The sequence below is a fragment of the Ahaetulla prasina genome, chromosome 1 (assembly GCF_028640845.1).
Source record: "Ahaetulla prasina isolate Xishuangbanna chromosome 1, ASM2864084v1, whole genome shotgun sequence".
Taxonomy (NCBI): domain Eukaryota; kingdom Metazoa; phylum Chordata; class Lepidosauria; order Squamata; family Colubridae; genus Ahaetulla; species Ahaetulla prasina.
Window position 1 is genome coordinate 225,933,910 of NC_080539.1, and position 133,257 is coordinate 226,067,166.

Sequence of the window (133,257 nt, forward strand, 5' to 3'; positions counted from 1 at the left end):
ACTTTGATGATTAAGCAGAATAAATTATAGAAAGAATATTATGATGTAACTTTAGAAAGGGAAATTAAAATATAATTACTTGTAATTCCTGTGAAGAATATCAGAAACCACTTCTTAGTATTTTTTTTCTTTCCTTTTTATTTTTCTTATACTTTCTTCTTTTCTTTTTTTGTCTTAGCTTGGATTAGAATAGAATAGAATTTTTTATTGGCCAAGTGTGATTGGCACACAAGGAATTTGTCTTGGTGCATATGCTCTCAGTGTACATAAAAGATCATCAAGAATTCTAAGGTACAATACTTAATGATAATCATAGGGTACAAGTAAGCAATTAGGAACCAATCAATATCAATATTGATATCAATAGGAGATAGGTGATGGGAACAATGAGAAGATTAATAGTAGTGCAGATTTAGTAAATAGTTTGACAATGTTGGGGAATTATTTGTTTAACAGAGTGATGGCGTTCGGGAAGAAACTGTTCTTGTGTCTAGTTGTTCTGATGTACAGTACTCTGTAGCGTCGTTTTGAGGGTAGGAGTTGAAGCAGTTTATGTCCAGGATGTGAGGGGTCTGTAAATATTTTCACAGCCACAAAGATTAGTTTTAATCTTTTTTTAAAAGTTTGAATAAGATTATATGAAAAAGGAGGCATAAAAGGGTTTCCAAATGTTTTACCGGAAAGTAATTTCCTGAAGAAATTGTGGTATTAAATCAAAAGCTACTCATCATGGCAAGCTAAAGACATTGGGGGAAAAAATGTCCTTATATTCAGTACATAATAATTTTAGTGAGCTGAGCATATTTCTCAAATCATTTGACTTCCTCCAAACCATTAGTATAAAGGGCTACTGGATGTCCATCAATCTTTGAGACATTAAAGATTGAAAGATTTGAGACATTAAAGATTAAAGATACAACTGGGTGGGGGAAACCTAAATACAGGGTATTGATCATATTCCAGACACTTTGTAATTTAGCACAGTTTCCTTAATTGACATCAAAAACAGTGTTGCATTGCTCTGGACACAAATTTAGTGGTTTTAATCTTAATGACCAAAATGTTTGTGATTTGATACAATGATAAAAATCAAGACTATTTTGGGATCGTTGTGTAGCAATGTGTGCAGAAGTTGTGGTGTCTCCATCACTGAGTGTTGTTTTTTTTATTCAAAAAGTTTTACAAAAATTTTTTCTACCCCTTTCCCCCCAACCCCCCTCCCTTCACTAATCCCCTCCCCCCTGACTTCCCGGAACAAACACAAGGTATAGTTAAAAATAAAACAAACATATGCTAAGAAAATTTTTCCCCAAAACTATTATACTAATTTTCCCTCTCTAGCTCTGACTTCCTCCTAACATAACCAAAATCCTTCAAAAAAAATTAACAATTAACAGTAATAAGATATGTAAAGCAATAGAACAAATTAATCCTAAAGTATTTAAAACCAGCTAAAGCATAAAAATCCAATCCCATTCAAAGAATATCTCCCTTATAGTTTCTATAACCATATAATTTTCCCTCCAGGTCTTTCTTACATAAGATCTTTCGAGAATATTCTATTTAAAATTCAGTACAACACATTATAAAATTTCAATACAGAAAATTACAATATCTATTCAACTTTAGTCCTTCCTCGTCAAAATCCAGTATAAATCCAAATATCTAGTCTTTTATGATAGATATAAAACATATAATCAATCCATTTCTTCCAGATCTTCCTCACATATTGTCTTTCAGGGACACCAATATTTTTGTCTGTTAATATTTCAAAACAACCTTGTTTCGAGGATAATACTTTTGTCTCTTGCCATTTTTTTTGATGCATTAATCTCTGTCTTTCCTTCATTACTTCTTTTGAAAAGTCAATCACAATATTTCCTAGTAGTTCCTTATGTCCAAGAATCCACAAATTACTGTCATATATTTCATCAGTCCAAAAAGAGAACTCTTGGAAAGCATTAACCCTGTGAGTTTTTTTAGTTCAGGAGACAGTCTCCTGTAGCACAAATTCAGGCATTTCATCCAAACTATTTAAAGAAAACTTCTTTACATCAACTTGTTTATTCACGATCATATCCTCATATTTATCCACTTTTGTTTGTATCTCCTCCATTCCATTTTCCAAGTCCTGATTACACTGGTTAATTTCCTCCAAGCTCTCATCCAAAACGTCCCCATTTTTTATCAATTCGTATTTTTGAATAATTAAATACATTCTTTCTGTGTAATCCTGTATAAAGTCACGAATCCATTCTTCTGAAAGAACCTTCATGGCAAAGTTCTTGCTGAGAATCCCCTTATGAAATACTTAAACAATGTAATATAATCCAACAATCCACAGTCCAACACAATAAGATAAAATCTCCATTCAGTTTCGATTTCACAGCAAGGCTCCTTTCCTTTCCCTTCCCTTTATCGCTCTACTTTCAGTTGCTCTCAAATGCCATTTTAAACAATTAAAGGAAGGGGAAAAAATGTCTCTTTTTAAAGAAGGTGAAAGTCAGAAAATCAAAAATACTTGCAAACCAATAATTGTTCACTCATGCTTCTTCCGTCTGCTTATAGAAATCCACAAAAAGAAATCAATTGTTAGCAGAAGTGGACACCTTCCTCTTTTCCTGCTTTTGCAGAAGCGCACTGAATACTGGAGATTAAAGGAGGATTCAATGGGATTCGACCTTTCGGGACTTTGCATAACAAAAACAAAGCCCCTAGGGGAATCTACCACTCTCCCCCCCTGCTCTTTCTCTCTCTTTCAACCAGAGAGGGAAATTGAAGCCGGGAACAGCTGTTCGTTGCTGTTTTCACCGGCTTTTACCATATCCAGTGCGGAGTGCCATAAATTAGCACCCAGCGAGAAAGGTGGCGCCAAGCGGAAGTCCCATCACTGAGTTTTTTAAATAGAGTTTTGGACAGCCATTTGTCTGAATTGGAATAGGGTCTCCTGCTCAAGCACAGCTCTAGAAGACCTCCAAGATCCCTTCCAATGCTGATATTCTGTATCAAATGTCAAGATCTTATCTGTGAAGTCATAGATTGAATACAGTTGTGGACACTTAGTTGTCCACAAACAGAACAAATACAGAACAAATGGACAGGCATGGAGGACTAAGTAAATCAGAACTATTAGGAAATAGGGCAAGTTTGAGATATTCAATAAGAACACAAAGCAAACTAGGAGTATTATAATAAGCATACAGTGAAATAAAACAGTTTTTGGCAGTTTCTTAATTATTTGAAAACCGAGTTGGCAACAACTGTTCACTGGGATCCTTTCAGACTGATGTTATATAGCTTATTCAACATTGCAAAATAATATAAGTAAAACTATAAAATCAAGCTTCTCTGGGATTCAAGCCTGACATTTACTGATTTGAGTTGAAGATTTAAAAAAAAAGCATGTAATTTAGTCTGTTTGAAGCTATAAAAGATACACTAAATTCAAACAGCATCTCTGAATTTATATGATATGCAGAATTATTGAACAGAATTTATTTACATTTCAAAAACTGTGAAATGTTGAAACTTGGACTCAATGACTTCCGAGTCAAGGTTTAGTCCTGTTAATTCCAAGGAAATGCCCATAGTTTTCTTGGCAACAGTATGGAAATGATTTGTATCAATCCCCACAATGGAAGAATGGATGGAAAAAGTGATGAATTGTGATGAAAGAGAATTACCATTTATCCTGTTTTCACTTAGAAACCACTTCTGGATTTCATGCTCAAAATAGAAAAAAAATAAATTTTGATCTTAGCTCTAATGACTAGATTAACTCTGTTGTTTCTTGTAGAAATGGCTTGTATCTCTCAGAAATGTAAAGCAAAATGTAGAGGCTGTATTTTGTACTTTACTGCATTAAAAAGAGTTTTTATTTCCTTTCACTTTTTACCTTATACTTCTTTCTGCTCTTTCCTCTAAACTTTATTTCCATTTGTATTTTATATTATAATAATCTCTTATAATTTTTTTTAAAAGGAAGTGGTTTGCCACAACTTGGTTTTTCTTTTTTAACCTCCCAAGCCCTGGGATTTCCTGCAAATTTTCCATCTAGTTACTAACCAGATCTGGTTATGCTTCATACTTAAGATGCTGCCACCTGCAGGAAACTTGAATTAGATCGACAAGCAGCTATGCTATCTTAATTTTACCCTGAAGCCCTCCTAACCTTGATTTGGAATATGATTTTATAAAGTGCCCTCTTATACTTTCCTCAGTATGCTGTTTTTTAAAGGCATATTATAAAATTCTTTAGATGAATATAACTTTAAAAGTATATCAGGTGTCTCTATATAACAACTATTTGCAAAACTATTAATCAGATTCAGAACTCCTTGCAAAATGTATATTGACAGGAATAAATGGGCTTATTAAGCACTGTATAAATGACTGATTTTTTATGTCCATGTTCAATGTTCCAAGACATTTACAATCCTGAAAAGGCTTAGTCATCAAGAAAAACTAGGTTCAAATAAGTATACAGAGAAGTTTAAGAAAAAGTTATACTATTCTTAATAATTTTAATAGTAATCACAATAATTAAATTTCAACCTGGTGTTTTTTTTGTGTGTCAATGTGGGAAATAACCTATTTTCATTATATAATAATTGTGTTATATCCTGAAAGCAGCTTTGCTGCAAAAACAGCTTTGAGCTGTTTCCCCTGTGTTATATAGAACAGGGTAGAACCTCAAATAAGTTTTTAAACAATCCTGTAATAAAATGGAAAAGCTTTCCCTAAAAGTTTCAACAACACTGAGAAAAGTGACTTACTACGATCATTTTTCACACATATGACCGTTGCAGCATCCCCGTGGTCAGGCGATCAGAATTCAGCTGCTCAGCAACTGACTCACACTTACGATGGTGGCGGTCATGCCATCCCCTGTGGCAACCTTTTTACAAGCAAAGTCATTGGGGGAAGCCAGGTTCACTTAACAACCCTGTTATTGATCGAGCAATTGTCCCGATTCACTTAACCCATGTGGCAAGGAAAGCCCTCAAATGGGGCAAAACTCACTTCAAAGGTCTCACTGAGCCACATAAACGCGGGGCTCTATTGCGGTCGCAAGCCGAGGACTACCTGCATATTCTTTATGCTTTTTTGTAAAAAAGTTTAAAAAAAACCACCGGCCTCCAGAATAAGAAGTGCGCTCGAGAGAGAGAGAGAAATGGGGGGGGGGGCAGCCGAGGGGTTGACAGGGCGCTGATTTTGGCGCGCTCTTGCCGCCTCGCCTAGAACTGCCCGCCAGAAACGAAACAGTCCTGCGGCCACCGGTGGCCCCTTTGCTCGGGGTGTGTGTATGTGTGTGCAACAACCAACCCTTTCGACCGTTCGCCGTTTCCTTCCAGTTGGCTGGAAAACCGCTCGAGTCAAGGCGCGCCTCCCCGAGCTACCTGGAGCGGCGCTTCCCTCTCTCTGCGCCCGCCTGCCTGCGGGCACACAGACCCTCCAGGCGGCTAATTCTTTTTCACCCGGGCAAGCCTTCCGCAGGGCAAGGGGGTGTGACCGGGCAAGGCGGAGTCGGGGTGGAGGGGGGGGGGTTGAGAAACTTCATGCCCGCCTCTTTCTTCCAGCGGCGCCGAGAGTCGCTGGCGGCAAAGAGCTCCGCGTCGCACGGCTGGAGGGGAGGGCGCGGGGGTGGGGGAGACCAGCCTCCGGGAAGCTCGCCTCTCCGGACGGCCCTGTAAGCCCCACACGCGCGCCCCCACCCCGCCTCCGGCTCGCTCCTTCCCACCTGCCAGAACTTCTCCCATGTGCCGTCATGAGGCGAGCGCTCCGCTCCGGACTGGGCGCTGCTGCGGCGCTTGTCCTGACAGCCTGCGCCTCTCTCTGCACAGGTAAAAGGGAGCGCCAGGAGCCTGCTTGGGCCGGCGGGTCGGAGGTTATGCTTGGCTGTGCTTGCTTCTCCCCCCCGCCACGTCCCTTCCCTTCCCTCCGAGGGCCGAGCGGGTCTTAGGAAAGGCGAACGGGGCAGCGGAGTTTTCCCTCGGATTGCAATAATCTTTGGCCTGATTGAAAAACGTTTGCTTTCCGTCTCAAAGCCTAAAGCTTATCCAAATCGCGTTTGCTGGTCCACTCGGGCCGACAGGTTTCCTGCGCGTTTTCAGCCCCGTTTGCAGAGGTAAACAAAACCACAACGTGGATTCAAAACGGGCTTTCCAAGTTCGAGGGACTCCGTTGCTTTATAAATAACCTGGTAAATTAAGCTTCAAGCAATCATGCCGCAATCCCGCTTTGGGACAGTTAGAGAAATAACAGAGAAGGAAAGTTATAGCGCCTCGTTTTTAAATAATAACAGCAGCAATAATAATAATAATAATAATAATAATAATAATAATAATAATAATAATAATAATAATAATAATAATAATAATATTGCTGTAGGAGAGAACAGAAGAGCCGCGCTCGGTTTAATCCTGGCGAATTTGTTATAATATAATCTCAGTTGGACGGTGTGGCTGCGAGGGCAAAGGACAGCTAAACGCCTACCGTATCTTTAAAGGGCAAGTAGTCCTTTCGTTTCAAAACGCGGCTCCCTTGGCAGAAGGGACATTTATTTACCCGATCCAAGGCTCTTTTTTTGGCTCTCTGACATGATTTGCAGGTATGTGAAACAATACCCGTATATAGAGACGCTGCACCTTCTTAGAGATACGGATCATCTGGTTACCTCCACTATTCCAGGGCTTAATCTTAAATTAAAAACGATGTTTACAATAGGGTACTGGCTGAAATGGCAGCTGTGGGTCCTTTTAATATTATTAAAATTTGGGCAGAGGAGAGAAAATGGGGAGAGATGTTTTATTGGAAAGGGATTGGGATTTATGTAAAGCCACACACGGAGTGGCAGTCCCAAATTCGCTTACCTGTGAGAGCAAACCCTACATAAATCTCTGGACCTGCTTCTGAGCACAAATATGCAAGTGTAAACCCACTTTTCATGTTGGGTTATTTAATCCAAGAGTCCAGTCCTAGAATGTCTACTCAGAAACAAAATGATTTTTGGGAGGACTTCCAAATTGCAACCAATTTGGGGGGGTGGACTTGTTTCTAATCATTCAAAAATTGCCTTGGTTCCAGTTAAATGCCCCTTTCGTCTTGACTTTCTGTTCAGTAAGCTATCTCACTACAATGATTAAAATTCTGATTTCATCATTGTATCCATATTTATTCTCATTAGTCCAGTTTTATTATTGCTTTCAAAATACTTTTGGGTGGGGTGGGAAATTAAAGCCTAACAAAATTGAGACATCCATTTCACTGACAAGAAAAGTTAGTGCTGGGTACCAAGTGAGTTGATAGAGTAAAAAGGTAGCAGTGTTTCCTTTTAGTTAGGGCTTGATTTCAAACACTTTAGAGATGTATCATACGTTTTTGAGATCACCTGGGGCAGTGGGGTGTTACATATCTAGCTTCTGAACAAAGAAACAATGGCATAGTTGGTAGTCATTACTATATGTCTCTATATGTCTCTGTAAGAAAGCAAATGAGCATGTGGTGAGGATGTTGTCAGAAAATGCCTAAGAAGAAGGTTTTTTCCAGCTTGGGAAGAAGAAAATTTGGAATGGAATGATAAGTAGCATGTGTATTGATGTGGGGACATGGAATGTTAACTGTAACGTTGAAATGACCAGCACAGTTTTTGGGTTGTTTTTTTTTAGGATTGGAGGAGATGGTGGTGATTTTGAAACTAAGGTTATGCACTTCATAATGTTCTGGGGAAGAATTCTATAATGTAAAGAGAAGATGCTGGAATAGGTTAAGTTGGGAAAAAAAAGACAGATAACTTGAGTTTGAGATAGACAATCCCTCTGCAAACAATCTGAATCTGAATATGTGTCAGTAGGAATCCTGCATTGGGAACAGCCAACACATTTTCCCCAGAAAAGGCAAATAAGTCTTTAAAAAGTCTGTGATAGGGAAAGAAAGAGTTAAACTTCTGTTCCTCACAGTTCTAGGTTTGCTCAGGTTGTCCCTTGGCTACTATTTACTTAACAAAAAAACAGTTCCTAATTGCTTTGCTGCAATTATAATCACATTTGGCCTTTAAGCTATTTTGCCAACCTAAGCAAATTATTTTGGCCACTATCTCGCATCTTGTTCCGAGGGCTAACTATGCCCGCATTAAATGCTTTTTCTTTACAGATAGATAGCAGAAAGAAAATCCAGTCCTAATTCATGGAATAAACGTATTCAAGTATTATTTTCAGAAAGTCTGCAAGAAGAATGGGTTGGTTGGTGGATGCATCAGCTTCTTTATCTAATGTCATGTTCTTCAGTAGATTATTCCTAGCTTTGGTTTTCATAAAATTTCCCGGTTCTTCTGAACCATTGTAAATTCTGTAGGCCTAGCCATTAATTTTTAATGCGTTTTTGAATTGGATCGGTCCAGTGTGGATGATCTATGTACATAAATTTAAATGACCATATTTAATAATGGTAACGGTGATAGTAACATTAGAAATCAAAGCTGCATATTTTCCCCAAAGTATAATTATAACTAAAAGCTTATGGCAAGGTAACAGATATGTGCTCGAGGAAATGGGTTCCTACAGTCAATACCAGGGGTGTCAAACTCGATTTCATTGAGGGCTACATCAGGGTTGTGTTTTACCTCAAGGGGCTGGGGTGGGTGTGGCCAGGGTAGGTGTGGCCAGCTTGACATCACTCATGTCAGGGGGTGCCAGTGGTGGCCTGAGCATTCTGCCAGTGAAAATGGGCTCCGAGCTCAGTTTTTGGCTGCAATAGCCTCCTGCAGCCCTCTGCAGTGAAAACGGAACTCGGGGGGGGGGGGAAACCCCCCCCCAGCTCCATTTTCACTGCAGAGGGTTGCAGGAGGCTGTCGTGGCCAAAAATGGAGCCTGGGAGGGCTGTGCGTGGCCTCCCAAGCTCCTTTTTTGCTGGCAGAGACACTGCAGACTGGTCCTTCACTGTTTCCAGGGTGGCCCTGTGGGCCAGATCTAAGCAATCCATGGGGTGGATCTGGCCCATGGGCTTTGAGTTTGATGCCCCTGGTCTATGCAAATGACAAGGTAAATATAGTACTGAAATAGTTTTTTAGGATTGGAGGAGATGGTGAATATCTTTGGTCAGATATTATTTATTTATTTATTTATTTATTTATTTATTTATTTATTTATTTATTAATTAAATAAATAAATAAATAAATAAATAAATGGTCAGATATTGTTTGAAAAGAGACAAACAATGTCACAGATTAGAGATTTCTGAAATGTTTGATGTTTTGTACATCCTGAAACCTGATTAACACCATAATGTTTCTGTAATCAAAGTTGTGAATGCATGTCACATATTGTACACAGCGAATGAGTATAAATTCCCGCTAATATTAATGTACACAACATCTACAGTGAGGAATCTGAGACAGACAATTCCTGACTTCTTTGGGAGGAGTATGTTTGCAGATATTTAATTTGATATGTGTTTGGGTGAGGGGTGAAAATCTCAAAATAGACTTAGGTGTATAAAGTCCCTGCCCTGGTAGGAAACTATCCTTTGGGGATATTACTTAGTCTCTGTTCTTAATGTTAAGTTTCTAAAAAAATTTAATGACAGTAATTATATAAAGACCAGAAAACAAACTTGCTTCTAAATGGGTCTGATTCACAAGTCTATATTCCAGAAATATAAGACAGGGATTCAATAATTGGTAACAATTATTGGTAAACATCCTTCTAAATGTTTGTCTATAGGTATTGTGGAACACACAAATCACATTTTTCCCATCTTGTTTTTGTCAGTCTATTATGTTTTTTCTTGTTTTTCATCTTGTTTTTGTCACTCTATTACCCATCTAATATTAACTGTTGCTTGTGGTTGGTATGTCTTCATTGCTGTTGCTCACAGTTGTTGAGATGCTTTAGTATATTTGGTTAAAATATACGGTGGTTCCGTCCCTATACGGTGGTTCCGTCCCAGGCCTGATGGACCCTGAGAGGTTCCTGACGGAGCTTGGGCCATTCCCTGAGGAACTGGCCCACGGCACGACTGAAGAACTGGTCGTGGCCTGGGAACAGGCCGCGGCTGGGGCCTTGGACCGTGTCGTGCCTTTGCGGCCTCTGACCCGGCGTAGATCTCGTCCGGCCCCTTGGTTCTCCGAGGGGCTGAGGGAGATGAAACGCCGGAGAAGACGCCTGGAGAGCACCTGGAGGTCCAGTCGCTCCGAAGCTGATCGGACACTAGTTAGGTCCTATTCTAGGACCTACCTAGTGGCAATGAGGAAGCGGCGTTCTCGCCTCCACCCTCATTGCGTCGGCAGATAACCGCCCGGCCGCCCTGTTTGGTGACCCGCTCTCTCCTACATCAGGAGGTGCGGATGACCCTTTGCAGGGACGAGCCGAGGAGTTTAGTGGTTATCTATCGATAAAATCGCTCAGCTGAGGGACGGTCTGGACCGAATTTGGGATGATCAAGCGAGGGAGAGGAGGCACGTCTTGTTGAGCCCATTTGGGATGAGTTTGACCCTGTGGCTCCGAGGGCGTGGACAGGTTGTTGGGGAGGCTTCACGGCACGACATGTTTACTGGACCCGTGCCCTTCCTGGCTGGTACTGGCCACTCAGGCGGTGACACGAGGCTGGCTCAGAGGATTATCAACGCTTCTTTGTTGGAAGGGGTTTTCCCTGCCGCCTTGAAAGAGGCGGTGGTGAGACCCCTCCTTAAGAAGCCCTCCCTGGACCCAACTATTTTGGGTAATTATCATCCAGTCTCTAACCTTCGCTTTGTTGCGAAGGTTGTAGAGAGTGCTGTGGCGCGACAGCTACCCCAATACCTGGATGAAGATGTCTATCTAGACCCGTTCCAGTCCGGCTTCCGACCGGATACAGCACGGAGACAGCTTTGGTCGCATTGGTGGATGATCTCTGGAGGGCCAGGGACAGGGGTTATTCCTCTGCCCTGGTCCTATTAGACCTCTCAGCGGCGTTCGATACCATCGACCATGGTATCTTGCTGCGCCAGTTGGGGGGATTGGGAGTGGGAGGCACCGTATATCGGTGGTTCTCCTCCTATCTCTCCGACCGACGCAGACGGTGTTGACAGGGGGCAGAGGTCGACCGCGAGGTGCCTCACTTGTGGGGTCCCACAGGGTCGATTCTCGCCCTGCTGTTCAACATCTACATGAAGCCGTTGGGTGAGATCATCAGTGGTTTCGGGTGAGATACCAGCAGTACGCTGATGACACCCAGCTGTACTTTTCCACCCGGGCCACCCCAATGAAGTTGTTGAAGTGCTGTCCCGGTGTTTGGAAGCCGTCACGGGTCTGGATGGGGAGAAACAGGCTCAAGCTTAATCCCTCCAAGATGGAGTGGCTGTGGATGCGGCATCCCGATTCAGTCAGCTGCAGCCGCAGCTGGCTGTCGGAGGCAGTTATTGGCCCCAAAGGATAGGGTGCGCAACTTAGGTGTCCTCCTGGATGATCGGCTGTCGTTTGAAGATCATTTGTGGCCGTCTCCAGGAGGGCCTTCCACCAGGTTCGCCTGGTTGGCAGTTCGCCTTCCTTGATCGGGATGCCTTATGCACAGTCACTCATGCGCTCGTTACCTCTCGCTTGGATTACTGTAATGCTCTCTACATGGGGCTCCCTTGAAGTGCACTCGGAGGCTTCAGTTAGTCAGAATGCAGCTGCGCGGGTGATAGAGGAGCTACGCGTAGCTCCCATGTAACACCGCTCCTGCGCAGACTGCACTGGCTGCCTGTGGCCTTCCGAGTGCACTTTAAGGTGTTGGTTACGACCTTTAAAGCGCTCCATGGCTTAGGACCTGGGTACTTACGGGACCGCCTTCTGTTACCACATGCCTCCCACCGACCCGTACGCTCCCATAGAGAGGGACTTCTCTGGGTGCCGTCCGCCAGACAATGCCGGCTGGCGGCCCCCAGGGCAAGGGCCTTCTCTGTGGGGGCTCCCACACTCTGGAACGAGCTTCCCCCGGGTTTACGTCAAATACCTGACCTTCGGACATTCCGTCGCGAACTGAAGACACATCTCTTTATCCGCGCGGGGCTGGCTTAAATTGGATTTTTAATGTGAAATTTTATGAATTTTAAATGGGGTTTTTAGTTTATGGTAATTTTAATTTCAGGCTAATTTTAAATAAGTTTTTAAATGGTATTTTAACCTGTATATTGTATTGTTGGTTTTATCTTGCCTGTACACTGCCCTGAGTCCTTCGGGAGAAGGGCGGTATAAAAATCAAATAAATAAATTTTCGCGGGGGTTTGTATGTAGGTCTTTGGTTATTCAGATTTTCTCCTGCGTAAAATTGGAAGCGTCTTGGTGACGTTTCGACATATTTTCGAAACTTTGATGTTTCGACGTTTCGAAAGTTTCGACGTTTCGACGAACACAAGAACTCAGTCAAAAAAGAGGAACCAACTTCTTCCCTGGTCCAACACCTTAAAGCCACAGGACACGATATTGACTTTAAAAAGACCAGAACTATCGCCAAAACTGAACACTTTAACAACAGAATAATCAGAGAAGCCATCGAGATAGAAAAACCCCCACACAGCATGAATAAATGAGATGATACCTCCCGCCTACCAGCCATTTGGAAACCCGCCCTTATTGACAAACGAGTCCCTAACACGAGGAATGACACCAGACCCACACTCACGAGGTCTACACAGGATGTCACCACCACACATCCACCCAGAAAGCAGACCCAAACCCACACTGATCATGAAACACGACCAAGGACCAGAAGCCAGACCCCAGCTGCAACATTAGCCATTTCAAACCCCTCCAATCCATACATGCAGCAAACTGACACCCACTATGAAGATGTAGCATGACCATGAACACGAAGCCAAACAACAGCAATGCAGCTCACCAGCTCAAATCCCCCTGCAACTCAGACTAATCTGAGCACAACCAAGCCCCCACCCAAACAGGACACACCCCCATCCAATCAGAGCACAAAAAAACCCCATCCAATCAGAGCACAGCCAAGTTCCCACCCAATCAGTTCAAACCCCCACTAGCAGTTAAAAAGGAAGAAACGGCTGCAATCACACATTGCTCCCAGAAGCACGAAGCTGAAGCCTGAAGATGATGAATGAGACTTCGTCGAAACGTCGCCAAGACACTTCCAATTTTACACGGGAGAAAACCCGAACAACCAAAGACCTATATACAAACACCCGTGAAAACCTCAGAAAACAAATATATATATATATATATATATATGTGTGTGTGTGTGTGTGTGTGTTTTCTGAGGTTTTCGTGGGTGTTTGTATGTAGGTCTTTGGTTATTCGGGTTTTCTCCCGTGTAAAATTGGAAGTGTGCATAAGAGCACCAGCGTGCCTACTGTCCCTGTCCTAATTTTCCTTTTAGTTGTATTCATTTTATGTATTCAGTTCATGCTTATATGATTTAATACGTATTTGACAAAATAAATAAAATAAATAAATAAATAAATACATACATACATACATATGCACACACACACAGAGAAAGAGAACTAAGTCAACTAGATTTTATAACAAATAATCTTTCAACTTCTGATATATTTAATAAATGAACTGCTATATAAAAGTGATGTAATTAATACAACACATGTAGCTGTTTGACTGAATCATACAGAATACAAATAAGAATGTTTTTTAAAAATCTGGAAATTAACCATGTTTATTACCATGAAGCATGCATGGTTAGAAATGTCTTTTGTTAATAAAAAATCAGTTTAAAGGTTAATTAATAGGTGATAAATGTTGGTAATCCAATTTTTAGTACCTTGGTACATAAGAGTATTTCCAGGAACACATCTTTTGGCAATCATCCAAGCATTTACTCTTTAATTTACTCCCTAGAATCTGTTCTTCAACTTTCCTGCTCTTACCATTGCCAAGTCTTGTTGTTATCTTCTTTGTCTGCAAGTTTTTTTTAATGTACTGGCCATATAATACTTTGCCTTGCCATATTTCTTTCCTATTATTTATTTAGTTTTTCTTATAGGTCATCTTGGTCTTTTGGGAATTTCACTAAACCTTCATGATATACTACTTTCAGTACATCCTTTTCATTGTCTTTCAAATATGCTTCCAATGCCCTTTTTTCTATTTAACTGCCTGGTGTGCCTGTAACATCTTATGCCCACTTATGCTTTTTCGTAATAGTGTCTGTCAACATTGCTGGATAGGTGAAGAGCATGATTCCTTGTCATTGTTTTTCTGTTCTTCCTATCCAGAGCTTCTGCTTCAGCCTGAGTCCAGTCCACTATTTCAGCTGTGTATCTAATGACTGGAAATGCCCAGATGTTTATTTATTATTTATTTATTTATTATTTAAATTTGTATACCGCCCTTCTCCCGAAGGACTCAGGGTGGTTCACAGCCAGATAAAATAAACAATAATATTACAATATAAATACTATTAAAATACAATTAAAAAACTTATTCAATTGGCCGAGATTAAAAATTTAGAATAAATGATAAAAACCCATTAAAAAACCCACAAATTTAAAAACTAATCCTAATCCAGTCCTGCGCAGATGAATAAGTGTGTCTTAAGCTCGCGACGAAAGGTTCGGAGGTTATTGCCTTGATGGTATTTCCTCCACTGAGTTTTGGATTTTAAGATTTCTTCACTTTCTTGATGTATTCACCTGTAAGCTTTTTCTTGACTTTAGTGTGCTTGATGTTGTCAGCTTGTTGCTCAGGTATTTGCAATGATTTTCTTCATCCAAATTGTTGGTATTATTTCCATAGAGCACGTAGATTCCTGTAGTTTTCACTGTTTTTCTCTTGTGGAAGGCCAGTTTGGCACATCTGTCCAGTCTAAACTCCATTGCAATATCTTGGGTATATATACAGACAGTATTGAGCAGTGGTTCCATTTTAGCTGGTGTTTTTCCATACAGCTTCAGATTCTCCATGTAAAGGAGGTAGGTAGCCTGACAGATATTTCTGATGTTTGATAGCCATGGCCTGACTTCTTTGGTGTTGTTGACAGAGGAATCAATGCAATGAAAAGCAGTAGTGGTCATAGTAAATGTCTTTGAATGATTCATCTCTTGATATTAATTTCTCACGATTGACCAGCAACTATGTCTTCTATTGTGCCATTAATCTTTGCACAAAGCTTCTGATTCCTGTTATTTCTAAACACTTGATTTTCTAGTCACGTGGCAGCAAGTTGAATGCCTTCTTGTAATGAATTCCAGCTATTTCAGGTTGATCTTTTCTCACAGTTTTCCAAAATCACGTTGTCAATTAGGAGCTGATCTTTTGTTCTTCTGCTGTTTGGGTGGTTTCCTTTTTATTCAGATGGAGAGAGCATGCTTTCAATAGATGCTGTTGGATTACGTCAGCTACAACTTGCCAGTTAACAATTTGAAAGTTGTTGATAAGCAGATAATTGACCTGCAGTTCCTGGCACTGCCCCTTTTGTTGGATCATTCATTATCAAGCAGGTTTTGCCAGATGTTAACCAATCTTCAATTTCACCTCCTTGCAGTATGCTGTGCAATTGCTTGGCAGTGAATGAGTGTAGACCAGTCAGATGTTTCAACCAAAAACCATGAAATTCATCTTCACTTGATACTGACCAATTCTTGATCTTCATTACCCCTTTCTCCACCATTTATTGTTATTACAAGTTCTTTCGTTTCAGCTTCTCCCCCCACCACTCTTTTCTACTTTCTTTATCCAAGGTGCATTCTAGTTGTGGGTTGTGGGTAATTTGGGTTGTGCCATAGCCATGCCCAGAATTGTACTGTTTCTTCTTTGTCAGGTATTAACTAATTCATTGTGCTCTCTCTGTTGATGAATTGGTTGAAATAGTTCTGATTCTACAGAAATGGAGATTCTTTGTGCATTTTGAGCTTTATATCTACTGATTTTCTTGGCTATGGCTGTTATTTGCTGCTTTATTATTTCTAGTTCTTCCTTGTCTCTAGGTAATATTTCATGATCATATATGCTTTTGGCTTCTTGTTCTTCAGCTTTATTTGTTCTAGCTTGTTTGCATCTGATCTTAGCATGTTGATCTTATTTTCCAACCTGGTCTTCCATTTTGGTGGTGCACTGTTTGGCTTTTTGCCCTGTTTGTTGATTTTGCATCAACAAGTTGCGTCAACAAGTTGTGCTGCACATCAGTTGGTTCATTTTCTCCCATTAGCTGGTGCTTACATTTGATATTACAGTACAGTAATCTCTTAATATTTCTTCCAGCTATTTCTTCAGAACAAGCTTCAATTCAGGCAACCTTATTCAGTTGCTTTTCTGCTGTTCTAGATGCCATTCTTTGTTTCAATTCCTTTTGTTTTTTGTTTTTGGGTTATTGTTGTTTGGTTAGAGTGCTTTATTTTTTCTGAGGAGAAGGCAGAGGAGAGGGTGCCTGGTTTAGGAATGAAAACAATGCAACAGTTTATGCTTGGCTTCCTCTACTGCTGCCTCCCCCTGGTTTGCCCCTAAAGTCTGAGCTACTTCTGTTAAGGCTTTAATTTCTTTGCCCTGGTTTCAATTATGTTCTATAATAAAGATGGGCACTTCTGATAATTTATAATATTACATATTCCTAACATTGAATTCAGTCTTTAATCTGAGTTTTATGTTGATCTTTTGTAGCATGATAGGAATATGGGTTGGTAGAAATACTCTACTGGGTGAAACTACAGGCGATCAGCATTTTGGTCTATTTCCATTATGTGACCAGAGGTGAAAGGGGGAAACTCCCAAGTAGGTCATGAGGAACATGGCCACCTCTCTCCCACACTACTGCATAATAAGCCAACAAGCAATTCATATTCTGAACCTCTCATATCATATATGCAAAGCGTTAACCAAATAGAGTAGGGACGTACTGAACTTTTCCATAATTGCCATATAACCTTGTCATATGGCAAAACTGCTGTTTTAATTGCTAAAAGAAAAACACATTTCTAGGGCAAAAGAGCAAACTCATCTTTAGCTACTACCGCATGTTAAAATAAATATCAGTTAGTAACACTTATGTCTTGTTTCACAGTTGGTTTCAGGGAGAATGAAAGTCCATGGTTTCAAAAATCCACCAAGGGGATTATTAAATGTTGTTATGTTTCAAATCAGGGCTTTTGTCTGAGGTTCTGTAACAATTTGTTTCTTTTCTAATAAATATTACTAAGCATTTAATAAAAAGATTCAGGTTCTTAGCCTGTATGAAACTTGGAAACTGCTAGCTGATTGACTTTCGGCCAGTCCTTTGTTTTTAGCCCTAGACTCAGGGGTAGGCTTCAAATATTTTAGCAAGGGGTTCTCTGCCCAGTTGCTGGGTGGGTGTGGCCATGGTAGGCGTGACCTAGTTGGCCTCCTGTACCATGGGGGAGTGTTTTTGCCCTCCCTGGGCTCCGGAGGCTTTCCTCAAGCCTCCGGGAGGGCGAAAACAGCCTCCCCATGCTCTGGAGGCCCTCCCGAACTTCCAGTAGGCCTGTTTCGCACCCTCCCCAAGTCTCCCTGCGTGCCCTGCACTTATCTGCATCCAAAACAGGCTGTGTGGGGACTCCCAGGTGGGGTAGGTGGGGCCAGCCAGGAGTGGGATTTGGGGGTTCTCTGAATTGCATAGAATCTTAGCTAGAGGTTCTCCCAAACCCCTGTGAACCCTTAGCAGCCCACCCCTGCCTAGACTGATTGTTGAAAAATACTTTCTAGTAACCACACTAAGCTAGCATAGTAGATTATAGTCTTAAATTAAGAAAACTTCATCCTTCAGTGGATTGTTTCATGTTGAAATAGATAGATAAACAGATAAATAAATTGATGACAGAAGTATGTAGGATAATTTGAAGGCCCTCTTGGCCTCACTGATAAATTTCTATGCAAAGCATAGTTTTGTAAAGTCCAGCCGGGAAAGAAAATAGAAGGAAAGAGATTCAGAAAAAGACAGACAAAATGGTAGTCCTACCCCCATTCCTCATTGCTCAAATTGACCCACCTATGAGAAATATAGGCTTTAAAATTAAACAAAGCTTAATCATCATTCATCCATTTTTAATCATCACCATTTTTTTACATATTTGAATTTCTGGAAAAGACTCAATTGGGTTGAATTGATTCCTACATGAATATGCCATGCAATTTTCAATCAACATTACCTTAGTCTTCTTTTGGGATGTTTTTTTCAACCAGTCTACAACCTTATGTACACTGAGAGCATATGCACCAAGACAAATTCCTTGTGTGTCCAATCACACTTGGCCAATAAAAAATTCTATTCTATTCTATTCTATTCTATTCTATTCTATTCTATTCTATTCTATTCTATTCTATTCTATTCTATTCTATTCTATTCTATTCTTAGGATTTCCTAGTCATATCCCAAACAAATACCAACCAACTATGACTATTCTTAGCTTTTTGAGATCAGCTAAGGTTGGCTAGGTGCCACTATTTCGTGATTATTTGAATACAAAAAAAGGAAGATACATAAGAAAATAATTTTAACAGTAAGCTGTAGGATTTGTGAGCTTCACAATCTAGCAAAGTGCCACGCTACTTCCAAACCAATTGTAGAAACTATAGAAATTGCTAAACAGGAGTACAATGTGTTCTGTTCAATTTATGATAAACAGCATCAAAATATTTTCAAGGAATATAGGATTTAAAGTAATTTGTGGAATCATATTCTGTAATTTAATTGACCTTTTAGGCATAGCATAGAAATTATGCTGGCATACTGAATCCCAAGGGATATTGAATAGCAAAAGATATGGGAACAAGCATGAGTCACTTCTTCATGGAAAAAGTTAAGTGACTATAAATGTTTTCCAAGCAGTAAAATATACTATAGAAATATTCAGTAAACAAGTACATGCTCATAGTTGAGTTATGTTGAAATGTTGTTTCAAAGTCCATTAAGCTTATCAGCAAGCTTTTTGGGCAAAAACAAAAATATTTTTTTTTTAAAAAAATTAAGATCACTTTTTAGTTTAAGAATTGCTACAAGGCTATCTTTTATGATACATCTATATTCTGTTATGTTTGGAGTGGAACATAGCTCTGCTCATCTGTAAATGCTAGCACAAATTTCATTGCTGAACTGTGGCTTGTTTCAAGAAGCAAGAAATCCTGGCTTCATACATGCTAAAACATATTTGGGAATATCTTCTGCACTTTGCCTTGGTTGTCAAACCAAGCCCCTACTCCTCAGTTTAATATCAAACACAAAACTGGTAACTATGCCTTCATATGACATGTGAACCAGGGCACCAATTCACTCTTGCAGATGAGAAAGGTCCTTGAGGTGACAGATTGTTGCCTTGCTTTCTCTCTTAGCTGCTCCTGCATTGCAGTTCTGTGACCTGGTCAAAGGCAGGGTCAGAGTTTGCGTATTACAATAAACCTATTGGCAGAAGTGATTTCATATAATGCTTTACTATCCCAAACATATAATGGATAACTCATATTCTTTACAACACTTGGCTTAGCACAGTTGGTAAGTCTAGCTTTTTTCAGTGCAAAGTACACATCTATTTCAATATTCTCTAGTCCTACTAAAGTCTTGTGATTTTATTTATATGAAGTAGGGTGACCAAACTGTAGCTTGAGGATCACCAGTGGCTCTTAGACAATTCATGCACATTTTCTGAGCTATGAAGCACCCAAACTGTTTTGCAGTCCTTTCATTCCTGAAAAATGATAACAGATTACAACCTCAGAGGACAATGGGAAAGTGTGTAACAGGCAGGAGAGAAAAGCTGGTTGCTTTGTAGCTATAATCTACTTGAGAAGGAGATAGGAGATGGCTACTGAAGTGTGGGAGGAGGTTTAAATGACATGGAGAGGGAAACAACGCAGCCCCAAAGGAGTAATCACAAGACAGTGGAAGAAGACAAAAAATAAGTTAATGCCTGGAAAAGAGCAATACTCATTTAATGCTGTGTTTTTCAGGGAATCATTGTTTTGTCAGGCTACCAAGAATTAGGCTTTTCCATAACTTGGGGAATTTCTGCATATTAAGAAGAAGAAAGAAGAGGAGGAAGAAGGAGGAGGACTTCACCCCATTTCTAAGAAGTCTGTAAGGGGCGTGCATAAGAGCACAAATGTGCCCACCGTTCCTGTCCTATTGTTTCCTTTAATTATATCCAATTAATATAGTTATTACATACTTATACTTATATAAGACTATACTTATATAAGACTACTTCAGCTTTAATTGCAATAATAAAGAGCAACCAATAGATTTAAATTTAATGTTAACCGCTTTAATTTAGATTGCAGAAAATATGACTTCTGTAACAGAATCATCAGTGCTTGGAACACTTTACCTGACTCTGTGGTCTCTTCCCATAATCCCAAAAGCTTTAACCAAAAACTTTCTACTATTGACCTCACCCCATTCCTAAGAGGACCATAAGGGGCGTGCATAAGAGCACAAACGTGCCTACCATTCCTGTCCTATTGTTTTTTTTCATATATATATTTATATATATATATATATATATATATATATATATATATATATATATATATATATATATATATATATATATATATATATATATATATATATATATATATATATATATATATATATATATATATATATATATATATATATATATATATATATATATGTTTTCTGAGGTTTTCATGGTGTTTGTATGTAGATCTTTGGTTATTCGGGTTTTCTCCCGCGTAAAATTGGAAGTGTCTTGGCGACGTTTCGACGAAGTCTCATTCGTCATCTTCAGGCTTCAGCTTCGTGCTTCTGGGAGCAATGTGTGACTGCAGCTGTTTCTTCCTTTTTAACTGCTAGTGGGTTTTTTTGTTTTTGTTTACATTTATACCCCGCCCTTCTCCGAAGACTCAGGGCGGCTTACAGTGTATAAGGCAATAGTCTCATTCTATTTGTATATTTTTACAAAGTCAACTTATTGCCCCCCCAACAATCTGGGTCCTCATTTTACCTACCTTATAAAGGATGGAAGGCTGAGTCAACCTTGGGCCGGGCTCGAACCTGCAGTAATGGCAGGCTTTGTGTTCTTAATAACAGGCCTTACCAGCCTGAGCTAAACCGGCCCCTTTGAACTGATTGGGTGGGAGCTTGGCTGTGCTCTGATTGGATGGGGTTTTTTTGGTGCTCTGATTGGATGGGGGTGTGTCCTCTTTGGATGGGGGCTTGGTTGTGCTCAGATTAGTCTGAGCTGCAGGGGGATTCGAGCTGGTGAGCTGCACAGCTGTTGTCCGGCTTCGTGTTCGCAGTCGTGCCACATCTTCACAGTGGGTGTCAGTCTGCTGCATGTATGGATTGGAGGGGTTTGAAATGGCCAATGTTGCAGCTGCGGTCTGGCTTCTGGTCCTTAATCGTGCTTCATGATCAGTGTGGGTTTGGGTCTGCTTTCTGGGTGGATGTGTGGTGGTGACATCCTGTGTGGACCTCGTGAGTGTGGGTCTGGTGTCATTCCTCGTGTTAGGGACACGTTTGTCAATAAGGGCAGGTTTCCAAATGGCTGGTAGGCGGGAGGTATCATCTCTTTTGTTCATGCTGTGTGGGCGTTTTTCTATCTCGATGGCTTCTCTGATTATTCTGTTGTTAAAGTGTTCAGTTTTGGCGATAGTTCTGGTCTTTTTAAAGTCAATATCGTGTCCTGTGGCTTTAAGGTGTTGGACCAGGGAAGAAGTTGGTTCCTCTTTTTGACTGAGTTCTTGTGTTCTTCAATCGTGCACTTATTCTTCTGTTGGTTTGTCCAATGTATGTGGTGGGGCAGGCGGTGCATGGGATTTCATATACTCCTTGATTTTCTAACTCAATTTTGTCTTTGGGGTTTCTTAAGATGGTGGATATTTTTTGGTTTGTGCAGAATGTTGTCTTGATGTTGTGTTTGTGGAGGATCTTGCTGATTCTGTCTGTGGTGCCTTTTATATATGGGAGGAGGGCTGTGCCGTTTTCTTGTTCTCTGTCTTGGATTTTAGTGGGGGGTTCTTTTTGGATTAGTTTGGTAATCTTATTTCTCTGGAATCCATTGGATGTTAGTACGTTTGTGAGAGTGTGTAGTTCGGTTTTTAGGTGTTGTTCGTCAGCTAAGCGTTTTGTTCTGGAGATGAGTGTCTTGGCTACGGAGTTGATCTGTGCTGGGTGGTGGTGTGAGAGTGCGTGCAGATAGCGGTTTGTGTGTGTTTTCTTCTGGTAGATGGTGTGTCCTAGGGAGCCATTGGGTTTCCTGTAGACTAAGACATCTAGGAAGGGAAGTTGGTTGTTAACTTCTGTTTCCATGGTGAACTGTATTTTGGGGTGTAGGCTATTGAGGTGTGTGAGGAAGTTGTCAAGTTTTTCTTTCCCGTGTGGCCAGATTATGAAGCCGGACAACAGCTGTGCAGCTCACCAGCTCAAATCCCCCTGCAGCTCAGACTAATCTGAGCACAACCAAGCCCCCACCCAAAGAGGACACACCCCCATCCAATCAGAGCACCAAAAAAACCCCATCCAATCAGAGCACAGCCAAGCTCCCACCCAATCAGTTCAAACCCCCACTAGCAGTTAAAAAGGAAGAAACAGCTGCAGTCACACATTGCTCCCAGAAGCACGAAGCTGAAGCCTGAAGATGACGAATGAGACTTCGTCGAAACGTCGCCAAGACACTTCCAATTTTACGCGGGAGAAAACCCGAATAACCAAAGATCTATATATATATATGCTTATACCTCCTTATATTTCCTCATATATATGTTTATATACTATATAATCTTTTGTGTGATGCTTATATATATTGTTGTGACAAATAAAATATATATATATATATATATATATGCTTATATATTATATAGCTACTTTCATGCTTATGCTTATATATACTGTTGTGACAAAATAAATAAAAATAAATAAATAAATAAATAAATAAATAAATAAATAAAATAAAATAAATAGGAGGAGGAGGAGAAGAAGAAGAAGATGAAAAGAAGAAAGAAGAGTGAGCTCTGGGCTACAAAACAAAAAGTTCAAACATTTGCATCGGATAGTATTGCACTCAGGTATTGAATTAGATATTTCCATCATGTCTGTCTTCTACTACAACTGGAATGAAGATAATAAAAGAAATTTAATCATAAGAAAAACATAAACACTTACGGTATTTCAAGTCAGATAGACCTTGGCTTTGTGGTAACAAATAACTTGCAGGATCTGAATTGTGTTGTGCCCCAAACATCTTCCTCATTAATACTTGGAGCAAAATTATGCCTTCCATGACTACAATCCAAAGATTGTACAGGCAAAAGTTCCATTAGGATGTCTATGAAAGTTATCTCCCAACACATTTTTAAAGTATCAGCAAAGGATATGATATTTGATAGGAATTCTGGAAAGAAGCACTTGGGTCTTGGTGCAATTTGTGGTCAATCTTACTTCTGATAAATGCAATGCCTTCGTGTTCTAAAGCTTTATCTTGCTGTTAAAAAACTATAAGTAACTTTATTTATTAATCATGACTAACAAAAAAAATGTTATTTCTGTAGCACTGCATAAGTAATAGTTTCAGTGAGCTTTTGACACAAGAAATACCTAAACTTCGTGGTATTAAATAACCGGAAAATTATATGCTTTTAGAAAAATGGGTCTGTACTTTAAAAATGGTTTTAAATATAAAGAGCACATACAACAATGGGCAAAATATTGAAAATGACTGAGCTTGAAATAGTTCAGTTAAAAAAGACAGATCAAATAATTTTGTTCTTTTTCCCAAAGCACTTTTGAATCTGTTTGCTGACAAAAAATAACACATTTTCAGCAGGCAGAAGTAGTATCTTCAGATGTGCATATGCAGGTATGATTGTGTTTGGTAAAATTTAACAGATGTATCCTGTATCATAATACAAGTAATACATAATGCAAAATGTAATTCTAGCAATATAGCATTTGGCAGAAAAACCGAGAAATGTTCACACATCACTTCTGTTTCTTTCCTCTTTTTTTTCTTTCTTGTGCTTTTTTCTTCCTTTTCTTTTTTCAATTTTTATTTCTGTATTCATAAAAAAATCTGTATCAGTGCAAATATTAGGAAGTTTCCCAAGACGTATCATTCAATAATGAAGTTTCTGTAAGCTGGTTAACCAGCCACAAATATGGAATTAGATAGTATATAAATCTTCAATGAACAAATAGATAAAACAAATTGGGTGAGTTATTTCTAAGGCTTCAATTTAACATTACTATAGTTTAATGATGCTTGAATTTTACTGGATTTCATAGAAGTACATTATTGGTGCGCTATATTTTGTTAAAGGGAAATCCTCAAAAATATTTCAAAAATGCATGTATCCATGGGCAGGCTGAATGCTACTTTAGCAGCTACATCTCCCCCCGCCCCACTTGCTTGGTGAATTTGTATAGCTCTCCCATCTCAACTTTTTGATTCTAGGTGGCTCACTATATAAAACACATAAAAAACACAGACCATCCTACTTGTGTTACTGTAGAATAAGTGTAGGCACACCAGACCGATCTGTCTGCAATTTATAGACATAGATCATTTTTTCAACAATGATTATTGAGATCAAGATTGGGAAATTACAGTGGGTAAGGGATTAAATGTCTATGGAGATTCTCAATCATCCAGATCATAGTTATCCCAAAGATGCTTTTCAAAGGCAACTGGACTTTCTTGTTTTTTTCCCCCCTTGAAAATGTTATGCTTTGTTTCTCATCCAAGAAGCTTCTTCACAACTAAAGAAACATTTTCAAGGAAAAATCCAAGGAAGTCCAGTTGCTTTTTGAAAAGTACCTTTGGGGTAAGGGATTAAAGTTCTTTTCATTTCCCATGCTAAGTCTATGGATAGGATTTTCAGTGCTGATTTGAATATGTGTATGGAGGCTTATTGCCGTAATTGCCTTATTGGAAGAAATGGCCACCTGGGTTCAATTCCAAGTGGGAAGGAAGACACTGGAAACATGAAGATTGCTTGGAAAGATGGTTTAATGAAAAGTACCACATGGTTTGAGGTCCTGGGCAAAAAGAGCACATGGGTGAGAGAGGGAGAGAGATTTATACCCTCTGTTGGGCTTTGAACTTGCTTCCTGTACCTGTGGCAAGAAATGTATCCTGATTGGTTGTCAGACTTCCATGCTTGTTTGAATCTTGCTGAGTGATATAATATTCTCAGGTGCCATGTGGTGAAATGGGTAGAGGGTTAATCCTATTATGTCCTGAGGGTGAAGGTTTTTTGTGTTGTAGATAAGCTGGCCCAGCCTTTTGTCTTGTAAATAACCAAAGTATCTGCTGGGGGCATGGGGATGGGGCTGAGTTTCTGTCTTAAAATTTCTATTTCTCTTTTAGGGGAAATATTCTGCCTTTTTAATATTTCCTAGAATATTTCATTTTTTTAGGAGGGGGTGGGTGCTAACTTCCTACAGCCTGCTAATTTTTTATAATAATATATAGTTTGGCTTCCATCAGCTCTCTAAAGTACTTTGTATGAGAACAAACCTGAGCATTGGGAGCAGATCTGATGCAAATGGAACTTTCAAACTCTGAGAGCCTAGTGGTTGCTTAATTGTATATTGTCTCTTAAAATCAATCTAGCTTTCTTCATCATCTCCATCTTTTGGTTTAAATCAGGCATGTCCAGTCCGTGGACTGCATGTGTCTTTGGACAGCTAGTACTGTAATGAGGCCTCCCAAGACTGTAAACTTTTAACATTATTATGTGATTTATATATGTTAACTGTACTATATATTTTATGTGAGGCCCAAGACAAATCCCCTCCACTCAATGTGGCCCAGGCAAGCCAAAAGCTTGGATACTCATGGCCTAGATGAAATCTTGCTTTGGATTCATGGCTTAGGACTTAGGATTTTTGATGGTAGGATAAATTGCATCTCCCTCAAAGGCACTGTATAAAAACATGTTATTTAAAATATAGATGGTCCTTGACTTATGAACAATTTCTGTTGTTAAGTGAGACATTTGTTAAGTGAGTTTTGTCCCATTTTATGACCTTTGTTGCCTCGGTTGTTAAGTGAACTGGCTTCCCCATTGACTTTGGTTGTCAGAAGGTTACAAAAGGTGATCACATAACCTTGGGACCCAGCAACAATCATAAATATGAACCAGTTGCCAAGCATCTGAATTTTGATCACATGATCATAGGGATGCTGCAAAGGTCATAAAATGGTGTGAAAACTGATTATAGGTCACTTTTCAGTGCCATTACAACTTTGAATGATTACTAAATGAACTGTTGTAAGTCGAGGACTACCTGTATATTAGATCTGTTTAAAAATCTAAACAATTTTGCCCTGCTCTTCCTTTTTCAGACAAATCTCTCCGAACGCCCTGTAGCCTCAAGTAATGTGGTCTAGGTTGGGAATATTCTGTGTATTGTTTGGCATTGTTGTCTACCAAAGACTTAATTATCATTTCAGGCTTAACATGTGTGTGCCAATTGTGTGAAAAAACAAACTTCACTTGTGAAACGGAGGGAGCATGTTGGACTTCTGTCATGCTAACGAATGGTCGGCAAGAAGTAATAAAGGCATGTGTTTCCCTACCGCAGCTGAAGGCACAGATCTTCTGCCATGGTTCTAAGAACGTAACCAGGACAGAATGCTGCTTCACAGATTTCTGCAACAATGGCACCATTTACCTGCCCACAGGTAAGTCCTTCTTGTTGGTACAAGAAAATCTACAGTGAAGGCAGTCTCGCCACATCTATTTGGACCTAAACCCAAAATAATGCAGTATGATTTATTTCTTTTTTTAAAAAGGTTTTTTATTTTTAAAACAAACAAACATAAAAGCATCTTCCATTCAAATACAATGTGTCGGTGGGTTAGTTACAAATCTTTTGTGCAATTTCAACATATACATATCATTAATTTATCTGATCTTACATTTTGTCATCAAATACATATCCAAATATTTTAATCAATTGATCCTTAGATCTATAATATTTTATTCTTTCATATAATGGAATGTGCAGAAATGAGTAAACTGACATTTATTTATTTTATTTATTTATTTTTCGAATTTTTATACCGCCCTTCTCCGAAGACTCAGGGCGGTGTACAGCACAGATAAAACATGAATACCAAGACACTTAAAATCCAATATTAGTTAAAAATCTAATTCAATATGCTGAGTTTGAGATTAGAGAACAGGAAGATAAGCAATATTATAAGATATGGGATTTATTTTATCAATGGTTAGAAAGGAAAATATGATAAAGAAGATTGGAGTTTCTTACAAGGGAAGAATTACTGAATGATACAAATGATTTAAGATGAAATGGTGTAAAAAAATAAAATATTGATCTACAATAATTTATATCAAATATCAAGTTATTTATTTCTGAATGAAAAGTTGGGCTGCATGTTAAAGCTAAAACAAGTTTTTAGCTTTAGCAATTATATTTTTAAACTACGAGAAATGCTATGCTTTTACAGATATTTCTTAAAAATATTTGAAACAAGTTTCTCATTTTTTGTTTACTCTTGTATAGACATAGCTGGCTTGAGTTTTGAATTGAGATGGCATACCTATAGTACTATAAGTATTGATTTAATACCTATAGTATTAAATCAATCAGTCAATCAATGTGCATAAGTTACACAGATGTAATATTTTATATCCCACTTGTCAAGAAAATCACATAAATCAGTCTTGCAAAATGAACATCATACCATTCCCATTCCCCATGTTTGGTATAAAGGTTTATTATTATACAGGTGTAATAATAAACTTACAACTTTAACTTACAACCATTTGTTTAGTGACTGTTCAAAGTTGCAACAGCACTGAAAAAGTGACTTATAATTTTTCACACTTACGACCATTGCAGAACTCCCGTGGTCAAGTGATCAAAATTTGGATACTTTGCAACCGGCATGTATTTATGTTGGTTGCAGTGTCCCAGGGTCATGTGATCATCTTTTGCAACCTTCTGATAAGCAAAGTCAATGGAGAAGCCAGAAAACGTGTTATTAATTTAATAACTGCAATGATTCATTTAACAAGTATGGCAAGAAAAGTCATAAAATGGGGCAAAATTCACTTAACAATTGTTTTACTTAGCAATGGAAATTTTAGACTCAATTGTGGTTGTAAGTCGAGGACTACTGTAATTTAGTTCACGTCAAGTTTTCATTTAATGAATTTTTGTATAGTTCAAATTCCAGTTCAATGAGAAGATTTAAATAAGAGGAAGACCAGAAGCCTACGACTTGAAAGTGCAATCAAATTTGCAGTCTGCCAGTCATAGTCTGTCCCACTTACTCCTATAAACTTTGTTCTGAGTTTGAGGAGTCAGTTGTAAGACTTGCTTTGATCACATGTGAGCTCAGTATAGACATGGTCTTAAGAGATACCAGGAAACCATAGGCATGTATTCCATCCAATTCCTTGTTTTGAAGTATAAATAGTAAATGCTATGGTCAGTGTGTCAGGTTTCCAAGTAACAGGCCCAATTGAATCAAAACTCTGAGGCCTGGGGTTTCCTCAAAGCGCAAATTTATTAGGCATGTCATATTGACAAAGCTGGTGAAAATCCGACTCTGAAAGACCCAAGATTTTCCCCACCCAAATCAAACCCCCCCAAATTTCCCACCCAGTCCCCACACCTGTTACATGGTTCAATCAAGTCACTGTCCCAACTCCAGTTGGCTTCAATCCACACCTCCCCAGCAGCTGATGGGAACGACCTTGGTTCACAGGAAAAAGAATTTTATTTTGACTACAAGTCCCCAGCTATCTCTATGCCCCCCTCCCTTTCCCACAGCTCCAACCGGCCTCACTGTGGCAGCCCTGAAGATGCTCCAATATGGCTTCAGGGCAGAGGTGGGTTTCAGCAGGTTCTGACCAGTTCTGGAGAACCGATAGCGGAAATTTTGAGTAGTTCAGAAAACCGGTAAATACCACCTCTGAATGGCCCCGCCCCCATCTATTCTCTGCCTTCTGAGTCCCAGCTGATCAGGAGGAAATAGGGATTTTGCAGTAACCTTCCCCTGGAGTGGGGAGGGAATGGAGATTTTACAGTATCCTTCCCCTGCCACACCCACCAAGCAATGCCATGCCCACCAAGCCACAACCACAGAACCGGTAGTAAAAATTTTTGAAACCCACCATTACTTCAGAGCTGATACAGTGTCTGTAGCAATAGCAGTAGCACTTAGACCTACTGCTTCCCAGAACTTTACAGCTTTCTCTAAGCTGTTTACAGAGTCAGCCTATTGCCCCTAACAATCTGGGTTCTCATTTTACCAACCTCGGAAGGATGGAAGGCTAAGTCATCAACCTTGAGCCTGGTGAGATGCAAACTGTCAAATTGTAGGCAACCGACAGGCAGCAGAAGTAGCCTGCCGTACTGCATTCTAACAACTACGCCACCGTGGCTCTTGCTTGTAATTACTTTGATTTCAATTCAGAACAAATGTTTGCCCTCTGAAAAATTATGTAACCAAAATTGTCAATGTGAATTGTTAGAATTGTAAGCCATGTGTTTATATGATGTGAGAACATTTTACTTTTTCATTATCTTTCTCCACATAACTACTATATAGTTATAGTCTTATATCTTAAGGACAAAAATATGTGCACAAGATTCATCTGTGTATTTTTATTTAGGGCTAAATTCTCTTACACTAAGTGGAATTTATTTTAATGAGCATATACATTGGAGTGCAGCCAAAACTTTATCAAACAAGTAAGCACCTACACTGTCCTGTTAGAGGGATTTTTGTTCAAGTTTCCAAAACCTTTGTAAGGGCAGCTTTGAGGCACTATTGTACAATGGGAAGTCTGATAAAACATTTCCTTATCCATTTTGTATTGCTTAAACATCTCCTGAAGTTTTATTTTCATACTGTATTTATTTTGTGGTTAATGTTTAATAATTTTTGACTTCTTGCTTCAGTATTAAATGTTGCTTGACGACAATAGTTTTTAAAATGTTTATTTTGGTAGCTCAAGAATGTATTTCTAAAATTCAGTCTAACATCAGTCTTTTAAACAACGGAATGAAGCATGATGTACAAGCCTATAATAATTAGAGGTTTATTTAGGTTAGAAGCTGTTTCTTAAAGGAAGTTAATGAATTGAATTTTTTTCCTGCTGTACAGCTATTACCTAATTCTGTTTAATCAGGGAACATTAATGTTGTACCACACTTCCATAAATTGCCTAAATATATATGTGACTACCTTCATATTTGCATAGGAAAAATAGGAATATTGAAATAAACATTTCCTGCCAATCTTTATATTTTGCCAGTGAAAAGATGTACACATAACTACTAAGTGAAATTTTTACCTAACTTAAATACTAAAACATTTTTTTCTCCTTGCTTAGTGGCAATTGGGATCAAATCTTGTAAAGGAAGACTCGTTCACCCACCTGGACATTATTTGCTTGACTATTTTATAGTTTTAACGTAGCCTACTGTTTTGAGTCCAAAACTGTAAGCATTATTTTAGGGACATGACAACTATTGGAATTAAATTGAGTTAACCTCCCCAGTTAGTTAACCTTGCATGCTGAACATTGGGTTTCAAAGATGATAAATAGCCTTGACATAGGATAACAAAAATAGTGTAAAAAGAAGATATGTGGTAAATACCATGGCCGGTGACTTTAATTTTGATTCAGAATTAGCGACTGTTCGAAGTTACGACAGACTCCCAAAAAGCTACTTATGGCCCAGTTTCAAAGTTATGACAGCTGCAGTACCCCTGCAATCATTCGCCCATATGCCCAACCACAGGAATGCTGCAGTGCTGACCCACCCTCTCATTCCACACTGCTGGGTTCCTGAAGGCACTCGTCCACCAAAGGGAGATCAGGAGGGATATAGCATGTGCCAATCAGGCAGAGTTTAACAACAGCTGCCTCAGGGAGAGCAGGGAGCGGAGTCATAAAGTAAGGCCATTTTGCTTATTAGCCATGATGACATGCAATCGTAATAAGCAGGCTCCATTACAGTGATAGCTGGAGGACTACCCATATACATTTAAAAGCTTGTATCAGAGAAATGTTTATGTGAAATAATAAAATAAAAATAAAATAATAAAATAATAAAAGGGCTGGGAAGTGGCTCAGGCTGCTAATGCAGCCTGTTATTAACACACAGCTGCCTGCAATTACAATTACTGCAGGCTCGAGTCCCACCAGGCCCAAGGTTGACTCAGCCTTCCATCCTTTATAAGGTAGGTAAAATGAGGACCCAGATTGTTGGGGGGGGGCAATAAGTGGACTTTGTATATAAATATACAAATAGGATGTGACTATTGCCTTACACAATGTAAGCCGCCCTGAGTCTTCGGAGAAGGGCGGGGTATAAATTCAAATAAAAAAAACACCAAACCAAACCAAAACAAAACAGGGCATATCTATGTTTGAAAGAAAGGGTTTATTTTTGGCAATTTACATTAAAAATTACCTAAATTAGAGAAGCTGTATATAGATTTCCCATGTGATATAAAATGTAAAATGGTTATGAAATTTCCTACATTGCTTTTTAAATAAAAATTACCAGATTAGTAGACTTCTCTACTAATAACACACCGACTGAAATGGTACCGATAGTCTCAACTTACGACTGGTCATTTTATGACCATTCAGAGTTATAACGGCTTTTATGGTCTCTAAAACACTTCTGGCTATTGTAAAATGTACACTACCCCCCTGCAGGTCACATGACTGCATTTTGGGTGTTTGGCAGTTGACTCACCTTTGCAACTAGTTGCTCTCATCCCATGTCACATGAACATAATTTGCCATGGATTTTGTTGGTTTCCATGTAATTTAACTTAATGACTGCATGAGTCACTTAACAACTGTGTGATTCACTTAACAGCAGTGATTCGCTTAATGATCACCACAACATATTTAAGTCCCCTTAGCTTTTTCAGATGAGAGAGTGTATATTTTCCCTGTCATTGCCCCTTTGCAATATGTGAACTGTATAATATAACATTAAAACACATTTTTGTTTTACCCCGAATACATCCATTTTCTGAAGAAGACTAAAATTGTTTTTAAAATCCTGCCACGTCTGAACAATAGTAAACCATGACTATCTGCTAATATCTCCATCATTCCATAATAGTATTATAGCATACTGAATGAACTGTTTTGCAGAAGTGGGGGGGATAATGTATAAATGAAACCAGAGACTATCTTTATCTAATGTTAGCTCAAGAATCCCCTTCTGATAAACTTTGGGACATAGGCCATGGCCTTTGTTCAAGCCTTTTGGGGAATAATCTCATGGCAAACACGAGGAAGCAGGGCTGCATGCTTATCATTGGTAGACAGTTTGTATTAAAATTAAATCAGAACAATGATCCATCTTGTCCAATACCCTTTAGCCAGACGAGCAACATCTCCTAACTTATTTTTCAGACTGACTTTCAGAGATCCTAATGTAAGTTGATTGAAACATATTGCTTGCACTCATCGACCAAAGTTCCTAGAAGTAAATACTATAGGGATAAATTAGGGATGGGAGAGTATATTCTTATGAAATTATAATTTGCTGGGAACTTTTTAAATCATCTCTCTCCACCCATAGTCACCTAAATTATGACCCCTACACTGCATATTTTCTTAGTGTCAGCTGAGAGTGTTTTTTAATCACTGTTTGCAAGGTACTAAGGCTTTATTGTCAACAGTGTAAAAAGGGAAGGGAAAATAAAGCCTTTCCTTCACCTTTATTGGCACCCTGGCAAAAATATTTACCATCAAGATTTAATATGTTTTTAAAAGGAAATAAATCTGAAGGTTGTTAGCGAGACTAGTATTATATAAATACTTTCTCACACAGCAATTGGCCAGGTGAATGCCCCAAACTACACTTTAGACCATCAGTTTCTCCAGGGGAGGAAGGATTGTTTTGGTGAGACAATATTTTCTTGAATCTGTTTTCTGCTGCCTTTGTTCCTTGGCTTAAATTATAGTTTGATTAACTTCAAGTTAACATTATTACTGATCTTTGTCCCATAGGTCTTTTCTGATAGCTGCTTTCAATTCAGAGCTAATTATATTTACACACAAGATTTACTGTATAATTTCCTGAATCGTAAAAACAAAAAAATATTTTTGTGGGTTTTTCCCCCCCTGATGTATAGTTGTGATGTAGCTGTCCAACACAAGATAGACCAGGAGTGTCCAAACTTGGTCCCTTTAAGACTTTTGGACTTCAACTCCCAGAGGAACTGGCTGAGGAACTCTGGGAGTTGAAGTCCAAAAGTCTTAAAGGGACCAAGTTTGGACACCCCTGAGATAGACCAAGAATGGCAAACAGCTCCTTATGCTATACCAACCAAAGAAGAACTATTTGTCTTCTCATTATAGAAAAATGTGCATGCACACCTGTGTGTTTTGCTTTGTTTTATGTAACAGGGCAAATAGAAACTGCTCATGTGGGATGCAATAAGTGGAAGTAAGTGGGAATGGAAGCATTCACAACTTCTGGAGGCAAGTTGTTCCACTGATTAATTGTTCTAACTGTCAGGAAATTTTTCCTTAGTTCTAAATTGCTTCTTTCTTGATTAATTTCCACCCATTGCTATTTGTTCTACCCTCAGGTGCTTTGGAGAATAGTTTGACTCCTTCTTCTTTGTGGCAACCCCTGAGATATTGGAACATTGTCATCCCTAATCCTTTTTTTCATAAGACTAGACATATCCAGTTCCAGCAACCGTTCCTTATATGTTTTATCCTCGAGTCCCCTAATCATCTTTGTTGTTTTTCTCTGCACTCTTTCTAGAGTCTCAACATCTTTTTTACATTGTGGCAACCAAAATCAGATGAAATATTCCAAGTGTGGCCTTACCAAGGCATTATAAAATGGTATTAACACTTCATGTGATCCTGATTCTATCCCTCTGTTTATGCAGCCTAGAACTGTGTTGGCTTTTTTGGCAGCTGTAGCACACTGCTGGCTCATATTTAAGTGATAGTCCACTAGGACTCCAAGATCCCTCTCACAGTCACCCTATTGTACCTGTGCATTTTGTTTTTCTTGCCTAAATGTAGAACCTTATTTTTTTTCACCATTGAATTTCATTTTGTTAGATAGCTCCCAATGTTCAAGTCTGTCAAGATCCTCCTGTATCTTAAGCCTATCTTCTGGAATGTTGGCTATTCCTGCTAGCTTGGTGTCGTCTGCAAATTTAATGAGTTCCCCATTTATCCCCTTGTCCAAATCATTGATGAATATGTTGAAGAGTACTGGGCCTAAACAGAGCCCTGAGGTACCCCACTGCATACCCCTTTCCATGTAGATGCAGTTCCATTGAAGACTACACATTGAGTGTGGTTGGTCAGCCAGTTACGAATCCATCTGGTGGTAATGTTGTCTAACCCACATTTTTCTATTTTATCAAGTAGTAGGTTATTGTCTACTTTGTAAATGTCTTACTAAAGTCCAAGAAAATTATATCAAAAGCATTCCTCTGGTCCACTAATTTTGTCACTTTGTCAAAGAATGCAATAAGATTAATCTGGCATGGTCTGTTTTTGACGAACCCATGTTGGCTTTTGGTTATTACTTTGTTTGCTTCTAGGTGTTTGCTGATTTGCTGCTTGATTGTCTTCTCCAGAATCTTCTCTGGTATTGTGATCAGGTGAATTGGTCTATAGCAGGGGTGTCCAAACTTGGTCCCTTTAAGACTTGTGGACTTCAATGCTGGCTGAGGGACTCTGGGAGTTGAAGTCCACAAGTCTTAAAGGGACCAAGTTTGGACACCCCTGGTCTATAGCTTCCTGGATCTATTTTTTTTCCTTTTTTGAAGATGGTAACTATATCAGCACTTTTCCAGTCCTCTGGCAGTTCTCTGGTGCTCCAGGATCATTGAAAATATAGTTCAGTGGTTCTGAGATCTTGTCTGCCAGTTCCTTCAGAACCTTGGGGTGTAATCCATTTGGTCCAGGTGCTCATTTACCATTTTATTCCCTATTTTAACTTGTGTTCCTAATCTGTTTTTATGATGCTGTTTTTGATAGGTTGGACTGTTTTTTCCCTTTGCGTAAAGACAGATGTAAAAAATGAGTTAAGTAGTTCTCCTTTCTCCCTATTGCTTGTCACCTTCTTACCACTTTCTCCCAGCAATAATGGACCAATTGTTTCCTTGACCTTTTTCTTGTTTTTAACATATTGGAAGAAACTGTTTTTGTTATTTTTTACTTTATACATTTTCTCCCGTGTAAAATTGGAAATGTCTTGGCAACGTTTCGACAAAGTCGAAACGTTGAAGTATTCAATATGAGACTTAACCAAAGACCTACATACAAACACCGTGAAAACCTCAGAAAATATATATATATATATATATGTATGTATGTATGTATGTATGTATATATATATATATATATATATATATATGTATATATATATATATATATGTATATATATATATATATATATATATATATATATATAGGTCTTTGGTTGTTCGGGTTTTCTCCCGCGTAAAATTGGAAGTGCCTTGGCGACATTTCGACGAAGTCTCATTCGTCATCTTCAGGCTTCAGCTTCGTCTTCTGGGAGCAATATGTGATCGCAGCTGTTTCTTCCTTTTAACTGCTAGTTAACTCAAATCCCCCTGCAACTCAGACTAACCTGAGCACAACCAAGCCCCCCCCACCCAAACAGAACATACCCCTAGTCAATTAGAGCACAGCCAAACCCACCATCCAATCAGAGCACAGCCAAACCCCCAATCAATCAGAACACACCTCCACCCAATCAGAACACAGCCAAGCTCCCAACCAATGAGTTCAAACCCCCACTAGCAGTTAAAAGGAAGAAACAGGTACGATCACACATTGCTCCTAGAAGCACGAAGCTGTAAACACCAGCCTGAAGATGACGAATGAGACTTCGTCGAAACGTGGCCAAGACACTTCCAATTTTACGTGGGAGAAAACCCGAATAACCAAAGACAGATATACATATATATATATATATATATATATATATATATATATATATATATATATATATATATATATATAATGTTTAATAACCAATCACTATTATTTTACTATTAATTATATAGCTCAGATCATTATTCAAAATCTGACCTATTAGCAGTTTCATTAACACATTGTACTCTTTAACTTGTACAGTTTCTCAGGAGAAAAATGTAAAACTTGTTTAGATGCTAACAGTTGGATATCAAGTAGCTAGTGCGGATTTCTTAAGATGTATGCCAAAGTAAGCCCCATGTTGATCACTGATGTAATTAATACCTTCTTGCTTGACTTGAAGCAGAATGTGGAATTGACTGGAAAAGTGTATGATGTAAAAAAAAATTTTTTTAGCTTGGTGAAGAGATGGATTATCAAAATCTATTATAAAGGCTGCAAAATGAAATAATACTATGGAGCAAGCCAAACAGAACACATAGGCTTACATTGTTGGTTCAGTGTTATAAATCTCAGGTCTGTTTTAACATATGCTTGTTAAAAAAAATTATGTTCTAAGATGTTTTTTTCTGCTGCTAATTAAAATTGGCTTACTGTTGCTGTGCACTGATTTTATTGAGTCTATTTTCAACTGCTTAGTAATGAAATACTTCTCCTGTTGCCTAAAAAAGACTTTCATTAACCAGTCAGGGTCACTATTTAAAGAAGTCTTCTAAAACCATCAAGCTGTTGTCAGATTATGTATTAAAATTACTTGATAAACAGCTTCTGGGTTTGAATCATGAACTAATAGGAAGGATTCAAAAAGGCAAAACTTGATTCCACCACCCCACCTCCCCGGTCTCCAGCAGGGGTTCAGTTTCAGTCAATAAGTGGGAAATTAAGACCTAGATTATATTGTTGTCTTGGTGTGAGCTTGTGCTTTTCTTCTGCTTGAGCCTTTGATGGCCTGTCTCTGGCTGTCATGGTGTAGAGTTAAAAATAGATTTGGCATTTAATGGATAGAATGTACTGTTTTCCAGGAGTTCCTTGTGGTGGTTGTTTTTGTCTCCAGACACAGACATTCATCTCTGATCAAACTCTCAGGAGATTTAAAGACTGAAATCTCAAGCATGCTTTCTTGGAAGTAAGTTCAGTTAAAATTAATGGCTGAAGCAAGCGTGTTGAGTGAGAGGAGAAAAAAAAAAAGCAAAAAGTGAAACATGGAGCAGCCACCAGTCCAACTTGTGAGGATAAAACAGTTTTTCTGCTTGTTATATTAAATTTATCATGGCACTGATGACTGAACTCACTGGTTTGTGTTAAATGAGAAGAATAATCAGAGACATTAATTAAAATAGTGATTACTGACAATTAAAATCATGTTCAAAACGAGCATTTGAAGCTATTTTTTTTATTGAATAACATAGGAAGGATAGTGATGGCTAACCTTTTCCGGGGACTGAGTGCCCAAAGCATGTGTGCGTGGGCCTAAACTCCCAAAATGCAATGCTCATGTGAGCCCCCACATGCACCCCCCGTGCATGCGCAGCAGAGACCTGAAGACCAGCTGGCCGGTGGCAGGCACGCGCACATGCGTCGTGGAGCTCAACTGGGGCCACAGCTCGCGTGCCCACAGAGAGGGCGCTGCATGCGTGCCATAGGTTCGCCATCATGGCATAGGATATTTTTCTTCAAAAAAGGAAAAAAAAAACAGATCCAGGGAACTATAGACCTATCAGCCTGACCTCAATACCGGGGAAGATTCTGGAAAAGATAATCAAGCAACGAATCACCGAACACCTAGAAGCAAACAAAGTAATAACCAAAAGCCAACATGGGTTTGTCAAAAACAGATCATGCCAGACTAATCTTATTGCATTCTTTGACAAATTGACAAAGTTAGTAGACCAGAGAAATGCTGTCGATATAATTTACTTGGACTTCAGTAAAGCATTTGATAAAGTAGACCATAACCTACTACTAGATAAAGTAAAAAAATGTGGGTTAGACAGCACCACCACCAGATGGATTTGTAACTGGCTGACCAACCGCACTCAACGTGTAGTCCTCAATGGAACTACATCCACATGGAGGGAAGTATGCAGTGGAGTACCCCAAGGCTCTTCAACATCTTCATCAATGACTTGGACAAGGGGATAGATGGGGAACTCATCAAATTTGCAGATGACACCAAGCTGGCAGGAATAGCCAACACTCCAGAAGATAAGCTCAAGTTACAGAAGGATCTTGACAGACTTGAACATTGGGCGCTATCTAACAAAATGAAATTCAACAGTGAAAAAAGTAAGGTTCTACATTTAGGCAAAAAACCCAAAATGCACAGGTACCGTATATGTGGTACCTTGCTCAATAGTAGTACCTGTGAGAGGGATCTCGGAGTCCTAGTGGATAACCATTTAGATATGAGCCAGCAGTGTGCAGCAGCTGCTAAAAAAGCCAACACAATTCTGGGCTGCATAAACAGAGGGATAGAATCAAGATTACGTGAAGTATTAATACCACTTTATAATGCCTTGGTAAGGCCACACTTGGAATACTGCATTCAGTTTTGGTCGCTGCGATGTAAAAAAGATGCTGAGACTCTAGAAAGAGTGCAGAGAAGAGCAACAAAGATGATTAGGGGACTGGAGGCTAAAACATATGAAGAACAGTTGCAGGAACTCGGTATATCTAGTTGAATAAAAAGAAGGACTAGGGAAGACATGATAGCAGTGTTCCAATATCTCAGGGGTTGCCACAAAGAAGAGTCGGGCTGTTCTCCAAAGCATCTGAGGGTAGAACAAGAAGCAATGGGTGAAAACTGATCAAGGAAAGAAGCAACTTAGAACTAAGGAGAAATTTCCTGACAGTTAGAACAATTAATAAGTGGAACGACTTGCCTGCAGAAGTTGTGAATGCTCCAACACTGGAAATTTTTGAGAAAATGTTGGATAGCCATCTGACTGAGATGGTGTAGGGTTTCCTGCCTGGGCAGGGGGTTGGACTAGAAGGCCTCCAAGGTCCCTTCACACTCTGTTGTTATATTGTATATTATATTAGCTCTCAATTCAGCAAACAGTGCTTAGTTCTGTACCAACTGAAGTTTCTAGAACAGACACAATTGCAGCCCTACATAGCTAGTCTTTGACTTACAACTATTTGTTCAGTGACTGTTAAGTAACTACAGCAGTGAAAAAGTGAATTGTGACTTATTTTTTTCACACAACCATTGCAGCATCCTTGTGGTCACATGATCAAAAAATCGGCCGCTTGGCAACTGACATGTATTTATGACAGTTGCAGTTTCCTGGGGTCAACTGATGCCCTTTTGTGACTTTCTAACAAGCAAAGTCAATGGGGAAACCAGATTCATTTAACAACTAGGCTACTAACCTAACAACTGCAGTGATTCACTTAACAAGTGTGGCAAACAAGGTCAAAAAATGTTGCAAAACTCATATAACAACTGTCTCACTTATCAACATATAACATATAACTTTTGGGCTCAATTGAGGTGGTAAATTGAGGACTTGTATTACTATGAATGCAATCCAGAGTTAGTTCTCCTTTTTCCAGGAATAGAAATACCTGGATTTAGAGGTGGGCTGCTGCTGCCAGTTTGTACTAGTTTGTAGTTAAGATTCTGTTTGGCAAACCAGAAAATCCCACCACTGGCTGGCCCCACCCCTGTTTGTTTTTCAGCCTGTTTTCCGGGCTGTTTTCCTGGTCGTTTTGAGCCATTTTTTGGGCCAAAAACAGCCTGAAAACGGCCTGGAAAATGGCCCAAAAAAAACAGCCCAAAAAACAGTCTGAAAACAGCCAAAAAACAGGCCGAAAAACTGGTGGGGGCAGGGCCAGCCAGCGGTGGGATTAGCCCCAACCCACTGAATCCTACCTCTGCTTTTGAGGCAAGTGGCCGGGGTCGGGGCTGGGTGTGATGAGTGACATCTACCCATGATGTCACATGACCAATTGGCACGCCTACCCAGCCAGAGAACTGGTTGTTAAATTATTTAAGTCCCATCACTGCCTGGATTATCAGTTGATGCATAAAATATACTCAAGACATTGAAATAGTGAAAAAGAGATTCAGAGCCCGAAGCACTTCAGAACTATGGATCTGTTGGTTCTGGGAGAGTGTGACCTCACTCAGAACAGGAAGTTCTCTTACCACTCTAGAAGGTAGACAGTCCTCAGCAAGCATCTCAGTCTTGCTTGGATGCAGTTTCAACCTATGATTCCAATTTATTACCAACAGCAGGCAGGCATTCAGGAGAGTCACATCATTTCTGCAATGTACCACAGAAATTTTTTTTTGGATTATTATATTGTAGTTCTATAATTATGTGATTTGTGGATTAAGTTCTTGTAAATCAGAATAAGACTATCTTGCTTAGTAACTTGTTCCTACATTTGTCTAGAAACGCTACTATAGATATAAAAATATTCTTTTTGCCTCGTGATTCTCTCGCAAAATTTTGTTAGGTTGCAACCATGTTTAAATTCATAGTTGACAGGTCTTGATATCTTTTGACAAATCTGTTCTTTGTTAATGTGTTTAATTTCCTTTGAAGATAATCCAATGCCCATTACTTTATCTTGTAGCTGCAAAATCTAACAAGTTACACATTATTACATCACCTTTAGCAAAATAAATAAATAAATAATTCACTTTATTGAACTTCAAAGCATTTATAGGGAAAAGGTTTATATAAATTTTCATTTTGTTGAAATGCAGTAAGATAAATGGTTCTTTTAATCATATGTTTGTACTGCGTCCTATAATTCTTCTTTCTGGGAATGACATTGCTATGTACATATTAACTTTGTAACAAGATTTAATATGCTCAAATATTCTTCTGAATTATATTTCTATCACATGGTAATTAACAACAGGACAAAAAAAGAGGATTTTCCATGCCCTAGTTATAACTAAAAACTGGTTCATGAGCATTGGAAATATAAATATATGGTCTCAACTAGGCAGTAGTTTGCAGTGTTGATGGTTTAACAAATTATGAATGAATTATTTATCAACATAGATTAGCTATAGATGATTACAATGAAATATTGTAATCCGTAATCCGTGTAAACCGTGCCCCTCCTGGCTGGTACTGGCCACTCAGGAGGTGACACGAGGCTGGCTCCAGGCTATTATGAGCGCTTCCTTGGTGGAGGGAGTCTTTCCGACCGCCTTGAAAAAGGCGGTGGTGAGACCCCTCCTCAAGAAGCCTTCCCTGGACCCGGCTGTTTTAGGTAATTATCGTCCGGTCTCCAACCTTCCCTTCGTGGCGAAGGTTGTAGAGAGTATGGTGGCATATCAGTTTCCCTTGCACCTGGATGAAACTGTCTATCTAGACCCGTTCCAGTCCGGCTTCCGGCCCGGTTACAGCACTGAGACGGCTTTGGTCGCGTTGGTGGATGATCTCTGGAGGGCCAGGGATAGGGGATGCTCCTCTGCCCTGGTCCTATTAGACCTCTCAGCGGCTTTTGATACCATCGACCATGGTATCCTGCTGCGTCGGTTGGAGGGATTGGGAGTGGGAGGCACCGTTTATCGGTGGTTCTCCTCCTATCTCTCCGATCGGTCGCAGACGGTGTTGACAGGGGGGCAGAGGTCGGCTCCGAGACACCTCACTTGTGGGGTGCCGCAGGGGTCGATCCTCTCGCCCCTTCTGTTCAACATCTATATGAAGCCGCTGGGTGAGATCATCAGTGGCTTCGGTGTGAGGTACCAGCTGTACGCTGATGACACCCAGCTGTACTTTTCCACACCGGGCCACCCCAACGAAGCTATCGAAGTGTTGTCCCGGTGCTTGGAAGCCGTACGGGTCTGGATGGGGAGAAACAGGCTCAGGCTCAATCCCTCCAAGACAGAGTGGCTGTGGATGCCGGCATCTCGGTACAGTCAGCTGAGTCCTCAGCTGACTGTCGGGGGCGAGTCATTGGCCCCGATGGAACGGGTGCGCAACTTGGGCGTCCTCCTGGATGAACGGCTGTCTTTTGAAGATCACTTGACGGCCGTCTCCAGGAGAGCTTTTTACCAGGTTCGCCTGGTGCGCCAGTTGCGCCCCTTTCTAGACCGGGATGCCCTGTGCACGGTCACTCACGCCCTCGTGACGCCTCGCCTGGATTACTGCAATGCTCTACATGGGGCTCCCTTGAAGAGCATCCGGAGGCTTCAGTTAGTCCAGAATGCAGCTGCTGGTGATAGAGGGAGCCCCTCGTGGCTCCCGTGTGACACCTATCCTGCGCAGACTGCACTGGCTGCCTGTGGCCTTCCGGGTGCGCTTCAAGGTTCTGGTGAACACCTTCAAAGCGCCCATGGCATAGGGCCGGGTTACTTACGGGACCGCCTACTGCTACCGGATACCTCTCACCGTCCGTGCGCTCTCACAGAGAGGGACTCTCAGGGTGCCGCCAGCGAAACAGTGTCGCCTGGCGACACCCAGGAAGGGCCTTCTGTGGGGCTCCGCCTCTGGAACGAACTCCCCCCAGGACTTCGTCAACTTCCGGACCTCCGAACCTTCCGTCGCGAGCTTAAAACTTATTTGTTCATCTGCGCAGGACTGGATTAGTTTTTAAAATTCGTGGGTTTTTAAGGGGTTTTAAATGGGTTTTGAATGGGTTTTTAATGGGTTTTATTATTTGCTAAATTTTAATTGCGGCCAATTTGAATAAGTTTTTTAGTGGTATTTTAATAGTATTTATTTTGTAATAGTACTGTCATTTTATCTGGCTGTAAACCGCCCTGAGTCCCTCGGGAGAAGGGCGGTATAAAAATTTAAATAATAAATAAATAAATAAATAAATAAATATGGCTACCTTTTCAAGTATTGCAATACTTATTACATATACATATGCAATATGTATCTGTGAATATATAAGAGAATTACAGAATTGGAAGGGACCTTGGAGATCTTCTAGTCCAAGCCCCTGCTCAAGCAAGAGACCCTATACCATTTCAGACAAATAGTTGTCTAGTCTCTCATAAAAGCCCCGAGTGAGGCAGCAGTATGTTTTCATTTCCTGTTTTTTAGTTTTCTTGTTTTTCATTTATTTATTTTTTTTCCACAGCCACATATTTATTTTTCTTCTCTTTGTTTTTTTGGATTCAATTAATAAAAGCAAAATAAGCAAGCAAACAAAACATTTTGACTCTCAACCCCAGAATGAAGGAAAAAGAAGAGAGTATGGAATAAAAGGAAAATAAGAATTTGTTGTGTGTTTGGATGTAGATGTATCCAGATGTGTATGTATCATAATGTATGCTATATAGGAGAATATGATTATCTTCTTTACATTGGGAGGTTAGTGTATAAATTAAGTAATTATAATAGTGAGTCCATCCACTGAGGTCATGCATGCCCCAGAAGGCTCCAAGGATGAAAAATATTCCCTGGATTAAACTTTTATTTCTGGGATGTTAAGTAATCATTGGCTCGTATAGTTTGCGAGGCATTCTGAAGATCTTATCTTTATTTATGTACTTTCAACATCACATGGATGAAAATTAAATACACATATACTACATTTATATTTACACCAATAGTGAACATCACATCTAATTACTGCTGTATGCTAACGGATATTTTCTGCCTTCTGAATGTTTTATTCATTTAATTTACAGCAGACTGTTATGCATTAACTTCTGCAGTAATGTGTGTTAATGAATTAGTTGCAGTACTTTCCATTATACATGAAAATAATGCCTAACCTTACAATGTACTTGTACTTAATATGGAGTAACTGCCATTCAAATATAGACAGAGGCAAATAATTATCAGCATTTAAATAGAAGCACCTGATAGACTATGCAATACTTTAGACTGATTTCAGGGAAGTGTTTTGGGGAATTCATAGGGACGCAAACACTGTGGTTCTTTTAAGAAGCCTATGTAATTTCTTAGAATGTGTGTGTGTGTGTGTGGGGGGGTAGATGGAGAGGATCAAAGAGCTTTTTGGAATTCAACCAGTTCTGTTAATATCCTAGGGCAAACTTACATAATCTGATCCAACTCCTCTAGAGCAGATGAGCCTAGGCATACATCCTGCAAAATCTCTCTATTAGGGTTTGACCCCTTGATCTAGTATAACATTATGGATAGTATCTTTATTATTGGTGGCCACTCTGACATAACAGTAGTGCCAAAACCTGATCTACTTGACCTGAATCTCCAGGTTAGCCTGATAAGCAGAAGAGCCAAATGTTTAGGGGATACAAAAGGTTGAACCGCTCTGGTTTATGAAACATTTCATTTCAACTGCAAAGCTGGTCTTTCAGGCACAATGTAAGTTGTTTTGGAAATTATGGAAATGTTTAAACTTGAACAGATTTGTAAAGTAAAATAGGGATTTTTTTTGTTTTGTCAGAGTTTTGCACATCCCAACAAAGTTAGGAAATACTCTGACCAAAGGCCAAGTTTTAAATAATCCAGGACGGTACTTTCAGATTAGTTAATTTGGTTTGAAAATTGTGAACAATAATAAAAAGTTAACAACTGAAACTTGTCAACCTTTTATGCAAAGATACAAAATTTTGAAATTGTCAACTGTGCAAATGCATTTCTGACATTTGTATTTATAAAAGATGTTCTCGGTAGATCTAAAGAAAACTATGATAATGCCAAAATGAACACAACTACAGGAAAACCACTATATTATGTAAAACTAAGTACTGTGGTACTTAAGCCCTGTCATCTGATCAAATAATACATGATGCTACATTTGGATCACCTTTCATCATTTGCTGCCCAATGTCTGCCCATAGAGGTTCTGTAAAAAAAAAAAAAGTTTCTCATATAAATATTCCACGTGACCTTCATATTTTAATATATCTCTTAAGTCCATTTTGTAATTATTTGGCATACTAACATTAAGAGAAAATGAACCAATAAGTCTAGTGTAGGTAGAAACAGTGGTCATAAGTGGGGCTCCACAAATTGATGGCATGTCTTCGTCATTCCTGCTTATCTGCGGAGAAGTTCCATATGTGATGCTGAGCTTCTGTAGTTATGTTCTTTCTTTATAAAGTTTCCCTTTTGCAGAAGGCCATGCTCAAGGAGCTGGCAGACAGTGGTGTGTGTTTTGCGTGGACTCACTTCCTCCACAGCCACCATCAACACTTAGGGCCTCCTTTAGTAGAATAATGTGTGAAGAGGCTTAGTATATCAGTAGCAGGTCCACAGTCTTGGTTTTGGTGATAAGCTTATCTGTGATGACATTCCACCCAACACGGGATTTATTTACAGAAGCAGAGAACTTGACTGCACGTGACTAAGTAATTAGTTAAATTTAGGGCAGTGTTATTTTATCATTGTGTATTCTACAGGGTGGCCTATGCCCTCTTGGTCATGTCTGTATTCATTCTTATTTTATTGTAAGACAAGCTTTTCTAATCTTTTCAGGAAAATTACATGTGCTGCTCTGTATTTTATTTCTCATAGGAAATGTTTATTAGGTATGTTTACTAATTTTATCTTCTAAAAAATATTGTGTTCTTCCTCGAATATTCATTATGCAGAAAAATAAAAATGAATATCTTTTATCAATCTGGATATTTGCGAGTTAGATACCGTCGTCCAAATATTTAATCAGTAGCCTGAACCTATTGAACCTTTCTTCCTTGTGAGGCTGATTTTTCACTTAAATTTATATCTACTTCATCCTTTTTCTTTTTTTCTTTTTTTTTTGTGACAGTAACCTATCATCACGTGGTTTCTTGTGCTCTTGAGGGGGTATTGGAGGAGCCATGTTATGGGTCTTCTCTACCCACAGTTGCCCCTTTGAACCTGGAGTTAATTCAGTATATGGAAATAGACTCTACACTTTTGGAATATGTCAGGTTATACCAGCAATCAAGGAAAGAATCCAAGAAGAGGTAGATAACAATAGAACTGTAGAGCTCAAAAAGCCATTTAACCCACAATGTCTAACCCTGTGAAGTACAGAAATCCTAATTAAACAATGAGTTACCAATGGCTGTCCAGCCTTTTCCTGAACATGTCCCACGAAGGGGGGTCCACCTCCTCAGTGGGTAATGGTTGAAGTGTTCTTGTCCTTGATATTTTTCTTGCTCTTGCAGACATGGCTGCATATTATTGTTTTGCAAAAAGTTGAATCCAAGCTTCAAACTCAAATAAATAAAGCTTCATTTATCCATTCCACTCTAGCTAGCACCCTTTCACGTATACTTATTTGGAAGCCAAATATATCTTGTACCTAACACTAGAGGTCTCCTTGGCCAACAGCCTGAGAAACAGCGAATGAATAAAATATTCCATCTCATTTTAGTTTCATTTGCTTTATCTTATAATATTTTTTGTCTGATTTATTTTAAGCTCCATTAAGTGGAGCCAGGACTGGGGTTTTTTACAGCAAAATATAATGTAAATCCTTCCAAAATATGGATTTAAATCTTTTCTAAGAAGGTTAAACATTGCAATTCTGATTTTTTTTCTGTGTGTGTTTTCAAGGTCAAGAACCTTCAAACAAATCAAAGCTAGGACCTGTGGAGCTGACTGTAGTTATAACCATACCGGTGTGTGTGTTGTCTATTGTTTTACTGCTGGCAGCCTACACGTGCCAAGGACACCTCTGCAGACACAGAAAGAAAAGAAGGCCAAATATTGAAGAACCTTTATCTGAGTGTAATCTGGTGAACCCAGGAAAATCTCTCAAAGATCTAATTTTTGACATGACAACATCGGGTTCTGGATCTGGTATGTTTATGTGCCCCAGAGTCAATTTCAGTTTTCTTAGGGGTATAGTCCCCCCACTCTTTAAGGTGGAGGTCCCTGTGATGCATTTGTGCATGAGGACAGTTACTATATAACAGGGGTGTCATACTCAAGGCCTGGGGCCTGGATTTGTCCCATGGGGTGTTTAGATCTGGCCCGCGGGGTTGCCCTGGAAACAGCGAAGGACTGGCCCACAGTACCTCTGTCAGCGAAAACAAAGCTCGGGAGGGCCGTGTGCAGCTCTCCTGAGCTCCATTTTCACTGGCAGAGGATTGTAGGAGGCCATCACAGCTGGAAATGGAGCTTGGGAGTCTGGTTTCACTGGCAGAGCGCTCAGGCCGCCACAGGCGCCCCCGACACGAGTAATGTTAAGTTGACCATGCCTACCCTGGCCATGGCCACTCTGGTCCCCTGAGGTTAAACACAACCCTAATGAAATCGAGTTTGACACACCTGCTTATATTATATACCACCTAGGAGTGGATGCAAACTTGATTCTTTCTGTGTCAGAAAGAAGTACCTCAAGATCACAGACAGGATCAAAGAATTATTGAAATAATCACATTCCACAACATTGTTCCACATACAAGGGAAATAGGGCGAAATAGTTTAGTTTTTAAAATTTACATCACATTTATATAATGATATATAGTATGGGAATCTTTCTTAGAGGAAACATGTATTTCAGTATCCAGTAGATGAAAAATAATTCCATCATGGATTTATATATTCAACTACAAAGGAATTGGAAACAGAACGAATATTACCCACAAACAAAATTAGGTTAGCATTGTTTCTCCCCTTCCCTCAAAATCTACCAGGGGCATTAATTTCTTTTTTCAAAATTTAGGTGATGGCTGAGGGATTCTACTCTAACTTTCTTTAAGAGCCTTACTTTCATAAGAGAAGCTGCTTCTTTTCTCTAATTCTTCCTGGACGGACCCTACAACACTTTTAAATAGAGAGATCCCTCAGTCTTTCATAGTTTGTTTGTTTTTCAAAATTCAATCTCCATCTACTTTTATAGGAAAGGGCAATTTTGAATAAATACTAAAACGGGGTGGGGGGGGCAGGCAATATAAAAAGTACTTCTCTGATGTACTATTATGCATAAGGATTTAAAGATCAAACTCCACACTGAACCTGAAGCGAATAGTTGCTTAGTGCAAAATTATGCCTAAGTTAATTTTTGAGCTCCAGAAAAAACACAGCAAAAGGGTTCTAAAATCATTAGGTTTTCCGTCCCTTCTTACAGACAGTTGTATGTACTTTGCTGTACAATAGCCCAGTCAGTGAGAATGTCCCTAGAGCAGGGGTCTCCAACCTTGGCAACTTTAAGACTTTTAGTCTTCAACTCCCAGAATTCCTCAGCCAGCAAAGCCAAGGTTGCCAAAGTTGGAGACCGGTGCTCTAGAGCACTGATTCCTCATTAAGGGTCTTTACTTTGCCAGAGCTGAGTGGGAGAAGTTTCATTGCACCAGCTGCTATGGTAACTAAGAATAAGCCCTTATTTGTGATGCGTCTTATAAGATGTTGTCAAAGCTGCCCTTTATGAAGAACTATGCTTTTTTTATCTTTCAAAACTGCCTGTAAATGCCAAGTCTCAGAACTGAGGCGGTACGTAAAATCTTACTTTTTTATTAGTGGGAAAACGCTTGTCTTGGGATGAACTTTTGGCCCTACAGAGAGTAAGCGGCACAGATTCTCATGCATATTGCATGACTCTTGCATATGGTCTGGAGCACTTTTGTAGTGAAGCGAATCTCTTGTTGGTTGGATGAGGCACATCTATTTCTCAAGAGGTATATGAAATGCAGTGTATGAGTATCATATAAAATAGGCATGCACAACATAGGGAGTATGGTCTGAAAAGCACCTCTGCTGAAGGGTAGTCTTTAATATGACATAAAGGGCAAATTGTTAAATACATACAGTATTTACTTAAACTGTATCTAGTTGCTATCATTGGATTGAACCTTAGCACCGTTTTTCTTTCAATCTATTCTGCTGTTGTCCTGTCCCTTCGCACAGTTTTAAATTGCATGTGTTCTGTGCATTTGGGAATATAATGTACTTTAAAGTATTCTGACAGCATCTTTTCTCGATGGTGTAAATCTAAATATATGTTAAGCAACAACCTACTTATTATTTATAATTATCTGCCCAGAGTGATAGGAGATGGACAGCATATAAATTTAATTAATGATGATGATGATGTTTGGTCACCTGGTCAGCCTGATATTTAGACTGGATTTGGCATTTTTATTGACCAATTGAGTTTTCCAAAATCATCTTGTCAGTTAGGAACTGATTTTTTTTTTTATTCCTCTGCTGTTCGGGTTCAGTTTCACCTGCTGCTGACCAATTCTTGATCTTCCATACCCTTTCCTCCACTATGAGTGCTGTATTACAAGATTTTTTGTTTCAGCTTCTTTTTCCCCTTATCTACTTCCTTTATCCAAGCTGCATTCTTGATATATTTCTTTGGGTTGTCCCATAGCTGCACCCAGAACTTCACTGTTTTTCTTGGTCAGATGTTGGCTGCTTCCTTGCACTCTTCCATTGAAGGATTTGTAAAACGTGTTTCTGATTTGGCTGAAATTGGAGAGCCTGCCTGTAGTGCAATTCCAGCTTCAAATCCACTGAGCTACTTGGATATGGTTGTTATTTGCTACTTTTATTACTTCCAGTGCTTCTTTGATCTTCCTTATTTCTAAGTTAATATTTCTTGATCAGGTATTTTTTTGGTCTTCTTGTTCTTTTATTTGTTCTGGCTTTCTTGCGTCTAATTTTAGCATGCTAATCTTATTTTTCTAACCTGATCTCCCATTTTGGTGGTGCACTGACTTTTTTTCCTTGTTTTCTGATTTTGCTTCCAAGATCTTCAGTTGTGACTGCAGCTATGCTGTACATCAGTTTTGTTTCTTTTAGTGAGCTGGTGTTTATATTTGAGATTACAGCATTGGTATGTTTTAACACTTGTGCTAACTGTTTCTTTGGAACAAATTTCAACGCAGGCAACCTTATTCTTTTTGTGTATGTGTGTGTGTTTGTGCTGTTCTAGATACTCAGCTATTTTTTTTAGTTTCAGCTATTTTTGCTTTTTGTTAGAGGGCTTTGTTCTTTCTGAGGAAAGGCAGAGAAAAGGATGTCTGGTTTGGGAATGAAAACTATTCAACAGCCTATGCTGGCTTCCTCTACTGTCATCCCTCTTTCTCCAGCAGAGTTACTTTGATTTTTTTCCCCCCTGGGTAGACTTTTGCAGTTCTTCCAGTTCTGCTTCTGTGAATATTTTCTTTTGTATTATAATTGACACTGATCTGTTAGCTTCTGTTCAGTTAGGTCTGAGTCTGGATGTTTTACTTTCCAAAACTGGTGCATTCTTTGTGATACCCTCTTCTCGTTGGATTTCATTTGTAGTAACAGGCCAAATTTATTTGTTTTCAATCTTCACACATTATTATTGCGGAACAATAGAAACTTCCGTGGTAAAATTTCTGACAGTGCCCCAATTTCTGTCTGTCCTATCATCCTGCCTGTCTGTCCTATTATCTGTCACAGAGGTCCCCAACCCCCATCCGTGGCCTGTTAGGAACTGGGCCTCACAAGTGAGCAAAGCGTCAGCTGTGCATGCACGGGATCTAGACAGCATGCTAAACAACACCTCCTGGTCCATGGAAAACATTTTTTTTCACGCAACCAGTCCCTAGTGCCCAAAAGTGCCTGTCTTTCCTATCATCTATCATCTAGCAAAGCCACTAGTTGGATTAGCAATTTTAGCTGCCTTCTGAATATTCTGCATATATCTGTAGAAAGAAGAGAAAATTTGCCAGGGGGAAATCATTTTTGACATTCCAAGTAACATCTGACTATGAGCCAAGTGTGGAATGGGTTCTTCATTATCAATCTACAATAATGGACATTTCCACAGTGCTTCCAGACATGTTTTGGCTTCAAAAGTCAGACTCATGATGACAATTCCTGGATGTTTCGTGCCAGTAACTTTTGTTCTGAAATAAGTATAGATTTAGATGGAGCTCTTGCTTAAAACTGTGCTTTATGTGAATTGACGTCAGTGACTGAACTCCCATTTCTTCTAAGCGGAATCATCTAAGCGCTGCCTTGAAAAAGAGCTACTTTATTGAAGAGAGCTTAATGAGGGTTGTGCCACTCTTAGTTGATATCTTAGTTGGTATCATTAGGCAGCACCTGGAATATGCTTCAGACAGTCACTGGCTATAATACCTTTGAAGTGATGGCATCACTCTTGACCCCTAAGAGTCTATTTTGATCACTGCGACAAATGGCCAGAGTTGGATAAGATACTTCTCATGCTATCCCTGTATCTAAATCTCATTTGGTCTATTGTTAGTCGAACAAACATTTATATTACCTGTCTGTCTGTCTGTCTGTCTGTCTGTCTGCCTCTGCCATGTTTCCATTTCTGAAAGATGCAGTTTAGGTAAAAAATAAGACCTTCCTATGTTCATGTATCTGTTAGTATGCACCGATAGCTGGGCTAAATGCTCTGGATAGCAAGATGGGTGGCATATAAATTTAATAAATAAATAAACCTATACTCTGCATCTAAGGTAAAGTAATAAGCATTTTACTTTTTCAGTGAAATGCTTTGTCACCTAATTACTCTGCATATGCCTCTACTCCCCAGTATGTTTCTATCCCACATAGAAAACAAAGGTTTAAAAAGCCATCTCCTGATTCCATTTTTCAGTCTGATGAGCAGTTTATTTATCCCTGTGCTGGCTGTAGTTGCTGAGCATTGTAACTCAGCAACAACTACAAGATCACAGATTTCCACTGCTGCTATAGAAGGCCAAAATAGATTTGTTGCTGGGTGAGACACAACAGCAGCCGACTATGTCATTATTAGGTATGAAATGAAAAAAAGAGTTTGGAAAATATTTAATGTGGGTTACCCTTCATGAATGTAGAGAAGTCCTATTTAGAAATTGAGATTTATTTATGTTGCAATGATGGTGAGTTCATATAATGGCATGATTATAATGTATGAAAAAGCACCCCTCCTTTGACTGTAAATTATGGGTACATAATTGCCCCTTGAATTGTCCATGCTGAAAAAGCCTCCTGCTTTTGAGTTTGTTCAAGGGCATGTGATAGAAAAACACTCAGTCTTTGTCGCTGATTTGAATGAGATGAGATTGTGTTAGCATATTATTAACCCTTTTGAAGAAGAATGGCAGTTTAAAATTTTTTTTTAAAAAAAATAAAAACTGTAATTGTATATTTTTCTCACTAGGTTTACCTCTCCTTGTCCAAAGGACAATTGCAAGGACTATTGTTCTTCAAGAAATTGTTGGAAAAGGTCGATTTGGCGAAGTCTGGCGTGGAAAATGGTGCGGAGAGGATGTTGCTGTGAAGATCTTTTCCTCAAGAGATGAAAGGTCTTGGTTTCGTGAAGCAGAAATCTACCAGACAATCATGCTGAGACATGAAAATGTCTTGGGTTTTATTGCTGCTGATAACAAGGGTATCGTAGTTCCAAACAATTTTGCAATGTTTGTCTTGCGTTGGATTAGACCAGTGGAATTCTTTTTTCTATTCTTTTAAAAAAAAAAGGTTTGTGGAAAGAGGGGAAAAAAACGGAGGCTTCTTACATCTGTTTTGAAAAGTTTAGCTCAGCGATGGCAAACTTTGGAGAATTTTCCTCTGTTGTCTCTGAAAACTGTGAAAACATTCCCATTCTTGTGCAATTTTTTTTAGAGGCTGCACAAGAGCACACACCCCAGCCTTCTGCAAATCACACAAGAACAGGGCTTGCTATTGGGAATAGTTGTTGTTGGGTGTTGGTGAACACTGGCGTGTCACCCAAAGTGCTGGGGCATGTCACCTTTAATATGTGGGCCTTAGGTTCACCATCACTGGCTTAGTTCATCATACTTTGGATCTGGAAAATAGAGGAAAGATATATTCTGTAATTGTGCTGTGAGTAAGCACTAGTCCTATATCCATTCCGCATAGACAACAAAGATGATCAGTGGCTTTTGGAAGCACATGCACACATATATGAAATATATACAGTATATACTGTGTGTATATATGTGTGTATATGATGGTTGTGTGTGTTTGATGTAAATATTACAGCCTCTAAGTATCCTATTCCTTTTCATTCCCTTAGATTTCTAAGGAGTTGATGAAACAGGTAGGACAACCTCTGAAACAGATCAAACAAAAATTAAGGCCTGTTTGAAGTTTAACTCACAACAGTGGAGACAACAAATAATTGCTCTAATGCTGGTGTGTCCACATAGAGGTGGTCACTGCTTTTTTCTCCCATGCTGTGAGACATTTCCTTTGTCAAGATGACAGAGAAGGAGTTAGAACAGTCAGTGGCTAGCTAGGAGCACTTTGAATACATCTTTACAGATAAAATCATTTATCTAAAATCATTATCGTGACCTGGGCTTTAGTGTTGGGGAAGGCCACAAGAATGATGTTTAATTGGTCCTCTTACTTTGAATTCTTCTAGCTTGCAGATATTAAAGGATAAGGATGGCATAAAATTAAGTACTTCCCTGGTAGCAGGATGGGTTTCACTCTGCCTAAAAGAGGAAACATTGGCTTCTGTTGAAGAAGCTCCCTCCCTCTCTCTCTGGGCAGTTATAACAAATCACAAACATTCTATTTCTAGAAAGCAAACTAAGAAGGCATGGTACTTATGACCTGGACCTATTTCAATTGCATTTCTGGCAGTTGATGAATGGCATACTAGAAACTGGCTGCAAGGAGTGGGTAGGTAGTACACAGCCTTCCTAGTTCTCCTGTGTGCCTCAGTGATATTTTTTCTGAATTCTTTGCCAAGGTTGGACCTTAGGGGGCACTGTTTCACAATAGTTGTAGCCCTTCTGTCAGGTTTTGTCCAAAACTTGGTGCTTGGAAACTACTATTTGACGTCTAGGCCATTGATCTGCAATATCTACCACTTTTTTATTTTGATCTATGTGCTGTTCAATTTTCCTAATGAAATTGATGGGGGAAATCATTCTGAGTTTTAGAGTAGGTCGTCATTATTAAGCTGAGGATACCAATCCTGATCATGCAGCTTCAGGGAAGCTGCTAGAAATCTTTGAATGTTGTATAAACTCGGTGATAGATTGAAACGAGGCGGGAGGGAGCTGAAATTAAATTTAGGCAAGACAAAGATGCAATTATAAAGCTGAATCCCAGGTTTGAGACCGTTTTGTACAGAGTCACACTCTCTTTAAAAGAAGTTCAAAGGGGCGTGCATAAGAGCACAAGAGTGCCTACCGTTCCTGTCCTATTATTTTCTTTCGTTATATCCAATTAATATAGTTATTACATACTCATACTTATATATATGCTTATATATTATATAGTTATTTCATGCTTACGCTTATATATACTGTGTAATTCATGCTTACGCTTATATATACTGTGTGACTAAATAAATAAATAAATAAATAAAATAAAATAAAAGGCTAGATCCACAAACTGAAATCATTCCTGAGCTGGAATATCCCAAGATTTGTAAGTGGCAGTCACGACAAGAAATATGCTGGCAGGTTGCAGCAGCTCTTCCTGAACTGGTTGGATTTGGTGACAGTTATCCATGTCTTGGTTACAGCCCGATGTGACTGTTGCAATGCCGTTTACACAGGACTCCCTAGAACTCGCAGCCAATGCTAGTTGATGTTCAATGCAACTAGCTGTCAGGCCTGGAAACATTGATTGGGGTGGGGGTTATTATATTATTGTATTATATTTTATTATGTCATTATTCTCTTTTATTAGTTTTATTGTTTTATAGATGAGGTTTTTATATTCCTGTAAGCCGCCTTGAGTCGCCATGTGCGAATAGACAGAAAAATAAATTTCCTAAAATAAATAAATAAATAAATAATTAAATGACAGCTGGGCTGCTGTCTGGTGCAAGGTGTCATATGGTACATTTGCTGTCAAGTTCTCTGCTCTTTGGTTCAAGGTACTAATATTTGGGAGTTCATCTCCCAAAGCTGGAGAGAACCCAACAGCAAGATATGTACTACAACCTGGCCTATTTCCCCCCCCCCAGGAAATTTTTATGATGCACATACCATCATGCTTCATCATACTTTTAATTGTTAATTAACAGCAGGATTAATTTTTATTTATCTTTGTCCCATCTGTACTCTGGTTTTTAATTTTATTAGCTATCTCCATACCTATGTCAACAGAAAAAAAATGTAAAGGTAAAGTGCGATTCTTGCTAGAAAGGAGGGGTATATATCAAATGAATCAAATAAAAATATATAAATTGTATTTTATGCCCATAATAACAGAAAATAAGATACAATTTTAATAAATGAACATACAAACAAATATGAGGATATAGCCTAGCATAGCTTTGGCTTCTATAGACCTAAGTTTCTACATTCAACACCAAACATTATAAACGAAATGAAATAAAAATGGCAAGGAAAAATTGGCCGTCTGCAAGGGGGAAACCCGATCTGTGCAAAACCCAACTCAAAAGGTCCGCTTGGCCCCAATCTCAGCACAGGCAGAGGGTATTCATTCCTTTTCCAGGGATCAGAGATGCTATCAATGTAGCTTTGGGAATATTTTAAGTCCTCACTCTATAGCAGCTTTTGCATACTTTATTTAAATTCTTCCCTGTGCTTGACATTATTCTGCTCACTTTTAATCTGCTCAAGAGAATTATTGTTTCTGGGTGGCTAAACCCATAAATCGGTTAAGAATAAAATGTGTGAAAGGGTATATGGACCTGCTGGAACACGGATAGAAAGATAGGAAGAAGTATAATGAATAGTGTAGTAAATGGTAAACAGAGCTGTGTTCCTTTTTCTTATCGCTCGCCTTTAATGTCTTCGGATGACTGCTTCTTAGTTTCCCCCCCCTGCATGCTGCATAGTGTTGCCTAGTCAAAGAAATAGTGTGAAGAGAATGTAGATATATGCAGAAGTTAGTGGAACCATAACTTATGTAGAAAATAGAAGTATTATGGCAAATGTTCAGTGGGTGGATAGTGAAGGACATTGCTTATTGGTTCAGGAAAGAGGCAAAGAATTTAATCAAGGTCAAAGTACCCATTCTCAGTTAAATTTAAATAAAGTTGGACGTGGCTGCATTTCAAAGACTACTTGTTATCTTATATTTGTTTTGTGTGTTTTTTACACAACTGCCATAATTAGAGCGCTATAAAGTGCTCTTAAGATATAGTCCTATGGTAGGATGAATTCCAGAGGCTTCTTTAAATAAATCGCCTCCTGTGGTTTATTTATTTTGACCAAGGAGCAAATACCCTCTGGCTTTTTGGCTATATTTTCAGGGGAATAGTAGCATTGTACTATTAAGGGCTGCAATGAAGAGGAATGGAGGCCAGTGAATATGGCTTCTTTCTTCTCTTGTTGGGGTGCAGCTGCTGGGACTTTGGGCTCAGAGAGATTTTGACCAGTTAATTACATTCTGTTTAAATCTATTGGTTGTGCTGGAATCAAGAATATACAGTTCTGGATGGAGATTTCCAAAATGGGCAAGAATTTTATAGCAGCTAAGCAATTAAAAGAAGTAAAGGTACTACAGGTCTCTTTCTTTTCCTGTATGAACAGTTTTTTTTTTTAAAAGAATGATATCTGAGCCTTAAAAGGTTGATTGCTTCTTTGATTGGAGAAGGGCCATGATGACCTTGAGTCTATTTATTTCCTAAAGCATTCTTAAATAACCTAGTTCAAAAATCATTTCCACTTTTTGCTATAATAGTTCCATATGCCTTAAACCAGAGGAGAAATGCTCCTGGTTTGGACCGGATCGCTCAATCCGGTAGCGATCTTTGCTGGTGGTTCGGAGAACCGGTAGCAATCGCGGTATGAGGCTCTGCCCACCCACCAGGTTGTCATTACTTTCTCGTTTTAACCAGGAAGTAATATGTTTTGTACCCTCTGCGCATGTGCAGAAAGGTTTTGCGCATGCACAGAGGGTGTGCGCGCGCATGTGCAGTTGTGCACTTCTGAACCAGTAAGGAAGGTAAGTAGATTTCACCCCTGCCTTAAACCCATTTTTGTTTCATGTGAATGCCACATGAATGAGTGCTCATCTGACAATTTACTATCATTTAAATGTCTTTGTCCTTGAAGAGAAGGATCCATGACATATAGAAGCAGCATGTCAATGAATTTGTAAAGATACTGCCTAAGGAAACAGTTAGCATAGCACAGGCGGATGAACTACAAGGCAGATAAACAGTCAAAATATACCACTGTCTGCCCTCCCTCTAATGCACTGATTTTCACTCATGAGTCTTACGCTCATAAATATAGCTCATCCCATGCATGTTTATTTGGAAACTGGCCTCTGCATTCCGTGATCCTTACTCCGCAGTGTTGATGATTGATGCTTTAATATGTGAAACTCCATTCTAGTATGTTTTATATAGCCACATTAGTAGTGCCAAATCTTTCCTACCAAAAATCAACAGGTTTTGCAAATCTCATGAACCTTGGAATGATTAAACTTACATGCTTTTTTTTTTTTTTTTGTAATCTGTCTCCGTAGACAATGGGACCTGGACTCAACTGTGGCTTGTAACTGAATATTATGAGCAAGGCTCTTTGTTTGACTACTTAAACAGCAAAACTGTGACAGCTGATGAAATGATTAAGCTGACATTTTCAATTGCCAGTGGTCTAGCACATCTGCACATGGAAATCGTTGGAACCCAAGGTATACCCCTTTTCAGTGCAGTTTTATTTGTGTTGAAGTCATAAGATTTAAGAACAACTTGAAGAGAAGCTAGAGGGATATGTTTAATGGGGCAGCCAAGTTTAACTCAACTTAATCGACATCCAGACATCGGTTTAACCAGGAATAATAATTGTCCTCCTCTTCCAATAGCACTATAATACCTGGCAAGTTTAGAAGATGCGAGAACTTGCCTTTTCCATTAGATTATCATTTGCTCCTCCTTTCTCTGATTTACAATCTGGGATTGGCACGTGACTGATTATTAAAATTCCATGTAATCATGAAGAAGTCCTTTATCTTAAGAGCTGCGGTGACACAGTGGTTAGAATGCAGTACTGCAGGCTACTTCTGCTGATCACCGGCTGCCAGCAGTTTGGTAGTTCAGGTCTCAACAGCTCAAGGTTGACTCATCCTTCTATCCTTTCGGGGTCGGTAAAATGAGGACCTAGATTGTTGAGGGCAATGTGCTGACTCTGTAAACCACTTAGAGAGGGCTGTAAAGCACTGTGAAGCGGTATATAAGTCTAAGTGCTATTGCTATCTTTCTTTTCCCACATCCCATTTTCCTTTTGCACTACTTGAATTAACACTTGGATATATTTATAAGTATAGCATAAACAATTGTGAGAGTAAGGTTTCTTTCACCTTGAACCTGATTCCTGGGGACATTATGTCCATTGAGTGATTGCCTGTTTCCAGGATAGAAGACTTTTGCTTTCCCCCTCTAAAGTTCTCGGATTTCTTGTCATCTTTTATCAAAACAGTGACTAGTCCCAACCTCACAACATTTAACTCTCTGAGGTTCTAGTGAAATCTAGATGCAGACAATATATGTGGGGCTTTTTTTTCACAAAATCCCACGGGGAAGATGTAATTGAGAGGACAGGCATCTCCACCTGCTGTACCATTTCTGCTCAACTGCATGAAGACTGTGCCAGCTTTTTCCCCCTGACTTTGTGTTATTTTGGCTGAAGCCAAAACAGAGTTAGAATTGGGCTCCCCCACCCACCCCATTACTATTGTATTTCTTGGATTTGAGGTGGTCTGTTCACTTGCTGTGCCATATCTTTCAGCATCACAAGGCATATGTTGCATCCACTGATAGCTGCCCAACCCTATTTTGGGTAATTCAGATCCTCTTAGGAGCAAGTAATTCTGAGGTCTAGGGCAGGAGTGAAATGCTTCCGGTTCGGACCAGATCGCCCGATTCGGTAGCGATAGTGGCAGGTGGTTCGGAGAACCAGTAGCAAAAATCTCTGCCCACCCCCCCCAGCCCATGCCCAGCTCAGCCACGTGATCATCAGAGGTTGTTTTTTTTTTAACTTTTAAAAGCATTTTTTCTTCGGCCGAAAAAATGCTTTTAAAAGTTAAAAAAAAAGCCTCTGATGATCACACGACTCAGCTGGGATCGTCAGAACCTTTTAAAAGCATTTTTTCTACAGCCTCTTCAGCCAAAGAGGTTGTAAAAAAATGCTTTAAAAACTTCTGGCGATCCCAGCTGAGTTGCCTGATCATCAGAGGCTTTTAAAAGCATTTTTTACAATAAAATGTTTTTAGAAGTAAAAAAAAAAAGTTGGCCACGCCCACCCAGTCACATCATACACACACACTCCCCAAGCCATGCCCACAGAACCGGTAGTAACAAATTTTACATTTCACCCCTGGCCTAGGGTCACTGACAGATATGCTGAGCATCTGGTGGGTAAAATTGCTCAGATTCGTTCTACACTGAACTCCAACTTTGATGCAGATGCAATAGAGGTTACGGGTTCTGAGCTTTGCATGGTTATCTGGGAGAAGTTTGAACCCCTGAGGAAATGAGTCTAGTGACTCCAGCTCAAGGAACACTTTTAAGCAGCACTTAAAAGAAAAACGAGGTTTTCCTGCTCTTTTCAACTCTCCTAGTTGCACTTGTGTGCAAAATGTTGTTACTGTGCCTGAAGAATCCATTTTGGGGGTGCATATGCTAATTTTGTTGCAAGGCTCCTAACTATTTCGGGTTAAGCAGCAAAGACTGCTGAGATTTCTGTCTGTTTTCAATTGAACATAAGAGGGAAGTAGCCACTCAGTCAGGAATCTTGCTTTCTGAAGTAGAAAGAATAGTTTATTTCATTCCTCTTATTAGTTTTGGCATATTGTATTTATCCTAGGACCTGAATGCCAGTGTAATATGTAATTTCTGTGACGTAAACCAATTGTACCTAACATTTGAACTTGTTACTGTATACATTTTGTACTTCAAAGGAAAGCCAGCTATTTCACACAGAGACTTGAAATCTAAAAATATTCTAGTCAAAAGGAACGAAAGCTGTGCTATTGCTGACTTGGGGCTAGCTGTGAAGCATGACTCGGTATTAAACACAATTGACATACCACAGAATCCTAGAGTAGGAACCAAGAGGTAAGACAGTCAAAAAAGTAAAGTTTTTATAATATTGTGATATGAGCATAAAACTGAAACGGTGTTGGACAAATGATCTCTTGCAAATTGTCCCTCTTCATTTTAGTGATAGGTCCCCAGATTTGTGCAGTGTTGTAAACCATTCTCTAATTTTGCTTTTCAACTTTGTTGAGCATTTTTAATTATCACATGATCTGTAGCACTATATGTCTGGGCAAGGAAGAATCAAAATACTGATAACTTCTCCTTGTGATCCTTCAGAAACTACTTTTGCATGACTCAGTCTAATTGTTTTGCCTTGGTAAACTCTATGACCGTTTGAAATCAAATAAGGCATTTCCTTAAATAAAAGTCATGGATTGTAAGGAGTTGTGTAGAGTTTATTTTCCCCAGATCTCAGGAGCAAAAACAGAACGATTTATTATAAAAAGAACATTATTGCTCATTGCTGGGTATATGCTATCAAAGCTAATTGTAGCTTTAGAGAGACAAATAGGTGAATGAATCATTCTTCCTATGTCCATTTGAAAGTAATTGAAATTATTGAAACCTTTTTATGTAGACAATAAAGTACATTGAACATGTCTCAAATTGATCTGTACCTAATGTGGAAGTGCATATTTTGTTTTGCATTATGGTAAATTGATGATCAATGTTATATTTGGGAACTATTTGTTCCTTTCCTGTGTGTGTGATTCAAATTGATTATAAGGAAATTGCTAAAGTGGGATTTGGGGGAAAATATGAATAATACTCCGAATTTTTCCTCTCAAATACATTCACTTACTTAAAAATATCATATGTATTGTCCATTTCAATTATGATTCCTTTAATCATGCTGATGTATATTGGAAATACTAATTAAATTCTCCTTAGCTGTGATTACTTGCAATTTCCCTTTCATCAACAAATCTCTGAATTTCACTGTCTCTGTGTTTGAAAGGTACATGGCTCCAGAAATACTTGATGATACAATGAACATAAATAACTTTGAGTCTTTCAAGCGTGCAGATATTTACTCTCTTGGACTGGTGTATTGGGAGATATCTAGAAGATGCTTAGATGGAGGTATGACCCTTGTCCCTTATTAAGGCTACTTACACTGAACCAAAGCTTTTGCTTCTTACTGAAGTTTTGATTCACTTTGGACATGATGTACTACATTTAATTATGCAAAAACGTATAACCTGTTTTAAAGAGCTTTTAAAATAAAAGGTGGTATATACAGTGTATATATGTATGTATATATGTATGTGTGTGTGTCTGTATATATATATATATATATATATTTGACATATTAACCAAATCAAAAAGTGTAAAAAGCGTAAATATACCAAAGTGAACTTTCAATTAACCGAGATAGAAATAGAATCAAAAACTTATTTAAAGATAAATGTTTTCAATTTTCAGAAGCACGTGGAATGAAAGCAAGGCAACTCTTATTCACAACAGTTCTAGGTGATTTCAAATCACAGAGAAGTAAATTCTGGCAACACTGATTTGAACACTAAGGGGAAATAATTTTTTATATTTCTGTTACTTCTCTGAATTTGGACAATAGGGGTAGATACTTTTTGAAACTTACAATCTTTTGTCTAAGGAAATTCTCAATCATCCAGGCCATGGTTGTCCTAAAGGTGCTTTTCCAAAGGCAACTGGATTTTCTTGGGGGTTTTTTCTTTGAAAACATTTTGCTTCACATCCTGTGACAGGATGGTGGGGAATGGAAGGATTTATCTTCCTTGCAGATACCAGGTAATTTGACAACTATCCTGTCAGAGCTGAAGAAGCTTCTTGGATGAGAAGTGAAATGTCTTCAAAAGAAAAAACAAGAAAGTCCAGTTGCTTCCTGAAAAAGCACCTTTGGGACATTTTGTTTTATAGTTACATTGTATATATCTCTACAAAAAGTTAATATTTTGATATTGAATAATGTTTTGAAAGAAAAACAGATGTTGATAGAGAAATCATTCTCTTCCAAGCAAGTGTCTCCAGATGTGTTCAACAGTATTTCTGAATTCTCTGATGAATTCAGGAAGTTCTACCATCACCATTCATCCACCATCAAAATTCCTTGTGTGTCCAATCACACTTGGCCAATAAAAAATTCTATTCTATTTTTTTTAAATTTGCATTTATATCCCGCCCTTCTCCGAAGACTCAGGGCGGCTTACACTATGTTAGCAATAGTCTTCATTCTATTTGTATATTTATATACAAAGTCAACTTATTGCCCCCAACAATCTGGGTCCTCATTTTACCTACCTTATAAAGGATGGAAGGCTGAGTCAACCTTGGTCCTGGTGGGACTAGAACCTGCAATAATTGCAGGCAGCTGCTGTTAATAACAGACTGCATTAGCAGCCTGAGCCACAGAGGCTATTCTATTCTATTCTACCATATTTGGACACACCAAGTTAGGACAAGTTTGCAACAGAAAGTTGTGTTAGGAAGTTGGTGACTATTAGTGTTATAAAAGTTCTAAAACTTGTTTCCTACAACATTTGAAATGATACTAATATGCAAAAATCTATTTGTACCTCATTACTTCCTTAGGAGTTTTGGAGGAGTACCAGTTACCTTATTACGATGCTGTGTCTTCTGATCCTTCAATAGAAGAAATGAGAAAGGCAGTCTGTGAACAAAAGCTGAGACCAAATATTCCAAATCAGTGGCAAAGCTGTGAGGTAACTTCATCACCTTCATATAAAAAAATGTACATTTTCAATATTCTCTAATGGCATAAAAGAGACACAGTGTAAAGCAGGATTTAAATCTGGGTGCCTTCACATTCCTAAATTTCACCCCAGGATAAGGAAGTGCTAATCTATCTAGAGGCACCAGGTAGCTCAGGGGTGCCAAACTCACGGTATCACATTTTCGTCACGTGACGTATCATGGCTTTTTTCCCCTTCGCTAAACCTGGGGTGGGCAAGAATGGTGCGTGATGCATCTGGCCTGCGGTTTGCGAGTTTGACACCCCTGAGGTAGCTGAATAGGCAAATGAGGACACGGACAATTGGAAAGAAGGACAAATAGAGGAGACAGGAGGACACACTATCTTTTTAACTTTCCTTAACAAACTAAAAATGTAAAACTGCAAAAAAAAAAGTACTTAGGCCTACATGTATATGAAATTTCTTTTTCCAACATCAGAAAGGCTGGTGTTCCAAGGAAGACAGTTTGCTGTGTGGTTAGGCAGTGTGTAACTGATTAAGGTCTTGCCAATTTCAGGTAGCTGTGAAAACCCCAGGAGAGTATTAATCAACCAATTAAGGTCACAATTAAGGTCAGCAGAACTTATTAACTTGTTGGTAGCACTTATTAGGGAAGTGCCACATTGCAGAGAGAAGGTGATCCAGAAGAGACATCTTGAGAGATACTCAAAAAGCTAGACAATATTTGAATTTAAGGTAGATGGAGGACAGAAGGATAAAAAAGACCAGATGGAGGACAAAAAGGAGGACATACCTTCCTTTTTCCAGACAACTGGCAACTCCATTTCTACATTACCCATATTTCTGGGAATATTGCTGAGGGAAACCTTTAGGCAACTCTGTTGATGTTCTGTATGGAATGTATGTACAAATATAAGGAAAGCAGCACTGGATTAGATCGAAGTCTCGATTCAGTATTTGTTTCCACACAGTAATGAAAAATACTGGTGGGCGATCTGTAGAACCCCAGATGTGGCTAAACAACAGCTATCAGCACTTGGGATTTCTCTAGGAAGGTGCTCCTAGCAAAGACTGGAGTTGCCTACAAGCAGGAGATGATGGCCATACTCCTTTTCTGTTCATGTCCTTCAGCAACTGGTATTACAAAGCCAGTTGGAGATACGGTTGGTATGTGCTTGAGTAGAAAAGGAGTATAAATTGTATCAATTTAATCTGTATTTTCCATGAATTTGTCCTTTTAAAGCCATCCAAGTGGATGACCATCACGATATCATTTAATCACTAGCTTATCTTTGTGCGAAGCTGCTATTTATTTTTCAGTATATGAATCTAGACATGGATCCAAAGAAATAGGTGGAGGAATGAAAGTCATATTCATTTGAACAAATAAATGTTTCTTATTTTTCATTGGTTTTCTTCCTTTCTCAGGCAGTCTTTTTTGCATGTTGTTCTAGAGCAGGGGTGTCAAACTCGCAGGTCCACGAGCCAGATGCATCAGTCACACGCTGGCCACGGCCATCCCCATTTTAGCGAAGGAGCGAAAAGTCATGATATGTCACATGACGACAACATGACGCCATGAGTTTGAAACCCCTGTTCTAGAGCAGGGGTCTCCAACCTTGGCCATTTTAAGACTTGTGGACTTCAACTCCCAGACATTTGCTGGCTGAGGAATTCTGGGAGTTGAAGTCCACAAGTCTTAAAATGGCCAAGGTTGGAGACCCCTGTTCTAGAGTATATCCCAGCTCTCACCAGAATAATTTTTTGGGTACACAGGAAATTTCTGAGGAAAGGATGAGACAAGTATGTTCGTTCCATGAGCAGAATGAAAGTTAGGGTCTGAGACAGAATATGTGAATAATAAATATACATTGATCAATATTTTTTAATTGTTTTCTTGAGCCCTGGCAATACTTATACTATATCAACAACATTGCAGTGGGAATAATTTTTTTTATTCTTGGTTTGTCCTTTCTTAAGGCGCTGAGACTTATGGGCCGAATCATGCGTGAGTGCTGGTTCACCAATGGGGCAGCTCGACTGACAGCACTTCGTATTAAGAAGACAATTTCTCAACACTGTGGACAAAATTCCAAAGCTTAAATTTACATGCTTTGTAAAAATGGAACAGGAAAATGCATTTATGTCTTTGGTTTTTGTATTGTTTTTGATTTTGCTCTACCTCACATGATACTCAGAATAGTACTGCAAAGCCCAAATCCCAGAATACTAGAATGTAGCTTCATTGGTTCTTCACATTTCATCAGAATTAACTTTTGGTTGCTGGGTGATGTGTGTCTTGTTTTGGCTCGTAAAGGAAAAATGATTTATTTATTTTATGGGCATAATAATCCATGAACATGCTGCACAGTATTGACATGATACTTCCTGCCAGGGCCGCAGAAGCTCCTGAATTACAGAGAATATATGAGAAGTGAACATCAGCGAAAGTTTAACCCTATGGCAGAGCCCTGTTCTTGTTTGTGTTGGTGGTATACATGAATTTGATAAACTAGACCAAAAGTGGGCAACTTGTGAGCTGATTTTTATCACACCTTCCGTTCCATCTAAATTCACTCTTATACAAAAACAGCTTCCTTTTAAAAAAGGAGAAAGGCTGAAAATAGATTTCTTGATCTATTTCTGGTGGAGCCCACTGCATTCTGGAAAGTTATCTCTGAAAGGGTGCAGCTTGTAAACACAAGGTTATTTACTCTTTGAAGTAAACTCTGAGGATATTAAATACATTGAATCTTTATTAAAATATATTGGCCGCTGGCTTATTTATTTATTTTTTTAAATTGAAATGACCGGCTTTTCAATTCACTTCAAGAACTGAGAAATGAGCCATAAGAACTCCTTAGAACTTGAACCTGGAGATCTCTGGAAGAGAGGTTGACTGCAGGCTTTCCTCAGAAGATTTCCACAGGCTGTGTCTTCATGTTAAGTACATTCACTTGGTACTTTTTTAAAAACTTTTTTTTTCCAGCCAGCAACAGTGCCTGCCTTACTTTGTAACAACCTGGGGGAGGAGACACACAAACAAATATCTGGCAGTGTTTCCATCTTTTGTTCAGGAAGGCCCTAGAGAAAAATGAGTCCCCTTCAGTAAAGGGGAGTAAAAAATTCCCCTTAAAGAAACCATAGTATTTTATGACCAAAGGTGTGTGTGGGGGGGGCGAAATGCAAGCACATACCCTTGACATTGCAGATGTAAAGAATCAAAAAGAGATGCTACCAGTCAGAGCTGATACGATTGGGCTAAGCGAGCCATAGGTTTGGCTTTTCTGCATTCCTAAGGAAATAAGCAAATGAGAAACTGAGACCAAACTATCACGGCATTTTTCACAGAACTTTGTAGAATAGGCGGTGCAATATGTGTGTGTGTGTTTGTGCGTGCGCAAATGTATATTATGTGTACACATAATATACATTATATGTGTAATGTGCATTTGTGTGTATATATGCACACATGCACATTGATTTTTATTAATCAAATAAGAATAATTAAATAGAACTTGCTTACTGTGAAAGTTGTTTTTATATTATTAGTCACATTATAGATGATCATTTATTTAAAGCTTTAACCACCACATTATAGTTAAATGTTGGAAATTCTATACGTTATATGTCTTTTGTCTTCAAATTTCTGTCTATCAACTAATTGTTCTAAATCTAAAGCAGTGTAAACGCGACGGGATAAATCTGGAATGTCTGTTTTGCGGTGCCAAAATTTAGAACAAAGTCACAAGGTCCTAATGTAAAATACGGGTAATGCTTACCTGACTTTTCACAAAGTGTGAGAGTGTTTAGCTAAAAAGAAATAGTATTTTACACAACTCTGTTTTGATCCATGATTTTGAAAAAAAAAAATCACTAAAAGCCCTGCAGTCTAAAGAAATGTCAAATAATCACAAGTATCAGTATTAAACTTCTGTAAATTTGGGGGGGGAAATTGATGTATATATATTTTAATATGTCATTCAGTTGTGAAGATGCAGCTTTGATGTTTATTCTACAATCAGAGCTGCCTTTTTTGTAAGCTAATTGTGTTAAGATCTTCTCGTGCAACCAATGTTTCCCATGTGACCAAAGCTGACCATGTAGGAAGATAACATGGGAACCATAATTCTTATATGTACCCATGGTTCACATGAATCCAATGTGGCATGGGATCGCCAAATTTAAGGCAGCTCTTGGATGGTTATGGTTTGCAAGTGAATGGCCTCAATTATTCCACTTCATAAACTATTTGAATAGAAGAAACTAGTAAGACCAAATTGTTGCTGCTATTTCTGGTTGTAACTGTCTCTGTGCATGACAGAGAGGGTGAACTGTTCCCAGTCAGCCACCCATAATATATTCAGCCTGAAATCCCAAATGTGAATCTCCAAATTTCTAGGAAAAAGAGTTGTAGCTTAAGAGGCAGAGTGTATATTTTGTATGGAAGAAGCCCCAGATTCTAGGGTGGGGCTAGAAAGAGTTTTGTATATCAGGGAACAAAACGTTACCCTGAGGTTGAAAACGGTATCACTTTATTTTATTATTTCTCTGTCTTATAACAGGAATCAAGCCAGCCATCTCAGGGATGTTCATATTAATTCTGGGGTCTTAAAATGCAAATAACTATGTTGACTTCTATCTTCAATTTTTTCCCCTAAAATCTGTATGCATCCCTAAGCCAAGATTTCAACAGTATAGTCAATCATGAAAATAGGATTTTCGTTGATGCTGACTCTTGTGATGTGAATGTAACCTGTGCCAATACAATAGTAAACGGAAATTTATAAATTGCCGATTGTCATCCTCACCAGTATGACAATCATTCTTTCAGTTTAAACTAGCTTTTAGCATAATCCTAGCCAATTTGGGCTGAATTCCATAGCTAAGCAAGAGCAGCCCTGGTTAGCACTTGAACTGGAGCCAATGGCAGGCTGTACAAAATCAGAATACATCCCTCCCAAGGGAAAACAGTGACAAATTAATACTGTAACAATCCCAAGAAAACAGTATAGATGTAGTCACTAGTAGTCACTCAATTCAAGGGCCTTTAATTAATTAAGCTAGTCATTAATGATATTTATGCTGATATTAAAACAATTGAATATATCTAAGAAATGTGTGTCACATATTCATGCATAGTGATTGATGATGTTCCTTGTGTTTTAATTTGAATAGTCATTTAAACACCCTGTGATTGATCATCTCTAAATGGTCCATTTATATACACAAGAATCATTTGATGCTACATTTCAAAGGTGATAAACAAGCAAAGAATGGTATGAACTGATCCTGAGTCACCAATGATGACTTTTTGAGACGTAGAAGTAATATTCCCAGATTTTCTGTAGTGTCATCCTTTTATTTGTCATTTTGCCCTTATGCTTACATTTTAAAATTAGAATAGCATTCTAATTGCTGAAATTGATATTGTTATGTGAAAATAACAAGAGTGAGAAATGACTTGCATGTGACAATTGTTGCTCATATTCTTTGTTCTATAGGGACTGCTGATAAAGCCTAAAACTGATAAAGTGTGCAATTCTCACATGAATAATTACTGTAGTTGCTTTACAGTTAACAGAATGCTGCCACAAACAGGGAGTTTGTGTTTTAAAATATTTTGTTATGGATAAGCTTGTGCTTTTCTTACTTGTATGAAGTAATCCATAAGAATCAAGCACTTTCCATTAATTATAGGCACCACAATTTTATGGCTTAGGCAGAAAATAAGTATTAAATGAATAAAATAGGTAGTATTCTGAAATGTGATGAAAGTGCAATACATTAAATCTGAAGAAAATATGTATAATTGAGTTGTGCAGATTTATATAGGAAGAAATAAGTTCAAATGATGGTTGATGGTGGAGCAAAGCTCCATTCTAGAAGGGGAAGATGTAAATTTTCAGTTGCAAATGCCTATAAAGAAAATGTGTTAAGAATAGATTTCTCTTAAACTATCTTTAAATAAAATTATGGAACTGAATGATGAAATAAGTTTTCATACTATAACTTGCTTTAACCTAATGTATACTATCACAAAGAAATATTTATTTTTTAAACAAATAGCTTTTATTATTGCTGCTACTGCCTCTAGTTGTAAATAATACGTGTTGTATTTTTGTATACTACTTTTTGCCTCTCAAAGCATATTTTTAAAGTGTCAATTTTACAATTTTAATTTTTCTTTGCTGTTTTTGTGAAGCATAATTTCTTATAAACAATAAAAAATGAACGCCTGAGGAATGTTATCTGGTTTGCTGCTCATACATTCAAGCACAAATAATTAAAATGTAAGGAGCCATTCCAGCCAAGAATTCAGACTTTTTTCCCTCAGTAAAACAAAAATCATATTTTTATCACTTTTTAATTAATAAAAAGAAAAAAAGCAAAATACAAAAATAATGATGATATATCTGTTTATGTTTCCAATGCTACAAGACCAACCTTTTACTAGTGTAAGGACCCAAAGAATCTATTTGAGTTGTCAGATTGTCAAATTCCATATACTAGGTTCAAAACAATGTTGTCCTCTGAATATCTTAGGTTTTGTTGAACAATCCTATTTATATAATCCATTACTTTCTCCAAAAATTTGCTAAGTATAGCACATTGTAGAAACATTTTAAAGAAGCATTGTCCTTGTTACCTCTCCAACAAAATGCTGGTTTTGACTGTCCTTTTCTATACAAACATAATAAAATCTAGTGAATTCTAAATATTTTTTGTTCTATAAGTCATAATCAGAAGTCCATTGGCATGTTTGTTATAGCAATTAAGACATTGTCTAGGCACTATAGAAACCTTTAATTCTTTATTTCACTCATTTCTTAACATCTGCATATCAAATAGATTTACTGATAACAAATATTTAAAAACTAAGACTAGAGTGGGTTTTTTTTTAATTTTAAAGGATTAACAAGTTATTTTAACATCTCAGGTGTCTCAGAACTTGAAAATGCTGTTGGTTCAGTGCTGTTAACAAATGTTGTAACTGTAAATATTGCCATTGGGTTACCTCTGATAGATGATATCTAACTCTTAGCGCAGAGTATGTTGAAAATTGGATGTCATCATCTAACAGTTGGTCCAAAGTCAGTATCCCTGCTTCCACCCAGTTTTTCCCTATCACCATTTTTAAGTCATGCCGGATTGACTTTATGGGAAAACCCAACCTTAAAAACTGGGAGAAAGGAAAACATTGATTTGTTTATCTGTTCTTGGGGTTTTGTCTCGAAGTAAAACCAGTGATGGGAGGAGCACTAGGGACTGTGACTCTTAGGCTCAGGAACAACATCAGTAACAGTAAAAGAGTTGGAAGGGACCTTGGAGGTTATCTAGTCCAACCCCCTGCTCACGCATCAGAGCTCTCTGTCCAGAAGAGGGCAATGCTAGGAGTGTAGAAGATAACACCACCCATAGGGGTGAGAAGGGGTTTTTCCCCCCACAAATATATGTGCACCCATAGAGAGAAACTCCCACAAAATACCCTCAAACCAAGCCAAAGATATCTCAGGTATCATGTTCTTCTATGTATCTAAGACAGAGATCTTCAAACTTGGCAGCTTTAAGACTTGTGGACTTCAACTCCCAGAAGTCTCCAGCCAGCATAGTCTACAAGTCTTAAAGCTGCCAAGTTTGGGGACCCCTGATCTAAGATATACTCAAAATTGCATAGTTCTTTCAGATGTTCATCTGTTGGTATAAGCCTGATGCCCTGTTTGATCTTGCATACTGTATGTTTTCTATGAATTATATGAATGAATTACATGGTGGTGGGCAGGAAAAAAAAACTCTTCCTCATTCCCCGAATCCATGAATGGAATATTATGTTTCCCTAAAGGAATGTGGGGATATAGACCAACTCTCAAAACAATATAATAGCTGTTAAAAAAATTAATATATAAATAAAAGCAAGACTGCAGAAGAAAGAGCATCCATCATCAAAAACCTTTGCCTTGGCAAAAAAGCAGGTTGAACTCTTCATATAATGGAACATTTTTAAAAAGAATGACAAGCACTCTTTAGAGCCAATCGTTAGTAAGAGTGAAAACTGTGAAACCTTGAGAATACGAACAGGAAACTGAGGGTAGGGTGGGATTGCTTTAATGAAATAGCAGAAGTGCTGCGTTTACCATGACAGCCAAAGCACTGTTTCCAAAAGGTTTTCCAAGTATGCACAGCCATTATTATCCTGAAAAACACAATAGCATATTATTCTCTTATTCTGCTATCATATACGAAGAACGGTTCAAGAACTGGGTATGTCTAGTCTAATAAAGAGAAGGACTACAGGTGACATGATAGCAGTGTTCCAATATCTCAGGGGCTGCCACAGAGAAGAGGGGGTCTACCTATTCTCCAAAGCAGGACAAGGAAGGACAAGAGGCAATGAATGGAAACTATTCAAGGAGAGAACCAAGCTAGAATTAAAGATAAATTTCCTGACAGTTAGAAGCATTAACCAGTGGAACAACTTGCCTCCAGAAGTTGTGGGTGCTCCAACTCTGGAAGTTTTTAAAAAGAGATTGGACAGCAATTTGTGTGAAATGGTATAGGGTTCCCTGCCTGAGCATGGGGTTGGACTAGAAGACCTCCAAGGTCCCTTCCAACTGATTCCTTATAAGTGGACAGATCCTTCCAACTCTGTTATGCTGTTATTCAGGTAAAGTATTAGTAACATCCCTCCCAATAAGCTATTAATTCCATTCGGTTTAATTACAAATAATTCAAAATCATATGTAGGAAGTGCATGCTGAGTATCACAATACTTGGAACAAGTTGCATCTTTTACCTAGTAGAGTATGAAGCTTTCTCCTTCAATGTAAAGTTTCTCCATCAAAGTAAACTTTTTAAGGATAACATCCCTGAATTGGACTATAATCCAGAAAGCTTTGGTAGAATATATGTGTTATTGTTTAAAGTGTCTGCCACCAAACTCAAATATGGCTCACATGGCTCAGTAAATTATGGTTTGTTTATTGTTTGCTGACTGAATTTATGGGATATGCAAAACCGTAGACCCAGCTTTTAAACAAACGAAACAAAAAAAAAGGGGTCCAGATAACATGTTATGCCAGATCCAAACAAATCATATTTTGTGGTTTGTTGACTGAAGTGTATCTGGTTTTGCTAGAACAGAACAACATAGCTATTTTTCTGGAAAAAGTGTACATTGACTTTGATCTGAACTCTGTAGTAGCAACATGGAAACCTTTCTGCTGAAGGGCCATCCAAAGGCTGCTGCTTTTAGCAATAGCAATAGCACTTAGACTTATATACTGCTTCATAGTGCTTTTACAGCCCTCTCTAAGCTTACAGAGTCAGCCTATTGTCCCCAACAATCTGGTTCCTCATTTTACCCACCTTGGAAGGATGGAAGGCTGAGTCAATCTTGAGCCGGTGAGATTCGATCTATTGAACTGCAGCTAGCAGTCAGCTGAAGTAGCCTGCAATACTGCACTCTAACCACTGCGCCACCTCGGCTCTTTTGGGGGTAGTTTCTAGTTTCAGCCATAAAGAAGGCAGAAGAATTGGATGATGTACTTCCACTTTGAGCGGAACCCTCTTCCCCCCTGCTGACTTTTCATAGAGTGGAGATTTCACGGTATTCTTCTTTGAAAACGTTCATGCCACCTTGGACTCTTGCTAAATATTGGTTGATCAAATCACAATGTGCTAAAGAAGAAACTAGCCTTCCAATCAGTAGTGAAATCCAAATTTTTTTTTACTACCAGTTCTGTGGGTGTGGCTTGGTGGGCGTGGCAATGGAAGGATACTGCAAAATCTCCATTCCAACCCCACTCCAGGGGAAGGATGCTACAAAATCCCCATTCATTCAAAATCCCCAGCTTTTTACCAGGTCCGCCTGGTCCGCCAGTTGTGCCCCTTTCTAGACCGGGATGCCTTATGCACGGTCACTCACGCCCTCGTCACTTCTCGCTTGGACTACTGCAATGCTCTCTACATGGGGCTCCCCTTGAGGTGCACCCGGAGACTTCAGTTGGTTCAGAGCGCAGCCGCTGGTGATAGAGGAGCCACTGTGGCTCCCATATAACACCGATCCTGCGCAGGCTGCACTGGCTACCTGTGGTTTTCCGAGTGCACTTCAAGGTGCTGGTTACCACCTTTAAAGCGCTCCATGGCATAGGACCGGGATATCTTCGGGACTGCCTTCTGTTACCACATGCCTCCCACCGGCTGGTACGCTCCCATAGAGAGGGTCTTCTCAGGGTGCCGTCAGCCAAACAGTGTAGGCTGGCAACCCCCAGGGGGAGAGCCTTCTCTGTGGGGGCACCTACCCTCTGGAATGAGCTTCCCCCAGGACTTCGACAACTTCCTGACCTCCGGACCTTTCGCCGCGAGCTGAAGACGTATCTATTCTTCCAAGCAGGACTGGCTTAAATAGGGTTTTTAAATATGGATTTTATTGGGGTTTATTTTATATTTTGTATTGTATTTTAAATTTTAGGCCATATTGAATAAGTTTTTTAAAGAGTGTTTTTATTGTAATATATTGTATTATTTTATCTGCCTGTTCACCGCCCTGAATTCTTCGGGAGAAGGGCGGTGTAATGTATCTTTAAAGTTTTGGAGGGAAACTTGGGCGGGAACAAGCACGTTGCTGATTGGTTGAAGCCTCAGCCAAAACTGTATATAAAGAGGGGTTTTTCCGGACGCCTGTTGCTGGGTTCACTATAAACTAAAGAGCTGTTGTCACTCACTGGTCTCCTGCCTCTTTATTGCCCGAATCTAACATTGGCGACGAGGGTAGGATTTCGAGGCAGCGAGATTACAAGAAAGAGCTGAAGTAACCAGGAATTCACGAACCCAGACAGTAAGGGGCGGAAAGCAGCGATGTCCAGCTACACACCGCCAGCGCCATTCGACCCAGCCAAGGAGAAATGGGGGTCGTACATGGCTTGTTTCAAGTGTTTCCTCGAAGCGAACGAACTCCAAGGAGTCTTGGACAATCGGAAGCGAGCGTACTTCCTAAGCTACTGCGGTCCAGAGGTTTTCGATACCGCGGAGTCACTTTCAGGGCCGACGCCGGTACAGTCGGTACCGTGGCAAACACTGCAAATGGCACTTCGAGCGCACTACGCACCAGTACCCTCAAAGTTCGTCCAACGGTTCGAGTTGAGGCAGCGGGTACAGCGTGAGGGCGAATCGATAAGTGTGTATATGGCGGCATTGAGAAAAGCCACCAACCACTGTGAGTACAGAGATTTGGAGGACGCCTTACTCGACCAGCTCATTTGTGGGGTCAGCGACATCCGATTGCGAAGGCGGCTGCTGTCTAGAAGCAACCTGACGCTGGCAATAGCCCTGGATGAGGCCAGGGCTCACGAGATGTCTACCAAAGCGGCAGAAACCCTGCAAAAGCCGAATGCACCAGGGACCGGGGCGAAAACAACACCGGTCCACAATGAGTCATTTAAACACCCTGTGATTGATCATCTCTAAATGGTCCATTTATATACACAAGAATCATTTGATGCTACATTTCAAAGGCGATAAACAAGCAAAGAATGGTATGAACTGATCCTGAGTCACCAATGATGACTTTTTGAGACGTAGAAGTAATATTCCCAGATTTTCTGTAGTGTCACCCTTCTATTTGTCATTTTGCCCTTATGCTTACATTTTAAAATTAGAATAGCATTCTAATTGCTGAAATTGATATTGTTATGTGAAAATAACAAGAGTGAGAAATGACTTGCATGTGACAATTGTTGCTCATATTCTTTGTTCTATAGGGACTGCTGATAAAGCCTAAAACTGATAAAGTGTGCAATTCTCACATGAATAATTACTGTAGTTGCTTTACAGTTAACAGAATGCTGCCACAAACAGGGAGTTTGTGTTTTAAAATATTTTGTTATGGATAAGCTTGTGCTTTTCTTACTTGTATGAAGTAATCCATAAGAATCAAGCACTTTCCATTAATTATAGGCACCACAATTTTATGGCTTAGGCAGAAAATAAGTATTAAATGAATAAAATAGGTAGTACTCTGAAATGTGATGAAAGTGCAATACATTAAATCTGAAGAAAATATGTATAATTGAGTTGTGCAGATTTATATAGGAAGAAATAAGTTCAAATGATGGTTGATGGTGGAGCAAAGCTCCATTTTAGAAGGGGAAGATGTAAATTTTCAGTTGCAAATGCCTATAAAGAAAATGTGTTAAGAATAGATTTCTCTTAACTATCTTTAAATAAAATTATGGAACTGAATGATGAAATAAGTTTTCATACTATAACTTGCTTTAATCTAATGTATACTATCACAAAGAAATATTTATTTTTTAAACAAATAGCTTTTATTATTGCTGCTACTGCCTCTAGTTGTAAATAATACGTGTTGTATTTTTGTATACTACTTTTTGCCTCTCAAAGCATATTTTTAAAGTGTCAATTTTACAATTTTAATTTTTCTTTGCTGTTTTTGTGAAGCATAATTTCTTATAAACAATAAAAAATGAACGCCTGAGGAATGTTATCTGGTTTGCTTCTCATACATTCAAGCACAAATAATTAAAATGTAAGGAGCCATTCCAGCCAAGAATTCAGACTTTTTTCCCTCAGTAAAACAAAAATCATATTTTTATCACTTTTTAATTAATAAAAAGAAAAAAAGCAAAATACAAAAATAATGATGATATATCTGTTTATGTTTCCAATGCTACAAGACCAACCTTTTACTAGTGTAAGGACCCAAAGAATCTATTTGAGTTGTCAGATTGTCAAATTCCATATACTAGGTTCAAAACAATGTTGTCCTCTGAATATCTTAGGTTTTGTTGAACAATCCTATTTATATAATCCATTACTTTCTCCAAAAATTTGTTAAGTATAGCACATTGTAGAAACATTTTAAAGAAGCATTGTCCTTGTAACAAAATGCTGGTTTTGACTGTCCTTTTCTATACAAACATAATAAAATCTAGTGAATTCTAAATATTTTTTGTTCTATAAGTCATAATCAGAAGTCCATTGGCATGTTTGTTATAGCAATTAAGACATTGTCTAGGCACTATAGAAACCTTTAATTCTTTATTTCACTCATTTCTTAACATCTGCATATCAAATAGATTTACTGATAACAAATATTTAAAAACTAAGACTAGGGTGGTTTTTTTTTAATTTTAAAGGATTAACAAGTTATTTTAACATCTCAGGTGTCTCAGAACTTGAAAATGCTGTTGGTTCAGTGCTGTTAACAAATGTTGTAACTGTAAATATTGCCATTGGGTTACCTCTGATAGATGATATCTAACTCTTAGCGCAGAGTATGTTGAAAATTGGATGTCATCATCTAACAGTTGGTCCAAAGTCAGTATCCCTGCTTCCACCCAGTTTTTCCCTATCACCATTTTTAAGTCATGCCGGATTGACTTTATGGGAAAACCCAACCTTAAAAACTGGGAGAAAGGAAAACATTGATTTGTTTATCTGTTCTTGGGGTTTTGTCTCGAAGTAAAACCAGTGATGGGAGGAGCACTAGGGACTGTGACTCTTAGGCTCAGGAACAACATCAGTAACAGTAAAAGAGTTGGAAGGGACCTTGGAGGTTATCTAGTCCAACCCCCTGCTCACGCATCAGAGCTCTCTGTCCAGAAGAGGGCAATGCTAGGAGTGTAGAAGATAACACCACCCATAGGGGTGAGAAGGGGTTTCCCCCCCCACAAATATATGTGCACCCATAGAGAGAAACTCCCACAAAATACCCTCAAACCAAGCCAAAGATATCTCAGGTATCATGTTCTTCTGTGTATCTAAGACAGAGGTCTTCAAATTTGGCAGCTTTAAGACTTGTGGACTTCAACTCCCAGAATTCTCCAGCCAGCATAGTCTACAAGTCTTAAAGCTGCCAAGTTTGTGGACCCCTGATCTAAAATATACTCAAAATTGCATAGTCCTTTCAGATGTTCATCTGTTGGTATAAGCCTGATGCCCTGTTTGATCTTGCATACTGTATGTTTTCTATGAATTATATGAATGAATTACATGGTGGTGGGCAGGAAAAAAAACACCTCTTCCTCATTCCCCGAATCCATGAATGGAATATTATGTTTCCCTAAAGGAATGTAGGGATATAGACCAACTCTCAAAACAATATAATAGCTGTTAAAAAAATTAATATATAAATAAAAGCAAAACTGCAGAAGAAAGAGCATCCATCATCAAAAACCTTTGCCTTGGCAAAAAAGCAGGTTGAACTCTTCATATAATGGAACATTTTTAAAAAGAATGACAAGCACTCTTGAGAGCCAATCGTTAGTAAGAGTGAAAACTGTGAAACCTTGAGAATACGAACGGGAAACTGAGGGTAGGGTGGGATTGCTTTAATGAAATAGCAGAAGTGCTGCGTTTACCATGACATCCAAAGCACCGTTTCCAAAAGGTTTTCCAAGTATGCACAGCCATTATTATCCTGAAAAACACAATAGCATATTATTCTCTTATTCTGCTATCATATACGAAGAACGGTTCAAGAACTGGGTATGTCTAATCTAATAAAGAAAAGGACTACAGGTGACATGATAGCAGTGTTCCAATATCTCAGGGGCTGCCACAGAGAAGAGGGGGTCTACCTATTCTCCAAAGCAGGACAAGGAAGGACAAGAGGCAATGAATGGAAACTATTCAAGGAGAAAACCAAGCTAGAATTAAAGATAAATTTCCTGATAGTTAGAAGCATTAACCAGTGGAACAACTTGCCTCCAGAAGTTGTGGGTGCTCCAACTCTGGAAGTTTTTAAAAAGAGATTGGACAGCAATTTGTGTGAAATGGTATAGGGTTCCCTGCCTGAGCATGGGGTTGGACTAGAAGACCTCCAAGGTCCCTTCCAACTGATTCCTTATAAGTGGACAGATCCTTCCAACTCTGTTATGCTGTTATTCAGGTAAAGTATTAGTAACATCCCTCCCAATAAGCTATTAATTCCATTCGGTTTAATTACAAATAATTCAAAATCATATGTAGGAAGTGCATGCTGAGTATCACAATACTTGGAACAAGTTGCATCTTTTACCTAGTAGAGTATGAAGCTTTCTCCTTCAATGTAAAGTTTCTCCATCAAAGTAAACTTTTTAAGGATAACATCCCTGAATTGGACTATAATCCAGAAAGCTTTGGTAGAATATATGTGTTATTGTTTAAAGTGTCTGCCACCACACTCAAATATGGCTCACATGGCTCAGTAAATTATGGTTTGTTTATTGTTTGCTGACTGTATTTATGGGATATGCAAAACCGTAGACCCAGCTTTTAAACAAAAAAAAAAAAGGGGGTCCAGATAACATGTTATGCCAGATCCAAACAAATCATATTTTGTGGTTTGTTGACTGAAGTGTATCTGGTTTTGCTAGAACAGAACAACATAGCTATTTTTCTGGAAAAAGTGTACATTGACTTTGATCTGAACTCCGTAGTAGCAACATGGAAACCTTTCTGCTGAAGGGCCATCCAAAGGCTGCTGCTTTTAGCAATAGCAATAGTACTTAGACTTATATACTGCTTCATAGTGCTTTTACAGCCCTCTCTAAGCTTACAGAGTCAGCCTATTGCCCCCAACAATCTGGCTCCTCATTTTACCCACCTTGGAAGGATGGAAGGCTGAGTCAATCTTGAGCCGGTGAGATTCGATCTGTTGAACTGCAGCTAGCAGTCAGCTGAAGTAGCCTGCAGTACTGCACTCTAACCACTGCACCTCGGCTCTTTTGGGGGTAGTTTCTAGTTTCAGCCATAAAGAAGGCAGAAAAATTGGATGATGTTCTTCCACTTTGAGCGGAACCCTCTTCCCCCCTGCTGACTTTTCATAGAGTGGAGATTTCACGGTATTCTTCTTTGAAAATGTTCATGCCACCTTGGACTCTCGCTAAATATTGGTTGATCAAATCACAATGTGCTAAAGAAGAAACTAGCCTTCCAATCAGTGGTGAAATCCAAATTTTTTTTACTACCGGTTCTGTGGGTGTGGCTTGGTGGGCGTGGCAATGGAAGGATACTGCAAAATCTCCATTCCAACCCCACTCCAGGAGAAGGATGCTACAAAATCCCCATTCCTTCCCCACTCCTGGGGGAAGGATATTGCAAAATCTCCATTCCCACCCCACTCTGGGGCCAGCCAGAGGTAGTATTTACTGGTTCTCCAAACTACTCAAAATTTCTGCTACTGGTTCTCCAGAACCTGTCAGAACCTGCTGGATTTCATCCCTGCTTCCAAGGCCACATATTGAGTTGAACCAATGCTGCCTTTCATCTGAAATGGTCTCCTCTATGTCCAGTGATTGCCTTTTTAACTGGTCAGGCCAGGTATCACAACCAGACTTGCCTCCTGCATGTACAAGCAAGAGTTGTAGCCCCTTTCTCAAACAAAGAATGTGATAGGTTTTCACAGGCCACATTCCTGTTCGAATGACTGACAGTTAAGTCCATGAAGGTTCTGATTAATGGATCATAGGCTTTATTAAACAAAATGTGATATTCCTCCATGGATAAGCAAATCTAGGTGAGTTGGCTGAAGGAATAGCTTTTTCCCCCAATGTTCCTTGAATTATCACTTCCCCCCCCCCCCATTGCTAATCACTCATGCTACTGCTGATCTATTCCTGCTCTATTTCTTCATGGCCTCCTCTCACCCCCTCCAACAGCTTATCCTGCGTTGAACTTGCACTGCCTTGTCACTCTGGCGCTGAGTCAGGATGGTTCCAGATGTACGTCAGCTTACTGTTGCTTGTCTGCAGACTTTCATGCGAAAAGAGCCCAAGTATTGAGAAACAGTTGCAGGCGTTGAGTCACAAGTTTTGTTTTTAAAAGACCAAGTTGAAGTAACCCCAAAGGCACCAGGCTGATGCAAGATGTTGCTTTGAATAGAAATCGATCCCATGGTAAGTTTTTAGACGAGAGGGAAGGCTTCTCCTGATTGAGACATTTGGTTAAAAGTCATTTTCTAAAGCATTTGTTTGTTTCTCAGAAGGAGGAAGGCAGTTCACAGCCTGTCCCCAAACAATAATGTAATATATTGATATTACATGTTATACTTAAGGGGTGAAAAGTAGTAAATCTGGTGATAACACAGTGTATGTCTAAACATGCCAGCTATTTTGCTGTTCAATTGTTTGGAATGGTTGGTGTGGGGAGCCTTCTAAATTCTGGATTTTATTCATTAGTCTCTGCTGGTATCTTGACTGAGACCACCACAATCTAACCTCTTGTTCCTGCAGGTTAGTTTGTGAGAAAAATATATATATATATATATATATATATATATATATATATATATATATATATATATATATATATATATATATATATATATATATATATATATATATATATATTTTCTCCCACAGTACTGCCAAACTTCCGTTTCCTTTCTTTTGTTTTTTTAAAAGACATCTTTAAGTTGCAATGTAAGGACTTTACTGTTTTGTTTCTATGAGGCTGCAAGATCAATTAGTCCTAGCCTCAAAGTTTCCATGGAGATAACAGAGGAAAGTAAGATTGAAAGGCTTGCTCCTTCTTGCTTTGAGAAGGAAGGAAGGAAGGAAGGAAGGAAGGAAGGAAGGAAGGAAGGAAGGAAGGAAGGAAGGGTCTGCATTTATGTCAAAAGAGATGAGGTGGGAAGGGGAGTGAAGGCATCCAGGTGTGCAAATAGCAGAAAGTGCTGGAAAGCCTCACTGGGAATAGTGAGGAGGAAACAATCCCTACAAGAAAAAGGCAGGCACTAGGCTTTTTCACAAAACAGCCAGCCAGGGGAGTTTACTCTTCATCCAGGGAAGAGTACTAAACACCAGTTTGGCTGCTAGCCAACTCCCTGAAATCTGGTTTGGAATTTCTGAAGTTGGGTTGTGGAACAGCTTGGGATATGAACAGAGCAAGGCTTCTGGAATTATCGTTCCTCAAAGTTAGAATTCAGGAAGGAAATTTATTTATTGGTTTGTTTGACTAATTATGACTGCCCATCTCAAATAAATGATGTTGGGTGGCTAACAATGCTAAGAGTAAATAAAAACAAATCTATTTAGGAAAAAACAAATTAAAGCACGCAGCAACCAGGGGGAAAAAAATTGCAAACGGCTATTAGGCCAACATGCATCACTTTAGCTGCCAAACTAAATATTTAAGGGCATAGGAAAGGCCAAGCAGGGGTTGAGGTCAACCTGATCTCCAAAGGGATGATGTTCCAGAGCATGGGTGTCATAGCGGAAAAGGGTCTCCTTCTTGGCCCTGCCAGCCAACATTTTTTCTTAGCCAATGATACTTAGAGCATGCCTCTTCTACTGAATTGCTTAGGATGGTAGAAATACCCGGGGAAAGATAATCCCATAAGTAACCCAGCCCCAAGCCATGAAGGGCTTTAAAGCCATGGTTACTAGCACCTGGAAACATATTGGAACCCAATGAGCACTTCTAGCACCAATAGAAGAGAATATTTAGAACACAGAAGATAGAGTTTACAGCTCAAGGTTGAACTGTGAGTTCCTTGGTCCTCCCTGAACTCAGTTGTTTTCTGGGAGACATTTCATTACCCAACTAGGGTATTGATGATGTAAACCTAGTGGGGTAAGGAAGCATCAGCAAGAAAACAATCAAACTTGGAGAGCACCAAGAACCCCATAGTTCTGCTAGCATTTGATCTACCTAGCAACACAATTCACCTTAATTAGTTGATACATCACAAGTTAGCAGAGAACCACACACTGCATTAGAAACAACTCCAGAAGCCCTACTCTGTAGGATTTCCTTGGTGTGTTTTTAAGTCAGAATTGGTCTAACTGTGATTTCCCATAACTCTGCATTCCATTTTTTTGCTTTTACTGTTCATTTTTTTTCCATTTCTGGGTCTTGACAGTTTATCTTCTTCTTGTTTGGAGTGGGTGTTCTGGTCATTATTCCAGAAAACAAAGGAGGGTGACCTATCTAAAAGCTCAGGGCTGTAACCCACCCAATCCTTGTGTACAATTCCCAGTGCAACTTAAAAGAGCCCCCTGTAGCATCATTCTAGTGTGACACAAGGGACAATTGTGCAGTATGCAGACTGTAAACATGTCAGCAGTGTTCAATTAAAGGGAACTATGATCAAATTTCACGTAATCTATTTTTTTTAGTACTGCCACTTTTTTCTGCCTTCTCAGATATAATGAAAGGCCTACTGTTTGAAACCCAGACATTTTGCCATTTAGAAGTCAAGATTGAGCTTCTACCTGAAAAGAAAGCAATACTTATTATTTTTTAAAAAATAGTCAGATGAATGTATTATTGGTATTTAGAGCTCTTTCTAAGGAGCGTTATGGGCTGGTGATAAAGCTGATGGAAGCTCTTTCCTTTTTTACAGTATCTGAAAAGAGAAAATAAGAATGCCTTATAACCTTAATGGTGAACTTATGGCACACGTGCCAGAGGTATCACGCAGAACCATCCCTGTGGGTACGCACAGCATCCCCAGCTGTTCTTCTGGTTTCCAGTGTGCACATGCACACCTGGTCTTCACGGGCCGCAGAGCACCAGAAAATGGCCCCCAAAATTACTTGAAAATGGCCCCCAAAATGGCCCAAAATGGCCAAAAAACAGGCATCTGGGCACCGGTCAGCTGGTCTTTGGGTTTCTGGTGCTCCGGCACATGCAAAGACCAGCTGGCCGGTGTAAATGTGGGTGTGGGAAAACCGAAAACCAGCTGGCCAGCACGCGCATGTGCACCAGCCAGCTGGTCTTTGGGTTTCTGGTGCTCCAGCGTGCGCACATGACGTGGGCACTCGGTGCCAAAAAGGTTCACCATCACTGCCTTATAATATTTAAGGGGCAGAAATGGGCACTGGTTGCATTCTGCAATAGACAACAAAACAATGCAAGAAGAAGAGGAGGAAGGACCAAGAAGAAGAGGAAGCAAATTTAAACCAGTGGGTGTCAATACATTAGTCATTCGGGCAAGAGAAGTGATGATAGCCTCCCTGGAGGAACTATTTAGTATATATTTTGGAAAAAAAAAGAAAAAAGAAAAGTCAGGAGGAAGGTGATTTAATTTTAAGCCAGAAAACCAGCTATGGTTTTTCTCCTCACACTTTGAATTCCAACACCCACCCACCCCCAAAGCAAAAGGCAATCAGAATTTAAAAACTGGGTGGCAATCTTTGGCTTGGTTCGGCTCACAGACCACCTGACCAACCTATTCAAAGTATTAGGGTTTGCCTCGAGCTGGATTTTCTTTTGTCTCAAAAGATGCCTTTATGGTGAAACTGGATTGGATTGAGGCAACCCATATTTATCAGTGAGATGGCTTGCCTCCAGAAGCTGTGGGTGCTCCAATACTGGAGGTGTTAAAGAAGAGATTGGACATCCATCTGTCTGAAATGGTATAGGACCATGATGGTGAACCTATGGCATGTCTGCCCAAAAGGGCACGCGGAGCCATGTCGCCTGGGGTGCGTGGCATTGCCCGTTCCTCTTCCGGGTTTCTGGCGCGCATGCGTGTGTGACGATCAGCTGCATGCGGCAGTGCTGGAAACTAGAAGAGATGGTCTTCCATTTTCCTGCATGAGCATGCGTGTTGGCCATCTGATAGTCGCATGTACATGCACACCAGAAACCCGGAAGAGTAGCTGGCTGAAACCGGAAATTCATTTTCATGTGGGGGGCGCATGTGTCCTGGGCAGCTCCTCTTCCGGGTTGCAGCCCAGACACGCTCATCCTCCCTTTTTGGCACTCAGTGCTGAAAAGGTTTGCGGTCACTGGCATAGGATCTCCTGCTTGAGCAAGGGGTTGGACTAGAAGACCTCCAAGGTCCCTTCCAACTCTGTTATTCTATCTGTTATCTCTGCCTTTTTTCTGTGAAGCTTCCCCATATTGTCTGCGCTGTCCAGAATCTGCTTCCAAATGCAGACTGGCTGCCAAAGGATAGCTTGCTTTCTGCCTGTTCTCTCCGTCCCTTGATTTTTGCTTTGTTAGGGCTGGCAGCGGGGCTGATTATAGCAAGGATTGATCTGCCGGGATGCAAGACAGGTCTTTAGCCTGAGCTATAAATAAAATCACTGGGTGAAAGGAAAGTAAAAGGGAATGGGATCGCACAAGACAAGGGGAGGAAAGGGAAGAAAATGGGACAGAAGAGAGAAATGGATGGAGAGGAGGCAGATGATGAGGGTGATAAGGGAAATAGATACACCAGAGACACAGGGTTTGCTTGCTCTGTTAGGTCAAAGCTGGGGTGGGCACTGCTGCTGAATAACAACAATAAAGAAAGCAAAGGTAATAGCAATAGCAATAGCCACCTTGGGTGCAATCCCAAAACAACAGGAGCATCCCTTGAACATCATCGGCACTGACAAATTCACCACCATCGGCATTCATCAGATTCACCAATTCATTGAACTGAGTAGTCAACTGCAAAAGCTTTTACTAAGAACAGCTTATATCCTGTGATATCTATAACACCATCAACATCCACATCTGTCTATCCCAGGTCCTTGGGAAGGACTCAGTTGGTGAACAAAAATTCCAAATACAGTCTGAACTTCTGGATCACGGTGTGACAAACCATAATAACATAAATAAGTTCAACAATTAAAACATCAGGTTATCAAAGGCAAATAGTAAATACTCTGCTATTCATCCTGCCCAGGGGTGAAATCCAGCAGGTTCTGACAGGTTCTGGAGAACCAGTAGCTGAAATTTTGAGTAGTTTTGAGAACCAGCAAATGCCACATCTGGCTGGCCCCAGAGTGGGGTGGGAATGGAGATTTTGCAATATCCTTCCCCTGGAGTGGGAAGCTTTGCTGGCTGAGGAACTCTGGGAGTTGAAGTCCACAAGTCTTAAAGTTGCCAAGGTTGGAGACCCCTGTTTTAGACAACAACTGTCAGGATTCTACATATCGACCATGCTGACTAGAACTGCTGGAAGCTGAAATTCTCTGATCTCAGCGACTTCAGACTTTTTATTCCTGCCTTTTACATTACTAACCCCATGTCTCTAGCGTGGTAATAGACAGCAATCTATAAGGAAGGAGAAAGCAGTTTTTGATTGCAGAGCACATATTCAATTGTTTGGTTTGTTTCTAGCCCCTGGTGAATCAAAGGCAAGCATTTTTGGATCAGAGATAATGGAAAAGAAATAGAAATATAGGTAATCTTCGATTTACAACAGTTCATTTAGTGACTGTCAGATTTGGAAGCCATACTAGGCCGGAAGCTTCCATGCTGCCATCTTCTCATGTGTGGGAAAGTAGTAGAGAGTTTGTCTTTAGACATAATAGTATTCTTCCTGTCGGTCAAGGTCAGGCCGATCCTACATCTGGAGAAGGAGTGGTCTGAGTGCTATCTCGAGATGGGACGGATGGTGATTGGAGCATGTGATCAACAGAGGAGTGAGGGGATGGTTTTGGGGGTTTTGATTTACTGAGGAAAAACCCGGACTTCTCAGATTCGGGTTTCCCCAGATATGCCAGCTTACCTATTCTAGTGAATAGAAATTTGAAAAATGCTTGCTTCAGCGTTTTTACTTGGAGTTGAGGTTTGTCTGGAACGCTGACAGTGACGTTTGAAGTTACAATGGCACTGAAAAAAGTGACTCATGACCATTTTTCACACTTGTGACCGTTGCAGCATTGACCCATGATCATGTGATTTACATTTGGATGCTTGGACAACTGACTCACATTTATGACAGTTGCTGTGTCCCAGGGTCATGTGAACGAACCTCTTTTGCAACTTTCTGACACGCAAAGTCAAGGGGGAAGCCAGATTCATTTAAAAACTATGCTACTAACTTAACAACTGCAGTGGTTCACTTAACAAATGCGGCAAGAAAAATTGTAAAATGGGGCAAAACTCACTTTAAAAAATTCTCCCTTAGCAATCTAAATTTTGGGCTCAATTGTGATCGGACTCTGAGGACTACCAATAAATGAGGGCATCAGCTCTATCCTCCAGCCTACAATTTTTTGAAAAGGTGGAACTTTGAGAAGCCCTATCTGTGGATAGTTGAAACTTAGTAGGAAATCCTAAGCATCTATCAAATGCCATGTAGGACCTAAAAGAAATTTGCCTCAAGATGGCTCATGCAGTTAAGACAGAAGACCGTTTTGAAAGCTGTCTAACCGCATTCAGCCCATGCATACACATTACAGGAAACCAGAAAGCAAACGAAGCACATTTTTCATGCACAAAGGTAGATACAGGAAATCAAAGCATTTTGGGGAACAGGAAATTTTAGAAAATACCACTGCTGATTAAAAAAAAAATATTCAGAAGAAATTAAGCTAAAGAGTGAAGCCCAATTTTTCAATGTTTTGTGGGCCTTTCCCCCATGATGGCTGTTGATGCATCATTTCATGTGAGGAAATGCCAATGGGTGTTCTTTCTCTCATGAGGCATCTCATATTCCTGATGCTTGAGCAGAAATACTTGACCATAAGAAAATGTGACTGTGGCTGAGGACCCCTCAGTCACTGACGTCTACAGATTTGTATTCCTAGAAATCTCCAGGGATCTCTAAAGATGCCATTTCTACCCATTCTGACTTGCTGATCTTCTCTGCAGCCTTTTGAAAGTCAGGAAATTGAAATAGAGGAAATAAATTTACTTATTTATCAATTTGGGTGGGTTCTACTTATCTTTACTACCGGTTCGCAACAGGAGTGCACGCTTGCGCTTCTGCGCATGCGCAGAAGCCCCTTGAGGATGTCAGGGCGGGTGGGCGGAGCCTCCCGCCAGTTTTCCTACCGGTTCTATAGAACCAGACAGAACTGGCAGCAACCCACCACTGCACCTATCTCACGAAGGCGACTCTGGCTAGCACGCAACAAACTGATTAAAACCGCACATAAAAATAACAACATAAAATGCATTAAAATCACTTTAAAAATTAAATATTATTTTAAAAAACAGAGATATAAACCCTAGGCGAAGAGAGAATAACAATAACCGGCTCAGCAATGGAGCCATTAAAGTAAGTCTCCAGTTCCCTGGGAGCCCAAAATAAACTAGGTTTTGAGGGCCTTCAAGATTGTCAAAAGGGACTGAGTTAATCTAATTCCAAGAGGAAGATTGTTCCATAAGGCAAGCACCACAGCGGAGAAGGCATGTCTCTTGAGGCCCACCTAAAAACAGTTGTACTACTGAAGATTGATATCCAACTGCTCCCTCTGGCTCTGCTGTGCATCATAAAAATATCATGAACACAGTGGTAGTTTCGGAACAAGTACACCTTATTCTGTGTCATGCTTGTTGCTGATAATGTACGATAAACATGATATCAGCATCCAAGTTACAATACAACATGCTACTGATATTTTTGCTATATTTTGTGACATTTATACTCTTGCATTTGGGCACCAGTTTCCTGAAAAGAATCATATATACAACATTTTCATTCTATAAAAATCTACACATAAGATTTCCATCGTAGCTGGGCCAGGATTAAGGTATCCTTGGATTGCATTTTTGTAAATTCTTCAAGAGAAAAAAAGCCACATACCCGTGGAGTTTTTATCGTTGGCCTTCAGAAAGTTCTGAGGTCTATTTTTATCTGAGGACATGACGCTGCCTTCTAATTGGCCAGGTCATTTGGTCTGATTAGGCTCAGCACTGCATAAGTCTTTGGTCTGTCTTGAGTTCAAAACTAAGATTCTCAATTACAAAAGCCCTTTCCAAATTAAAGTCAAAACAAAACGTTTTTCTCCAAAATTACAAATTGGGTTGCTAAGGGTTTCTATGTTCCTCATCTGGAAATTGTTGCGTGGAGGACAGGGGAAGTAACTCTATTTACAGTGGAACTCACATACGTATTCATTGTGTCCACTGTGTTCCTGCAACCATGGGAATGGCTACTATGGGTATCTGTGCAGTGCCCCTTTGTACCAAAGGATGTTTGGTGGGTGAAGTGTGAACTCTACAGTAGTAATGGGTGAACTGCTGTAAGTCCTACTCCAAACAGTTTAGTAATTAATGATCTTTGAAGATGAAGATCCCAAGGGAAAAATAAACACACTTCTAATACTTCTTTCCCCGGTGGTATCATGCATTTTTATATTATTTAGTAAGAATTGTTATTCCTAGCCCAATCCATGATGGAAGGCGCCTTTGAAATTTATCCTAACTTGTCAAAATAAACACATGTGAGAACATAAAGGTTTGAATGTGGGCGCGAACCACATCAAGTATTTGGAAGTAGCAAAAGGACATCCTTATCAAATAAAAGGTTGTTTGATTATGATTCATAGCACTCCTCAAGACTTCTAATGAAAGCAGTAGTTTAACATGTTTTAAAGTGCCTATCTCATTACAAAACAAAAAGATAAATATTTCATGCAATCACACACATTCCAGAAAAGACTATTTAAGAACCTTTAGGCATATATTTAGGCTATTAAAACCATGCACATACCAAAGAATGTTTCCCTATTTGCACTTATCCAATATTGCTAATATGACACTATAATTGTGTCTGTAGTTTCTTATCAGGTGCCTCATTTAAGAAAACCAAGTTCCTGAGTCTGAAGATTATCTGAAAGGCTACTATGAGGACTATTCAAGGCAGAATTATGGTTTGATTGTTCGGAATCATGTCCAACAAAGTGTGTTTTAATACATCTTGTTGATTGATATTTGTTACTTTTAATTTTGCACAGTCCTGAGTCATATGTTGAACTGCTGCCCATATACTCTGAAAAACAGGCGGGGAAATTAAAAAAAATATGGCACATTAAACCTTTTATCTTGAATTGCACCTGGGATCAACTGGCAGCCAACACAGCTCCCGCAGTAGTGATGTTGAGTGATAAAGGGATGACAAAGGAACAAATTATCATCATTACGTTATTCACCTCTGTACTATCAAAAAATTTCTTACACCCAAAGAAAAGAATACAATAGAAGAAGCATTGTTGTAAGGATTTCAACATACTTTAATAGTGTTAGAATGTGAACCACAGCTGCCCACCACTGAACCGAAATATTTTTTTTCCCATTCATTCTTGAGTCCTGATAAAATAGCATCAGCCTTGTGATCCCCATTGCTAATTTTCACCCCACTTCTACTTCTGTTAAGTCACTGAAGCCAACCAACTTCCTCCCAAGATAATGGATGACAGAAATCTGTTCTGCCTGACTTGCTAGCTGCCATAATCATATTGAAAGGCTCTGAGTGGACCTCAAAACCCTCAGCTCACACTTTCTGGTATAGAGATCATGTTTAATATGCTTTGTTGCTATGTTGAATGTCCACCAAGTCCTGGGACCATAGTAGAGAAACAGGGACATGGCAAAGGAGAAAACCTTAATCTACAGGAGGGGAAAAAGCTCCAGAAGGAGAGTTTTCTCACACCAGGTGTGATCAAGTTCTGCAGAAATGACTTTGGCAGGCTTTCAAGATTTTGTATGGTGCCCTCCTAGAAATTATAAAAACCTTTCCAGAAACCCAAGGGGTTCTTATTTCTTGAGTCGGTCTGCCTGGAAGGGTTTGATACCCAGCATATTTCAAAAGTGGGGCTTTCTGACTTGCACAAACATGAGCCTGCTATGTGGTTTTGCTACCATGCGTTCGCTTCATGTGTTTCTGAAACTTCCTGTACTTTGTGATGCAGATCTTGGACATTTTCATTTATTTATTTATTTATTTTATCTCTAATAAGCAGTCCTCTGAAGCACTAGTTCCCCATTCGGACCCTACAACCAGTGTTCGAAGGTGGAAGGCAAGAAATGAATGGTCAGAGAATTATGGACTCCCCCCCCACATTTCCAAGGCTGGACTGATGAAAAAGGGGACTATTTTTGTTTTACTGACTATACTGTTTTCTTTCTTTCTTTCTTTCTTTCTTTCTTTCTTTCTTTCTTTCTTTCTTTCTTTCTTTCTTTCTTTCTTTCTTTCTTTCTTTCTTCCTTCCTTCTCTCTCTCTCTTTCTTTCTTTTCTCTCTTTCCTCTCTTTCTTTCTTTCTTTCTTTCTTTCTTCCTTCCTTCCTTCCTTCCTTCCTTCCTTCCTTCCTTCCTTCCTCTTTCTTTCTTTCTTTCTTTCTTTCTTTCTTTCTTTCTTTCTTTCTTTCTCTCTCTCTCTCTCTCTCTCTCTCTCTTTCATTCATTAATATATATCCCGCCTTTACTGTTTTTACAAATAGCTCAATGCGGTGACCATATCTAACACACCTTCCTCTTTCTATTTTCCCCAATAACAACAACCCTGTGAGTTGGGCTGAGATTGTGTGATTGGCCCCAAGGTCACCTGGTTGTCTTTCATGGCTAAGGTGGGACTAGAATTCACGGTCTCCCTGGCGCCTTAACCGTTAGGCCAATCTGGCTCTCAAATGAGTGAAATTGACATGGATTTGGCCAATTTTCCCTAGTATCCCAACAATGAAATGAGGATGTTTCCTTTCCCTGCACAACAGTCTACTAGTTGATGTACCACCCAGATAAGTGTTGAGTATGTGGGAAGAATCAATGGAGGGGAGGGGGGCTCATACAAAAGATCTCTCAATGGAAACCACATGTCAACAAAACCCATCCTTGGAATGGAAAGTTATTGGCACTTGTATGTCTAGCATTGATGGGAGGAATTTATTTATTTATTTTTATTTATTTTTCAAATTTATATACCGCCCTATCTCCCTAAGGACTCAGGGCGGTTCACAGGCAGTTAAAATACATATAAATACAAATTAAAAACAACAATTAAAAACTTATTCTATTGCGAATTTAAAAACAATATAAATAATAAAAACCCTTAAAACCAATAACTTTAAAATCTAATCCAGTCCCGCAGATGAATAAGTGCGTTTTAAGCTCATGACGAAAGGTTGGAGGTCCGGAAGTTGACGAAGTCCTGGAGGAGTTCGTTCAGAGGGTGGGAGCCCCCACAGAGAAGGCCCTTCCCCTGGGTGTAGCCAGACGGCACTGCCTAGCTGACGGCACCCTGAGGAGTCCCTCTCTGTGAGAGCGCACGGGTCGGTGAGAGGTATTTGGTAGCAGTAAGTGGTCCCGTAAATAGCCCGGCCCTATGCCATGGAGCGCTTTAAAGATTGTCACCAACACCTTGAAGCGCAATTAGAAACACAATTCCACCAATTAGGAGTCTTAGTTACCAAACAGATAGTTTGGTAGTAGAAGATAGTCCCAAAGGTGCTTTTTCAGGAGGCCACTGGACTTTCTGACTTGCACAAACATGAGCCTGCTATGTGGTTTTGCTACCGTGCGTTCGCTTCATGTGTTTCTGAAACTTCCTGTACTTTGTGATGCAGATCTTGGACATTTTCATTTATTTATTTATTTATTTTATCTCTAATAAGCAGTCCTCTGAAGCACTAGTTCCCCATTCGGACCCTACAACCAGTGTTCGAAGGTGGAAGGCAAGAAATGAATGGTCAGAGAATTATGGACTCCCCCCCCACATTTCCAAGGCTGGACTGATGAAAAAGGGGACTATTTTTGTTTTACTGACTATACTGTTTTCTTTCTTTCTTTCTTTCTTTCTTTCTTTCTTTCTTTCTTTCTTTCTTTCTTTCTTTCTTCCTTCCTTCCTTCCTTCCTTCCTTCCTTCCTTCTTTCTTTCTTTCTTTCTTTCTTTCTTTCTTTCTTCTTTCTTTCTTTCTTTCTTTCTTTCTTTCTTTCTTTCTTTCTTCCTTCCTTCCTTCCTTCCTTCCTTTTTCTTTCTTTCTTTCTTTCTTTCTTTCTTTCTTTCTTTCTTTCTTTCTCTCTCTCTCTTTCTCTCTCTCTCTCTTTCATTCATTAATATATATCCCACCTTTACTGTTTTTACAAATAGCTCAATGCGGTGACCATATCTAACACACCTTCCTCTTTCTATTTTCCCCAATAACAACAACCCTGTGAGTTGGGCTGAGAGTGTGTGATTGACCCCAAGGTCACCTGGTTGTCTTTCATGGCTAAGGTGGGACTAGAATTCACGGTCTCCCTGGCGCCTTAACCGTTAGGCCAATCTGGCTCTCAAATGAGTGAAATTGACATGGATTTGGCCAATTTTCCCTAGTATCCCAACAATGAAAGGAGGATGTTTCCTTTCCCTGCACAACAGTCTACTAGTTGATGTACCACCCAGATAAGTGTTGAGTATGTGGGAAGAATCAATGGAGGGGAGGGGGGCTCATACAAAAGATCTCTCAATGGAAACCACATGTCAACAAAACCCATCCTTGGAATGGAAAGTCATTGGCACTTGTATGTCTAGCATTGATGGGAGGAATTTATTTATTTATTTTTATTTATTTTTCAAATTTATATACCGCCCTATCTCCCTAAGGACTCAGGGCGGTTCACAGGCAGTTAAAATACATATAAATACAAATTAAAAAACAACAATTAAAAAACTTATTCTATTGCCGAATTTAAAAAACAATATAAATAATAAAAAAACCCTTAAAACCAATAACTTTAAAATCTAATCCAGTCCCGCGCAGATGAATAAGTGCGTTTTAAGCTCGCGACGAAAGGTTCGGAGGTCCGGAAGTTGACGAAGTCCTGGAGGGAGTTCGTTCCAGAGGGTGGGAGCCCCCACAGAGAAGGCCCTTCCCCTGGGTGTAGCCAGACGGCACTGCCTAGCTGACGGCACCCTGAGGAGTCCCTCTCTGTGAGAGCGCACGGGTCGGTGAGAGGTATTTGGTAGCAGTAAGTGGTCCCGTAAATAGCCCGGCCCTATGCCATGGAGCGCTTTAAAGATTGTCACCAACACCTTGAAGCGCAATTAGAAACACAATTCCACCAATTAGGAGTCTTAGTTACCAAACAGATAGTTTGGTAGTAGAAGATAGTCCCAAAGGTGCTTTTTCAGGAGGCCACTGGACTTTCTTATTTTTTTTTTTTGGAAGACATTTTGTTTCTCGTCCAAGTAGCTTCTTCAGCTCTGACTGGATGGTGGGGAATGGAAGGATTTATATTCCATGCAGACAGCTGGTCATCTGCCTTCTTTTAGAGAGAGAAAATGGTATCATGGTAAACAAAAGAAGTTACTGGGGACATGTTTGGCTAGGTGCAACCTAGAAAAGTCTGTATAGAGCATTGAAAATAAAAAGAGGATTTCCAACTTTTCATCCCTACCTTGCCACAATTAGATAGACAGGGAGAGTCCTGTCTCATTCAAAAATGAATAATAGTCCCCTACTTGTATATTTGAAGAATTGTTGCTTTACTTTTAAGTAACAGTTTTAATCTCTCTGTCTGTCTGTCTCTCTCTCCCCATCTCCCTCTCTCCCTCTCTCTCTCTCCCTCTCCTCCCTCTCCCTCCCTCTCCCTCCCTCTCTCCCCCTCTCCCTCTGCCTCCTTCTCCCCTCCTTCTTCCCCTCCTTCTCCTTTCTTTGTCCACCTCTCCTCTCCTCCTCTCTCTCTCCTCTCTCTCCCCTCTCCCTCTCTCCCCTCTCCCTCTCCTTCTCCCCTCTCCTCCCTCTCTCTCTCCCTCCCTCCCTCCCTCTCTCCCTCTCCTTCTCCCTCTCCCCATCCTTCTCCCTCTCCCCCCTCTCCCCCTCTCCCTCTCCCCCTCAATTTCTGCCATTTATAAAAGGCATGAAATCATCAGATCTGGAGAGATTGACAGATGGTGTTTTGGACACAGATTATCAAGGGGCAGAAAAATAGCATGTTAAGAATCCCTTCTATTTGCCACTACCTGAAGGAGGCGGGGGAAGAATAAGTAGATTGTTCAGTCTCATAAGCAAAATAAAAAAAACCCCACCATCACTACATGCCCTGAGTAACACTGAGTGATCTGAGAAAACAGATTTATGTAACCTGCACCCTAAACCACAAGTCACATGGGTTTCCCCTATGTTTTTTTTTTTTTTGTATATTTTGGGCTAGAGTAGTTATGCTTTTAGCTGGCTTCCTCACTCATGCAATACTCTTCAGTGCTGAATGAAATCAGCTTGAATGCAAGATGTCCTTGAAGAGGTTGATTCAACAGAGAGGCAATGCCAACTGTGTGGGCTACTGTCTCAGCTCAAATTATAGCCCATCTTTGGAGCCAATTGATGGTCCACCTTTGGACAACCAGAGAAGCCAAATGTTCTCAGACCCAATTGGGAGATTGTCCAAGGACTGCAAACAGGTACTGCTCACTTTGGAACTTTGCAGGATTTTGTTTGTGTTGCCTATAAAAGACATATTTCTTTCCTTTCTCTTTTTGGCTAACCAGAAATAGATTTGCCAGAAGATTTATCGGCAGCTCAAAAGATTCAAGCCTAAAGTAATTTAAGAGAAAGTTCTGTACCGGGAGCATTGCTTGAATTACAGAAATTTAGTAGGGATTTAGCTGGTGATTTATTTATCTTTTTGGTCTTCTCTTTTCTTTCCCATTACCTTTTGGTTTATATATAGAAAAATGGTTTTATATCTATATGCGTATGTATTTATGAACATTCTTTCTTCTTCCCTTCCTCTTCTGGGATATTTTTTATTTCACGTGGCCAAATAATTCATAGCAATTTCAGCACTATGAAAGTTGCTGGAGTGCATGGTGCCCTTTGCTCTTCTCTGTCAGACAGAAAAATGTTTGGGGCAGTCTCGAGGGAGTGGAGTGGCGTTGATAAAGGGATTGTAATCCCAACTGATTTTAATGCAATCCAAAGGCAGAGCCCAGATGTAGCTTGTTCTAACAACAGCCGTTTCCTTGACTAAAGTCAGGGCCGTCTTAACAGCATTATGGGCCCTGGGCAAAGCAGTCTACTGGTTCTCCTATGACAACTAGTCACAGGAATAAAAATGTAAATGGTGGATAAAGTAAATAAACATATATTTATTTTATTGGCATTTCCAACAAAATTGGTGTGGAAACATTAAAAACATGCTGCGCAGTAACAACTAATCAACATTTGATAAACATTTGGACAATACATGAGGCTTGAAAAACACAATAATACTCAATAAGGCATACAGTTGCTGTATTTATATGATACAAGGTGCATTGAAGGGTTAACATACAGAGATTAGAATGGGGCCCCTATGCTCATGGGGCCCATGGGCAAGTGCCCATCATTAAGGCAGCCCTGAGTGCCAGGATAGAGAAAGTGCTTTAACACAGCTGGTCACGGGTCCTGTGCTTAAGGTCAGGCCATAGTCCAAGCCACCTTTGACACAAATTCTGTTGCTTTATCTTAACTGTCTACTTGTGCCAAATGGGGAGTTTGAGGCATTTAAGAATATGTTGAGAAAGTCAGACGGTGGTAGTTAAACCAGGAGCAGCTCTTACTGTCTATTTTAAGGAGATGAGTTTTGTTCTCACAGATGTAATCATTAACCTCAGGCCATACAGTGGTGATGTTTAATTTTTAGATTACTTGAATAAATGTTTGCCTGATTATATAGCTTAGCATTCAGATGTTCAGTTTATAAAAATGTTTGTATGGGAGGGGAAAAAAGTGACAATGAAAAATAACAAGCTAACATCCTCCCTTTCCGCAGAACATGCATTATTTTATTTCTATATTGGAACGAGCATCAAACATGCATTATCTTATTTCCATATTACAATTGCCATACATCTCCTCTATGTTTTAGTTAATGCTTTAATTTGGGAAAACCTGCTTTTATCACATGTATGTACCTGATAGGCAGAGGACAGGGATATTGTCTGAAGGAGATAACACTGAATGACAGGTATAACATGGCTATCGGTTTACTTTGACTTATGAAGATAGCTTTGGTTTGGTTAAAAGAGAAGCAAGGATTGGTTACTGACTTCATATATAGAAAATCTCAGAAATCCCAACTTTTTTAAAAAAAATCTCAGAAGAAAGCAATAGAAAACCACAGTTGTATCATTGTCAGCAAAACTACAGCAACGTGTAAATGAGCCACCGAGAATGCGTTTTAATATTATGTTCAGAAGTCAGTAGATATTGTTGTTTGACTACACTTAACTCAAGGCAACCGTATTAAGTGCTTTTAACTATTTTTATATTTTCCCTAGTTTATATGCCATCCAAAGACCACTAGAGTTGGGTGGCTAATCCATTTAAATAAATAAATAAATAATAAAAGGACCCAACTCATACAGTGTCTTGCCCTATTGGGGCTTCTACTTTTCCAGTGAAAAAGGGCTACAGCATTTTCTCAATTTATGAACATCATGTGTATGTCTAAAGATGCTTGAACCAAGTCCTCCTATAGTATTTTAAGTAGTGCCAAATTTATCAGATTTATTAGTAAATTCTAGCCAAAAATTCTGTACAACTAGAATGGATCCTAATAATATAATCAAAATCTGCAAAAAATACAGTCTCCTGTTGTTGTTGCTGTTGCTGCTGTTATTTTCTGTTGTTGTTCTTTTGCATAGTTTCTTGATATTCTTGAATGAGGAATCTATGTTGCTATGGCATTTTGTTCAGGAAGATGGCAGAGACTGCCCTGTAAAAGTTTGGGAAGAATAAATAAACTGGAATTTGTATGTAGTAATAAAAGGAGACATAAAATTCAAACAGAATTAGAAAGGCACATACGGGTACATATATATTTGAACAATTAACAAATCAGCATGTGGTATATGAAAGTCATCAATAGCAAATTTATGGCAAAACAAAGGAAGATTTCCCTTACCCATTCTAGATAAGATCTTAATAGATCTGATGAGAGCTTTAGATGACTTTATGGAGAAGAAGCTGTTCATGATAACTGAATGTCCACATTGCGATGAAAGGTCTCTCTTGTTCAGGAAGGCTTTTTGACAACCAAAGTAGCTGCTAGATATGACAGCTAGCCAGATGAGTATATTTCTATTCTACTAGTAGTTAAAGATGAAAGACAGCAATTATGGTTATGGTCCATATGTGGATTTCTATTCTGAAAAAGTTGGTTATGAACAAAATTCGGGTCAATCAGAACAAGATTTCTATCTTAGTTATACTGGTTGTCTTCTCATGATGAAGTATTTAGGAAAGCAGCTGTCTTGTTAATTTCATTATTAAGGATTTCTATCAGTCCATGTGTAAAGTTTTCATCATGCTACTGATTTTATTTGATAGAAAAAATATTTCTCTGTGTGTGACGGAACTAATCTCCTGCTCTCCATTTCTATTTCCAGCTTGCTTTAAATAGAACAAGTTCCATAAGCAAATCTTCTGGCCCACACAGGTAATAGAGATATTACTTTGCTCCTTTCTTTTATTGTTTGTTTACTATCTGCCTGCCTGTAAAGCAACAAATGTGTAGGAAGATAGAGGAACATAATGAATGGTGAAGATGTAAGCATGAGATTACTGCAGTGAAATATGTGGGTTGTACAGAGGTGAAAAGATTAAATAATTCATAAGGGCAACCTCTCTATGAAACCAGTTAACAATACAGTTATTATGCCACATTGTGGCAAAATGGCATTAAGAAATTACAGTAAGTAGGTATGTATATTAGATTAAAAAAAAAAAACCTCTTGGAAGACATTGCATGCAAATTCATATCTATGTTAAAGAAACCGCTGATTGATCTGGTAGCAAATGCATGAGGAAGTGACCCGCCATTTTATGTTCTGTTAAGTTCACAATCCGATTTATTCAACCAAATCGGGAAGCCGAGTATGCAACCTGAAAGGATTGATGCAGAAAATAAATATGCTGAATAGATATATTTTAACTTTGTGTGTGCGCGTTGTCCCAAAAATTATGCCAGGGAGATAAATATGAACATAAACTGTGAGCTGGAGGAGATGTGAGATAAAAGCAAAATTGTTACCCACTTTGCTCCACTTTGGTTTCTCGGCTGTGTCCTTTGTTAATTTTTTCACATGTTGAACTGATCCCCCCTTTAGAGTGATAACCACCATCTGCCTTTTCTGTCCCCTATCATGACTGAAGCCCATTTTGAATTCAGTAGAATCAAAAACTCTCTCAGGTCTATTTTGTTACCTTTTGAGTTTGAGTTCAAACCTGGAAGTCCTTGCCTTGAGTTGCATTTTATCTAATTTGTGTCCATGGTTTATTTCATTTATTTCACCATCATTCTTAGAGCCACTTTCTCCCAAGATATTTTGGGATTTTGTGCTACTTGAAAACTGCGGGAGGACACCAAGCTGGAGAACGATTTGATTTTCTCAATGGAGGAGTTTGCCGTATTACTTTTGTTATCAGTAAAGTTGAAGATTATTTCATAAAAAAAGCCCATTCAAAAGTTATTTTGGTTCACTACCCTGTTTCCCCCCAAATAAGACTTCCCCTGATAATAAGCCCAATCGGGTTTTTGAGTGCATGGCAATAAGGCCAAGTGCTTATTTCAGGGTTCAAAAAAAATATAAGACAGGGTCTTATTTTCGGGGAAAGATGGTATATCTTCCAATCACTACTGGTAGCAATGTTAGATGGAATAGCTTAACAACTTCTTCCTATTTTATTTTTTACGCAGAAAAACATTTAAAATCTTCAAGGAAGACAATGAAACATTTGGATTTGAAATCCAGGTGAGGCTTTAACTTTGTGAATAGGCATCTCCGTGTCTAATAGGCAGGATGGCAAATAGTAATTCCAGAAGACTGATTTCAACAAAGGCATACATTGATACTCGTAAAGATGTTCCTCACTTATTGATGTTCATCATATTGATGGCTCATTCCACAATGGCAGCAGGGCCTAAATGTTTCCTCTTAAAGTTTGTACAACTTCAACGTTGTGAAAAATTGAAACAGTAGCTCCTTACCAGTAGCTCCTTGGGGCGCTGCTTCTATTGACTTCCATACTGAATGTGGCACAAATGAAAAGGAAGACCCATCAGAGTCATTTTGCTTAAGGAACTTACAATTACATGGAAAAGACTTCAAAACTAGCTTCATTTATGAAGCTAATGGAGCAATTTTAGGCCACTTGCTCTTTGTTTACTGTATCTTACGTTGCACGTTTTTAGGGAAAAACCATAACATTGCACAGGGGTATCTATGAAATCACCAGAGTTAACTCACCATGAAAGAAACAGTCCTTTTGCTGTGTTGGCCGCCAACCTCTCCAGCAGCCAAATAAGATGAGAAGGAGGCATTGGAGTCAGGGTCAGCAGCAAGGCAACCTGGGGGCTCCGAGGGGGAAGAAGGAATGGAGCTGGCAGAGAGGGAGAGATAGAGGCGGAGCCTGGGCTGTCTGTCAGCTGTCAGATGGAGAGTCAACAGCCCTCAGGTCTGGAGGTGACTGATGAGGAAGAGGAGGAACAGCTGGGGCCAGTGCCTGATACGTGGATGCGCAGAAGGCAGAGAAGAGGAGAGCAGTGGAAATCTGTGGGCTGATCCTTGGGAAGGAAGAGCCACCGCTGCTAACAAAGCCCCACCTAGCTCTGGGGATAAAAGGCAGGGGGCAGAGATAAAATAGATGTGGCAGACAACTATTCATCTTCCAGCCAGCTGGACTTGTTAGTCTGCATTGAGAGAGAAACTTCTTGCTGGCGCTCCTAATAAAGGAATATTTGAGTTAACTTCAGAGGCTCGACAAAACTTGTCGTGTTTGGGGAGCTGGGTCAGAACACCTTTCTTTGATATGTAGTCATCTTAATTCTTTGAAATAAACATTTGAAGGGATTATGTAGCACAGACAGGCAATACAAACCAAAAAAGAGGGATCTACTTCTTAAACATCTTAGCTATTCCTACGCAGAAGATACAATATGTATGTGTCTGAGTATGTGCACTTTCCCCTCCTTGCCATTAAAACATATGCAAAGTGTTTCACTTTGTATAATTGTTGACCACACTTTTCCATACAATTCTGGAGAATCAAAGAGGAAGATAAGAGCGATGTCTGAAGCAACTGGCACTGGTGTCCCAGTGACAACAACTGTGTGATTTTGGATTCAAGTCATGGCAGTTGCTGCTGATATCCCATGTGTCCTCCTTTGGCACCCTGCCCACCACCCTGCTGACTGTGGAGGGGCCTCTCTTTCAGCTGAGAAACTATAGCCAAGTAATTGCAAGACAGAATGAAAGGGGATTATGTGTTCTTCATAGGGCCAGCCCTACCAGGGGGTAAAATGAGTCATTCACCCTCTAGTATCAGATTCCAGGAGATACTGTGCTTTGGAGAAAGTTGAGTGTCGGATAACGGAGCGGCATCTTTAAGTTAGCTTGTTCCCTTCAGACACAGGGAAAGGTGGTATTCCTATCACAGTTGAAGAAACATCAATCAATCAGATTTCAATCAGATTTGGTACCGCATGTGGCATGGTTGCTACTTTGTCATAGGCAGCAAAATGTTTGGGTCTGGCTCCTGGTCCTTGCTCCCTCTCTTTCAGGGGTTTCTATGAAGGGCTTGAGGGCGGGGTGTGTGTCAAATAACTCAAGAGAGCAGCCACAAATTTGTGCAATGCACCTTTTAAAAAGTGGGATTTCAACTGCATGATTGTGCCGCCCTCTTGATTTTTTCAACACTGCCCGTTCCCTTTTCTTCCCTTTGTGGCATGTTCTAAAAGGTGACTGGGGAACAGTGCAGAGAATCTTCTGTGGTGCAATGGCCCAGCTTCCTCCTAATCATATTGGTGCAGCTTGGTAATCAGTCATATGCCATGAAAGAACAGGACAGCCCAGTTGTTGGGTGGGAAGCCTATTTTTTCCTCTGATTGTTCCTGTTATGTTTCTTTAAAGGATAAAAAGAGGAAATGTTTATTTTTGCATTTGACAAGTAAAGCTTTCCATGGGCGTAGGCAGTTTGGTAGAGTTGTAAGGCAACTGACCTTCCTGTACCATGTTGGGAGCTCAGGATAGCTGTTTACACACTGCCAAGAAGAAACGCACCACCAAAAACTGAAGACAAAACAAGACATCATTTCATATATTTTAAATAAAATACACTAGCCCTTAGTGAGGATAAAAGGGTCTGTCGGAGGCATCTGCTTGCCGAGTCTACTAATTGTTGCCCAATTTCCAACTATAATGAGTAACTTCAAAGGCTTGCATTGGACAACCCTGTCAATGGAGGATACTTTCTAGCAGACTTAATTCACATGACATGCTTATCCCTCATTGATTTACTCCCCTTCATCTGTTGGATTTGTGTGATAAACCAGTCAACTGACCACCATCCAGGCTAAAATGTAGTCATCTTCTCAATGAATCATGTGAACCCAACTAAAATAACAGGTTATTCTTTGAAAAGGTGGCCACTCTAATGATAGCTAGGAATTGGCCCAAAAGATAGAGTTTCTCTTCTAACAGCATTTTTTGTTTCATTTTTTGCTTTAATTCTTTAATTCTTCCATTTTAGTGCCAAAGTAATCATTTCATGGAAACTTGCACTTATATTCACAACGTGAAAGGAGGAAGCCCAGCTTCTCTTACTGGACTCCAACATGGTAAGTAATCTTCCTTAGAATTCTCATGGTTTAAGGGATCACATTTCTGATAATCTAGAAGGGTTGATGAACAGCAAAATACATATTCTAACACATTTCATTTTGCAATTGTCACAGGTTACATCCTGGTCAGCATCAATGGCGTGAGCATTAAAGGACTAAGTCACAAAGAACAGGTGGACATGATTAAATCATCTAGGAATTTTTTAAGGTAACCAAGAAATCTGATCTTATTTCTGTAATATTATGTATTTGATATTGATTGGGGTGGGAATTGCATCAGTTTTTCCACATGCTAAGGAAAGAAGATGATTGCTCTCCTTAGATCGGAAACCCACTGCAAATGGGAACAATCTTTGTATTGTAAAGGGAGGAGAGATGGCAAGATAACTTTCTGATGGATGAATGAGATATATCATAACAATAGGACAAGGATTAAATTGTAGCACTCTGCCACTCAAAACTACGGTTTCCCCAAAAATCAGAAATAGTGGACAGTCCAGTGACTGTTCTTTTCTCTCATGGTTCTCATGAGATTCAACGACTAGATCAGTGGTGGTGAACCTATGGCATGCATAGGTGGCACTCTGAGCGCTCTCTGTGGGTACGCCCCAGCCCTGCTCCATCGCGTTTCTCCCACAGGGGGGAGAGAGAGAGAGGGAGGGGGAAAGAGAGAGGGAGGGAAAGAGAGAGAGACGGAAAGAGAGAGGGAGGGAAAGAGAGAGAGAGAGAGAAAGAGAGGGGGAAAGAGAGAGGGAGGGAAAGAAAGAGAAAGAGATAAAAAGATAGGGGGAAAGAGAGAGGGAGGGAAAGAGAGAGAGAGAAAGAGAGGCAGAAAGAGAGAGGGACAAAAAGAGAAATGATATTACAAAAGTTTTTCTTTTTTATTGTTGCTACACGTAATATTTCAAAAGCAGAAAAAAAACGAAGGGGCGGAAAAGTGCATTTATCATGTTTTTCTTAGAACATTTAGCTGAACTCTGCCTTGTTTATCATTATTTTAGGTAGTAAAACCTCATTATTCAGGTTAGATTGCCGTGTTGGCATTTTGCGATAAATAAGCGGGCCTTGGGTTGCAGTTTGGGCATTCGGTCTCTAAAAAGTTCGCCATCACTGAACTAGTTGAACCACCTTTCTCATTGTTTTTCCCTTTGACTAAATTGAAGGCATGATTAAGTAGCATTCTTTTGCAACTATTGTCATTTCTTAACTACTGGCACTTATTTATTTTAACTTTCAGTTAAAAGAACTAAAAGGTTAACTTTTAGTTAAATTATCTTCCAGTTCAGATAGAGGGAACTTGCATCCACAGCTCCAATTTTTCGGGTCTCTTTAACTCTCTCTCTCTCCTTAAACTTCACTGATATCATAATTAGAGCCCTCCAAAGGCCTTTGTGGCTGACTGTGTCAGAGAGTGACAAAGTAAAAAACATTTGCCTACTCTAGCTTTTCCAACCCTAACCCTAAATAATATTTCTTTCTGTACATCTTTCTAAAATGGACTGATCTAAACCAACTCTTGCTTCCATTCCTAAGGTTGTATTTCCACTATAAAATTATATTAAGATGATGATGATGATGATGATGATGATGATGATGATGATATTAGTAATTCACTTGTTGGTTAGACACTGATGATGATATCGGTAATTGAATTTATAGGTTAGATACGGTGAATGAAGCCCTGATTATGAAAAGAATGGAACTGGAAACCAAGTTGCATTGCATGAAGGTACGATTTCTATGTAAAATGGAAAGCAAGCGTGCGTATTGGTTTCAGCCAGATTCTAAGGTGAGGGGAAACCTCTTGGGCTGCTTAGTGAGGCAAAGCTGGATCCCAGCAAGAGCAGCCCCACTGAATCAGGATTATCGTGAAGCTTTGGAAGCAATTCAGTGAACAGAGAAACAAACAGCCTACAAAGTCCATATCCAGGTTAAACCATCCATAAATGAAAACACTTGATGTCAAAGTCAGTTCCTCAACTTATCTATTTAAATGTAGTTTTAAATGGGGTTTTTATTCTTATTTTAGTTTTTATGCCATATATTGAATAAGTTTTTTATACTGTTCTTAATCTGTATTATATGTAATTTTATTGGCTGTGAACCGCCCTGAGTCCTTCAGGAGAAGGGCGGTATACAAATCGAATAAATAAATAAATAAATAAATAAATAAATAAATAAATAAATAAATAAATAAATAAATAAATAAATATTTGGTGTTTTTGCCAGGATTTGTCTCCCTGCTTTATAGCTATAGATATAGACTCACTAATGAACTCACAGGCACACACCTGTTTATTATTATTTGTTTAAAGTGAAATATTCACTGAAGCTACCTTAAAACTTTGCCGTCTTCTATAAAATTGGACAACCTTCTAGCCAAAAATAACCATTTGGGCTGGCCAACTGTCCCAGAGTTTGCCGTCCGATACAGGGAGGATTCAAATGTGCTATGGTGGTTAAGATAATGTGACCAAGGCCAAGGGGATTCAAATCCACTGTCCACTATTAAAACTCAATGAGAGGATGTTGGACATATTCTCTCTCTCTCCACCCAATCTGCCTTACTGGGTTTGTTGTGACCCAGGCCCAAGTAGGTAGTAGTAAACTCAGTCAGTTCAAAGACAAACAAATTTTATTAGAACAGCTGAGAATTAACTAATTCTCAGCGTAGTCCAAACTAAATCAAAGCAAATTCTTCATAACACAGTTCTTCAGTCTTATCACCAACCTTGGTCTAATTAGACAAATTGCCAAAGGCTTTTCTTGGCAAAAGTTCAAAAGCAGAAGATGCCGACAAGAAATAAATGCAGCAAGACAAGGCTATCAACGTTGTTTTCCGGCAAACAGCCCAAACGCCGTTGCTGGTCTTTTAAGCCTTATGGGAGGGGCCAATCATCTCTTGGCCCTATTTCTGAGTCATCCTCTTTGCTTTAGCTGTTCTTGCTTTCTGGCAGCTCTTCTCATGCATCCATTAGGAACAGGCTCCTCCTGTTCCTCTGCCTCACTACTGTCAGCCTCTAGAGGCTCTGGAGTCTGCACATCACTCCCTGATGGCCCTGGCCCCACCTCTGACACAGAGCCCTCATCTGGGCCATCCCCGGCCTCCAGGAATGGCCCATGTTCTTTCTCAGCCTCATCGCTGTCTGACTCCGTTGCCAGCTCTGCAGGCTGCTAGCGGACCACAACAGGTTTCTGTTGTGGAAAAAAATAGAGGAAGAAAGTGAAAGCCACTGCCTTTTTCTCCTGGGGGAAAAAACCAGGCTATAAATCCAATAAATAAAAGTTAAACAGAATTGTCCACTTCTATTCTAGTGTTAGCCCTCAAAATTCAAGAAAAAGTTAGGGGGCCAAAAGGGCTAAAATAGAGAAGTTGAGGTGATCCATTTTCAGCTGTACCATATTACTGGAAATCCAAGTCAGCTCTTTTGTACTTCCTTAGATCCTGCCCACATAATATTTTGGCTCACTAGAATAGAGGGATCAGATATTATATATATGGTAAGTCACAAAGGTTCCCAAACGGAATCGTTCCAACATCTGTAAGAAAAGCCCACTCTATGGAAGTAACACACGGGATCTGCTCCTACCCTTGCTATCACTCTATGTGGGATGGCCAGTCCAAATGACATGCCAGGTGTTCCTAACATCCACCTGACCTTCAGTTCCACAAGGCAGATCTAAACCTCGCGATGAACTTCATCCTAAGATATTTCCGGTCTATGTTACGATTTTGTTTGCTCGCTACTGATGGCTTTCCTACTCTGAAAATTGCCACCAAATAGTGATCTTTATTAAGACCAGAGAGGAAATTTAGTGTTAAATCAAAACCTTTCCAGTTTTTGGAGAGCAGCAATTGGCCCATCAGTCAAAGCCACCAGCTGTGGCCATGAGTGTCCAAGAAACTGTGCATCTAAATAATGCTTGAAATATAACCCATGCTGTGACTTTCTCAATACAGGTAATCTTCCACCTATAATCATTCATTTAATGACTGTTCGCATTTACCATGTCACTGAAAAAAGTGACTCACGACCAGTTTTCACACATATAACCATTGCAACTTTCCCAAAGGTATGTGATCATACTTTGGGTGTTAGGCAACAGGCATGTATTTTCAATGGTTGTAGCATCCCAGGGTGCTGGGATTGTCACTTGCAACCATCCTAATGATTTTTTGACAAGCAAATTTTCAATGTGGGAAGCCAGATTCGCTTACCAACTCGACAATCCACTTAACAACTTCAGTGATTTGCTTTACAACCATGGCACAAAATGTCGTAAATCGGAACATGACTCACTTAACATCTGTCTTGCTTAGCAACATAAATTCTGGGCTCAGCTGTGATTATAATTTGAGGCCTACCTGTATATTAAGTCATTTACTTTTATGATAGAAAACTATCAGGCTCCATTAAAGTAATTTAGAACTGGACTGAACACAAAAGAAAAATCTATATACAGGTGGTCCTCGAGTTATGACCACAATTGAGCCACAAATTTATGTTGCTAAGTGAAACATTTGTTAAGTAAGTTTTGCCCCATTTTACGACTTTTCTTGCCACAGCTGTTAAGTGAATCATTGCATTTGTTAAGTTAGTAACACGGTTGTTAAGTGAATCTAACTTCCCCATTGACTTTGCTTAACAGAAGGTCACAAAAGCTGACCCCATGACCCCAGGACACTGCAACCATCATAAATATGAAACAGATGTGAAGCACCTGAATTCTGATCATAGGACCATGGGGATGCCACAACGGTCGTAAGTGTGAAAAACGGTCATAAGTCACTTTTTTCAGGGCTGTTGTAACTTTGAACAGTCACTAAATGAACTGTTGTAAGTCGAGGACTACCTGTATTTCTGCATCCAGTCTTGAGATATCCTCAGGTCAGATTTTTCCTGATGAAAAATAACTGAAGCATGATAAAGATTGAGTTACATTAGTTTCCAAATGACAAAGTGCTGTTTTCCCTTTGACAGAAAACTTTGCAAGATAAGTTGGCTGAGCTTCAGGCCCTGTGCTTACGAGAAAAGGACCTCGCTCGTGGTAAGTCTGAATGTCCTGTGGCAGATGTAAGAAACGGTAACGCCCAATTTCTGTACAGATGTATGCAAATTCAGTTAATGGTTATGAAGTTGCTTAGTTTCAATTTTGTTTACGTAGTTTGAAGGAAGTTCTGAAGAGGAATAAGAGCCATATTCTGCTTTTACGAAAAGTACATTTGCGATAGTCTATGTTGTGGGTGTGCCACATTGAGGAAATTGTAAAATTAGATATTGAAGTCATTATTTTTTTAAGCTTGCCATTCTGCTGTTTATTGATGGTTATCGATTGCTTAGTTTTATTATAGTTCCTTGTCAGTTCCCCAATAAACTTTTATGTAGGCTCATATATAGCTAAAGCACATACATCAAGTAAACCAGCACTAATTTTTCTGTCTGACTCATATCTTTTCTGGCTGATTTGGAAAAAAAATCAATATTTTTCATACCAAGTTACATGGAGTGCTCTAGAAACTTCAAAACTAATTTTGGTTTTTCTTTGTAATTTTTTTTCCCTTTTGGACTCTGCTGAGTTCTGATTGACACTTAAAACTTTCAAAGGGTGTGTGATTTATTTGTTTCTTTATTTGTCTGTTTATCAAATTTATATGCTGCCTTTAAAACTCTGGACTTTTTTATTTGTTTACCTTGGTCAAGCTCGTGGAAGGGGGGAATAGTGGCAGAAAAAAGATTGGAATCTGCACTTTCTAAACTATAGTTTAGCATCCAAAATCTGAAAATAATCCAAACTACAGTTCTCAGTATTCTCCTCCATTGACTTTGCTGGCACTGTATCATAGCAATTTATTGCCTTTTCTAGAGACAACCAAGCATTGTTTAGGCCAGTGTTTCTCAACTTTGGGCACTTGAAGATGTGTGGACTTCAACTCCCAGAATTCCCCAGTCAGCATCCACACGCCTTCAAGTGGTCAAGGTCAGGGGTGGTTTGCAAAGGGAGCGCATGTTCTACTGGTTCACAAAGGGAGCGCTTGTGCGCACGCGCAAACCATCCATGATGATGTTGGGGCAGATGGGCGGAGCCTTCTGCCACCATTACTACAGGTTCGCAAGAACCGGACCGAACTGGGAGCAACCCACCACTGGTCAAGGTTGAGAAACATGATTTAGGCCAAAATGGCACCAATGAGAACAGGCTTTATTGCTTCAACAGGGCCGAATGATACTAAGAAAATTTTACCAGTGATTACCAAGGAAACAACCTTAAAGGTTGCTAGGGATTGTAACTCAGTAATATGAGAAGGCTTTCAAGTCACCTTTATGCCTGTTCAACTCTCATACTCATACAGAATAAGTCTGGAAACTAACATTTTGCTTCACATGTAAAGGCATCTGGTGTTTTCACAGTAATCAAACAGCACTTTTGGTATTCTTTTGGTACAAACAAACATTTCTGAGAATATAATGCTTGTTTTCTTTCATTTGCCTTTTAGGAGAAGTCTGCTCACTACCAGATTCTGCAGGATTAGAAGGACCTAATATCTTTGGTGATCATGCTGAATTAGAATCCCGATTGGGCAGTAAGCCCCGATTTTCCAGTGAAAGCAGCTGCTTAAGCCGCCTGAGCTCAATGACTATGGATAGTGAGGACAGTTTTTACCAATCCAGTGTTTTCGAAGACCCCGCTAAAGAGATTTTTAGCCGACAGTCAAGTACAGAAGATGACTGCTTTCTTCCAATTGGTAGTAATGAAGTGAAGAAGACATCACTGAGAAGGCATCGGAGTATCAGTGTGACTAGCAATGTCTGTAGATCTCCTTCCAAGAATGGAGATAACTTCTCAAAGATCTTTGGGACTCTCCCGCGGAAAAGCAGAAAGGGAAGTATTCAAAGGAAGCTGTTGACTTTCATTCCTGGCCTTCACCGAGCTGTGGAAGTCGATGAAAGTCGTATCTAAATAACAGGTTTAGAATGACATGGAAATCTTGGACTGCAATTTGCATTTTTGAAATCAAATCAGGCCTGCATTTCATATTCTCAATCAGTAAATAAATGGAAGTAAAATAAATAGCTTGGATTGATGGCTTTGGGTTTTTTTTTCTGATATAGTTTCAAGATGTAGGAATTTAGCACCCACCCCCCTCCTAGAAGAATGAAATATTTTAGAAAATATTTAAAAGGCAGAATTTTTTTCCCTGGATAAGAAATGGAGAAACCTGTTTTAAAGAAAGCAGCTTCCTGCCTCCCCGCCCCCCTTTGTCAATGGGTCAGAGACAGAAACTCACTCCCCCCCACCTTTGTCAATGGGCCATTAAAGCCTCAGCTAAGCTCACTCATTTCCCCCCTTTGTCAACCATCATCTGCATCATAATAGAACCCATCTAGAACAGAAACTCACCACATGGCACCTGGGAAGATTACATCAGCCAGCAAGGCTAGCTAAAACCCCCACCCCCTGGGAGTTTGACAGCCAATCAGGGTACTCTTCCTGTGCCCCAGAAAGTTCAAAGCTCAGAAAAAGCATAAAGCCAGGGAGCACACAGGATCTCAGCCCTTTTCTGTTCAGGATCTCAAGCCATGTGATCCTGACCACCATTAAACCATCTTTCCAAGCAGTCTCCAAGTTTCCAGTGTCTTTGTCCCCACTTGGAATTGAACCCAGATGGATATTTCTTCCAACAAAGACAACTGGATTGATAACTTACATTTGGGTGTTATTTGTGGATTTTTGGCAGGAAGCAGGAAAGATGGTGACTCGAGTTGTTGCCTAGTAACACTGCAATATAGGCCTGAAACAATGAGAAGGCAGCAATTTGTAGTAGCTAAGACTTCACATACATCTATAAGAATTCAATTGCTAGCAAGACAAGTTAAATGTATTTTTAAATAAAAATATATATTGTTCTGCTTACCCAACATCCGACTCACACCTTGTAAATCTGGGTGACAATTAAGCCAACATGATTCCCCTAGTTTATGTCACTCTAATGTTTGAGGTAGACAAGTGAAGCATTAGAGGTCTTTGCCCAAGGACCCATACTGGCAAAATACCTGCAGTCCTTGACTTACCACCACAATTGAATCCAAAATTTCTGTTTTTAAGTGAAACATTTTTAAGTGAGTTTGCCCCATTTTACGACCTTTCTTGCCACAGTCATTCAGTGAATAACTAAAGTTGATAAGTTAGTAACCCGGTTGTAAAGTCTATCTGGCTTCCCCATTGACTTTGCTTGTCAGAAGTTTGCAAAAGCTGATCACATGGCCTTAGAACACTGCAAGAATCATAATTATGAATCAGTTGCCAAGCATCTAAATTTTGATCACATGATCATGGAGATGCTTCAAAGGTCGTAACTGAAAAACAGTCATAAGTCACTTTTTTCAATGCCGTGACTTTGAACAGTCACTGTTGTAAGTGTAGGAGTACCTGTAAGGTACCAGTTTGGATTTGAACTGTCTCTCACATCAAAGGTGGCATTCTAACCACTGTCTAGTCATGTGACAACAACATTAGGAAAAAGGATTATGAGAAGCTGGAGAAGTACCAGGGCCTGTGGGAGGAGCTAGAGGAGATGTGGAAAGTAGAGGCCAAAGTGATCCCAGTAGTGATATGAGCACTGGGGGCGTTGACTCCTAAGTAGGGAGAGAGGTTCCAACAAATTCCAGGAACAGCCTCAGAGCTCTCTGCCCAGAAGACAACAGTGCTAGGAACAGCCAAGATCACTCAAATTCCCAAGCCCTGCCCTGACAGATAAAACCCAAGACTGAGAAAGACACAATCTACCCATAGGGATGAGAAGGATTTTTTTTTTAAAAAAAATATTGTAATCAACTGATATATTTGAAATAATGATCACATGGAAGAAGCTGTATGTGAACCAGAAATCGGTGTATGTTCAGAGAAATGCAATGATTTTTATGATTGGAACATTGTGGAAGAATATAAACACCCCACGAAGCCAATTGCAATTAAAACAGGCTAGTATACTCATCAACCTATAGTAGCACCTTACTTCTTGCGGAGGAACTGAAGCTGGAGTAGGCCTAGAGGAAATGTTGTTAGCATACTGAATTACGATAATAGCTATTGCTTTTAGATTTTTATATACCGATATTTTCTGTTCTGTGAACTCCCTGGCTTGTTACAGAAAAACTCAGCGTTGAAAGAAGATGTGCTTTAGTACAGTTCTCTTTGCAAATATAGTCTGAAAAATAATTTAACCCATGGGTTAGAATATCGGTCTTTTAAAGATTCAAACTTTGTATTTATTGCCCGCTGCTTTGTGTTTGAGTTGGTTGAGAACTGGTGTTGCCTTAATATGGGTGCCAAAATTTCAGTGAATTCTTCAAAAATGGAAATACCGGAGATTTGTCATCCAACTGGGGGGGGGGGGAAGAACAGGTCAAGCAGACTGAAAAATAAAATATCAAATATCAATATCCAACTTGAAAATAAACAAATTGTAACATTTGGATTGGTATTGCTTAAAGGTGTTTGTATAGTTCCATCTTTGAAGTGAAATGGTTGAACTGGCAAACTTCCTAAGAGTCCAGTGTCTGGAGAGTGGATGTTTTGGAAGAAGACTAATCATTTTTAATTTCCAGGCAAAATGTTCCTTTTGATAAATCAACAAAATAAACACTGCTTAGCACTTAGTAAATTTCTCCTGGTTCTTGTTCCCTTATTCACCATCTTGGGTCCTGTTAGTGGACTGATTCTGAACAGACTTACAGTACAGTTTGCATTTCCAACACAGTATCTGAAGCAAACTTTAATTTAACGAAGCATGCTTCTTGACTGATATAAATGCAAACAAACCAATCAGCTAAGATAACTCTCTATCACAACCTCCAGAGGAACCTTATGTGGGGCAGCTGCAGTGTTGCAGCCAGTGCATGCAGTTTCAGCTTATATTATTACCTTGAGGGCAGCTAAGACTTTCATTTCTCTTTCCAGTGAAAATGTTCCACACTTGAATTTTTCTGCAATGCAGCATGAAGCTGCTTGATTCCTGCGTGTAAACTGTCTGGAAATGAAGCCAGCTTATGAAACCCCTGTCTGGATTTTGTATTTCAGTACCTTTCTCTACTTTGGTTCCAATTCTGGCCCTTTATTCTCTTTGGCCAATGGCTAATGGCAAATGGATGTTTTTACCCTTCCCCTCCTGGCCATGAAACAAGCTATAATAACTTTCCTTTCTTTGAGCAGGGAAGGAAGGAAGGAAGGAAGGAAGGAAGGAAGGAAGGAAGGAAGGAAGGAAGGAAGGAAGGAAGGAAGACCACCATACCCTTCTTCCATTCATTTGAGTTAGAAGGGGAAGTGTGTGTGTGTATTTTAAATCCAAAGGAAAGAAGAATTGGTTCATAGATTGAGATCTCCTTAAAAGAGGACAGCTGGGAGCCCAGGACAACGTGATCAGAAATGACAGCGAACTCCAAAGGGAAACATTCCTGACAACCTCCAAGTAGCCAGTTGAGAAGGAGGTGTCTATCTGTAATAAAATGAAAAATAGCAGGCAAACTGGAAAGTCAGAAAACACGATGGTGTTATTGGAAATAAAACTATGTTAAAGATTTTCCATTTTTAAAACATTAGATCTGGAGGGGGTTTGTTAAATGTTGTAATCAAGTAGGGCAGAAAGCATGGTAGGTGAGCCATTTAGTACCTAGTCCCTGTATTGAGACATCTCCCCCCAATAGCATTTAAAAATAAAGCTAGCTAAAATCACTATAGTAATATAATCAAACATCTGAGATAACCACTATGAGTAGTACATCAGTAACAGCATAAATAGCACTGGAGTATGATCAGGACCAATCAGCAAAGGTGCTTTTTAAAGAGGCAACTGGACTTTTCTTTATAGAATAAGTGATATATCTTGGCATAAGTACATCTGGAAGGGTCTCTTATGAGGCCTCCCATCCACATCCACTAATAAAAGCTGAATTAAATTAAATTTAAAAGCTTTTTTAAATTTACCTCAGTAACCAATTGGTCTATGGAGATTCTTAGTCATCCAGGTCATGGTTGTCCCAAAGGTCTTTTTTCAAGAGGCAACTGGACTTTCTTGTTTTTCTTTGAAGACATTTTGCTTCTCATCCAAGAAGCTTCTTCTGCTCTGACAGGATAGTGGGGAATGGAAGGATTTATATTCCTGGTCATTTGCATCCTTTTAGAGAGTCTTTGAGGCCACTTGGAGGTTTATCTTTGTCCTCAGGGTCACCTGAGTAGTGCAAATGGGTGCAGGGCCTTCTTGAAACTGCTGAAAGGATTGTGTTGCAGACAGGAGATAGATGGTGTCACATCCCTCCCCCTCTGTTGAGAGATGGCTGTTCAGTTTTGACATTGATGGCTTCTTTGACCTTCTCTTTCAAACCAACAGTCCTCTCTGTCCAAAATGTGGATTTTGCTGTCTTCAAAAGAGTGGCCGTTGTCTTTTAAATGCAGATGGATTGCAGATGGATTGCTGAATCTTGTCCTGATGGGCTTGTTCTCCTATGTTGTGCCATGAGAAGAAGAAAAAAGCCCATCAGGACAAGATTCAGCAGAACATCTGCAATCCATCTGCATTTAAAAGACAAAGGCCACAAGTGATCCTGAGGTCATAGTCAAACCTCCAAGTAGCCTCAATGACTCTCTAAAAGAATGCAAATGACTAGCTGCCTGCCAGGAATATGAATCCTTCCATTCCCCACCATCCAGTCAGAGCTGAAGCAGCTTCTTGGATGAGAAGCAAAATGTCTTCAAAGAAAAACAAGAAAGTCCAGTTGCCTCTTGAAAAAAGACCTTTGGGGCAACCATGACCTGGATGACTGAGAATCTCCACAGACCAATTGGTTACTGAGGTAAGTTTTAAAAAGCATTCAGTTTTTATTAGTGGATGTGGATGGGAGGCCTCATAAGAGGCCCTTCCAGATGTACTGATGCCAAGAAGGTGAGTGAATATATTACTTATTCTTTACCAAACACTTTCCAGATTTGCGTTAGACACTGGCATGTGAAAAGGAGACAGAATTACTGGCAAAATAGAACAGAGAGACCTAATATGCCTAATAGCTGAGGGAATGAAAGACATTACATTTGTACTTAAATAAGAAGGAAGGAACCAGGCAAACCTCCATAAGGAGCACATTTTAGAGATGGTTCATACAAGAGCGTGTGAAGGGAAATTGGGAAACTTGCCAAGAAGAGGACAAGAGAGTGTTGGGGAGTGGTTCTATCACTTCTTGTGTCTTTGTAATGACATTAATGTGTGCAGAGGTCTGGGAGTTGTGATATTTTTGTCCTGCGGTTGAGAAACAGTTCTCAAGCACAGTCCACCCTCGCAACATGAATCTGAAGCTGATCTGCAGGCCCTGCTTGTTTACAATGCTAACATTACTCAGGTGGGTATGTATTGCCTGTTTCTCTGCATAGCAGGGGAGAGAGGAAGTGGTTTTCTATGGTTTTGTTATACACCAGCCATTGCCACAGTAACTTTGGCTTTGCAGTCTTCACGCCAATGACGCAAAAACTTTCAACTGCCAGATGTTCTTTCTGAAAAAAAAGGTCCTTGAATAAATAAAGATCCGTGCTAATTGCATGGCTTCCATCCCATTAGAGATACAGGTTGAAGAAGGGCAGTATGACCACCCTTTCCTGAAAATTTACCCCTCTCTCCCAATTATTTAAGCCTTACGTATCCTGATTTATTTTCCCTGAGCACTGTGTGGGGAAAAAAGGAAGATGAGACTTCAGAGCCTGATGGGATAACAAGCAATGGCAATTACATAATACTGAAATGCAAGAGGAAATATCATAAGCATCAGTGGACTTAGGAGGAGAAACCAGGAAGGAAAACTAAGTCTAGACAACTCTCCAGCTGATGCCCTCCAAGTCCTAGAAATGTTCTGAGACAATATTAAAAAAAGTGCAGCATTTAATGTCTATCGAGATTCTCAGTCATCCAAGTCATGGTTGTCCCAAAGGTTGTTTTTTGAGAGGCAACTGGACTTTCTGATATGTTCTTTGAAGACATTTTACTTCTTATCTAAGAAGCTTCTTCAGCTTCTTGGATGAGAAGCGAAACATCTTCAGAGAAAAAACCAGAAAGTCCAGTTGCCTCTTGAAAAGCACATTTTGGATGTGCAGTATTTAATATCTGTCTCCCTTGTCAGTATCTGGCAAGCCATAGCCAGGTATTGGACTGATCTCTCCAATTATAGAAAGGAAAGCCTTCTAAATAAGCCATCTCTTGATCCAGCCACTTTAGACCCCTATCAGCAGCTCTCCAGCATGCTCTTCTTAGACAGGGTTTTGGAGGAGGACGATCCTAATGAAATAGATTTTCTGGGCCACTTGTAATCCATAAAGAGAGAGAGAGAGCTGGCTTAAAATTATCTAGGAAGCTTCTGTGGCTGAGGATGAAGTAGAACCCAACTCTTCCTGCTCCTAGTTGAATATCTTAGCTACAATACCACACTGGCTCTCAAAGCTTAAGCATTGCTACAAACCAAACAGTGTGGTTATTTGTTATGCTTGGCTTCTGGTGGTTTTCTGAACACATTCATGGAGTTTTCTGAGCAAAAGCTCTTTGTCTTATTCTGGGATGTTATTTTACTTCTTAGTTTATCACTATAGACTGAAATACTAACCAGGAACCTTATTTAGCTTTACAGCCCTGACATTGGCCTTGGTAGCCTTAGTTGCTGGCCTTCAGCTCCTTTTGAAAGTGGGGTCCTTGGTACTCTCTGACCTTCTTTGTTTTCTTGCAGTTATTTCATTACACAAACTAGGTAACATCATTAGTGCTAGTCACTAGCACCAAGGACAGTGGTTGATTTCTACCAGTTCACCCCAGTTCAGGTGAACTGGTAGTGCCGGTGGTGGGAGGCTCCACCACCCACCCGGACGTCATCATAGATGTTCTACATATTTGCAGAAGCACCTTATGCGAGCAAAGCAAGCACCCGCGCCTGTGCATTCACAGTTCCAAACCGGTAGTGAAGGTAAGTGGAACCCATTACTGACCGAGGACCCTCATTTCAGCCCTGAGCTATAAATATTTATTGGTACCTTTTAGAACTCTTTATGACCTCAGAAAGAATTGACTGTGTTATTATTTATTTTATTTAATTAAATTAATTAAGAAGTGTTAGACTTCTGAACAACATGCAACTTAATAATTACATTCTCTTTTAAGTGGCAGTTCCAGTTTTGTGTAGGGGGCAATGGTAGTTATTCCTTTGTGGATTCTGCAAAGTCCCCCCCGCCCCCGCAGCTGCTTATTGTCCACCTGAAGCCACTACAGAGATCATCTGTTGGTTTGGGGCATGATATCTTCACCAACAGTAATGGCTATCCCAGGCCAGAGTGGAGATGTCATCAAAATCCTAGCCAAGTTTAGAGTAGTTGATGGACCCCTTATATGGTGATTTGGCCTAGTCAACCCAAGTTGTTGAACTTTTTTTCTTTTTAAGAGTTTTGTGGTTGCTTTTTTTGTCCTACCCTGTAGGCTGCCCAAAGTCACAATAAATTGGAGTAAAGTAAAAATTCCCTAAATATATCAAGGTGCTGGTTACCACCTTTAAAGCGCTCCATGGCTTAGGACCAGGGTATTTACGGGACCGCCTGCTGCCACCGTTTGCCTCCCATCGACCTGTGCGCTCCCATAGGGAGGGCCTCCTCAGGGTGCCATCAGCCAAACAATGTCGGCTGGTGACCCCCAGGGGGAGAGCCTTCTCTGTGGGGGCACCTACCCTCTGGAATGAGCTTCCCCCAGGACTTCGACAACTTCCTGACCTCCGGACCTTTCGCCGCAAGCTGAAGACGTACTTGTTCTTCCGTGCAGGACTGGCATGAAATAGAAATCTATTATTAATTTTAATGGGGTTTTTATGGTTTTACTGTGTATTTTAATTAATGGGCCAAATTGAATAGGGTTTTTAAAATTGGTTTTAATTGTATATTGTATTGTTACTGTGTTTTACTTGGCTGTAAACTGCCCTGAGTCCTTCGGGAGAAGGGCAATATTGAAATTAAATAATAATAATAATAATAATAATAATAATAATAATAATAATAATAATAATAATAATAATAATAATAATAATAATAATAATAATAATAATATTCAAGAGCCTTGATAGAGCAATGGTTAGAATGCAGTTTTGTAGGCAAACTCTGTCCACAGCCAGGAGTTTCATCTTGGCCGGTTCAAGGTTGACTCAGCCTTCCATCCTTCCAAAGTCAGCAAAATGAGGACCCAGATTATTGGCGGCAATATGCTGACTCTGTAAACCTCTTAGAGAGGGCTGTAAAGTACTATGAAGTGCTATATAAGTCTAAGTGCTATTGCTACTCAAGAGTTTATTTCCTAAAAGCACTTTGTTTCATATTTTTATGTAGGAAGGCTATTTAGGCTGAGTGGTGGTTTGAAAGCTATGGAGTGGTATATAAGTCTAAGTACTATTGCTATTCTATTTTAGCAAATGTTTTGTTATTTCATACTCCTATTTGTAAACAGATTCAATAATGTCTTTGCCTTTACCTTTAACTTCATTTGTCTCTGCTAGATCCTTTCTATGATTATTTTGAGAAGAGATATGCAAATATATATAAAGCAATGTGAGACATTACAAAGTTGGCTTAGCCTCAAACCTCTTCTGTTTTGGAGGATTTATTGCAGAAAAGCACCAAATTGCCCCATCCCCCAATGATTATCTATCTATCATCTATCTATCTATCTATCTATCTATCTATCTATCTATCTATCTATCTATCTATCTATCTATCTATCTATCTATCTATCCTATTTCTAAATTGCCCATCTCCCTCAGATACAGTTTAATTTGATATGACCTGGAGAAAAATGAAACATTCTGGAGTTCTCTGGAACATTCCATTCCTGGATTGATGAATTTTGCACATTCCTTTTCTTAAATATGCCTACTTAATGATCCAGTAATTTCTCTGATCTTCTTAAAAACATCACCCATTTCTTTTTCTTATTCATAGACTTTATTGGTTAATACTCTTGACTGAGATCTTTTTTCCTGAGTTTCCTTGCTTGAAAAAAAAATAAAAAATCTGAGTTTAGTTACTGACTGGACATCTTTGTTGTTGTTTTTGGCATAAGTTTTATCCTCCATGTTTCTCTGACTATCATATTAGCTTATTCTGAAAGCCTCTTGAATCTATTTTCTTTGAAATTTTAGAAGCATATTTTTTCTGCTTTAGTTTTCACTATGCCTTTGATCTGTAATCTGTCCCTGGCATTGATTTTACATTATGACTGTATATTCTCAGTTGCACACAATTCTCATCAATTTTCTCTCTTTAAACTCTGACTTTTTCACAATGTGCACCTGGAACTATCTTGGCTAAGTAGCAATTCAGCGCTGCAATTTTGGTGAGTTTATTTTAATACAGAATTTTAAAAAGAGAAAGACAAAAAGAAAAGAAAAAAGACAAAACTTCAGAAATTAAAAAATATATAGAAAGAAGCAACTTCTAATTTCCTGTGCGGCAAGGGCCTTGGTGGCTCAGGCTGTAAGATAGCCTGTTATTAAAACACAGCTGCCTGCAATTACTGCAGGCTCGAGTCCCACCAGGCCCAAGGTTGACTCAGCCTTCCATCTTTTATAAGGTAGGTAAAATGAGGACCCAGATTGTTGAGGGGGGCAATAAGTTGACTTTGTAAATATACAAATAGAATGAGACTATTGCCTTACACACTGTAAGCCGCCCTGAGTCTTCAGAGAAGGGCGGGATATAAATGTAAATAAAAAATATATATAAATATGTTTACAAAGTTATCTCTTATGCTATGGCTATAAAAATAACTTGCTTTATCTATTCCCTCCCCCCACCCCCACAATCATCCATCCACAAGTTATAAGTGCATTTTTTTGTTTCATGCAAAAAGTCTGTAAGAGATTTCCAGTCAGCCACAAATGTAGATATTATCTTTTCTCTAATCAAGGAAGTCAGTTTAGCCATCTGCAAATTCTTCACCAACCATTTTTCTGTGGTTGGTAGTGTCGAATCTTTCCACTTTTGAGCATCTAGTAATCTGCCTGCAGTTGTCAAATATATAAAAGATGTGGTTTTTTTCTAGCTATCAGTCCGTTAATCCCAAAAGAAAAGTCTCTGGTTTTAATTCTACATTCATATTTAAAATGTTCTGAAATAGTGTATTAATCTGTATGCATTTCCCCCTACTTTTTAATTCATCTACCACACATGATAAAATATCCTTCATGTTGTTAGATGACAGAGTTTCAAACACTGGACCTGATGCATGCTTAATCTGCTCAATCTTGCAGGTTGGGCAAACAAAAGTTCTTTCTTAGATAACCAGGCCCTGTGCTATGACACTGTTTTAATTACATTTTATTTTTCTTTTTAGCTATATTGACAAAGTAATTCCTGCCTTAGTTACCTACTTCTATCTCAACAAATATATATTTTTTTAAATAGAAAGATTGACTACTGATATTTAGGATTTTGTATTTCTCCTTATGTTTACACATGTACTAATGCTTACTCCAAAAGTTTTGTTTTTAAGAATATTTGCTGTTGTGTAGTTTCTATTTTTGTTTGATTTTTTTTAATTTCAGTTTTTTGCTTTTCCAAGTTTTGTTTCTCTTTTTTCTTTAAATAAATTAAAAAGCAAACAAAGAAGCATAGGGATTGTATATTTAATGTGTTTGAAAAGTAAACGCCAAATTTAGGACAACACATATACTGAAAAAAAGAGATTTTAACTTCATTTAATACAAAGTTCACCGGGAAAAAAAAGGAAAGAACAAAGTAAATGATGTTTGGCTTGATCTGTCAGTCTATTCCTGTCCAGAATATATGTTCTGCATCAAACAGAGTTAGTGTTGGCAAGGAAATCAGATTTCATTCTTCTCACATCATAGCATGACTTGTAAATCAAGATATTCAGAGCTTTCTGACGTGCTCAGTAACACAAACAGGAAGTGGCTACTGGAGTGAACATGGGGGGCTGTCTCACTTGAAATCAAGTTTCACCACAATATGAAGGTTATCTACAGATTTCCTCAGGACAGTGGTAAATATTTGGGTACCTTCCCTGACCCATGTTAAATTTTATGATATGCATCTTTGCACATATTTGGAAGACATTCATCCCACTTAAAGCTTTGTTGAATGGGATTTTCAGTCTTTTGTGGTGCTAAAGAAAGATGCAAAAATTGGGCTAACAGGAGAACCTTCTTCAAAACTGAGTGTGTATTGTAAGCAGCAGTGCCTCTTTGATACCATCCTCAGCTTTCTTAAAAATGCCTGCCCCTTTCCATCCCCTTGTCCGTAATAGTTTTTATCAGGGGATTTATTTCTGAATAGACACAAATAGGATTTTAGTAAATCTAAAATAGATTTTATTCCTAAGAGCTTTCAGATTGGCTGTTCCATCCTTTCTTTGTACCTATAAGCTATTTTGTCCACAAGGACAAATGGGGACATATAGATAAGGGGAAGGCACTTCCCGTGCTGCCCGTGCTAATTGTTAGTCAGAGGGAACTCTATGTTTAAGAAGAAAAATAGAATTCTGTAGATGTATATTTCTTCAAGATAGAAGTGAGGTTCTTGTATCCTCATGTATTTCCTAGTAAATTCCCGTGTTACGTCAAGTGCCACGAATATCCATTAGCAATTTCTGATAGCTAAGTGCACACTTTGCCTCCAGGACAGCTTGATCACAAGCACTTCACCTTTGCAATGGGATTCCTTGTGACCAAATTACTTTATGTACTTTTCATGCTCTGTTTACGTTCAGGAGCACATCATCTAACAAGGCTCCTGCTGAATTCAAATGTCCAATATGTCTCCAGTCTTTATGGCAGTGAGAACCAGCAGTGTTGGCAGGTGGGAGGAGGTGATTTTGCTTGTGTATCTGCTGCTTGCACAAATGGAGCTTTGCACACTTGCCCACCACTTGTGTGGCCCACTTCTCAATGGACCAGGATCATCCATGGACCAGGGGTTGGGGACCCCTGGAATAAAAGCTTTCAGTGTTACATAACATATGAGCACAATTGGGCCCAGAATTTCCATTGCTAAGCAAGGCAATGCACTTGAAAGTTGCACTTGATTTTTTTTTGCCATTGTTGTTAAGTGAATCATGCGGTTTTTAAGTGAATCTAGCTTTCCCCATGGACTGTTTGTCAGAAATTGGTTGGGAAGGTTGCAAAAGGATCTGTTTTAAGTCACTTTTTTCAATGCCATTGTAACTGTGTTCTCTAAATGAATGGTTGAAGTCAAGGACTATCTATATTACATAAGTTAATGCTGGTGGCTTTTCCCTTGTAGAAGATGTTACGATAATGTTCTCGAGCTCACTGGTAGACATGTTGTCTGTCTGCTGTGAGGATATGGGAAGTAGTCTGCAATGAGAAACAAGAGTGGTTGAATGAACGCAAGAGGACTTAAGAGGAAATTATTAAATTCTGTGGCCCATTGGACTTAGTTCTGCCAGACATTGGCTTGTGTGAGCTTAGAAAGGAAGGAAGAAGTGGATGAAGTGGCCAATGGAAGGGCTGCCACTGACATCCTTGTTTGTTCAAACGTTAGATAAAGTGGGAAGTTAGGGATCAATAACAAAAGCAGTGGAAGATAGGAACTGTTGAAAGAAGACTTCAGTGCTTTTCCCCTGTGGGAAATACCGCCCCCCCCCCCCGATTTATGACTAACAAAATTGAACAGAACCAGTTAGCATTTTAGGAGTCTGGTCAAAGCAGTCATAACATTTGAGGGATGTTCATCTAAAATTGGAACAGCTGGGTCAGGTCACATCTGGGATCTGGAAGAAATAGCTGGCAAGGTCTTCAGGTCTGTTCTGAATTATGGTATGAAAGAGCTTCTCTGCTGCCTCCATGGAATAAATCCGATTTTTAATTTATTTATTCAGAGAAAATTCCTTCACCGAAATTGGTCCTCATCATGAAACTTTACAAACGACGGACGTTCTGGAGCTTTTTGATTAAGTGGAATTTGTGATTGGCTCAAATCTACTATTCTGGCCTGTAGGTGGCAGTAATGAGCCAAGGGCCATCCTTGCTCCATTGGAAAATTCACACACAAGATTACTGCACTTTTAGGCAATTGCTATGTGATTCTCAGAGATGATCCAGTTCTAGTCATAGGAAGTCAAAGAGATGGGGAACTCCCATCCTCATCCTGATTTGACTTTATAAATTGGCCTGGGATTCTTTGTTAAAGAGTAACTTAATTTATTTGTATGAGATGGTGACAATTTACTCTGTCTTGGAGCTGCCCTTAAGGACCAAACAGGAATTACTGCTGGTACAAAAGGCAGCTACCCAGATACTTGCAGGTCACTCCCAATATTACCATGTGACAACATTGATGTTATGGGAGTTGCATTGACTGCCTTTTTGTTTCTCAGGGCAAATGGGGTTCAAGCAGTGGTGGGATTCAAGTAATTTAACAATCAGTTCTCTGCACTAATGATTTCTTCCAACAACCAGTTTGCCAAACTGATCAGAAAGTTAACAACCGGTTCTCCCGAAGTGGTGCGAACTGGCTGAATCCCACTACTGGGTTCAGGGCTTAGAAACCATCTCCAATGCTTAGAGGGGCTCAGTGGCTAAGACACTGAGCTTGTCAATCAGAAAGATCCACAGTTCGGCATTCGAATCCCTAGTACAGGTCTTCTTCTTGAGCAGGGGGTTGGATTAGATGACCTCCAAGGTCCCTTTCAACTCTTATTACTTGTTAAATAACTGTTAAAATGCTGAAGCTACCATATGTTGAGAAGGCGCATAGAGACAGGCATTCTTGGGGGGTGCTCCTGTCAGTGCCACCTTCTGCTTGCTTATGCTTTGCTGCAATGCAGTGACAGACTGCCACGAACTGGAGAGAAGGGGAACGAAGGGGGTGAATGCTTGGGGAAATGAAAGTAAGTGATGTATCCCCTCGAGACACTGCCTCAAGGTCTCTCAGCTGGAAGGAGGGAGCTGCATATCAAACTACACTTGGACTGACCATTATGAAAACATCTTGCCTGAACCTGATTGCTTATATGTGGGTGGGCAACGAGAGGCAACTAAGGAAGGGAAAAGTTGAACTTAGGGATTATGGCACACAATTCTCAGTTCTGGTTTAGCATTACTTGCAATACACTTGACTTCTAATAAAACTTTACCTTTCTCAACCGATGGAGCCAAGGGTTGTTTCTATTTAGAGGTTTAAGTTGTGGCAGGTCTAATATCTTCCTTCCTTCGAAGCAGCAGGAATGGTTTCTTCTCATCCAGAAGTCCCAACTTTTCTGGAAAGCATTTAGAGATCAATTCAGGAATTTAAGCTGCATTGCAACAGTTCTTGTCCTTGTTCCTGCCTTGCAATGTATCTAATGGTACTGTTATTTTCTTGTGACTTTATTGCTTTGAGGCTTTGGAATTGCGCACTCATTACAAACCAATAAATTATTTTACAATAATTAAGTGTATAAACTTAGTTCTTTGTCTGCTTTTCCTATTAAAGCATTAGCTGCTTTGGTAGTTTAGTCATTCTTCCTTATGGTATGGAGCATTGGCTCTTTTTCTTCCTATTTATCAATTAGGATCCCATTCTGTAGCATCATCTTCCATCTTCACTTGGATAAGGTATTGACTTTCCCCTCTCCTAATTAATTAACTTCCGTTTCCCCCCGAAAATAAGACAGGGTCTTATTTTCTTTTGAACGCCAAAATAAAGGCTTGGCCTTATTATCGGGGGTCTTATTATTTTGGGGGTGCTCATGGTTGTTGCTGTGTTGTGCTGCTGCGGCAGATGTTCGCCCAAGGCCATGCCTGCGTCCTCAGGTCCCTGTGCCCGGCTCTTCGAGAGCCTGCTCACAAGAGAGCAGTTGCCCAGCACCTCTTACCACTTGGTGCCCACCCAGCAGACATCCCCCGTCCAGCCAGGCAGAGCACCACTCACCAACCAAGTGGTATCCGAGGATCGGATGTTGTGGGCGAAGCCGGTGAGCACCACGTCCTTGAAGAGTCCATGCTGCTGCCATCCCAGCACTGAGGATGGCTTCCTCTGTGGCTTCCAAACTCGATGGAAGCAGAGAAGAGGGCGGTTGGGCCAGCCGCTTGCTGCCGAGTCTTAATAATAATAATAATAATAATAATAATAATAATAATAATAATAATAATAATAATAATAATAATAATAATAATAATAATAATATCAGACTTGGAAGGAACCTTGGAGGTCTTCTAGTCCAATCCCCTGCCCAGGCAGGAAACCCTACATCATTTCAGACAAATGGCTTTCCAACATTTTCTTAAAAATTTCCAGTGTTGGAGCATTCACAACTTCTGCAGGCAAGTCGTTCCACTTATTAATTGTTCTAACTGTCAGGAAATTTCTCCTTAGTTCTAGGCTGCTTCTCTCCTTGATTAGTTTCCACCCATTGCTTCTTGTTCTACCCTCAGGTGCTTTGGAGAATAGTTTGACTCCCTCTTCTTTGTGGCAACCCCTGAGATATTGGAACACTGCCGTCATGTCTCCCCTATTCCTTCTTTTCATTAAACTAGGCATACCGAGTTCCTGCAACCGTTCTTCATATGTTTTAGCCTCCAGTCCCCGAATCATCTTTGTTGCTCTTCTCTGCACACTTTCTAGAGTCTCAACATCCTTTTTACATCGTGGCGACCAAAACTGAATGCAATATTCCAAGTGTGGCCTTACCAAGGCATTATAAAGTGGTATTAACAATTCACGTGATCTGGTACCTGTGCATTTTGTTTTTTTGTCCTAAATGTAGAACCTTACTTTTTTCACTGTTGAATTTCATTTTGTTAGATAGAGCCCAATGTTCAAGTCTGTCAAGATCCTTCTATTTCTTGAGCCTATCTTCTGGAGTGTTGGCTATTCCTGCCAGCTTGGTGGCAAATTTGATGTTCCCCATCTATCCCCTTGTCCAAGTCATTGATGAAGATGTTGAAGAGTACTGGGCCTAAAACAGAGCCTTGGGGTACTACACTGCATACTTCCCTCCATGTGGATGTAGTTCCATTGAGGACTACACATTGAGTGCGGTTGGTCAGCCAGTTATGAATCCATCTGGTGGTGGTGCTGTCTAACCCACATTTTTCTACTTTATCTAGTAGTAGGTTATGGTCTACTTTATCAAATGCTTTACTGAAGTCCAAGTAAATTATATTGACAGCATTCCTCTGGTCCACTAATTTTGTCACTTTGTCTTCCGGGAGCCGGGACAGCCGCATGGACCTGGAACCATACAACGGGAATATTTTTGGGGAAACATGGTAATAGCAGTCTGAAATTGTTATTATTCCCAGTTATGCACATTGGGGGCATCACTCTTTTTTTCCTATTTTCACTGAAACAGATTTTTACCAATTTGCATATCTGGGCTATAAAAATACAGTAAGGACAACTAAAGTTAGATAGGACCAAAGTGACACAGAAGACTCTTTGCTGCCATCTACTGGTCATCAGGAGTTTTGCAAGCCAAACATGATTAACACACATGTCTGTACATGCATACATGCATATGCCCTGGTTGCAATTCTGGAACATAACTAACATCAAATCCATTTTTATTCACCCGGAGCTTATCTGAGAAGGAAGACAGTATGGTAGACGAGTGAAATGAAATGATACTACCTGTTGGGCCATTTATTAACCAAAGGATTTCTTGCTTAGGAAAGACCCATTTTTTCTTTCACTCTTCACAAGGTTTATTCTTCCATTGTATTCATAAGGTTTCACTCTTTGAGAAAGAAGTAAGACTGAAAGTAATTCTGTATATACTGAGAAAACAAGAGAAAATCAAAGGGGAACCACAAGTGAAAAGTAATTTAAACTTCTTTGTATAAAGAAATACACAAAAGCATATGAAATCTAATTTTGTTTGTTCATTTGTTTGCAACCCATCTCCATCTCAAGTGACTCTGGAGAGCTATTATCCTACATCACTAACTTCACTTCCTTGCAGGGGATTTCAGTGGTTGCATTCTGATTTTTAATTTGCCTTAATTTGATGTGGTGCCAAACATTCTTTGCAACATTCTTGATCATAAAACATCTCCCGGGTTCTAACATCTGGAAAGTGAAGTGACTTGAATCCAAAGCAAAAACTGGATCCACAGGCTGAAGTTCTGCTGAGGTTCAGTTTCCAACACTGAAAAGGAATATTTGCACAGAAAAAAAAATATGTTTCATTTGTACATTTGTAATTGATAACCATATTAGCTACCTCACCTTTCCACTATAAAGCACACTCAACAACCTCCAAGCCAAAACAATATAAATTCACATTAATAATAAAAAGCACAATGAAATCATAGCAAAAATAGAACATGAAACATTTATACAAACTACAAACTATCCCCAAATCTATTTCCAAATGATTGAGATGCTTCTTGAGTACCCTTCCTAAAATCAGAGAGGGGGACCAGTTACAATGAACTGCATTTCAGGAACAGCAGAGTTGTTGAGTGGAAACCACAATCATTTGGCTCCACTGTTCGGCAAGAGCTTTATGACACACCCATGTGTTTTCTTTGTTGCAGGAAGTGGATCAACGGGGAATAAGTGGTGCTGAAAGCACAGGATCTGACTGAGTAAAACATCACTGAAGGCAATATACACACACACACACTAGTTTTAAATGGAGATGCATCGTTCTAGCATGTGGCACACTGGTTACCACATGATAAGAAGCCATTTGCTGAACTGCATGATTAATTGGTAGACAAGCAGAACAGGGTATTTATGTACATTTCCATATGGCATGCTGCAATTAATCAATGGCATGCCACAGGATTTGGAAAATGGATCACGGCCTAATTCCCTTCAGTCTGCCTCCCACTCCCCCCAAAAAAGAAAACATCCTACCTCCTTCCAAACAGCATATCAAAGAGATACAAATTGGGACAGAAAAGAAAAAGGGAGAATATTCTGAAGAATAATAAAAAAAGCCCTGTTTTAATTCAAGGCAATTTTAATTATCTTCAGTAGTGGACAGCTGTGGTGGCACAGTGTTTAGAATGCAATATTGCAGGCTAACTGTTCACTGACAGGAGTTTGATCCTAATGGGGCTCAAGGTTGACTCAGCCTTCCGTCCTTCAGAGGTCTGTAAAATGAGGACCCAGATTGTTGGGGGCAATATGCTGACTCTGTATACTGCTTAGAGAGGGCTGTAAAGCACCGTGAAGCATCTAAGTGCTATTGCTATTTCCAGCTGTTCTGTGATGTTTCATGCACAATTATTAATGATAAAATAACCAAAGGCCTTTGTATATTAAAAATTACCTTTAAGTTAGGATTCCTTTTGACTGAAATAGGTGAGCAGGTGAGGAAGAAGAAGAGTTTCCTTCAAGTTCTTTAATCTATAGGTTGTCAGATGCTTGCTCTCCAGTGGTACTCTGAAGAAACACCAAATCCATAAAGATGCTAAATGAAGAAAAAACAACCCCACTATTCATTTTGTCATCTACTGGTAGATTTTCACAAGCAAGCTGACTCCCCCACCCCCAGGCTAGGTTTTCTTGATGCCCTGGAAAGCAGGAATTTTCTTCTTCTCCTGTTTGATCGCTGGATAAAGAAGGCAGCTGTAGGAATCAGCTGATGTTGATAGGCATCTATTTGAGCATGGTCTGTGAGTTGTTGCAAAGGTGTTTTGATCAATCATTGACGTTCAATAATTTGCCTGTTTGTCTTATTAATCAGCGATGAAAGCTGGGTCTTAATGGATGATCCCAGAGTGGCAGGAACATGAGAATATTCAATATAGTCATGCTTTGTAGATTTGCCTCAGATGTTTGTTCTACTTGCTTAAAAGGCAAGTAGAATTAGGCAATCTGTTTTGTTTTTTTCAAATAAAACCTCATTTGAGTCAAACCTGCCTCCAAGTGACTCCATAGACATGTCCTTATAGCTTTCTTGGCCACAGTATGGAAGCTGGTTGACAGTGCTTTCTTCCAGCCTTGGTGGTAACTTCCCTGTCTAATCTACAGCCCTGGGATTTCCCATCAAGTCTAACTCTGATTAGCTTTTTGATATCAGCTAACATCAGCTAAGTGCTGCCATCTGCTGCATCACTGAAAAAAATGTGCATTGTTTTCACTAGCAGGTGCTGCTGCTAACAGCAGAGCTATCTAGGAAAAAATATCAGCCTGTCAGAGAAGAAGGACATTTAATGGCTAGTAGAAACATTTCTTTAGCTTCCATAATACCATCTTAATTTTAGGCCTTTGAAACAAAAGACAAACAGAACAGTATTGTTGCAACACAGTTCCTAGAAAACCTAGAAATGCTCATTTTTAAATTAAAATATTCATTATTCCTTAATTTCTTATGCCTCTGTATTTGCAGCTCAGATAAATATGCTGGTTCTTTCTTAATGTGTTTCTACAAGGATATGTTCTCACTATTACAGGAGTTTACCTCCTAAAAGCACTTCTTTTCATACTTCATGTAGGAGAGGCCATCCATTGTTTTGGCCGAGTGGTGGATTGAAGGCTACAAATAGACGCCTGATCTGTAGCCACAAGAAGCTGCTTTGATAATGTCTTAAGTCTGGATCCAATGGGCTTTAGCAATTTACTTCTGGAAAACTGCATAGATTTGTCCCTGTGGTCAACAGGAATCAAGGTAGACTTAATGGACCATTACTTATACTTAACTAATTCACTCTAATGTCTAGAGAAAATTACCCACTTACTGTGTATTTATGTATACGCTGATTTCCCTGCTAACAAGCCTTGTACCTCTTTCAGCACCAAAGAAAGAACATGGCTTGAAGACAAGGAGAGCTGTGCTCTTAGGCTGCGTAAGGCAATCATTTCAAGCAGTAGATGCTGATCCCAAATGATCCTCTTAAACATTGTTGTTCTGAACTGTGCATCACACCCATGTTTACCCATATGTTTAATTGTATACTGCCCAGAGTCACTCTGCGAGTGAGATGAGGGGTCTTCAAAGTTGGTATAATAAATAAATGACCAGTTTGTCCCATGACTCTAAGCCAGGGGTGTCAAACTCGTGTTGTCATCATGTGACATATCGTGACTTTTTTCCCCTTCGCTACACTGGGGGGGGGGGCGGCATGGCCAGCGCGTGACGCATCTGGGCCACGAATTTGACACACCTGCTCTAAGATAACCTTCTATCTCAAACCCTGAGGAGGATAGCATCCCATCATCCAGTCTGAAATAAGGTTCAACTGCAGTCCAGTTCTGTACAGCGACTGAAAACAAAGCACTAGCTAGTCCAGTGATGGTGAACCTTTTACACACTGAGTGCCCAAACTGCGTGTGCACGCATGCTGAAACTGAAAAGTGCATGTGCGCGTGCATGGACACGTGCAGACATGTGCATGCACAGACATGTGCAGATTCATGCACAGGCATGCATGCATGTGCAGCAGAGACCCAAAGGCCAGCTGGCTGGCAGGAGGCAGGGCATCCCAACACCAGCAGCGTGGCAAGAGGTAAAATATTTTTTCTTTCATGAGCTTCTGTTTCGTTGTTTGCAGGGAAAGAAATGCCACAGAGATCTGATCTGGGGCAATGGTGCGCATGCCAGCAGAGAGGGCTCTGCGTGCCACCCCTGGCACACATGCCATAGGTTCGCCATCACAGATCTAGTCTTTCACCTGAAATAGCAAAGTAAATAGAAAAGAAGGTAGGCTCTAATAAGAAGAGCCTTGGGCTGCAGGTACTAAGGATGCCAGATATAGAAAACGTCCTCTTTCTTGGCAACTGGATTTTTTGGGACCAAAATTCATCTAAACAGACAAGTATCAGAGACTAATGGATCTGCGGCAGCCAAAATCTTACATTTGGTCATCACCATTTGAATCTGATGCAGTAGTATATGATATAATATCTTGAGCTTAGCATGCTGTATAAACCCAGTGATGGTATTGATAAGTGGCGTTCCTCAAGGCAGCGTTCTTGGACCAATGCTCTTCATACTATACATAAATGATCTCTGTGACCATATTTCATCTTATTGTGTTCTCTTTGCTGATGATGTCAAACTATTTAACACCACCAACAATACTACTACCCTTCAAAAAGACCCTGATTTTGTATCCAATTGGTCTAAAATTTGGCAACTCCAAATCTCAACCAGCAAATGCTCAGTCTTACATATTGGAAAAAAGAACCCAAACACTAAGTACAAGCTTGATGGACATTACCTTACAGATGACCCCCACCTTATTTATTTATTTATTTATTTATTTATTTATTTATTTATTTATTTATTTATTTATTTATTTATTTATTTTTCACATTTTTATACCGCCCTATCTCCCTAGGGACTCAGGGCGGTTTACAGCCAGATAAAAACATACATATAAATACAGAATAAAACCACAGTTAAAAAACTTATTAAATAAGGCCGAATATTTAAAATAGAAATACAAATAATAAAACCCCATTAAAAACCAAATTCAAAATTTAAAAATTCTAGTCCAGTACTGCGCAAATAAATAGATGTGTCTTAAGCTCGCGGCGGAAGGTTCGAAGGTCAGGAAGTTGGCGAAGTCCTGGGGAAAGTTCGTTCCAGAGGGTGGGAGCCCCCACAGAAAAGGCCCTTCCCCTGGGTGTCGCCAGTCGGCACTGCCTGGCCGACGGCACCCTGAGAAGTCCCTCTCTGTGAGAGCGCACGGGTCGATGAGAGGCAATCGGTGGCAGCAGACGGTCCCGTAAGTAACCCAGCCCTATGCCATGGAGCGCTTTGAAGATAATTACCAAAACCTTGAAGCACACCCGGAAGGCCACAGGTAGCCAGTGCAGTCTGCGCAGGAGAGGTGTCACATGGGAGCCACGAGGGGCTCCCTCTATCACCCGCACAGCCGCATTCTGAACTAACTGGAGTCTCCGGGTGCTCCTCAAGGGGAGCCCCATGTAGAGAGCATTGCAGTAATCCAGACGAGATGTCACGAGAGCATGAGTGACCGTGCATAGGGCATCCCGGTCTAGAAAGAGGCGCAACTGGTGAACCAGGCGAACCTGGTAGAAAGCTCTCCTGGCGATGGCCGTCAAATGGTCTTCAAAAGACAGCCGTCCATCCAGGAGGACGCCCAAGTTGCGCACCCTCTCCATTGGGGCCAATGACTCGCCCCCAACAGTCAGCCGCGGCTGCAGCTGACTGTACCGGGATGCCGGCATCCACAGCCACTCTGTCTTGGAGGGATTGAGCTTGAGCCTGTTTCTCCCCATCCAGACCCATACGGCTTCCAGGCACCGGGACAGCACTTCGATAGCTTCGTTGGGGTGGCCCGGTGTGGAAAAGAACAGCTGAGTATCATCAGCGTACAGCTGGTACCTCACACCGAAGCCACTGAGGATTTCACCCAGCCGCTTCATATAGATGTTGAACAGGAGGGGCGAGAGAATCGACCCCTGCGGCACCCCACAAGTGAGGTGCCTTGGGGCCAACCTCGGCCCCCCTGTCAACACCATCTGCGACCGATCAGAGAGATAGGAGGAGAACCACCGATAAACGGTGCCTCCCACCCCCAATCCCTCCAACCGGTGCAGCAAGATACCATGGTTGATGGTATCAAAAGCCGCTGAGAGGTCTAATAGAACCAAGGCAGAGGAATAACCCCTATCTCTGGCCCTCCAGAGATCATCCACCAACGTGACCAAAGCCGTCTCAGTGCTGTATCCGGACCGGAAGCCGGACTGGAATGGGTCTAGATAGACGGTTTCATCCAGGTACCGGGGTAATTGACATGCCACCACACTCTCCACAACCTTCACCGCAAAGCGAAGATTGGAGACCGGACGATAATTACCTAAAACAGCTGGGTCCAGGGAAGGCTTCTTGAGGAGAGGTCTCACCACCGCCTCTTTCAAGGCGGCCGGAAAGACCCCCTCCAACAAAGAAGCATTCGTAATCCCCTGGAGCCAGTCTCGTGTCACCTCTTGCGTGGCCAGTACCAACCAGGAGGGGCACGGGTCCAGTAAACATGTGGTGGCGTTCAACCTACCCAGCAACCTGTCCATGTCCTCGGGAGCCACAGGGTCAAACTCATCCCAAACAATCTCAACAAGACAGCTCTCTGACATCTCACCTGGATCCACCTTGTTAAGGACCGTGGAGTTTTCATATCAAATGATCTAAGTGCCAAAGCCCACTGCAACTACATAGCAAAAAAAGGCTCTAAGAGTTGTAAACCTAATTCTGCATAGCTTCTTTTCCAAAAACTCTACACTACTAACCAGAGCATTCAAAACATTTGCCAGACCCATTCTTGAATACAGCTCATCTATCTGGAACCCATACCCCATCTCTGACATTAATACAATTGAAAGAGTCCAGAAATATTTTACAAGAAGAGTTCTCCGCTCCTCTGTAAACAACAAAATACCTTATTCCACCAGACTTGAAATCCTGGGATTAGAAAACTTAGAACTCCGCCGACTCCGACAAGACCTGTGTTTAACACACAGAATCATCTATTGCAATGTCCTTCCTGTTAAAGACTACTTCAGCTTCAATAGCAATAACACAAGAGCAAACAATAGATTCAAACTTAATGTTAACCGCTTCAATCTTGATTGCAGAAAATATGACTTTTGTAACAGAGTTGTTAATGCTTGGAATACACTACCTGACTCTGTGGTCTCTCCTCCAACTCCCCAAAGCTTTAACCAAAAACTGTCTACCATTGACCTCACCCCATTCCTAAGAGGACTATAAGGGGCGTGCATAAGTGCACAAAAGTGCCTACCGTTCCTGTCCTATTGTTTCCTTTCAATATATGTTCTTGTATATAATGTTGTGACAAATAAATAAATAACAAAAAAAAAAATCATGGCTCACTATGTGTGAATCCCAATTGTGATTTTACTTAGGAAGTCTTGGCCAATAAACACAACATGAAAACCTTGTCACGGATTGCAATCTGAGCATGGGTTCGTAACGAGAAGATAAGTGCTTGGGGAGGGGACTTTCAGGCAATGCCATTTCCCTGCCTACAACAGGGAAAGAGATCTCCTTCATGAATGTTATCATGTGCAAGGTCTATCGCTTAATGACACAATTTATTTGCACACAGAGCTATGGCATTCATTAACCACCTCCACTTTGTTTCTCAGTGATGACTGACCATCAGAGATCAGATATTCGGCTACTAGCAGAATCTCAGTGACCACTTAAAGCAGGGGTATCAAACTTGTGGCCCGTGGCCCAGATGCTGGCTGTGCCCACCCGTTTTAGTGAAGGGGGAAAAGTTGCGATACATAATGTGACGACAACATGGCGCTGTGAGTTTGACACCTCTGACTTAAAGCTTCTGGGCTTTTCTTCCACTTCTCAATATTGGAACTGAGCCTAGCAGTTTGACTGTGGAAGGAAAAAAAATGGAGAAAAATGGGAATATAATTCAGATTAAATTGTTTTTCTACAGAAGTAGATCAATGTTTCCCTTGGCTGAATTTTATAAAATATGTACTTCCTGTTTATTCTGTCACTCATGAACTTCATGGCAGAATGGGAATTTCTTTTGATGGGAAGCAAAAAAGAAAAAAAAAGATAGGTGGAGGCTGTTCTTCTTCTCGGCTGGAGCAAGATGATGATGATGGATGCTCACATCCTTGACAGATGGGTAGTGGGCCTCTTCTCATCTGGGCAGGACAAGCAAGGCATGCAATTGTAATGCCTTGGAGATACATAATAACATCCACCAGAAGAGAGTTTTACGGCACATTACTGGAACTTATCTGGAGAACCACCACATCCATACAGCTGCCAAATCAGGGGTGAAATCCAGCAGGTTCTGACAGGTTCTGGAGAACCGGTAGCGGAAAATTTGAGTAGTTCGGAGAACCGGCGAATACCACCTCTGTCTGGCCCCAGAATGGGGAAGGAATGGGGATTTTGCAGTATCCTTCCCCTGGAATGGGGAGGAAATGGGGATTTTGCAGTATCCTTCCCCCGGAGTGGGGTCAAAATGGAGATTTTGCAGTATCCTTCCCCTGCTGTGCTCACCAAGCCACGCCCACCAAGCCACACCAAGCCTACCAAGCCATGCTCACAGAACTGGTAGTAAAAAAAAATTGAATTTCACCACTGTGCCAAATGTTATGGGTTGTTGTATAAGATATGTATGCCAAATAGAATCTGGATGGAGAAGGGTAGCATGTTAAAAGACTGATTTGAGATTTTGTGGTGCAGCAATGCTGTAAATCAATCTCTTATATTATCCACTGGGTCCTGGGATGGAGGAAAGACACTGTAGTGGCCTCCTTGACCTGCAATGTTCAGACAAGTCACTCAGTGGTGGGTTCCAAATTTTTTTTACTACTGGTTCTGTGGGTGTGGCTTGGTGGGCGTGGCTTGGTGGGCGTGGCAGGGGAAGGATACTGTAAAATCTCCATTCCCAACCAACTCCAGGGGAAGGTTACTGCAAAATCCCCATTTCCTCCCAATCAGCTGGGATTCGTGAGGCAGAGAATAGATGGGGGCGGGACCAGTCAGAATTTTTACTACTGGTTCTCCAAACTACTCAAAATTTCCGCTACTGGTTCTCCAGAACTGGTCAGAACCTGCTGAAACCCACCTCTGAAGTCACTGAAACATTTAAGAAATGTTCAG

At 39.7% G+C, this 133,257-nt stretch overlaps 2 protein-coding genes and 1 long non-coding RNA gene across 4 annotated transcripts; 2 read left to right on the forward strand and 1 right to left on the reverse strand.

Annotated features, from left to right (window-relative positions):
• Positions 1–5,624: 5,624 nt before the first annotated feature.
• Positions 5,625–68,701, forward strand: ACVR1C (activin A receptor type 1C). The gene is made up of 9 exons (XM_058192418.1): positions 5,625–5,843; positions 26,360–26,590; positions 46,316–46,561; positions 51,858–52,088; positions 57,131–57,298; positions 59,564–59,720; positions 60,664–60,788; positions 62,277–62,407; positions 64,379–68,701. The coding sequence occupies exons 1-9, from the start codon at positions 5,768–5,770 to the stop codon at positions 64,499–64,501; spliced, it is 1,488 nt and encodes a 495-aa protein (XP_058048401.1). The 5' UTR covers positions 5,625–5,767; the 3' UTR covers positions 64,502–68,701.
• A 10,500-nt stretch (positions 68,702–79,201) lies between these two features.
• CYTIP (cytohesin 1 interacting protein) lies at positions 79,202–107,757 on the forward strand. 2 transcript variants are annotated; one of them, XM_058192442.1, is made up of 8 exons: positions 79,202–79,296; positions 96,418–96,467; positions 97,728–97,782; positions 100,559–100,646; positions 100,764–100,857; positions 102,309–102,378; positions 105,632–105,698; positions 107,146–107,757. In XM_058192442.1, the coding sequence occupies exons 1-8, from the start codon at positions 79,294–79,296 to the stop codon at positions 107,607–107,609; spliced, it is 891 nt and encodes a 296-aa protein (XP_058048425.1). In that variant the 5' UTR covers positions 79,202–79,293; the 3' UTR covers positions 107,610–107,757. The 2 variants fall into 2 exon arrangements, with proteins under 2 accessions (XP_058048425.1, XP_058048415.1); XM_058192432.1 differs by lacking the exon at positions 79,202–79,296 and adding an exon at positions 93,193–93,447 and having other exon boundaries at positions 107,146–107,756.
• Positions 107,758–119,855: 12,098 nt separating this feature from the next.
• LOC131202892 (uncharacterized) lies at positions 119,856–122,730 on the reverse strand. Its single transcript, XR_009156243.1, has 3 exons — positions 122,601–122,730; positions 121,825–121,947; positions 119,856–120,043 (listed from the first exon to the last, which is right to left on the reverse strand). It is a non-coding gene; the product is annotated as an uncharacterized LOC131202892 (long non-coding RNA).
• Between the last annotated feature and the right edge of the window lie 10,527 nt (positions 122,731–133,257).

Excerpts from the sequence above, each read along its gene's own strand:
- ACVR1C (XM_058192418.1), top strand. The coding sequence starts at position 5,768 with ATGAGGCGAGCGCTCCGCTCCGGACTGGGCGCTGCTGCGGCGCTTGTC. Across the intron at positions 5,844-26,359 it reads CTGCGCCTCTCTCTGCACAG|GCTTAACATGTGTGTGCCAA; the intron begins GTAAAAGGGAGC and ends TTATCATTTCAG. Across the intron at positions 62,408-64,378 it reads ATCAGTGGCAAAGCTGTGAG|GCGCTGAGACTTATGGGCCG; the intron begins GTAACTTCATCA and ends TCCTTTCTTAAG.
- CYTIP (XM_058192432.1), top strand. The coding sequence starts at position 93,277 with ATGTCCTTGAAGAGGTTGATTCAACAGAGAGGCAATGCCAACTGTGTG. Across the intron at positions 96,468-97,727 it reads AAATCTTCTGGCCCACACAG|AAAAACATTTAAAATCTTCA; the intron begins GTAATAGAGATA and ends TTTTTTACGCAG. Across the intron at positions 102,379-105,631 it reads CCAAGTTGCATTGCATGAAG|AAAACTTTGCAAGATAAGTT; the intron begins GTACGATTTCTA and ends TCCCTTTGACAG.